The sequence below is a fragment of the Mytilus trossulus genome, chromosome 14 (genome assembly GCF_036588685.1).
Source record: "Mytilus trossulus isolate FHL-02 chromosome 14, PNRI_Mtr1.1.1.hap1, whole genome shotgun sequence".
Taxonomy (NCBI): domain Eukaryota; kingdom Metazoa; phylum Mollusca; class Bivalvia; order Mytilida; family Mytilidae; genus Mytilus; species Mytilus trossulus.
This window is the reverse complement of record NC_086386.1, coordinates 70,292,553-70,406,884: the sequence shown is the minus strand read 5'-3', so window position 1 is coordinate 70,406,884 and position 114,332 is coordinate 70,292,553. Positions and strand designations below refer to the sequence as shown.

The window sequence follows — 114,332 nt, the reverse complement described above, 5'->3', positions numbered from 1 at the left end:
GAATTTTTTTTTTATTTTTTTTTTCATTGTAAACCTCTGCATTATTTGCAGTAAAAGGAGAGACAATAGATACAAAAGGAACATTCAAACTATTAAGTTGAAAACAAACTGACAAGGCATGGCAGAAAAAAAAATGAGTTACCAAAATACAAACAACAGTATAGAAAACTAAAAGCTAAGCATCATAAACCCAAGCTTACCAAATGTGATCTATAGGTTCTCTGGAAGGGTAAGCATATACTGTTACAGGATTGTGTTAACCACCATATCCTGAATCATCTGTGATACTGGTATGTTATAAGGGTCAACGAATATAAAAAAGAATATGTTGTATGATTGCCAATGAGACAACTCTCCACAAGAAACCAAAATGACACAGAAATTAACAACTATAGGTCACCGTACAGCCTTTAACAATCAGCAAAGCCTATACCCCAAAGTCCGCTATAAAAGGCCCTGAAATGACATTGTAAAACAATTCAAACGAGAAGACTAACGGCCTTATTTATATATAAAAAAAAACGAACTCAGGAATGCATTCCTAAAATTTTTTGAAAGGATCATCATTTGTATTGTAGGTTGTATAATAAATGAATAAATGATCTCAATAGATTCTGAAGAAACAGTATATTACTGTAAAACCTGACATACTCTCCTATGGATGTCTGAATTCTGTCTAGTTTTCTGTTTCGTGGGGTACATGTATAAATCTTGGTTTCAAATCAGAACAAGGAAAACATGTATTCATTAACATTGGTTTTGCTTCGTTTCAAAGGTGACCACAGAAGTTTGCATTAATTGCAATCAAAACAAACTTTGGGCAAGCAAACATAGAGCTGTATAAGTACCAACCATTCCTAAATGAATAAAAAAAACAGTGCATGATTAAATATAACTTGTGTCTGCAGAACACATATGTATTTGACCACGCTTTAGATGAATTGCACATGTTTTGATGTGTTGTAGAAAAAAAGTAAAATCACAAAAATACTGAACTCAGAGGAAAGTCAAACTAGAAAGTCCCCAACCACACGGCAAAATCAAATGATAAAACACACCAAAAACGAATGGACAACAACTGTCATATTCCTGACTTGGTACAGGTATTTTCTTATAAAGAAATGGTGGATTGAACCTGGTTTTATAGCTAGCTAAACCTCTCACTTGTATGACATTCCCATCAAATTCCATTACATTTACAACGATCAGTGAGCAAAACAAACCGACATAACAGGTAAAATGTCAAAATTACAGCTATAATCTTTATTACTAAAACAAACATACAAACATGTAACGAAGAAGCACAAAATGACTTATAGACCAAGCATATTATTAAAAATCTAAGACAAGAATACAAAAATTAACTATAGTACAATAACACCATGACAGGATGTATTAGTACACATTCATATATGTTACGCCAAAAGCAAGAAGACTATGTTACACATATCCTTATTTTGGACACATGTTCTTATTCAAGACACACGTTACATATATGTTAAGAACTGTTCTCGCATGTTCTAGATATTGTCCAGTCATTTTACAGGGAAGAGTTGTTTTGCTGTTATGTCTGCTTTACATTGTATTTTATGTTTCATTTCAATAAAACGTTTCCCACTTGATACATATTTCTGTATATGTTATTTTTTTAATGCTTCTAGAAAAAAAATCCCGAAAGTTGAGTTGTTTGTTGGTCCATTTTTTTGCCGTCTGTGTTTTTTTTTTTATTTTTCCTTTGATTTCATAATCAAAACTTAAATTAATTGAAAATATAACATTGTGTTTTGTAATGAACTAGATTATTGAAATTGAGGCTAAAAACTCTGAATTATTTTATGCATTACTATAGTAAAGTTTATGCGAGCTCTCTGATGTCAACAAGTGTCTGTTTAGGTCACGCATCATTGTAAATATAACAGAATTTGATGAGACTGTCATCAAAGTGAGAGGGTTAGCGCTATCAAACCAGGTTTCATCTACCATTTTCTACATTTAAAAATGCCTGTACCAGGTCAGGAATATCACAGTTATTTGTTTTTGATGTGTTTTGTTATTTGATTTTTGCATGTGAGTATGGACTTTCCGATTGCATCTTCCTCTAAGTTCAGTATTTTTTTATATTAAACTTTTTTTTTTATAGATATAGGAAGATGTTGTATGAGTGCCAATGAGACAACTCTCCATCCAAGTAACAATTTATAAAAAGTAAACAATTATAGGTCAAGGTACAAGCCTTCAACATGGAGCCTTGGCTCACACCGAACAGCAAGCTATAAAGTGCCCCAAAATACAAGTGTGAAACTATTTAAACGGGGAAACCAACAGTCTAATCTATATAAAAACGAGAAATGAGAAACAAGTATGAACTACATAAACAGAGGACAACCATTGTACATCAGATACATGACTTAGGACATAGTTAATGAAAAATCTATAGGATAAAATATTAAGGTAAACAGTAAATAAACATGTTTAAAAAAAGTTTCAATAAGATACCGCTGTTATATTTCAAACAACTGTTAGAAAATCATCACACATTATACACAAGTCAATTAAAATAATTTTGATGTTAAGTATACTTCTTCTCCTGTGTGTATAATCTTCAGTTAAGGAAAACCAAGAAATGTCTTATTAATGTAGTTTATTTTGAGAACCATTGGATTATTTTTAATGCACAGAATAACATTATCTATAGAGGTAACCTCTGGTCCCTTTCAGTGTAACTATTACCCTTTGTCTGGCGCCGAGCGGTAACTGTACAAATGAACGTTCCTCAAATACAGTGGAAAGAAATAAGGTTTTTATTGACTTTTAAAACTTAAAATAATTTAACAATGTTTAACAAGATGAAATGCAAATAAACTCAAACATTTATTATTTTCCAGATGCGATACAGTTAAAAGTTATCAGCGTGGCCTGTTGCATTTTCTGGTAAAAGAAAGTACGAGACACCAATAGTTGAAAATGACAAGGTAATAAACGCGCCTGTCAATATATCAGAAAGTTGAAAAACAAAATGAGACATTCCTTGGACAATATCTTTGACTTCGAAAATGTATTTCACAACTAGATATATGGTAATTTCAAAATAGATTAATCCGAAAAAGAAGGTACTAACACTTGAAGTACTTCTACAAAGGCGGATCAAGGAGGGGCGCCCCAAGTTTGTGGGGATAATTTGGTTTATTATATAGGAAATCACTGACTGGAGTGCCCCCTTTTATAAAAAGTTCTGGATCCGCCGCTGATCTCATCGTGATGCTCGGTCCGTTTCTGTGTGTGTTACATTTGAGTGTTATGTCGTAGTTCTCCTCTTATATTTAATGCGTTTCCCTCGGTTTTAGTTTGTTACCCCGATTTTGTTTTTTGTCTATGGATTTATGAGTTTTGAACAACGTTTATACTACTGTTGCCTTTATTTACATAAGGTTTCACTTTGTCGCGGTACGCAAACTGTGTCTTCTGTGATTTATCTCCCTTTCACACTTTTTTCAATAAATTTGAACAACAGTTGGTAATTGAAAATAATTATGTTTCTTTTGTCAGGTTGTGCGTTTTTCAGCTTGGAATACTCACAGAAAATTACCAATAGATATGACTGGATTTGCAATAAATGTTAAAGTTCTGGAGAGTTTCATACAATATTTACTATTATTGTATAGCAATATAATATTTCCCACAGAAAGTAACCAAAAGGTAGCTTGCAATACATTTTAATATTGCACTAGTGCAATAAATCTTCAAAATTCATACGTCAACGACAAAATCTTAGTTTAAACCAATTTTTACTTTCAAATATTATATTGCTATACAATAAAAAGGTTATTGAATGAATATTGGGGAATATTGTCCCTCGTAGAACATTTATTGCACTCGCAAGCTCGTGCAATATAAGATTCTACTCGGGACAATATTCCCCAATATTCATGCAATAACCCTATAATAATATAAAAGACTTTCATAACGGATTTGAGGAGAATTTTTCACAACAATGTTGCACGGTTGATGATATTGAACCACGTGCTGATAACTGTACAAAGGTATATTAAAGAGGGTGGTAAAGGATTATTTTCGTGTATTGTGTTTTGTCATTTTTATTTCCCGTGCAGCCGTGAAAAAGTTTTGTTATTTTCCATGTTTCTTGAAATCGGTAAAAAGATCAATGGGCAAGGAATTTTCAATTGTTCGTTTATCGTGAAATGTCAATTATATTTTGCATTCTTTAGTGCAGACACCCCTTAACGCCCTCCTCATATGATAAAAACTAAAATTCCTTGTTGTCATATAACCACAATTGTACTGGTGACAAATACAAATTATGATCAACAACAAAAATAAAAGGATTTAAATTTATACATTGATTTTGAAAAAGAAAAGAAAAGGAGTTTGGGATACTGCTGCTTCTGAGGAGTAGAAGGTGGAGAAGGACGATTACGAAGATGACAATAATCAATGGATCAATAAATGGCTTTACCATTCCTTATCCTTGAAAGTTCTTTGGATCCACTATTTTCGGGTTTTCAGATTTTCGTGTTCTTACAAATAAATTGCAAAAAACCGTATCGATAAATTGTGTTAAATTTTATATACCCTAATTCGTGGTTGACATTAATCGTAAAAAAACAACGAAAATCATAATTTAATTGCTTGAATAAAACGAGTCTCCCAAAATTCTAAAAACACCACAGTTTATAATACGTTAGTTATCAAACATCATACAGCATATAATACATTTCCTTCTCACTTGGTTTTATGTTTGTTTGTTGAAATTGATCTCCAAATGTAGTTAAACGACTGGTTTAAGATTACACGTGTTCACTTTATTTCTGTGAAATAATTCTGGTCAATGCTGCTATAATAGTTTTTTACATGATCTTGTTATAATCTATATAGACCGTTTAAATGATATGAAGTCAATACATGATTTTACTGTAACAAATTAAAGTTGGAATCAATGCTAGATTTGTTAGATATTTCTTAGTTTTTAAATTTGTAAATGTATAAAAACTATAGACTAAAAAGGTGCCAATGTAAATGTATGAAAACTATAGACTGAGAGAATCATTACCCGTTAAAATTTCTAATGATTACACCTAAACGAAGTCAAGAATACGGACCTATCACATTTTAAGTTCCGTTATTTGTTAACTATATTAAATTAAAACATTTATATCAACAATATAATCTTGGTATTATTCAACAGAGGAGCGAAAATCCTTAAGAGACAACTGAATCAATCAGGAAACAGATTATTTATTATTAAATAATATATATGTACATGCTACTCATATAATTTCAAAAACATTTCTTTTTTGTTCATTTTATAAAACTGAATACATATTTCATTTTTTCAATAGTAGGTATGTTTTATATTCTTAACTGTATACATATTTTATACTGTCACTATTATGCGCATTATTGCAATATATACGAATACATTTTTTATAACACTGTGTTGCGTTTCGGTGTTGTGTTGTTGTTCTCCTCTTATATTTAATGCGTTTCCCTCGGTTTTAGTTTGTTACCCCGATTTTGTTTTTTGTCCATGGATTTATGAGTTTTGAACAGCGGTAAACTACTGTTGCCTTTATTTATATATATGTAGGACTTTTCAAAGTGCGATGGTACTCTGAAGTGAGCTGGTCACGCTAAAGTGATAGGCTTTATAATTTACCGGTAGGCTTAAGTGTTTGGTTTCTAAAGTTAAATGATTGACCACGTAATAATTGTTAAAAAGGTAATTAAGGTCTCAGAAAATACTATATTTCCTGTAAATGAATTTTCTATAATTCGGGCGTATTAGATATTGGGATGAATGGTGCATCTTGCCGTTCACACGTTGTAGTCTATCACTTATGGGAACACCTTACCTCGCCTTACAATCGTCCTCGTTAATACCTTGTGTTAAATAAGAAGGTTATAACTACGACCCGGATACACTTACTCAAACAAACAAAACATAGTGACAGGCAGATGATAATAACAATGCAACCCCACACTTTGTCATCATACAATAAGTAGTCTTTTTACATGTACTTGTCGTGTTTGGTTGCCCGCAATATCGGATGTGTTCCTTACATCGTAACTACAATCCCCTAACCTTTCATGAATTTGACCTACCAAATTAGACTACTTAACGGATTTGTTATCATATAAGCAACTCGACGGGTGCCACAAGTGGAGCAGGATCTGCTTACCCTTCCGGAGCACCTGAGATCACCCGTAGTTTGTTGTGGGGTCCGTGTTGCTTAATCTTTAGTTTTGTATGTTGTGTCATGTGTATTATTGTTTGTCTTTCTTTTTTGGCCATGGCGTTGTCTGTTTGTTTTCGATTTATGAGTTTCTTTTGTCCCTCTTTGATAAACATTTCAAGAATTTATTTTATGCAAATCCATTCTTTGTTAAGAAACATATACTATATAAAAAATCTATATTACAGTGATTTTTTAATATTTATTTTCAAGGTTTATTGAAAGTCCCGAAATATTTCATATTGTATCCGTAGTAACTTGAAGTATTATAATGTCCAAGGGAGACAATTTATTATTTTTATTTGCCGGGAAATGTCTTTTGTCGATAAAACGATCATTTTAGACTTATATCGAAAGCTACATAGCAGACAAGAAACCCTTATTTTCTACTTTATTATTCTCTAAGTTTTGTGTTTTTTATATTTTGTATAGATTGCATATGTAGTTAATAAATAAGGTTGTGGAAAGCGACAATTGTTCGCAGGATTTCATTTTGTTTACTTAATTGTTTGAACATTTTTAGTTGACTTTTAAACTAATGTTTAAATTGAATTAACTTAATTTGATTGTATTTAAATACACACAAACACGAAACTTGTGACAGAAGCACATGTTTTTTGCTAAACAACATGGGTATATTCTTATTCTATTTTATATTTTTCAAAAAGAGTTAATACTGTTTATAAGGCCCTCAAAAACTTGAAATATGTATGTAAAGAATGTTTTCTATTTCCCTTCCTGGTTACCCTACAAGCATAGAAATAGCCTACCTAAAAGTTTTTCAAGAATAAACATCTTTCTTAAGTTTCTCTAGTTTAACACAAAGTCATCAGACCAAGCAGAAACGTCGATACGAAATAAAAAATATAATATATTGTTTTGTATTATAGTAAGAAAAAAATTAATAAATGTATTTGAAACATAATTTGGCAGTTTTAAAATAAGAAATTAAGGAAAAAACATTTTTTATGTACCTTGTAGTTTTTTGCCTTGTTTTGGACCATAACTTTATTTTTGCATTCTATTTTTTTGTCTGGCTTGATGGAGTTAAAAAATCGAGACATATGTATACTATTTCCGGCGACGGTGTCAGCGGTGTCAACAATCAAATTATGTATTAGTTTGTGATTAGGTTTAGTTTATGGTGAACCGCTAGTGGCAGGTCAAACACATTTGGTATGTAGTTGTTTTAGTATTGGCACATTTCCGTCTCATGGAGATCAATAGGTCCCATTCTGAGTTATGGTACTATAATGACTTTGAAATTTTGTTTTGTTTTCATGTGTTTGTTTGTGATTAGGTCAGTTTATGGGGAACCACAAGTGGTAAGTTAATGATAATTGGTATGCAGTTGCATAAGCATTGGCATATCTCATTTCCATGGCAGTTATTTGGACTCGCCTTCTCAGTCATGGTTTATTGACTTTGACATTTTTTGTTAAGTTTTCATGTATTAGTTTGTGGTTAGGTCAGTTTATGATAATTGATATCGCATTGTTTTGATATAACACAATATTTCGTAGTATTTCTCAGAACTTATTTCGATATCGCCACACAAGTTGACATAGAATATATCCATAAGTATGATATATCGCAAGAAGTCAATAGCAAGAACAATTAAACCATATACCCTTCCGTAATCTTTTGATATCCAGTTAATTGGACTGAGACTTTTCTGGTGAACATGTTGAAGGTAAACACAGAAAATGTACTCCAAAATTGTTATTTTCATGTTTTAATTGAATAAATTTTAATGACCATGCATCAATACTATTTTCAGATAAATAAAATGGCACGTGAAGCATGCAGTGGTCAGTTTAAAAACTTGGCCAAGGTCTATGAACAAGATGTGGCCCAACGTTTAAAGAAATACGAAGTACTGAAAGATTTAGATTTGTTTGTCCTAGACAACTCAATAAGAGAGAGCACAGTAGGTCAGCTTAGAGGTCACACCATCGAAAACAAGTGGAACGTTTATGACGAAGTTAAAAAATGTGGGTTTAAGCATACAATAGTTGCCTCATTCAACCACAGTACTTGTGTAGATGATGTCTTTATCAAACAACTCATTGACAAAGGAGATGATCGTACAGGCCTTTGGGCTTTCTCAGAAATAACTGAAGGTCAGTTACTTATAAAGTCATTGTTCTGAATATGTATTTAAAAAATCAAAGTTGAAAAACCATCAAGCAATCAATCTGTAATAAATAAAGAGATATCGATTATCAATTGATAAAAAAAAATCTAAGTAAATGGAGAAAAAAATTTAAGATTGAGCAACAAACACCCCACAAAATACGAGATGACCCCTGTACTACAGAAAGACCAGCAGCTTTTTCTATACGTTTTGTAAACTTCAACTTCCTTTTTATGGTAAACATCTTTTTAAGTAGTTTTTTAGCAGGATTGACAAAGTAAACATCTGTTACATATTTATCACCGTCACTTTATTCAAAAGTCAGATCAAGCAACAAGGTCAAAATCAGGAACATGTTGATTCATTATTACATTGTATATGCCCTTTTCAGATATAAAGAGGAAAGTTCCTGACACCGAAGGCATACCTGTAGGATTAAGGAAAATGAAAGAAGCTGGTCTGTATAACATTATCTTCGAGATTGACCTTGGTGACTCTACGTACGATTTTGACAGATTCACAACAGAAGAGATGTGCGCATTGATTAAAAAATGGGTAGACTGGGTTTTTGAAAGTTTGAGTTCACAGGCAAAAGTATTCATATGCGAAAGGCGAAAGAGACAAAGAAACATTCAAACTCATAAGTCTAAATATTATGACAACGCCATGGCTTCAAAAGAAACAGACACAGACAAAATAACTGTACACAAAAGACAAAATAGAAAACTATGACCTGTGAAATAAAGTTTTATCATATATTTAGTAGTTAATACAGTACCTTGGAATATTTGATAAATAGCCTGCTGTTCAATCCATATAACTTTGATGCGACCTTTTATCACATACGCTTTATCACACCCTCCTTTTTCTAAAGCACATACCACAGTCAGCTATAAAAGGCCCCGATAAGACAATGTAAAACATTTCAAACGAGAAAACTCACGGCCTTATTTAGGTAAAAAAAAATGAACGAAACACAAGTATGTAACACATAAACAAACGACAACCACTGAATTATAGGCTCCTGACTTGGAACAGGCACATTCATAAATAATGTGGCGGGGTTAAATATGTTAGCGGGATCCCAACCCTCCCCTAACATAGGCAGTGGTATGACAGTACAACATAAGAACGAACTATAAAAATCAGTTGAAAAAGGCTTAACTCATCAGATAGACAAAAAAATACAAGTGGACGTGGCCGGGTACTTATATATACATCCCGACACAAAAAGACACAATGAACAGATCTGAGAGTAATCGCAGTTATCTGACAGCTAGTTCAAAGCAACTAACAACTAATAAAAAAGCATGCATCTAAGACTAAACAATCAATCCGTACATATCTAACATCCCATGGATTTAGTGTAAAGACTTCATAAACAGCCAGAGAAAAAAATGACCTTGTGTAATTAGTCATTTTTTATTTGTGTGAGCTTAAGAAATATTTTCCCTGAAAATTGATCCAATAGAACTCTCATTCGGGCGTGACGCAATTTATTGAATGACGTGATTGTTTGGTATGTGGCGTCACGAACGTCGAGTTTTCATATCTTTTGGCACACTAAATGCAACTATGAAAAAATACAAAAGACACAAAAAAATAAAATAAAATTTGCATGCAAATTGTAAGGTAACCCGGGTGCTTCGGATAAGTAATGGAGCATTTCGTTTAAGGCTTTTAAGGATGAACGTAGGTGAGGTTAGGTAAAAATTAAGAATTAAAGAAATTAAAATTGATACTATAAGCTGCTTAATCATCTATTAAGGATAAAATAAGCTAAAAATATTGATAGGTCATGGACCTCCTTTTTGAGATATTTGAGATTTTAAATATGGCGGGAAAAAAACTGACTCGGACTTTTACCTTGTATATGCATTAGTACTATTAAGGTCTAAAAACAAAAGAAAGAAAATTAAGAATCTTCTAAAATTTTGGTATACAATGCATGTTGAAAAAGCAACAACTTTAACAGTAAGTGCAAATGTGTTTGATACTGAACATAAAGGAGAAGGTCCGGTAGGTACCGATTTTGGCCTCAAATTTCAGGTTCATCTGACGAAAGATTTTTATCCCCTTTTAAACACATAAGTGTCTATTTCATTTGAATCAATTAGTTTATGTGAAAGATTTTAACTGATTTAGTCATCAACAATGATCCGATTCACGCTCAAATATGAAAAATCTAACAAATATTCCGAAAAATGTCACTTTATAGATGGTTTTTATCAAAAATGAAAGTGGCCGCATCCGTGTTCATCCTCAACCTTAATATATGTTATGTATTATCATAAAATACAACTTACATTTCAATATTAAGGATGAACACGAATGCGGCCACTTTCGTTTTACACGAAAACCGTCTTAAATTTAACAAAAATGCTAGAATTGTGAAGATTTCGGTAATTTAGCATGACTTTATGGTGCTAGCGCCCGATACATGTGCATTGTTATGTCAAAAACAGTCAATATTTATGTAGCAGAAGCATTCTACTGTCCAATAAATAACTTAAAGTTTACATTTTAACAACTTTGTTGAATTGCTATATTTTGAGGCCAAAAAGGGTTCTTACTGGACCTTCTCCTTTTATCTAATACAAAAGACAATGATTTTTTCTTTCTTTTTGGTATCATATATTCATAACATATCTGTACTTGAAAATCTAGTGATGGAAATTGTAACATGTTAAATTACTATGTGGAATATTCAGTAAAGATGTGACCTGAAAGATCTTTAGATTGTATGTGTGAGTAATTTTTTCCAATTGTATTTATCAATTTGCAGCAAAGACTTATTTAATTTTTTAATTTCATTCATATCGTGTTTTTGTTTTTTTGTATATGAAAATAAGGATATGCGGTAAGATTGTAAATGAGACAACTATCCACTGTAGAGACTTTGTAAATACGTTGTCTTGAAAACCTACAGGTTTTGAATTTAAAACACTTTTCTTTGTTTTCTTTTTATAGTGCGCTGTTTATCGACTTCACCATAATTATATTGCATTGTACAAGCAAATAGATTCAAGAAATTTCATAGGTATTTCATCTTTTTTTCTATTTTCACAAGTACATGGTGCATGTTTTTATTATATTAAGGAAAGAAGAGTATATAAGTAAATGTGGATTGGCTGTTCTGTTCGACAGAGCTGGGGGAAAACTCACAGATGAAATAAGAGACGAAATCGCCAACGATCCAATGAAGACACCACATGGACAAAACCTACTTAAAGAAATCCGTGAAAGATGGGACGAATGGGATCTGAAAGATAAAGTTCAAGGTGACAACCTCCTGGATTTCGATTCCTTCTACAATGGTTTCATGTCCCCTTATTTTGCCTGTTACAGATGTTACGATACTAAAAAAGCTTTGCAGGCCATCGATATGGATAGCGACAACTCCGTTGATTGGTCCGAATTCTGCGTCTATTTGAAATGGGCAATAAAGCAATATCCTAAAACAATTCATACTGCAGATGATTTACTCGAAGTAGCCTTCCGAAAAGGGTTAACCGGAAAGTGAAAACGAAACAATATTGTATCTTTAAACCTACAGCAATTTATATTTGTAATAAACTGCGTATATATCTATACAATGCATCTGCTTACAACTGCTAATAGTATATTGATGTCTATAATGAGTAACACAAAATAATATGATTATTTCAACAATGTAGACATATAAACATGCATCTGTTTATTGTCAGAAAACTGTTATTATAAAGTAGATATATGAAAAAAAAACTGTATAAAGTGAACATCCTGACGAGGACCACATTTTAAACAAATTAATGAAACTAAGTGTTCGCCTGGAGACATTTCTGAAATAGTTATATTGTGTTTAAGATTTGCATATTTTGTATAACTTAATTTTGAATAAAGATGATGCTTTAAGTTATTTCGTTTGGTGTGTCAATTCGGTATTGTATGACAAGAATGACACCAAGTTTAACGAGCTTGATACTCGTACAGATGTCACTTGTTTAGACGTACTTATCGTATAATTCTTTTCTGTGACTGCGTCTTACGATATATGCAATATTGAATACACCTACTAATCTAACATGTCTAGTAGCTACTTTCACTCAAGGTTCTGATGTGGTTCTTGATAATTAATTGTGGTGGAACGTGTGATTAAAAAAAAGCTATATTTAAAACTTTATTTTTTATGAACATATTACCACAGAATGGTTGTCTCGAGTCTGCATGGTGAATGTTATTCCATATACACGTGACATTCGATTTTTTAACGCCTTACCTCAAACTATTGGTCTAAACCGTAAAGACATGCACACTGGCGTCGTTATAATTATATTAAAGAAAGGCGGGAGAAACCAAAAGTGTGATTAAACTCATACGTATACAAGGATTTGATAATATCATGACAAACAAATAAACAAACAAAAAACAACAACTAAAGGACAAATAAAAGTTAACCTTACAAAAAAGTTTTAAGTTAAAAAAAAAACTACAGATAACCGGAGTTGCCGGAAGGGTAGGTAGATCCTACCTTACTTCTGGTATCCTTCCTGTTGATTATGGAATTATCCGAAGAACAGTCAAATGTAGTAAATAACATTCGACGGAAAAAGGACGTGGTAAAATCTAAAGATTTTCTTATCCCAGGCATATATCAGCTAAGCCGTATTTGGTACAACTGTTTGTGACTTTGGATCATCAATGCTCTTCAACTTTGTACTTGTTTGGCTTTATAAATATTTTGATATGAGCGTTACTGATGAGTCTTATGTAGACGAAACGCGCATCTGGCGTACTAAATTATAATCCTGGTACCTTTGATAACTAATTACGACAATTTGAACATATCCATCGTCATCTGTGAATATAGTATTCAACAAATATTGCAGCGATTTCCAATATCTGAATTTGTTTTAGATGAAATAGACTAAATGTTCATGAATTGAAGAAATTAAGTTAAGAATCGCAAACAAAATAACATTTGACTATAAGACGACCTTCATGTGAACTTATGTCACCACTTGGTGTCCGTCGTCCGTCGTAGCATAGATATAATAACTATTATATCTATTGTCGTAGTAAACTATTATAAAAACCGTCTCCTCTGAAACTACTGGGACAAATACTGTGCCTTCAAACTTTACAAATGTTCCTTAGGGTATCTAGTTTATGAATAGTATTCGAAGTTTTGATATTTCGACAACATTGCCATCATGGCTAATAATAGAATAACGGGGTCAAATGCAGTTTTTGTTTTATAAAGTTTTTAAAAAAATTCTGACATGATGGTACAATTGTTCAATTAGTCAAGATCGATCAGCCCTGAAATTTCAAAAGAATCGAAATAATTAGAGGCAGCAACCCATTTTTGGTAGTTTTAAAAAAAAATATTGCAGTTTTTAACTATTATCTTGAATATTATTTAAGATAATTGATATAAACGTTAAACATCAATAATGCAAAGAAAGATCTACAAAAGGTAAATATGACCGAAAATGTAAATTAACGTGGTGGTATGGGTGTCTAAAATAAAAATGATAGAATTTGTTCATACTTTGCCAAAACGTAGTGTCTATTGATATATGTTCAAACATATAATAAAAATGATAGGTCACCGCACATTTTCTTAAGCTACAGGTTGTGACAAAATGACACATTTTGTATGGATTTTACAGGAAAAAACACAATTTTGTTATAAGAAACCAAACAAAATGATAGAATTGTAAAATAAATAAGAATAAGATAGTTTTCAAACCATGCTTTGAGAATATCAAAATAAAAGATAGGGTCACCGTACGTTTTTTCCGGCTAAAATACAAAATAGGAAAATTCCATGATGATTGCTTCAGAAAATGCAATGTTTTAGAGTAACCTCCAATTAAAATGCCAATTTTTTTTTTCTTAATAACAACAAAATATAATCTACACTTGTAAAAATATTAATATTTAGTTATGTTCTTGTAAATTGGTTCTTTTAAATGAAAATTCACAATAAATATCTGTATTCCTGCAACAAATTGCTAACTTGATAGAATATCTGTACCTTAGGTTCTCTGTTTTTTACAACCCAAGATTGCGGAAGACCCCTAAACCACCTTCAAGAGTAATTGCCCTTTAAAAATCTTCTCAAAAGAATTTAGTATAGATTTGTATTTTACTTCCTTGTATGTCAAGAACATAGACACTATGGCTAAATGAAACATATGGGTAAAATGCATTCATTTGCTTTTGAAGAAAACATGACAGATACAATGAACATTTTTAAAATGGCGGTAACTCATTAATATATATTGACAAGCAAAAGTTATCAATAATGGAAGACTTAAGCAAAAAAAAACAGTTGTGCAATTCAGGCTCAGCTGATTGCATTTCATAGCTCTATAAACAAAGGACTAATTGTAAATGTGTTGATTGTATTGTTTGACAAAATGATATGGTTAAATGGCGTCTGCACATGTCATACAAAGGATTTGGAGCAAACTTTTTACGTCTCTATCCTTTTATTAACGATGGTACGGAAAGGAAAATAATTGTTATTACACAAAATGTTCAAATGCAAGAAAAATCTCCGACTTTCTCCTTTGACATAGACAATTGATCGATCCTTGCCTGCGACTGGTATCTAACAGTAAAGCATAAGAACAAACTATACAAATCAGTTGAAATGGGCTTAAAAATGGATAGACAAACTAATAGATTGAAAATAAACTGACAACACCATGGCTAAAAATAAAGACAAACAGACAAATAATAGTACAGAAGACAAAAAATAGAAAACTAAAGACTAAGCAACACGATCCCCATTAAAAACTGGGAGTGATATCAGGTGGTCCGGAAGGGTATGCAGATCCTGATCAACATGTGGCACCCGTCGTGTTGCTTATGTTAATACAAATCCGGTAAAAAAAAGTCTAATTTGTTAGGTCACAATCTTGAAAAGGGAAGGGTATTGTAGTCATGACATAAGGAACATATTCAGTATTATCTTGGGAAACGGTTAACCCATAATGTTCAACCAACTCGTGATGGCGTCCGTAAATTTACGAAGGGATGATTTCAACTTTACCATTTCGAACTCTTGGTTTAAAAGCTTCTTTGTGAGCAGCAAATTCCTGATTAACTCATCAGATAGATACAAAGCAGAAAAACATTTATCAATATCACAGACCGGACATGTTTTTTTTTATACAACACTCACAATAAAATAGACACAAACTACAGATCTGTGAATACTCGCTGTTTTAGACGGCAAGTTCACAGTCAATAACAACTATTAATTCATCACGTATCTAAGACTAGAATATCAAAGGTTACACATCCAACATCCATTATAGTATAACTGATCGCGGTATTTGAATATAAAAAATAAGACAACGCGTGACCGACCGACGAGGTCACAAATTGTCTTATTTTTTATATTTAAATACGGCGATAAATTATAATTTTTATTACATTGGCTATTAACGGCTTTTTTTTATGAAATTAATGGAGAAAATGTAAGGAACTACATTATTTTCCTACGCATTCACAATTTGTTTTGATCCGACGTTATCGACGTCTTGACAACGCCTATTGTTGTATGACGTCAGAGAGTGAAAAAACCACGTTTATTTCACATGTGAAATTATCGGGTTTTTTTTCCACTGGGAAATCAATGTAATTTATTGCAACCAATGTAATTATATTTATTGTTAAAACGTCGTTAGAGGTCAGAGATAAAATGACCTTGTGCAATGCAAAATATAGATATTGATAGATTGTAATACCTTCATTGTGCATAAATCTGAATAAAAATAATATTTTATAAACAAGAAGATGCGGTATGAGACAACTATCAACAAAAGACAAAAATAACACAGACATTAACAACTATAGGTCACCTTACTGCCTTCAACAATTAACAAAGCCCATACCACATACAGCTATAAAAGGCCCCGAAATGACAATGTAAAACAATTCAAACGAGAAAAATAACAGCCTAACTTACGTACAAAGAAAGAACAAAAAACAAATATGTAACACATAAACAAACAAAAACCACAGAATCACAGGCTCCTGACTTGGAACAGGCCAATACATACAGAATGTGGCGGGGTTTAACATGTAAGCGGGATCCTAACCGTTCCCTGACCTTGGACAGTGATATAACAGTACAACATAAGAACGAACTGTAAAAATCCGTTGAAAGAGGCTTAACTCATCAGATTGATAAAAATAATACGAATACAAGTGGTCGTGGCCGGATACTTGTACATCCCAACAACAAAAAGACACAAGGTTCAGATCTGTGAGTACTCGCAGTGAACTGGCACCTAGTTCAAAGCCAATATTAACTAATAAGAAAATCATGCATCTAAGGCTATATTATCAATCCTTACATATCCAACATCAAATGGATTAAGTGTAAAGACGTCAAAAAAACAGTCAGAGAGAAAACTTGACCATTAATGTGTATATTTATATAACATATTAGTAATATTCAGCTTGATTATAATTTACTTATAACAAAATCAATATTAATACCAATAATACAATATTGAACGATCTTTTTACAGTATTGAATTGATATCCATTCAGAATAAGTCTTTATTTAAATGATCGTTAAGGCAGTTTCTCTATTTATTTATTTATTATTTCTAGATTTTATATGTAAGAATCGTACAGGGAGTGATGCCGGGAGATCGTTGGTTTATCCCTAGATAGACGGACATACAAACGATTTGATTAGTGGTATTAACTCTTATCCGTAGGTACAAAGCACTAGTAAAACAATAAGAGGAAAACTGTTCTGAGTCTTAATAATTTGTCCGAGAAAATGGTATGATCATGAGACGTGCATGTGCACAATTCGATTAAGAATGGTTAATAACTATATCACTTTACTATGTCTGTTCTTATTCCGCTATCTGTTAAAAGTTTCACTGGATTTTTAAGACTAATACCTTTTCGCCAGTATGTTCGCTCGGTTATAGCCGTAAACAAACTTAAATACACTACTTCTTCTATTCTCGATATTCTGTGTCGATCTGCAGTGGTTGAAAATTTCCATTAATTGCTTTTATTTAATCAGATAAACCTTCCATACAATAATGACTACCAGTATTTACAGATGAATATAATTATATATATCTAAGTAAATATTGTTCGCTGCTTTCTTGTTGTCTTTTAGTTTGTTTTGATGTCCGTCTGTTGGCTTATTGATATGCTTGGTCCGTTTCTGTGTGTGTTACATTTCAGTGTTGTGTCGTTGTTCTCTTATATTTAATGCGTTTCCCTCGGTTTTAGTTTGTTACCCCGATTTTTGTTTTTTGTCCATGGATTTAAGAGTTTTAAACAGCGGTATACTACTGTTGCCTTTATTTATATTACATTCTTTTAATCTATTCTTAAAAATCTTTATTTTTTTTCATTATAATAATTGTGATATTATTTATTTGTTTTTTTTTTTCTCTCTCAATTATCATAATTTATTTTTAAGAACCTGAGGGTCCTGTTTTGTCTGCGAAACGATCGACAACATGCAGTTTGGCCTTGTAACACTCACTGCCACAATGATCACGGCGACAACTCATGTGGAAGCTGTAAAAATGGTGTTTGTTCATGTTTTATAAAAAAAAAAGATGTGGTATGATTGCCAATGAGACAACTATCCACAAAATACCAAAATGACACAAACATTAACAATTATAGGTCACCGTACGGCCTTCAACAATGAGCAAAGCCCATACCGCATATAGTCAGCTATGTAAGGCCCCGATAAGACAATGTAAAACAATTCAAGCGAGAAAACTAACGGCCTTATTTATGTAAAAAAAATAACGAAAAACAAATATGTTACACATAAACAAACGACAACCACTGACTTACAGGCTCCTGACTTGGGACAGGCACATACATTAATAATGTGGCGGCGTTAAACATGTTAGCGGGATCCCAACCCTCCCCTAACCTTGGACAGTGGTATAACAGTACAACATAAGAACGAATTTGCCTGTTAAGAAAATAATTTACCAACCAGTGTCGTATAGTGTGATAAAAAAGTCGAATTCAGTAATAAAAATTTCGTATTATATATTTTTCTATTCATGCTCGATTTCTGTTCCTATGAATTTTAATAAATTTTGAAATATTTGGTTTCCCATAACGCAGGTTTTTAATAATGTAGTAATTATATAACCGTCTACCTCATGGGATAGAACAGCCATTTAGTCCACTAGTATAATATCCCTTTGAGTATGTTTTATCAGTTTAAGAGAAGAATTTTAAATGCCATTAACTTCTAGCCTAAGCAGTAAAATTTTGTGAGGAAGACACTCTAACGCCTCTTGAACACCAAATATCTACTTTTCTGATCGATTGTCATTTTTAGTTTTCAATGATTCTAAAGTAGAGATGTTTACACATTCATATTTGGTTTGAAACGCATATTGCATTGACAATTTTACCTTACATGCCTTATATGCTATTGAAATAATGAAATGTTATGCGACACAAGTAAATACAAGTGAGAAGATTAGCTTGCTATAAACCCAGGTTCAATTTACTTATGACTCTACTAAATTATTTGATGTATTTGAGCTTTTGGTGTTGTTATTTGATTAGGGCCTTTCCGTTTTGAATTTTCTCGCATTTCAGTATTTTTGTGACTTTATTTTTCGTATTTTAGTATTCAACTGGCTTGTTGTAGATTGTCGTCACAAATGTATAAACTAACAGGATGCATACTAACGGGTCTATAGTTGCCTTCGTCAGTACTAAATTCACTGTTCTTTTGTGCAATGGGACACAATGCATGTTTTAGATGGGCAGGAAAAGTATTATACTATGGTTTGATTAATAATTCAGTTATTGGTTTTGCGATCACGTATTGTGCTAGTATTTGGATATTTACTGAAATGCAATTTATTCTTGTTACCTTTTTGATGTGTATTCTTTTTCAAGTTTCTTGTCTTTAATTTGTATTTCGTTAATTTTTTGTACTTTTATCAGGCTGTTAGTCTTCTCGTTTTAATTGTTTTACATTTGTCCTTAAGGAGTCTTTTATAGCTGACTATATACGGTATGCGCTTTGCTCAATGTTGAAGGCCGTACGGTGACTTTTAGTAGTTATTGTTTGTGTCATTTGGTCTCTTGTGAAGAGGTGTCTTATTTGCATCATCTTCTTTTTTATTCGTATTAATAGCAGGGGTGAAATGGGCATATCAATCCCAAAATTTAGCTTTTTCATGTTTTTGCAACTTTTCACTTTTTCAACATTCATTGTTTACCCCAAACCTCCCCATGTATGTGACCGCTGCATTCTTCATTTCCATATAACCTTTCAATTCAGCTTATCTTACATCCTATATCCCACAAACAACAAATAAAAAACAGTAATATACCGCTGTTCAACACTCAAACATCCATGGACAAAAAACAAAATCGGGGTAACAAACTAAAACTGAGGGAAACGCATTAAATATAAGAGGAAAACAACGACACAACATTAAAATGTAATACACACAGAAACGGACAAGCGTGTCATCCACCTCTAATAATATTATCCATTTAATTTACATGGTTATTACCAATACGTGCTGCACTAGATACATGGTACTCAATTTACAATTATATATTCAAATGGCCAACATATCAATAAAACACTTTAGCACAATAATTTAATACATGAATTTACATAATGAGAAAAAAATGGTGGTAATAATGATGTCACATGATTTTATAGTCGACGCTCGACGTCTGCGTTAATAATTTTTTACAGTGACCAGAATAGCTATGACCAAACCTAATTGACGAGATTGTATCCCAACTAGAATAAAATAGTAATTATGTATATTAGCACCATTTTGGATTCAATAAAAACATTTAAAAAATATATATTTAGAAAATGTAACATATTCAAAATTTCGTTTCAAAATCACAAAACACAATGACAAAATTGTCATGACTATTCAGAAGATGGGATTAAAACAATATCAGCATATCATAACACTTACAAGTGTACATGTATAATATCCCTAAAAAATGTTGATTAATAAAAAAAAATGTATGCTGCCCCAATTAGTATCACACATACACGTTACATTCAACCGTTTTGCCAAAATAAATGTTCAATAGAGAACCCGAATATTTTTCTAAGACATTACGTAGCGTAAATTTTATTTATATCCTGATACTGTTATTTATGTTCTGTCAAATTGTTTTTGCAGATTTTGTACATAAAAGTCCCATAAGACATAGAAAAACAATGAAAAAAAATAATTCTTATATTATTCATTTCGAAGATCTCAATGTTCGTACCACAGAGTCCAGGAAGGTCTGAAATTCACAAATACTTTTACTTTCATACCAGATTCATGGCCAATTATCAATATGGTATGAAGCAGATGTCCACATGTCATATATGAAGGTTTATTTATGACTCCGTCTTTTCCACGCTTTCTTCCAAATGTTCGATAAGCAAACAGTTGAATGAAAGCGGAAGAATATTTGTAATGGAAGTGAAATGTGATTGAAAATATTCCATGCTACAGAGCCATAGTAGTGAAACTGTATTGGATTTGCCTCTGTACGCTGTACTTCAAAAGTATTGATTGCCCATAATGCAATATTGCACATGAGCAGAAACGTTACGAATTCCCGCCCAGGTTTAACCCGTTCCTGTTCCCTCCGCAATGCTGACTTCCGCAATGCGTGGAGAAGAAATACAGTTTGTATAGTGGCTTGAAACATGCCAAGAACACATGACAAAATCACTAAAAGTCCATTCGATTCATGATCGTCAAAAGCTGATGCAACAATACTGAAAAACCCGAACATATAAACTCCACACAAAGACACTAAAATAAGTGTTTCTTCGAGATCTAACTTCTGATCATAGTTAAATTTGAGACTTTGCATGCGGTGAAAGGCCAAGATGACGGCCACAGACGTCAGCACGTGAATTGCCACTTTAGACAAGTGTTCTATTTTTATTGCAGTGTCAACAAATGTTGTTGATCTAACTAAAACGAAGAATGTAATCATTGATATGACGGAAGCAACAAGAACGAAAATCCCCATGAATAATCCACGACTAGAACTAGAACAATCTACATTAATCCTCTGTGTCTTACTTTTCTGGTCTCCGGATGAACCAGGTAAGTTGGGATTGGTTTCATGTTTTCCTATATTTCTCCACATTACGTATAAAATACCTGAAAAGTATAAATGTTTTGTTTTACTTTTGAGGTTTTATACATCTCAAATATTGTTATCCGCTATATTGATTGCAAAGCATAGCTATTGCTTGATAGATTGCTCGCGTGCTTGTATGCTTGCTAACCATTTGACATGGAATTTCCATTTTGAATTTTCCTCAGAGTTCAGTATTATTGTGATTTTACTTTTTGATTGGTTGATTGGTGCTTGTCTTACTTTTAGTGGCAAATCTTTTATACATTTTATCGTGGAAAATAACAGAAACAGAATGTATGAGGTACAGTTTTATTTCATTTTTCAAATTCCGTGCATACGATGACTTATGTGTGTTATTTATGAGCATTTGGGCATGCAATGTTTTATTTCAGAAGCAAGCAAAAAACTCAAAATGAAATATAGTATGAATCTTGTGTTTACTCTTTTTCAACAAAATTGTTACTTTCCGTGTATAAGGATCGGAATGGGGTTTACATATTAACCAAAAATGGACAAAAGGCGCAGAACAAATGCAGGTGACAAAACTATTCGAAATCCAGAATTTGCCAAGACCGTTTAGTGCAAAATTAATAATTAAATTGATTCATAGCGTCGAAAAACTATGAAACTATTATGCCTCCCCTGATATTAAATAGTTGCTCCCTTAGATGTGTTGTTTTGATAGCTGTATTTTAACAAATCAAGTATTTTTATAAATATACACTATACTCACCAGCGCAAATTAAACTATATTCAATACTACAGGGGTACAAATAGGGTCCAGAAGAATGGACCACTTCCTTCATCAATGATGGTCCCTGGCATAAACTCGGATTTAGAGTGCTAGTGACTATAACAAAGCAAAATACAATTATATCAGTGAATACCTCATTCGGTATTGCAAAATAATATCTATGAGGTCGGCACTGATTTTAATTAGTATTTCCTTAAAGACAATCTTGAACATTAAAAACGAAATATTGGATTAACGACACTACTATATGTTAGTGTTTGGTACAGTTTCGCTGTCCCAGTGGCACATGAACGTTTAACATAGAACACTATGGAGCAAACAAAAACAGAACTCTTGTTGTCAGAAAACACTGTCAACACTGATATTTTTCCACACTTGAACAAAATATAATAAAAAATCGAGAATAGGAATATAAAGATGCGTTAATATCAGTGATACTCAACGCACAAACGATGCTCCAAAATAAAGTCCCGAAATGAAAATGCTTTGTTATCGTTAACAATAAAAATAAAGCTTATATGATGTACGTCTTATTCCAACATTAATGCAATTTGATACAATTTGATGAACATATGAAAATAAGAAGATGTGGTATGATTTCGTATGGGACAAATCTCCACAAGATACCAATAATCAATAAACATGTATTTCATTCTATAAACATCTTACTATTTTCTACTGAGCTAGAAGTTGTTCCTTCCACTAGAGGCATGACTGTAACGGATGTTTCTATTTGTGAAGTTTTCTCCACTTCTCGTATGGTCTCCACCACAATAGTCTCTAACCAAACACAAATGTTAGTAGCAACCATGTGCATCAGACCAAATCTTGCAAGTGTCTTGTGGCGTTGAATACACATCTGAAATTTAAGACTGATTTTAAGATTGGACAATTAATTGTCACTTAACCCGTTACTTTTATCTATTCTGACATCGGACCCGGGCCTCCTTTTAACTGAGTTTTACTGTGCGTATTGCTGTGTGTTTGTTTATTCTACATTGGCCAGAGGTATACGAGGGGGTTGAGATATCACAAAACATGTTGAACCCTCTTAAATTTGCGCCTCTCCGAGGTAAAGAGCCTCTAGACTTTATTCGTATTGTATGTTATGTATGTTATTTATGGAGCCAGCTGAAGGCAACCTTCATATGTGGGATTTTTACGCTGTGTTTAAGACCCATAGGTGGTCTGCGCTTTTATCTGTCCTTTGGGATGTTGTCTCTTTGAAACATTCCCCATTTCCATTCTCAATCGTATAACCTTTTCAGAAGTTAAGGCTGAGTCAGCCCCCTCTTCCCCCTCATCTATGGAACTACATACATGTTTAGTTATAATTGTATGTATAAACAAGTACTGTATCAAAATTGACACAGAAGAGTAATGGTAAAACGTGACTTTGATTAATTTGATTAGTTAATACTTTGATGAATATATTAGGTTTATTAATAGCAGCAAAACATTTATTATTTAAAACCGGAATTCATATATAGGTTAACTAATCTTACAACGCACTGAAGTTGATATATATTTCTCAGAAGTTTTTTTCTTAACAGTTTATCAACAAAAAGTATAACATTATCAAGATTATTATCCTCTATCAGGATTTTCCTGTGTGATTAATATCGGATATTCAGATATATAGTTGGAAGATATATATTATTAACATTGTATGTAAATCATTAAACTTCAAAGTAAACATGTGCACACCTGTGTCTAAGGTATAAATTAGTTTTCATCAAATACAGTACCTTACACTTTGAACGATACATAGTGTTCTCAGTGCATATACATGTACATCATTACAACTCCCAATTATCGAAGGTTCTACATATTACCTATTATATGTCTTTTTGCTTTGTTCACACATTGGTTACAATATAACGGAATGTAAGCGACTACCATACAAGTGAGAGGTTGGGCTGGCTATAAAACCGGGTTTAATCTAACATGTACTACATAAAAAAATGTCTGCATGTACATGTACCAATATGAAAGTTTTTTTTACCACTGGTTTGATGTGTCTAAGCTTTTGATTATGTCATTTGATATACGGACTTCCCGTTTTGAACATTTCTTCATTTAGCGATACGTGGTGGTCCTAGGGATTTAACCACCACATTTTTGGGAAGGACTAACACAGTTTTGGTAATTTGCAATAGAAATTATAGTGAGGACCTGCATATTTTCTTTAAGGACAACCAGTCTAAAAAGATTTCGAGACAGTGTGTATACAACTTTTAAATCCCGAAATTGAGCTTTTGACAGAAGTTGGTGACTTTATAAAGCAATCTTTAGAATTGCAAAAATGAGTTCCATGTTCAACAAAGGTTACCAGGTTACAGTTTATAACTATCATCGTTTTTATGTTTATATTTGTAGTTCTTCATTCACTTTCTGTATTATATATGTTTGCATTTGTGTTTGCTAGAACCATATGGGTGTATTTTGCAAATAAAATTATTATTATTGTAATAGTATAACAATGTACTTGTCAATCTTCGGAAGTCAACACGAAACCAGTAGCGTGTAGACCCAAGGCGTTGCTGGTTGTACAATTTTATTATTATTTTTAGTTCCTTTCAGACTATATATATATATCTCTTCAACTATTTTAGGTCTAATGCATCCTTGCCTTTCAAATATTTTTCTATCGAAAAAAAATTCGAACATCACATTTTTGTCTAGCTATGAACATGCAACTTTGTTATTTATGTATTATTGTCATTTTATTTATTTTCTTTTGTTACATCTTTTGACATCGGACTCGGACTTCACTTGAACTGAATTTTAATGTGCGTATTGTTATTCTTTTACTTTTCTACATTGGCTAGAGGTATAGGGGGAGAGTTGAGATCTCATAAACATGTTTAACCCCGCCGCAATTTTGCGCCTGTCCCAAGTCAGGAGCCTCTGGCCTTTGTTAGTCTTGTATGATTTTAAATTTTAGTTTCTTGTGTATAATTAGGAGTTTAGTATGACGTCCATTATCACTGTACTATTATGCATATTTTTAGGGGCCAGCTGAAGGACACCTACGGGTGCGGGAATTCTCGCTACATTGAAGACCCAATGGTTTCCTTCGGCTGTTGTCTGCTCTATGGTCGGGTGGTTGTCGCTTTGACATATTCACCATTTCCTTTCTCAATTTTAACTTATTGCATGTGTGTGATGTTTCAAGGGAATGTTCTATCAAGTTCAGAATAATATACGATGTTACCAATTTTCTTCTTCTAAATATTTGTACAGTTTTACATGACAAGGATCAATTACAAGTCGGAATGTCTAAGAAGAAAACGAAATGCAAGAAAAAGACAAAATAAGAATTCATATAAGTACAACTCACCTTGGAATTTAGGAAAACGAAATAGAGCTGAACAAACGTGAAACTAACATGCAGTATGGGCCGTAATGCGTGGAGCACACCATTACATGCGAGAATATCATGGTCGAAAAGCTCACCAAAATGTAGACCACTTTTTATCATGCTGCCAATTCCAAAACCTACAATATAGCACATTTTTAAATAACTTTTTTTTTTAAATTAGTACTTCGGTCTATACCTGGTACGAAATTAAATTTCATTTTCCTTCGCTCTAGCAGCTTCCTGTTCATTTAAATATTTACGTTTATCTTACCTCCTATACATTTCTAGGAATGTGATTGGTTAAAAGCGCCCTCATGGAGACCATGTATATTTAATATTAGGTTAGTAGGGAGGCGGGGCTTATCTCATACGCGGTTAGTAGTGGTGTTAAATCCCTTTATATACCATATAAGGTAGTATGTAGGCGGGGCTTATTTCATACACGGTTAGTAGTGGTGTTACGTCCCTTTATAAAAATAAAACGGTGCTGAGAAAAAAAACCATAAAGGTTTCAACAGACGAAGAAATTGATGATTTAGATTGAAAACCTAACAAGTTGTTGGTATCTGTTTTTGTAGGATAAATGGAAGTAGTTACTTTATGCTAACAATATTGAAGACTTGCTCATTTTGATAGGTCACTAGTCTAAATTTCACACGTTCAGATAATCGGTAAGATAAATGCGTTACATAGTGTGCTAGTGACCTAATACGGTATATATGGGGTCAGTAAATTCGCTCTCACCCCATATGGAATATACTGATCCCATATATATACCGTATTAGGTCACCAGCACACTATGTAACTAATATTACCACCTTTGATAAATGTCTTATATGGCGATCCATTTTCACTTCTATGCTGGTAATATGAACAACAACATTATTTATTTGGTAAAAGAAATTCCCTACTTTATGTATATCTTACATCAAAAATATATCTATTTACTTGTGTACGTTGTTTTATTTGACGGCATTTATCCAAGGTTATGAATGCCTTTCTGATATTGTTTTACCATTGTTTCAGGTTGGATGAATGTTGCGCCTATCAAAACGTTTAAACCCGCTGGTTAATAAGTGTTTCTCGTATCTTATTTTTTTATATATACAATATACACCGTTTTTTATCCTGTTTGAATGGTTTTACACTAGTCATTTTGGGGTCCTTTATAGCTTGTTTTGTCTACGTGAGCCGAGGCTCCGTGTTGAAGACCGTACGTAGACCTATGGTTAGCTACTTTTACAAGTTGTGAATTGGATGGATTGTTGTCTCAGTGGCACTCATACCACATCTTCTTATATATATTTACAGTCTCATTTTAGTTAAATTGGTTCACTGTGAGTTTTATAAAAGTTCAATAGAAAACCAAATTATTAAACAAGTAAAACGGTTTAAAAAAAAGAACACCCATACTTATGCCCCCTCCCTGTCGCAGAAAATATTTTATTTGTCTTAAGACATATACTCCAATATTTTATATCTCTAGTTCAAAGACTATTTGAAAGTTTCAAGAAAACGATTATACAAGCCTTTGCTATACAAGTAGTTATCATAAAAATAATATACAAGAAATGTGACGCGAGTGCTTTAATAAAAGACTAAACGGACGGACGAACAGACGGCAAGACGCCGAAGCGGGTATTTCAATGTCCACCGATTCACATTGCGGCAAGGTACAACATGTAATATTCCTATTTCATCAAAATGAAATATTGCTTGCAAAGTTGGTATATTCCATAGGCAACAAAAAATTATATACTTTTCCTATTCTCAATAAAATTAGTAAGCAGACAATTATGATACATTAAAATGAAACATAATGTATGTATGTGCGAACTAATAATAATCTCAATTATGCAACATACATTTATTTTTACGTAACATACATGCTTTCTTTATAAACACTAATCAGTTTCCTTCTAGGTTTCTAATAAAGAAGGCATGTTGTGACGCACGGCAGTGAAATTTACATTTTTTTTATATTATGACTATTACGTTCACGCAGGGAGAATTCAGTTTTTAATATTTGCACAAACACAATACAGGATGTAAAAAACTGTAAGCGTTGAATTGTGAGTTGTTACATCCTTGGATGTTTATCTCTTTGGCATCAAATAACATCTCCTGAATATCGAAAAAGAGTCCCCTTAACACTACGACGAAAAGCTAAAATTGAGCAACTTCATTTGCATGCGTGGGAGTAATTGGTAAATATATGGTGTAAGCATTAAATAACAAGATTGTGTCCTAAGTGCACGGATGCCTCATCCGCATTATCATTTGCTATGTTCAGTGGACCGTGAAAATGGAGTAAAATCTCTAATTTGGCATTAATATTAGAAAGATCATATCATAACATGCATAAGGAACATGTGTACTAAGTTTCAAGTTGATTGGGCTTCAACTTCATCAAAAACTACCTCGACCAAAACCGTTAACCTAAAGCGGGACAGATGGACGAACGGACGAACGAACGAACAGACGGACCCACAGACCAGAAAAAATAATGCCCATAGATGGGCCATAACAACTGCAGAAAATTCATCTTACCAACAGCACCTAAGCGTAGGTAGAAACTTCCGGTGTGATATGTTCGCGAGATATCATAAGAATATTTCTTCTGTTTGAATGATGATGTAGCTGCAACTTCCGGTGGCACAAATCGTCGTTGTTTCTTCCGCACTATTAAAGTTGTATTTTGTAGGAGGTAGGTATAGGCATATATCAAAAAACAAATACTGACAGCATATAAATAAATATAAAAACCCTGAAATATAACAAAATCACTTAGTAAAATTTTCCGACAGACAATACATCACGATCTGGGTTTTTTTTCGTGACTGATATAAATTTGGAACTTTAAAATAGGTTTAATAATAAAAAGTATAATCGTGAATCCTTGAAACAAATAATGGAATATATAAGTAAAGCAAAGAGAAAAAAATACAATTCTTTATATAAAAAAAATAGATAAATGTATGTATGCGATCAAATTGCTTTTCAGAACATTCGGGTGTCTGGTTCAAAGAATTTTGAATGATATATATACATAATATATGTCTGATACACTTACAGAGATCTTCTTGCAATCCAAATGAATAGAAACATTAAAGAAAATATTTGATTGAGCTATATTGAAATGACTTACCTCAAATAGAAAGGTCATAGACGAAGGGGCAAATATTTCAGCTATTGGAACAACAAGCCCAAATACCACTACACCCATGGCGTACAATCCACTAAGGGCAATGAACAATGTATCGCTGTTGAAAGTAAGAAAATAAAAGGTAGGTTTGTATTATTTTTATTTGAATAACAAGTTGCTTGGTCTCAATGGAGATAGATGGTACTTTTTGTTACATTCTAAAAAAAAAACATCGTTAAAATATTCTTCAACCCATCTGAAGTTGATGACATAATTAAATACTAGCAAAAGGACACGGGAAAATGAATACTTTTCAAGATAGAATGTGTCTTTGATAACATGGTCATATATAAACGAAAATTGTGCGCTTACATTAATGTGGTATCGCAGTTCTGGTCATCAGACCCATAGCCTCGTCTTCGAAGCATTGACATTGAGGCTGATGGCGGGAAATCCCTATCGAAGCTATCACCCGAATGCACAATGTCATCGTGTCCAATACCTGTAAAATTGAAGAATCTCTATAATGGAATATCTATATTTTCAGTGAATTAATCAGTAATTGCTGCATTACTGGATTCAATGCATAAAGATAGCTTTCATTTTAAGGATAATCTTGCAGCACACTCAGAACTTACTTAGTCTAAAATCTTTATAGACACTTGGTCAGAAGTGTCTCTTTGGTTGTGGATTCGCGTATGGCGGGTGATGCATGCACAACAAGACATGCTTAACCCTGTCGGCATACCTCAGTCCTGGTCTTGCTCCTTCTGGAATTCATGCGATTCTCTCGGTTTTCGGTTTGTTACAGTGACTGTGTTTACTTTGAAATTTGAACATAGTTATTTATTTGCATTTATTCAGTATAATTAGTTTTGTGTATTCTCTCTTTTTAAGTTCATGCTTAATGAATAACAGTAAAAAATCTGTTCGTTAAGCTTTGTGGAGTGCGGATAACGTAGTAATCTGGTGTCCTGAATTGATGTTGTATAAAGGTAACAAAAAGTGACACCTTATTAACTATTTCTAACGTGTGTGTTCTTAAGTACACGAAGTGTCTGTTTTTAAGACTTATTACTGCACTTAATTGGAGATCATTATACCAATTTACGTTTCACAAATTTCCTCTATTACTCCTGGTCTGCAGTGAAAGGTGAAACTGACATGTTATGATCAATTTCACCAGAGAAAGACATACCCCATCCACAACACATCAATAAGTGTAAGATAAGGTGAGTGATAAGCTGAACGATACGATAACAAACTGTCAAACTGAAGAAAAAGGAGATCGTTACTTAGTAATTAGTTTGTTTGACCACAACAGAAAGTATGTTTTATTATGTGCACGGTATGTTAAAGGCTGTACGGTGACCTATAGTTACTTATCTTCTTGATAAGTCATTTGGCAGAGAGTTGTCTCATTGGTTTCATACCACATCTTATTTTTGTACGGTTAAAGACCAGAAAATATAATAATGCTAATGTACAATTTGAAAAAGTTAAACGTGTGTACATTGTAATTGGGGGTAATGTGTTTAATATGAATTATTTGCGATTGATGTGTTCAAAAGATTGCAAACTGCATCTGTAAGTAAATGCGGTTACCTTTTGATTCTGACGTGTGCTATATCTGATATCGCTTTTCGTGTTGGTCTTTTATTTTTTTGTTAACATGGTAAATGCACCATCTATACTAATGAAGTGATAAGTTTAATGGTATAGTATTTCCTCTCTCTTATATTCAGTAACTTGTAACTGATAAACCTCCCTCATCCTTGACAAACCCTTTGAAAACAATTATTCATGCTAATGAGGAGAGTCAAAACCATGCTAGCATCAGTCATCAGATCTCAAGAGCATCAGATAACATATACGGAGTGGTATAACAAGTCCCGGCTAAAAACCGTTATTCGATAATTTAAAACGTACCCGAATCACCGTTAGGCCCATGCCCATGTGTTTCGTCAATTAGAAAAGCCTCTGTCGTTCCTGTTCTTGTATTGTGTTGTATGAGACTTGCACTCTTGGTCTGGTGTCGTCTGCTATTGTTCAACACATGCGGAGTGTGCCAAGAGTGTCGTCTGCCTCGTTCCAGTGTGGCCTCGTTTTCTGTTACCTCCGGTGATGCTACATTTGAAGGATTAGCAGATGACATATCGCCTCTGTCACGATGTGAGCACCTTGGTAGAGTATTCCTATGGGCGTTGAGTATTTGTTGTAAAGCTTCACTTGCGCCAGAACTGGTTAAACTTGGCGGAAATGGAAGAGGAATTGGTGGCGAGGATGCATTCTGTCTGTAGCTTGGACGATTGCAAATTGGGACCCAACTGAAATAATCAAATTACTTTTATCATTCTATAACAAGTTTTCGTGTTGCTAATTATAAATGTAAAAAATAAGTTTACTTTTATAAATTGTGACTTGGATGGAGAGTTCTCTCATTGGCACTCATACCACATCTTCTTATATCTATATGTTGTAATAACCATAATTTAAATGAAATGTCATTATAAACCTAAACTAGAATTGTTTCCTCTTTACACTCCAGTAACTAATAATATACTGTAACCATTAGACAGTCAAGACATAGTATCTTCATATTTATGTTGAAACTGCTAATTTGTAATTTGGAAAAAAACAGATTACATTTTCTTTCATCGGTCTTGGTTTCCATTTTTAAGCAATGTATATGCAGAAATGAATTCAAGGTGTTGTTGTAATTTATATTGACTAATTAATATGATTGTATGTTAAGTAAAAATGGGGTAAACATACGATGTTCTTCAACGAGACAGCTACCAAACATAAACAACTAAAGAACTATGTGAAACCCTTTTTACAAGCTCCAATCCTTAAGGTAAACGTTTTTGATATATTTTGCTAGTCTTTTTGTTATATATATGAGACCGGGTGGTTATTTTCATCATGCACCTGCTAGTTAAATCGTTAAAAAAATCCCTGTAATACCATTCGCCGAAGTTTGCTAACAAAATAGGAAGTCTGCGAAACGAATAAAACAGCATTGTGCCCATATTTCTTGTGGTGTTAGAGATCAAGTATTCAACTAATGTACAGAATCGTTGGAAGTGTAGCCTTACTGTTGATATCATGCATACAATGTTAATATAGTTAACACATACATATATGTATCTGTATTAAATAATCTTGATAAAATAGCTTTATGCCATTGTACTATCAGCTTTTTGTTGGCTGTAGTACACAATATTTAAATATGAAAAAGAAAGGACTTGCCAAACATTTTTTAAACTGTACTAAGCACATACACTAACCACATTTTTGAAGAGCACCGAAAATTAACCAAAATATTCTAAAACGTAGTGCCAAATACGTTATCTAGGCCCATAATGGGAAGAAAAAAAATGTTTTAAATATTTAAATTTTATAAACAGTAAATTTACAGAAAAGCAAACAATATTTACCTTGCTAAAAATGAATCTAATACAGTGAAGTCCTCTGTTTATAGCTCGTAATGGCAGAATATGTATATTTAATAAAAAAAAAAAAAACCTATCTATTCGTAAATCTTACTTTACAAATATAATGGATCTTCATACTAAAAATTATCTTTAAAACCTCAAAAACATTATAAGAGATGTTGATCTTTTGATAAAACATGATATTTCATATAATATCTAAATTATTTTTTTATTAACAGGTGCCGCATGTGAGCTTTTTATGTCAACATACGAATTAATACTACTGATTTTAGGATAAGATCATCATAAATCCGTTTTATCTATTTAACTGCTAACATTCAGACGTATATCAAATGAAACACGTGTTCAAATTTTCATCTATATCTAGAAGTCATGATCTTTGAATATTGAGAAAGGTTGATTCCGGATTGATTGGCATGTTTGGGATCATTAAAAATCGTTTCATTAATATTTTTCTTTCTGTTTTTTTTTATATGCATTTAGCTTCTCTTTTAAGTGCGTTTAGATAAAAGTGTCTTCTTTTCTCTATTTGAAGTGCGTTTAGTTAAAAGTGTGCTCTTTGTGTCTCTTTTACGGTTACCTTTGCATTTGGTTTTAAGTGTCCTGGTTTTTGTTCTTCTCTTTTTACGTGCATTTAGTCACTAAAGGTGTCAACAACAATCTTGTTACAACAATCTTGAAAAATATGTATTGTATACACCATGTATAAATAAATGGTCGATATATTCAAATCCACTCATAGCCATATTGGTTAGACAATCAGATTCAGGGAAGCAATTAGACAGACAGCAACCAACAGTAACCACTGAACCACACGCTCCTGTCTGAAATCAGGACTCTGGCCCTTGTTTTTAGTCTTGTATGACTTATTAATCTGAGTTCATTTATATGTTTTGGCGTTGATTGAACGTCCATTTTCACTGAACCAGTACACAGTTTTGTGTAGGGGCCGCCTGGAGCCCGCCTCTGGTGTGGGATTTTCTTACTGTGTTCGAGAGCCAATGGTGGCCTTCAGCTGTTTGTTTTTTTTTCTCTTTAGTTTGGATGTTGTCTCTTTGACGCATTCCCCATTACCATTCTCAATTTTATTGTGAGATATCAACGCTCCGACTAACCTAGGTCAGTAATACAACAGCCCAAAATTAGAACACACTAAACATAAGTTGGAATGATTGATTGCTGTTTAACGCAATTTTCAACATTAATGTGCTATTTCTGAGCAGTCATATTTTACTGGTGGATGAAGCAGTAGTGTGCCCGGAAAGAACCACTGACCATCGGTAGGAAATTTGAGTCGACAAAGCAAGCCAATTCAGATTATATTATAGTCGTGTGCAATTTTATCTAATATAAACTGTTTTATATGTAGGTATTAAATATATATATATGTGTAAAAAAATGTGGTCACGTTATGAGCGCCAATGACACAACTCTCAATCGAAGTCACAGTTTGTAAAAAGTAAAATTTAGTAATTTTTTCAGAGACAAGTTCTTGTTATATCATCCCCCATGGGATCATATCATGTGCATGGTCATGATACAATCCCATGTAATGCTAAACATAAAGAAGTATTCTAAAGTTAAGTTCATTGTGACGACGGGATACATATGAAAAATAATTGTGTATCTAAAACATCATACATTATAGATAATGCACTAACAGATTGTAACTTGCTCTTCCGCAAGGCCTGTACTTAATTATCTTGTCCTAAGAAATGCAAACTAATTAAATATCTACACAAGTCCTTTGATGTGCTAAGTTTGTGTGATCTTACATTTACATTATTTATATTAATGAAATAACTGTCCCAGTCTTATGGTGTAGGAGTCAGAGCGTATGCCACGTGTATCACGTGACATATTCCTCTGACCTCCTGCTGTCTAAGCAGCATATAAATCTTAATCGAACAATGTTATGTAAAGATAGTTTTCAATTATCTAAGAAAATGTAAAATGCATTGTGGAAGGTGATGTGGCTGTCTAAGCATATGGTCTGATTTAACCAAAGTCTTCTTCTTTTAAAAACAAAGTAGATAACGGATTTATGTGACTGAATGAATTAGAGTAATTGATGTAAAGTATTTTATTTGAATTCCTTAATTAAAAACGTTCTAAGCCAATATTCAATCAATTCATCAATTAATCAATAAAAGCCATTTGATGTATGATATGACTAGATTATCCTAATATAAAGCCAGACTTGTATCTTATATCATGAATATTGACCTACCAAAAGGCACTTTTCTCAGGAAAAAAATCCCTATATACCAAGAAATGGGGGATGTGCCAAAGAGACAACAACTCGGTCATGCTTAGAGCAGATAACAGCCGCATGCGGCATGCCACCAATAGATTTTTAATGCAGCGAGAAACTCCCGCCTTTATCATGTTTATTATTAACACTAGGTATATAGGGAAAAAAACTCTGAGACAAGTGCCTCTGGACCTACCACTTATTTTATTATATGTTTCGTGGTCAAGAGAAAACAAAATGAAACATTGACAAATATTTCTTTATTACTTAAGGGGGTACAGAACACATAAGGGAGATAACTCTCTATCAATAAACGGAAGCTTTTTAGTGATCATAACTAGACGTGTTTGTCAATAATATTAATTTTCTTGCACCAGATGCGCATTTCGACTATACATGTCTCTTCAATGATGCTCGTGCCCAAAATATTTGAAATCCAAAGCTTATATAAAAGATGAAGAGCTATAACCAAACTGCTATAATTATATCCAATGCAATTTTAATATTTCTATAAATTGTGTGGTTCAAATTTCTTAACAAAATTGCATATTTTTGTCAACATCTCAGAGTAGGATGTTTGTTAACATGTTGTGAAAATTAAACGAGCTATATTTATTTCAGTCAAAGTACATGAAGAACATGAAAAAAATGAAGTATTAGGTACTTAATTAGGAAATAATAGCAAACGATTGAATTCTTCGCTTGCATAAATTTGCCTTTATCGAATTTCGGGTTGACATTCAATAGAAATATATCATCGAGCGGTCTATCAAAGGTCAGATTCAAATAGGCATAGTTATATTCTATGGAATTTAAAGTACAGTCATCATGGTCATAGTTATAGAAATAATCGTAAAATGTTGAAGTATATTGCATCTTTGTTTTATAATCTTCATTGCGAATCCCACAAAGAAATAATTTGAAGAAGAAAAAAAAACAGTTTATAAGTGTGTACCAGTCCTCACTGGTAATGTCAGAAAAAATGTGTTTGTCGTCACGTAATAATCAAAATTGATTTTTTAATAACCGTAGAAAATATATATCAGAATAATTTATTGGGTTTCAATTATATGTCATATATATTCAATCAATTCGGATACAATTTGGTATATAAAATGTTACGACATATTGAAATAAATGATTAATCCAGTCTTTTTTAAGCGTTTCAGTGTAACCAAAAACACAAATGTTTTTCTCTTAGCCTTACGTGTATAAATACACTGTTGATATACATTCTAAGTCTTATAAAAATAAGGAGTTTATAGCTATATGTAAAAAGATGCAGATTTAATTGTTAAATTAATCTTAAAATAAAATAAATTAAACCCCTTACGTTCCCTCCTTCTGGTTCAATGTTTTGACTCGCGTCCTACCGTCTATCAATGAAATATTTATTACGCTTAATGGACTTCACGCTGGTCAAATAGTTCTTCACTGCAGTAGCGAGACATTCTTATATAATGATTGATAGTTTACATGCCATTGACAATTGCATCAGTCTGGCCAAAGTGACGCGAGGGCTAATGATCTTTTAACATGCTTGTGAAATATTAAGAGTGATTTTAATAGGAGGTGTCTTTTTCATATTATGAGAAATAAATTGCGGTCAAAAGGTTATCAGTAAAACCTTTTCGTCAGGGACGCTATTTGTAACGGGATATTTCTTTATTAGTTTTTGTGTGAATTTAAAATAATCTACGCTATGTTAACTACTTTGCAAACAAGAAAATTATTATGAATTAGCGTGGACTAGTATGTTTAGGTTAAATAGTTTCACTTTGTATCGTAACATTTTCAATCCCTTTTTTATTCTTTGATTTATTTCGTTTTCATTATCCATTAATGTCGACTATTTCAACATCCATGTCAGCAAAATCTAGTCAAGCTACAGACAACACATTTCTTCGTTCTGTAGCTTTGACAGAATCATGTTATAACCAGCAGTTTAAGCAAAACCTAAACCTGTCTATGAAAAACAAACAAAACAATACCGCCTATCATGTCTATAATGAAATAAATTTAAAAAAAAAATGAATGAATAAATAAATAAACAAGTGAGTTAAACATTACAAATAAATAAATAAGCACTTACATTTGAGTTTCTTCCGACTCAGAAGTACTGGTTGTTTCATCCGTTGTTTGGTCACCTGCAAGTTCACCGTCCGTACAGCTATCCGAATCACTGTATCTATTGGTCAAAGCATTTAAATTGTTAGCCGGGAGGTGATTAGGTACAAAACGACTACCCCTTGCCATCGGAGGTGAAGGGGCGTCACTCTCGTCCTGGGTATTGTTATTGTTACTAACATCCGTGTCCACATTATCACTAAAAGCCCGGTACATTTCAGTTTCCTCCCCGCTGTCCGAATCGGGCATGGTTACCCCTATTTTGTGATCGTTATCAGCGTACAGATCGTTCCTGTCATTCATAATTTTCCAATGATTTATTTCTCACATTTTTAAATGAATTCATTATTTAACACACAAACACATAAATTTTGAAACTATTTTAAAATTCATTCAAAATTTTAAATCATGATTTTTGTTTTCCGCGCCATTGGTTTACTGTTATCCGAAAAGAATAATACACAAAGGCGGGTACTGTATCACTACAAAAACTTTTGTATTCAATTTCCAGCGCAGTAGAGACCAGATTTTGAACGACCCCAGCTCATCAACTAAATTGAGGCACGACAAGGGTTAATCCAATTGTAAATTAAGACGGACACTTCTTCAGACACGTTGACTTGTTGATTTTCACAACTTAACATCTGACACGCTTCGCCTTGAGGTCGTTTATAGTTGAAAATAAATAGTCTTAATGCCGTTCTAAAATAACAGATGTTGAAGCGGGACATCAAACGCGTGTTTTCTCCTCTATGGTAATTGCTAATATCAGTAACAAAATGAAAACAGTCTTTTATAAATAAGTAATGTATTAGCAAAGAAAGTGAGTAATGCGTGGAACCACGTGTGAAAGTTATTTTGAAATAGATTCCTGAAATCAACAATATAAACATAAACATTGCTATCGATCTATGACACAGTATTGGAAATATATAATTATTGATGATTCATCTTCCATTGGAATCGAGGGGAAAACCAAGGAATCTTAGATCCATTCATAGATATATATGGTCATTGCAGTGGGCGAATTTTACTGATGAGTAAATTTACTCTTAATAATGCACTCGTCACAGCTGATATGGTCAGCAATTTCTAGACGGTCTGAATCAGCTGTTTTTAAATTGATCTATTGTTTTTGTCATTACTTTACCTTATAATATGAAAATATGGATATGCGGTGTAATTTCCATCAATTTCATTTATGTTGATATATTCGTTTGTTATAATTTATTAGAATTAAAACTACTATTTTGCATGGAATATTAATAGTGATGGATCAAGTCTTAGACTTCATAAAAACAGTATACGAAAAACAAATCGATTTTAACAGGCAAATATTTTCAAGACCCGGTAACTATTTGTCTAAAAATAGCAAAGAAATCAAAACTAATTATTGACGTATTAATTCAGCCAAAACTTTTTACAAACTTCTTGTTTTTTTAAAACAAGACTTGGACGCTTAAATGTGCATATCTAGGCATTATAAAGCGTAATAAATGGAATACCGAAAACAGTGCTTTAATAAGACGAGGTAGTGCGGGATCAACTGTTCTCTCTTAAAATACGAGATCACTTGAGCAGAAATTGTCATTTATTTAGAAACAGTTCAGAAGTTGACGCTTTAGCAATACGCACACATTCACAGAATTATTCTTATTAAATTTATGCTGAAAGATATCTCATTTGCGTTTACTCCACAACCTTTTACACGGACATTTGTTTTATGTAACACTTTAACAATCATAAAAAAAACTTACAAAATTATTTTAAAATATGAAAATTATTAAAACAGATATATTAATGTTCCATTATCTTGTACCGGATTTTACATAAGAACACAATGCATACACACACATCAGATAAATGTAAGAAATTTGTATCTTTTGGCCTGGAGATATTTTCTATTTATTCAGTTTTTAATGAAATAAACTGTAATCCCCATTCCATTAAGATAAAAGGTTCCTTTACATAATAAACCACACGCCATTATAAATGATGTTATAAAACTAGATAAAAAATGCTGATAACAGATAAACAAAATATTTACAAATCATTATTTATTTCCGCTGCTAATACGCAAGTACAAAGAGAAACAAGAGGTCACCTTTGTCGATTCATATTCATAAGTTATCAGTGATCAACTATATTCTTTCTTGAATTCGCTACTTAACGACAACCAAATTTCATCAAACCATTGCGGAAATGTGGTCTTTTCTTTCTATTCTATAATCTGGTTTACCAATTTTTCTCTTTTCTATATATGTTTCCTCCATTATTCTCTATTCTTTTAATATTTTTCATTTATTCTCTCTTCTTTGATTTTGTTTGTCCATAATTTATATATGTAGTCAATTATTCTCTATTCATTATATTGATATTTTGTCTTTAATTTTACCTATTTTAAAGAATAGAGAATAAAAGACAAAATATCGATATAAAGATATCAGATATCGATATTTTGTCTTTTATTCTCTATTCTTTAAATCGATATTTTATTTTATTTTACCCATTCTTTATATCGATATTTTGTCTTTATTCTCTATTTTTTATATCGATATTACGTCTTTTATTCTCATTCTTTATATCGATATTTTGTCTTTTATTCCCTTTTCTTTATATCGATATTTTGTCTTTTATTCTCTATATTGATATTTGTCTTTTATTCTTTATTCTTTGTATCAATATTTTGTATTTTGCCTATTCTTTTTATCAATATTTTTGTCGTTTATTCTCTATTCTTTATATCGATATTTTGTATTTTATTCTCTATTCTTTATATCGATATTTTGTCTTTTATTCTCTCTTCTTTATATCGATATTTTGTCTATTATTCTCTAATCTTTATATTGATATTTTGTCTTTAATTTTCTATCAAGTATATTCTTTACTCAGTTTGTCAATTATAGTCTTGTCTTTATTTTTTTTGTCTTTTTCACATTATTCTCCAGTCTTTATATATGTCCATTATTCTCTATTTAAATATGTTTTTTAGTTCATGTTTGAATTGTTTTACATTTGTCATTTATGAGCCTTTTATAGCTAGATATAGGAAGATGTGGTGCGAGTGCCAATGAGACAACTCTCCATCAAAATAACAATTTTAAAAAAGTAAAACCATTATAGGTCAATGTACGGCCTTCAACACAGAGCCTTGGATCACACCGAACAACAAGCTATAAAGGGCCCCTAAATTACTAGTGTTAAACCATTCAAACGGGAAAACCAACGGTTTAATCTATATAAAAAAACGAGAAACACGTGCAAACAGTTGCAGCGGGATTAAACGTTTTAATGGTACCAAACCTTCTCCCTTTTTCTGAAACAATAGCATAACATCACAACATAGAAAAGCATAAGATAAAATATCAATTGGCAGGCTTAACTCAATCAAAAAACGTAAATTGATACACTATGAACTGACTATATATGCCGTAGTGGCTTTGTGCATTGTTGAAGGCCGTACAAAGTATAGTTAGTAATTTCATTTGGTCTCTTGTGAAGAGTTGTCTCATTGGCAATTATACTAGCTATGTCTTTTCTTTATTCACACTAACTCCAAAACATATTCATAAATTAATCTGGCCAAAAAGTAGTAATAAAAACAAACAAGACCAACAAATGCCACATTGGACGTTACGCGCGATGTTCGTACATGTAAGCGTAACATAACGTCGCGAATATTTCGTAACGTTCAAACCAAAACTTCGACTGAAACGTTGGTTTTAAGCATGTGCGACATTCTTGTAAGACTCCGCAAAATCGACGGTGCGTTTTAACTACTTATCGAAAATTATGTACTTTAGATTTTTGAAAAGTTAAGAAAAATAACATTTTAAAACATAATAAAATTCTATCATTTTAAGAGCTCTGATAAGCAAACAATTGATGTAAATTTGAGTTGCGTTCGTTTTTACGTAAAAAAATGGCGGTGCGACAACCTTGTAAGCCTTTGAAACAACGCTCATAAATTACCATATATCATTTTTCAGGATATTCGTCTTTAAATTTATAAAATTAAGCAAAATAACATTGATGTAGTAAACACAAATACTAACCTTTTTCTTTTAAAGATAATTGTTTTTGATTCTCAAATTTGGAATACCATTTTTTTTTCTCCCGTGGGACAGATTTTCCCTTATAGTATGGAACACTTTATTTTTTCTTTGACGTCATCAAAACATCATAAAAATAGCATAAAAAATGAAGGAACCATTTTAAACAACGTTTTTCAAAATATTAAATAGTTCAGACGAAAATCACAGTTTAGTGGTTACAATAAAGGAAATATGTTACGCGGGACAGCCTAAAAATAGCCGTTTTTCAAAACTGAAGCTTGTCGCATGCAGCATAAAACATAGTTTCAACAAATATTTTTCTTTTTTAATTTAAAAAAACCATTTGTGTTCAAAATGCGTACAATAGCAATGAATATGATATCACAAAATAAAATATTTTGGACTTGCATCATGTCAACTACAGCGATTTTCCGATGAGGTACGAACATCGCGCGTAACGTTCATAGGTTCAACTTGAGACGGTCGCCAAAAAAAAAGGGGCAAAATGTTTTGTCAGATCTAATCACTTCCACTATACATTATTACATACAGCCTAATTGAAATTTCCTGATACACAGCATAGCGTAGTTAAATGGTTATTTCCCTGTAAAAATGCTGAAGATTTTTTATAAAATTCTGAATATAAATAAATTGGTAAAATAAACCGTTTTACATTAAACAAGTTCAATATAGCAAACATGTTTTAATAAAACATAAGTAGAATATGTATGAATATGTATATGGAACATGGGTAAATGATAATGGTTGGTGTAATCTGAGTATAAAAAATGCATGCATGGGGAAAGGAATCCGTGTAACAACTCTTTGGTGGGGCAAAAGGTGGCTTTTTGACTAAGCCAAATTGATACCCGATTTGCAGAAGTCATTGAGTCGCCCCCAGACCCAATTTGCAGAACCTTTCTATTATATTTATTGTTCTTGTCATGCATATGGATGAAGTATTTGTCACTGAACATTTAATATAAATCAATCAATATTCGTGTGATTTATCAAATTGCTCTCATAATGTTGTGGATGGCGAACCTTATAACAAGTGCCTCCTGAACACTATGTTGCTCACCTTGATACATGTGGATATAGTCTCCAATATAGATCTTGACAAAAACATCTTTTTTTCAAGTTTGAAGGTCAATATGGGTCCTTCATTTTTTTTTCCATCTATTAGACCATGTTTTTCTCTATTCTTTTTTTTATTTTGTCCAACATTTTTTATTCTTTATTTTAAAGCAACCTATTGTTTTCATTTCATGGGCTGTTTTTCTTAGTCTTTATTCAACACTTTTTGCCCATTATTTACCTGTTTTCTGTAAACTTACGCCCTTCCTTTTAAATGGCATGATCCAAGATTTTGAAAAGAGTGAGGGGTGTGGAGGCTCATAAAATAGCAAAAGCTTGGAGTTTTAAGTGGTCACGTAAAAGGTTAATGCATTTATCATTAATGTAGCTCCATGAAAAAATGGTAAAGAGGGGGGGGGGGGGGGGCAAATCCATCTCTGATTGCTGATTATATTTGCAGATAACAATTTCTACTTCTGATTTACAAAATTTAATGTGATGGACAATACATGATAATTTGTGGAAGGTTATTCAAAGGCAATGCCTTTGTTTAAACTTTTTGTGAAAATAGGAAGTAGAAAGATCTTGTCATTCTGAGCTTTTTTGCATTAATCAGATTGAGGTTTCCAAAATATAAGACAATTAATGCATTATACAAAGAGTGTTAATTAATTCCAGAGTTTATTAACAATTCTAGAATATGGAAAGGTTCTGATCAGGTATATTAATCCTTGATTAATCTAGTCTTTATCCAACTTAAAACTCAGCTTTTACCCTCTTGTTCCCTTTTTATACACTCAAATTAAATCTGGTTAAAATTAGTTTTCGTTTTTTCTCAAAATTGAGGGCCTATGGTTGCCTATAATTTTTTACATCCACTTCATTTGAACTATGGTGGATAGTTGTCTCATCACATTTTCTTATTTTTATATCAGAAGTTGCAGAGGATCTTTGAGATTATGTTAACTACAGATGCCAAGTGATGGCTGAAACTCAAATGGTCTTTTAGGCAAGGATAGCTTAAAATGGAAAGGACTCTTTTTTTACCCTTTTCTATCATAAAAAAACAAGGAAATTTCCTCAGCATACTTGCATAAAAGCATCAAAAGGTATGTTCATTCTATAAGTGAACAAACAGCTTAACTTGTGCTAAGGCACAACTGCAGTATGGAATACAATCAAACTGGACTTCTGCCAAAAAAAAGTAGACCCATCCTGAGAGGGCCTCCAAGATGTATAAATGAGGAATAATATTTGATTTCTTCCTGTTAGGATTGTACAAATATAACAAGCTCAGTCTTGGCATGTGAAATGTATGTTAACTGTGTCTATTAGGCAACCCTTAAAACATATCAATTTGATGTTGCCTGTATATGCCTGAAAGGGTTAATTAGGTACAATGTACTGGTAGACTGGATTATTTTTTTTTGGCCAACAAACATAAGTTACATGGTTTAGAAAAAAAAGTCTCATATAAAAAAAAATCCAAATGTGTAAATGGGACACTACTGATGCCCGCCCCTGCTTGCATATCAAATAAAGTTATAAATGGACATAGTTGAAGAACAGTAAAAGTGATTCTTAAACATTTGTACTTGTGACTTGAGCTGAGATTTGTGATAATAAGTATTGTGTATAAGTTTCTTAAAGGGTGGACTAGGAAAACTTAAGTTCATGAACAGAAACAAAAAAATCAGCAATTTTTACATTTATAAAGAGGCATAGCTCTAGAACAGTAAAAGTGATGCCACCAAATTCAACTTGATCTGTTTTTTGTTGTAATAAGCATTGTATATAAGTTGCATAACATTTGGTTGAGGAAACAAATTAAGTTAGAGAACGGAAACCAACTTTGGGATGTATGTACGTTGGGACAAGGGTAAAAACTTAATACTATATAAACTACATCGACATTAAAATTTAATCAATCAAATGTAGGATCACTGTCTTACTTCTAGACAAAACTACCTTGACCAAAAACTTTAACCTGAAACATGCACTTTCATTTTCTATGTTCAGTGGACTGTGAAATTGGGGTCAAAAGTTTAATTTGGCTTTAAAATTAGAAAGATCATATCATAAGGAACATGTGTACTAAGTTTCGAGTTGATTGGGCTTCAACTTCATCAAATACTACCTTGACCAAAAACTTTAACCTGAAGCGGGACAGACAGACGAACGAACAGACGAACGAACAGGCGGATGAACGGACGCACAGACCAGAAAACATAATGCCCCTCAACTATCGTAGGTGGGGCATAAAAAAAATCAAAACCATCATCATATTTTATGAAAATATAGTATACATGATTCATACAATACCTTAACAAAAACTCATCATAATTAAGTATAATCTTTGTTTGTATGTGTTATTGTAAGATTGTTCAACAATACAAGTTTTTTTCTATCATTAAAAATAACAATGTTAACATGTGGTGAAATGTGTTTTGTCCTTTAAAGAAGTATAGCTCTCCATTAATACGCCATCAATGTCTGTAACAGTTTGTGTCTTGCTTCTTTGGACTGGTCTAATAATGGATGAGGTCTGGAATAAAAATGTTGTTTATATAAATACCTTGATATGGTATGAGTGTCAATGAGACAACTATCTATCTAATTCACAATTTATAAAAGTAAACCATTATATTTAACTTGTAGAATGTATACATACAAAGGACCTGTTTCATTCTGCAAGAACTTTTGAAATATTTATGAAATTATTGGGAGGTTTTTATTATTGCGAAAAATTGAATTTAAAATGCAAATTTAAACCTGCATTTTGAAATATTTTATATGAATTAAACAAGATTTTTCTCTAAATCATAAAAATATAAATCTCATTTAAATCTAAAATGACAAAATCACAATTATAAATGCATACAATAATTTCTAAATTGACAGTAAACTAAAGTTTGAAAACATAACTGTAAATTCCCAAAATTAATGCAATGTTTTTATTATTGCAAAATGTGAGTGTTATAATTGCAATAATTTGATCTCAGATTTTGAAATTTTTTGTATGAATAAAACAGGATTTTTTCTTAATTTTGCAAAAAATAAAATCACATTTTAATCTAAAATGGCAAAATGGCAATAATAAATGAACGTCATAATTTTGTATTTACAGTTATATGCCATTTTCTTAATCATGTTTCATTAACAAAAGTTGTCAATATACAATCTAATCTATCTGTATGAATTAACAAGTGCGGTAGGCGGAGGCAATAATCGACTTCCTGTTGTTCTGGTCAATAGTAATGGAAGAATGCCGCTGACGCGTCATTTTCCAAAAAATAAAGATAGCTTACTTGCTCATAAACATAGATAATATTTCTCTGGAAAACTTTGGGAAGAATGGCTGCTTGACAAGGTGCTCTAATACCAACAGTGGTCCCATTAATGTACTCGGAGGTTTGTACTTCTTATCTTCACCCTGAAACAAACCATTCTATAGTTCTAACAACAAAGATTAAAGGTGTATATAACTCCAACTTATTTGAATGAGTTAGGAAGAAAAGGGTATAATTATTTGATATTTTCAGGAATTAAAGACTCTTTTTAAATACCAAGATCTACCCCTGCTAATTTTGTTTACATACTGGTTCCCAGTTATGCTCTCTGTGTTCTATCTCTTAGATACACAACTATGTTACCAGTAAATATACATGTACATATTGTTTACATTGAAATCTGTGGTAACCCTTCATTCGAGGTAGGGGTAGTTAAGAAAATTTGTGTTAGTTTAAACTCTAAAATGTTCAGGGCATTTAAGCGTTGAACATATGCTGCACAGTCCTATATTTTTGCCTTTGAAAAAAATTGAAATGCATTTGAACTTTCAATTCTAGGATCAGATTATTTTCAAAACTTCTTAGTAAAAGTGGTACAGTTTTAGCCATAAAAGGAGTTCCTATAGGAAATTGCATTGTCAATATTTACAGAAATGCAACCTGTAGATACCCCCATTTACACCCCTCAATATGTTGTAATTATTTGAAAATTAAGGCAACATTCACGTATTGGTAAGATTGGTTCATGTTCTTAACATAAACTTAATGTTTGAAGTCAGAACAATATTCTTCTTATAACACATTTTTAATCTGATTGTCATGCTCATAATTCCACATAACTCCCATTTATAGCTTACTTTTACTTACCTTTAATATTCCCATACTGACTAATATACTGTTAGCTAACATTGAACCTGTGTTGTGGTCACTTTTTAATGTCTCCTCTATAAGCTTTTCTGGAATAAACATATTTATGAAGTACACTAGCAGTGACAAATAAATATTTTATTTCAGCCTAAAAAATATCTACAATGTTTTCAATATTTAATTCTATAGCATTGCCAGTGACTGTGTCTCTGCTTATGATCAAGAGATACATATTTTCCGAATACAAGAGTACACTGAATGGCAAATCTGAAACCACAAGCATACGCAGGTAAAATTCGCTCACATGAATTTTACATGGAATTCACATGATTTTTTTTATCTGAGATTTATCGGTAATACACAAGACTTCAGATGTAGAAATTTCATCTCCTGGTTAGAGCCTTATGTCAAGTTAACAAACACAGAAGAATACTGATTCTTATCTTACAGGACATTATGGAGGGGATAGGACCTTTATCAGGATTCATGGATCGGGTGTTTTTAAACTCCAGATTTCGGATTGACCCTTTAGGGATCCCGGAATTCTTTTTTCAAATTTCAAGACCACTGTATATCGTGTTTTTAAGGCCGAGATTTCAGGATCTGGTGTTTTTAAGGCCGGGATTTCGGGATCTGGTGTTTTAAAGCCCCGGATTTTGGGATCAGGATGCCCCCTCTCATTATAACTTTTGAAATTTCATGTCGAGTGAGTATATTAACATCTTTTATTTGTTTTTATTCCCAAGAAAAACTTTTTATTAACATGATTGTGTTTTTTATTTAACTGACCTGCACATTCACACACTGAATCTTTTGTGTCTACATCATCCTTTGTAACAATCGAGGACATCTACAATTATGAAACATAATTTATACAAATATTTATAAATATTCATTGCATTTAATGAAGTACAAACAAATAAATATCGTTATATTAAATCGCATAATAACAATCATAAGTGTGCAAAAAAGACGTAGTATTCTCACATGTCAGCAAGGGCCCTACATGGAAATTTTTGAGTGCAGCACAGAACAAAATGAATTTATACTGATGAAAATTAATCAAAGTAATTCTTGTTACTATGAGTATGAAACATGTAATTTTGTGCCTAATAATATTTTGCTAATTGATTTAGGACTTTCTGTTTTGAATTTTCCTTATATTTATATTTTTTGGTTATTTTACCTTATAGTCAATTTGCATTGATTTTAAAATCGTTCTATTTTGAAATTGTGCTCAACATATATTTTGCAAATATAAAACAGAAAATATTGAGACCAAAGATAAATTCATAAACACTACTTTCATTCATAAAACTTACCCTGAGAAATGTCTGCATGACTCTGTCCAGATCTGTGATTTCATTCTGTAAATAAAAAAACAAAGTATATCTACAGATTAATTGGAGTACTTTTACTTTTTTTGGTTTGATCATGAAATCTTTACTAGCTATTTAGAAAATATAAAAACATTGAAAGAACAGATTTTCATATCACATATTTTATTTGCCCAAGGGCAATAACTCTAATAATTTTGTTTTTAATTCATACAAAACTTCTCGTAAAAATCTGACATAAAATGTATGCCTGTTATCATTCACGAACCAAATTTTAATATCATTTATATTTCCAAGGGCAATAAATTCTGAAAATAACTTTGTTTGCACAGATTATCAATCTTTACTTAATTTTGATCCAAAGTTCTTTCAAAATTCTGCCCATGTTACAAAGGAGAGGATAATTTGTCCATCTGTCATTTAGTAACATATGTTTCTGCTGTTGGTCTTATTCTTCTGAGCAAATTTTTTATAGTTTATGAAATTCATCAGATAGAGATAAACATGTAACTGCTAGTAGTCTGTTGTTTTTTATGTATTATTGTCATTTTATTTATTTTCTTTTGTTACATCTTCTGACATCCGACTCAAGACTTCTATTGTGCCTGGCCCAAGTCAGGAGCCTCTGGCCTTTGTTAGTCTTGTATGATTTTTAATTGTAGTTTCTTGTGTATAATTTGGAGTTTAGTATGACGTCCATTATCACTGTACTAGTATACATATTTTTTAAGGGGCCAGCTGAAGGACGCCAAAGGGTGCCGGAGTTTCTCACTACATTTAAGACCCTTTGGTGGTCTTCAGCTGTTGTCTGCTCTATGGTCGGGTTGTTTAGCACATTCCTAATTTCCTTTCACAATTTTATTCGTCTATAAGCTCTATATTACTGTCTACCTACCCCAAGTTCTTGTATTAAATTATCAGCTTTTTGTTTTCCCATTAGTTTCAGTTTCTGCGGTGATGGAAATGCCAAGAAATCTTTAGCCGATACAGCCTAAAAATAATATGACTAAGATTGTACAGATGTGGGAGATTTATCATTCTCACTAAATATCTGAAAGGTTTGTCAAATACCTGTCTTAAAACCATGAAAGAATCTTTCTTACAATCAAAGCTACTGTCAACTCATTTCTTTTATTCAATAACAACAAGAAAATACACCTTATTGCTATTAGCCTACTCGGCCGCTTGACCTTTTCACTCATACAATAATCACTTTTCCATTGTGGCGTCAGATATTTTGTTTTATGACTTCAAAATTTTACGGGAACCTGTAATCCAGTAATGGCAGACAAATAGTGATAAGGTGTATTAAATCCTTCTATCAATTTGAAGTGAACAAGAAGCGCTTAATATAAAATTAAGTAACTGCAAAAATAAGTTGTTATGTCAATGACCATAACAGTTTTTACCTCTAGTGTTAGTAAAATATTGGTATAAAAAAAAGTCTATTGGTTTTGGCATTCCCTCAACAGATATTTGGTTAGGAATACTGTGTGGGCACACAAACTACAGGTGAGTTGTAAAACATATCTTTGTAGGTCAAACTGAGTAAACATAACTTTGTAGGTCAATCCAAGCTGTAAACTTATCGATCACTTACCTTAACTGCTATGAAAGAATATTTTTATTTTTCCAGGAGGAAAATATTGTATGATACTAACTTGTCTTTCTGTTTAACTTTCCTTCCCATAATGCCATGTTTGTTTTCAGTAGCCAATTTCATTGTTATAGGGATTCAGATACTTCAGATATAAACATTTTCAGTATAAAACTTAATATCATGTGCTGGGATTCCACAAGAATTTGTTTGTTAACTGATCTTATTACAAAATACACAGCTACAGAACATTGCATTACAACTTCATGAAATAAGGTGTTCCACAGTTTGGTTCCTTAACCGATTTTAGATTGCTGATTAACACCACATTTAGCTATATCAGAGGGGGAGGACAGGGGACCGTACCCATCTCCCTTCTCCCACCCCTCTTCTCCTTTCTCCTACCCCTCTTCTCCTTATTTTTTTTTTTTTAATTTACTGGAAAAAAGAGATATTTTATTTTTTCATATTTTATTTTTTTCTCCAACTTATTCTCCTTTCTCCCAGCCTTCCTCTCCTTTCTCCTACCACCTTTCTCCCTGTCTCCCTTACCCCTGTCCTCCCCCTCATATCAGTCAGTTTAATAAGTGAGGAAAAACAGAATGCCCAGAGAGAATCACATGCTTTTGCAGTAAAACGAGCAAATCGAAAAAAGAAAACAGAGGCCCCTTAAAGTTTAACACAAGACAACTGATAATTTTCACTACTTGAAGCAGGAACATGTACATGAGGCAGTGTTAAACTAGTTCCCCGAGATCCCAGCCATTCAGCTGTTATATTTTGCTTAAAACATTAAAGGATAAAACTATTTTGACATGAAAGAAAACTAATGCATTATGGGATTTTTTCCAAATCAATGGTGTACCTGTCTCTTCAAACTATCAAAACACAAAAACAGATGTGTCAAAAGTTTATTTATGCTACATGTATTATGCATACACAGTTTGCCTTGATAAAAAAGTGCAAAAAAAGATCTAGCAAAAACATTGACACAGTAACATTTAAGTATGTAACACATCTTAAAAATAATTAAACATTAAAATTATTTCAAAAATTTAATATCTTATAACATTTTAATGAAAGTTGTATAGTTTAAGTATTTGTTTTTGACACAAAGGAAACATTTTAACAAGGGTTAGCTGAATGTTCTTTTTACAACATGTTTAATAAACGGTCGCCATAGAGATAAGTATCACCTTTTAGTAACTTTGACATTAAGATGCAAATGTTGAAATTAAAATAAAGATACTTCATTTAAGGAGGCTCGAGGGTATAAAAATTTCAGAAAAAAATCAAACATTTGTTTTTCATTACAAATTTTATTTGTTACCTTTTGTAGTTGTTACTTTATCATAAGGTACAAAAATCATTCAAAACAATCAATTTGTGTTGGCCCCAGATGACTTTTAAAATGTATACATCATTGAAAAAGTTCCAAATTATCTCCCTTTGGTGGAAAAATGTAATTTTTTGCTACAAAATTGAAATCTCTTTTTCAACTCATCGATAACCTATATTTTTTAATATGATTTCCATGTAAGCTGTACTTAAACTAAATTATTGTAAAATTTGAGCGATTTCTGTAATAAATTTCGTTTTTTTATTTCAATATTAACTTTCTCCTATTACTTCAACAGAAAAAACCCACTTTTACAAAAATGTATGCTTCTTTCGAAGGCAGATTGTGAGCGCAAATGAACGGTGACCCCACTTTTTTATTTTATTTTTCTATTAACTATGAGATAAAGTTTGTTTATAGAAAAATATAGAGAAATCCTATATAAATGATTTAGACCCGCGAACCCCCTTATCATGTAAAATATGCAAATATTTATAAGTCAATCAACCATAACTGAAGGTATTGAGCATTCAGAAACAGCATACCTTAGTCTTGCTTTTGACTACTTCAAGGAGAGACGAAAATACCATATTCTGAATAAAGGTCTCATGCAATAACGAGCTATATTATGTCCAGTAATAATAAATAGATGTCTTTGCAATCTCTCAATAATGTGGTTTTTTTTATGCTTTTCTGTCATGCATAACAGTTTTTAATAAGCAGATTTTTAATATCTTTCACCCTCCCTACATGTGGCAGATTTAGAAACTTAATATTTTTATTGTACAGTGCTTTTCATCTATAGGTTTTAATACATGAATCAGCCCTTACATTTTAGAATTCTTGGGAGAGATCAATTAAGGATCGTGAGTAAATATAAAAAAACAATAAAAAAAGCCCTGATGGTTTCTATTAGCCCTCAAATATTGTAAACTCAGAATTGTTTGCATTGTTTTCATTAATGCAAAGTTGTGACAGGTTGGGTTTCACAAATACAAAAACTATTGTTCAATGATCAAAATTAATATTAGGAAAAATTTCCGAATTTATTGTTTAATAATTGTTTTTTTCATATTAAGAACATGTTCCCTGGTTGGAAAAACACTAAAATAATAACAAATTGGACATCAATAGAGGAAAATCTATTATTATATAGATACTTTTCGACTGTTTTTGATGTTTTTAAACAGGGTTTTGTATGTTTTGGTTTTATTCATTGTTTTTAACACAAATATGACTTAATCAAAGGACAAAGTAATGCTGATGAACAATTGGACATGTCAACAGACTCATGAATAAAAGGCAGACAGAGTAATGACTAAAGGGCACTGCCAAGGGGTTCTCATAAAAAAATAATGCCTTTGAAATTGAAATTCTTGGAGGGAGTTTTATAAAACAACACAGAAGCACCCTGAGATCATCTTAGAGAAAATAGTCCTACACATTAAAATTAAAATATTCTATCACAGTTTGCTCATTTAAAATAACAGTCAGCAGGAACACAGTTCTAACAAATGCAATTGTGTGGCACACTTATGGTCATGTGATCTACACCTATACACAAAAACAATTTAACATTACACAATAAAAAAAATAATGTTCAAAATTAAGATCACATTGTTTAAATGTCTTAGACAGTTTTGTTATGCAAACACATTAATTAATAGAACTTTTTGGTATTTGTTATAAATTTAACAAAATTGAAAAAAATCTTTTACAATGATTGAAATTGAAAAATTTACAATAATGGTAAATATATGGGGCAACATAACAAATTTATTCAAAGTACATAAAAATACTGTCTAATAACCTTATTAAAAAATCATACTTAAGTAGATGTAACTAATGCACACTCGATCATGTCCTCTTTAGAAAGATATTTCAAGGTCAATAAATTTTCTAAAAATTTACAATGAAGAATAACAAACTATCAACAGTTATGTGAAATTGCATTCTTGAAAATATGTGGATTGTCAAACATTGAGAACTAATCCTATCTTTTGTGTTCCTGTTTCTATAGCAACCATCGTCATGACAAACTCAATTTCTGAAGGTCATCTTCAAGTGTGGCCTCCGTCTGAAAATACAGACAAAAACTTACTAATAATTTAGAATTAGTAAAAGAATTGTGGGAAAATTAATCTGTGTGAAAAGTGAAGATTTTTTTTTGCAGAAACACACACAAAGAGAAGAAAGGAAAGACTACTCTAAAATATTTAACTTTCTGTGTCAAAATTATGGAAAAAGTTTTGTAATTTGATATTAATCAAAATCAACAATTTCAGACTGAAGACCACACCTGGTTAAAACTGAGTGCTAGCTATAAATATAAAACTGTTGACACAGAGAAGTGTCTTGTCTGTGTAACCTAATTACAATCTTTAAATATTGATGATTGACGACAATGGTGCAAACAGAATGGTGAAGTCTGGCTTCTATGACTTTATTAAAAGCCAGAAAATAATCATATTTAATTTTCAATATAGATCTCTATTTATTATTTACATGGTAAACCACTGCAATCCATTGAATAATTTACTGCAATTTTTTTAATCATTAAAAACAAAATAAACCACCAGAAGCATATACAAATACTCTGCCCTTTGGCATGACTAGATGTGACACATTCAATATTATGTAAGTCTCTACAAAAGTATAACTGGATATTTGTAATTCTTTTGACCTTGACAAATAGCTGAGCGTTTAAGATGTATATCCTTTGACCAAGAGCTATAGCTAAGGGTCATCTAACCTGTTTTTAGGCGTTATACCTTTGCCCTTGACCTGAAGCTCAGGGTCATCTTATCTGTTTTTTTTAGATGAAATGCCTTTGACCATTAACAGTAGCGCAGGGTCATCTCACCTGTTGTGAGGTGTTATGGCATTGACCTTGACCTGCATCCTAACTGTCTTACCTGTTTTTAGGTTTTATGCCTTTGGCCTTGACCTACAGGTCAAGGCCATCTTACCTGTGTTAGACATGTATTGCCTTTGGCCTGTACATGTTTCCTGACTAACTTACCTGTTTTTTAGGTGTTATGCCTTTGCCCTTGACCTGCAGTTCAGGGTCATTAATAATATCTCCTTCCTGATCTTCCTGTGCCTCATCCTCTTCTTCCTGAAAGTGATAGATTCATGAGCAATCACAAACTCCCTTTTTTGTTGATTATGACCTTCACTGGATTTGGTTATCATTTTAGGTCCAGAGTGTGTAGCAATTGAATTATCATGTCAACTTTTGAAAGGTGTTCCATATAACATCAGACAAAGCTCTAATCAACATGATCAATGAAAAGGAAATATTGGAGTCATTAAATTTTAGCATGCTAAATTACTGCTAATCAAAACAATTTTGAAAAGATGAAAAAGGGGTGATTATTATACACAACTGTAGTAATACACAGATAACTATGTATGGTACCTACCTCACCATCCTCATCTTCGACATCATCCTCATCAGCTGATCCTTCATCATCACTGGAAATAAAAAAAATCAAGAATCACTTGTACGTTTTGTCATGTTTGTGTCAACCATTTTATTAAAAATATTCTAAGCTTCTAAGTAATACTGCATATTTATAAATTATGTGTAAAAAGAATGGAAATACCAACAAACTTCCATTTTTTTATGCTATAACTTTTTAAAAAGACATATTATTTTGGGGTATATTGATATAGTTAGACACACAATGAACTATCACCTAATGAAATTTGCTTTCTCTATTTTTTATGTCCCATCTTCAATAGTAGAGGGGCATTATGTTTTCTGGTCTGTGCGTTTGTTTGTTCGTATGTCCTGCTTCAGGTTATTTTTAAGTCAAGGTAGTTTTTGATGAAGTTGAAGTCCAATCAATTCAAACTTAGTACATGTTCCCTATGATATGATTCTTTCTAATTTAATGTAAAATTAGAGTTTTTACCCCAATGTCTCAGTGCACTGAACATAGAAAATGATAGTGCGAGTGGGACATTCCTGTACTGGGGTTAATTTCTCGTGTATTGCATGTTTTGGAACAGAAGTCTTCTTTCCCCTCAAACCATTCTAGTGCCATATAAAAATTAACACAAACCTAAGAGACGCCAGCAGATCCACCTTATCCATTGCTTCCATTGTTCCTTTTAATTCCTCTACACCGTTCTCTCCTAACATATTACCTGTGTAGTATAAACATATTAATTACCTGTGTATAAACAACATATTACTGAGCAGTCTTCACAACCAACTGTTAAATCTACAGACCCAGAGCTCAATTTTTGTAAAATTTTAGTTAGATTTTGTTGGCCTGTAGATATGATTTTTAAAGACCTGAGAGCAATTTTACAAGTCTGGGCTGCCACTCAGTGTGAAGACTGCCTGTGTATCTTTAACATATTATCTGTGTATTAAATATACACAATTTACGTGGGTATCATTGGTTCAGGTGAACCATATTTATGTGTTCAACAAATACCAAATGGTATATTTGCTAAATGTATGCAGAGATTGACGAACCACAAATCAAATATCCATAAAAAGAGCAAATTTTCAAAAATACACAGAAAATTGATACCCATGAAAATAAATGAATCTACACTATTGTCTTTAGGAGTTAACTAATGACTCATTTCAAATGGATGTATTGTGGCAAACCAATGTAAGGCTACAACCCACATACTATAAGGGACGACATCAAAAGATCGATGTAGGATAAAAAACTTAAATCAAATAGTTTGGGGGTGGGGTGGGTGGGTGGTCAACATTGCTGCAAGTTTTGTTAATCTTAAATCGATTTTACATATATCCCTATTGGTCAATCAATTATCCCTAATTAAGTTAAGAGGGGGGGGGGGGGGGTCAGTGAAAAAATTATGTGTATTAAGTTTTTGATCCTTCATTTAACTTTTGATGTCGTCCCTAAAGATGGGGTATGTTTACCAACTCTCCTCCTGTGACCAAATGACATAGAACTTAGCATATATAGGTCACAGATTGGCATAACAGTGAGCAAAATTATATAGCAAACATGTCTAGTTTCTATACACTGAATTGACACATGATGTCACATCTATTATCATTGATTATTGACCCATGACCATAGTCCAAAAATAAAAACTTCCCTTCCAACCCTTTTTTATCCATTTTAAAGGCATAGCTCTTTGTTGATTGTTGAAGGCCGCACAGTTACCTATAGTTGCTAATTTCTGTGTCATTTTGGTAACTTGTGGAGAGTTTTCTCATTGTCAATCAAACGACATCTTCTTTTTTTATACTCAAGTTTAAATTTTATGCAAATTGTTCTAATTTCACAATAAACTTACAATTCAGATCTAATTTTGTCAGTTTATCTTTGCCCTCCATACTCTCTGCTATCGCCATAGCTCCATCTGTCATTATCTCATTCCCTGACAGGTTTAATTCCTATAATATAAATTTGTTCTAGATTACTGTAACCTGCACAATATGATACAACTGATTGCTTTATAAGCAGATAAACTTGATTTTGCCATTTGATTAAGGACTTTCGGTTTTGAATATTTCTCAGAGTTCGGTATTTATGTACTCTTACTTTTTAGTAGAATTTGTTTTATCATTTTTGCTTTTGGGTTGCTGTTTCATTGATGTAAACTCCATGTTTCCTTTTATTCATTTATAAAACTGACAATCATAGTCAATTAAGATTGGAGTTAAGTGCACCCACACCAGCAGGGTACGAACTCACAACCTCAGTGTTGACTGGCTAATGATTACAGTAGTAACTACTTAGACCACTGGGCCACCTATGTCCCTACAGAGATTGACAAAACAGTGATATAAATATCAAAGAAACAGTCTTCAAAAAGTCTTAATTGGTGATTAACTTGACATTCATTACTGTTGATGGCCATTTTTAATTGATGGAGTAAGCTAAAGTGCCTCAAGAGAACCACTGATCCTCAGTATGAAAACAAACAATATTAGAGTAAGACTGGAGTAGAACACACATGCCACATTTGGTTCTCAACCCACAACCTCAGTCAGTAGTTAAATTACTTAAAATCTCAGCCACTAAGCTCATTTTTTATCAGAGAAAGTTACTGTAAACCAACTTATTTTAGTGTGTACTTTATTTCCCTTTTTACCCTCGCAGCTATTTTATTTGGCGATGATTTACTTCGGGAATTTTATTGAGGAAAGATCAAAGATAGACATATTCACAATGATTTATATTCAAGTTATTTTTCTACTTGTGAAAGTTGTGAAAATAAATCGCTCGCGAAAATAAGTTGGTTTACAGTATGTCAAACGAAGAGCACTCATCAGTATTGTACTTACTTTTAACTTCTTATGTCCACCCTTCAAACTCTTGGCTAATATCTTTGCTCCATCTGTTTTGATTAGACAATCACCAAAATTTATTACTTCTAAATTCTGTAAATTTGGCAATACCTAAAAAAATATAATAGGAATTTAACAAGTTAAGCTTGGTCATGTTGTATCAAAGTGTCCTTTAATGAAAAAATTTGAAGTCTAAAATCTAAAAGTAAAAATTAACAGTATTTACAATGAACAGTCACATAAAGTTAGCAAGTGTGAAATTTCTATTCAATATTCAATAATTGAAATTCCTATCTACCCTACCACATACATTTTAATGAAATAGCCCTAATCTGCTTTTCTAAAATCCAAGATTGAAGCAGGCACCCCAGCAACCTTAAGGATATAACAAGTTTTTTTTTAAATTGGATCTTTACAAAATTTTGGCACATTATATATTTTCATAAAGACATTCAAATTTTTCTTCAATGATGTTCTTATCTAATTTGATATAAGAAGATGTGGTATGAGTGCCAATGAGACAATTCTCCATCCAAGTCACAATTAGTTAAAAGTAAACCATTATAGGTAAAAGTATGGCTTCTAACACAAAGCTTTGGATCACACCGAACAGCAAGCTATTAAGGGCTCCAAAAAATTGAATTATTGAAGGTCAGTCTTTTGAACAACACAAAGAATGTAAATAACAAACCTTGGCCATACTTTGTGAACCTTTTAAACAATGCAAAGATTGTAAATAACCAACCTTAGCTATACTTTGTGAACCTTTCTTGGTAAATAACAAACCTTAGCTATACTTTGTGAACCTTTCTTGGTAAATAACAAACCTTAGCTATACTTTGTGAACCTTTCTTGGTAAATAACAAACCTTAGCTATACTTTGTGAACCTTTCTTGGTAAATGTATTGTCATTTAGGTTAAGAATTTTGATCTGTTTATTTACTGACAATGCCTCCGCTAGAGCTGTGATTCCAGGATGATGTATACCATTCTGTGGCATAGATATCTCTTCTAATGTACCAATAGCCTGTTAAGAGAATAAATACAATAATTGCAGAAATTAGTTTTTAAATCTGACAATGCCTTTGTTAGATATAGCAAGATTAGTTTTTTTTCTAATTTAACAAGATATAATAGAATCTATTACTGTAAATTCAGAAGTTATTGCAAATTTGTCATTTTAGATAATGTGATTTTAATTTTTACGATTTTGAGAAAAATCATGTTCAATTCATATAAAAAATTTCTAAATACGAGTTTAAATTATTGCGTTTATAACTATGTCACATTTTTCGCAATAATTAAAAACCCATTAATAATTTCTGAATTTACAGTTATTTCACAATATCCTGTTTTAAAAGAAAAATATAAAACGCATTAAGAGTGAGTATAAATATTGTGCACACATATGATTTAGTTTACTGTACAGCAATAATTTGGATTGTAAAATAGCTGTATACTGTATTAGTTTAGTTCTTTCTATCAATCTGCAAATTTAAAGACAGAATGGCAAATTATGTGTCATTTTATTATTTAAATAATGAAAAATAAAATATTTATTGCAAATATTGGGATATTTTACTAATACCAAATACTTGTTCCTGTTCATTTCAATTTATCAACTCAAGGATCAAGGGGAGATAATTTTCATTGTATTTTTTTTTAATCAGGATTTCAAAAGTCACCAGCATTGCTGGTTCACTATAAACCCGGTGAATGCCAACTGCATTTGATATAAATATTCACATTCAAAAAAGATTTTAAAATGAATAACTTGTTATCTTTGTAAACTCTTGTTATCCTAGTTATTCTACCACACAATAGGGCATACTTTGATAATTACCCACAAAGCAATAACTTTCTATGTGTTTACCTTAAATGCCTGAGCCAGTGCAATAGCTCCTTCATTTTCTTGTCTATTTCTCCCACAGACAAATACTTTTAGAGCCAGTGGTTTTCCAGCCTGACAACTGGTCTTGTGACAATCTAATAATGACTGGGACAACATCTGAAAGGTAAAATATAAAGGATAATAGATATCTTATGGTACATTCCTTTGTCAACCTCCATATAGGCGCTAGCACATGAAGAGATTGATAGTTGTACATTCCTTTGTCAACCTCTATTTAAACGCTAGCATATAAAGAGATTGATAGTTGTACATTTCCTTAACTAAAATGTTAAATTTGCTGATTCAATAACTCATTTTGATAAAAGTATAATATTGGGTATCAGAATAATGTTTCCCTAACTGGGTTTGTGTTCTGTCAAGTTGCTTAAAAAATTAAATGAACAGATAAAATTGAGAATGGAAATGGGGAATGTATCAAAGAGACAACAACCCAACCATAGCAAAAACAACAGCAGAAGGTCACCTGTTTCTCGTTTTTTATATAGATAAGACCGTTGATTTTCCCATTTGAATGGTGTTACACTTGTAATTTTTGTGGCCCTTTATAGCCTGCTGTTTGGTGTGAGCCAAGGCTCTGTGTTGAAGATTGTACCTATAATGGTTTACTTTTATAAATTGTGACTTGGATGAGAGAGTTGTCTCAATGGCACTCATACCACATCTTCCTATATCTATTGACAACTAACCTTTCCACCACCAATACCCAGACCATTGTTGTTGAGCCTGAGCTCCTGTAATGTGTAACAGCTACTACTCTTTAGAAGTTCTACCAATCCTTCAACACCCAATGGTCCAAAGGCATTGTCACTCAAATCAAGTTCTACAAGGCCAGCTCCTGATGACATGATGGCACCACCTAAATGTTTCTGAAACAATCAGCAAAACTTTTATTTATATTAAATTAACTTCTGACAAAATAATTTTAAATTTTAAATAGATATTTACCATAACTTTCATCTAAATTGTATTTAATGTAATTTTTTATTAGATATTTTGTCATTTTCAAATAAAAATTCAGCAATATTCTTTTATAGAGGGATAAATTTTTTCATATTTTTTTTTGTGGAATCATTTTTTTCCATTAGACTTCGATTTTTGTGGATTTTGTAGGTATAGGGTTAACCATCAAATTAAATGTTCAAGGTACAAATTTTACTAAGGCTTGAATGCATACTTTGGCAAAACCTGGAAATAAATATCCACAGTAGACAATGATATCAAGCAGTTTCTATTATATGTAGTTTTGAGGCAAGTCGTTATCTCCTCAGGAAAATACTTCATAATACATTAATCATGTAATATCATCCTAAGTGAAATATAATCTAGAAGTATAGGAGGACATTGAGATCTCACAAAATATGTGCCGTTGTTAGTCTTTTGTGTGTTTTTTTTTTAATTTATTTTGGTTCATTTATTTGTTTAGGAGATAAGTGTTGTGTCCATCTTGTTGAACAAGTATACATTTTTGTCAAGGGGTCAGCTGAAGCCAAACTTCAGGGTGTGGATTTTCTCACTAGTTAAAGATCCATTGATAGCCTCGTGCTGTCTTCTGCTCTTTGGTTAGGCTGTTCTCAAATCTATCTAACGATATTTTACTTCTGAAAAAGTGTATTACTAAATGTTTAAATTTACTCACCAGTGCTTGTGGTATTTCAGTCTTTAACCTCCCAGTAAACATATCACTCCATAGTGCTCTCTGAAATTAAAGAAAAATAATCATCAGTGTGCAACTTTATGTTACTGTGGATTCATTATTCGTTGGATACCAATTTTCGTTGATTTCGTGGGAACAGTTGAACCACGAAATCAAATGTTCAACAAATGACAAATCTTCTCGTGGCTTGTACATGTTGTATGCAGACCTCGGCAAAACCATGAAATCAAATATACACGAACATGTAAGTTTTCCTCAATCCACGAAAATTGGTACCCACGAAAATAAATGAATCCACAGTACTTAACAAAATATCATTCATATATACTGTATATGTACTGTTTTAAGAATGTGAATACATAGATCTAGCTTATGTAAAGAAAAAACTCTTCCTGTTGTTTTTCTGCATTAAAATTCAGGATAGGCTTGTTACCGCCCTGCACACAGTGGAGAGTTTAACATTTTAAAATATTTTTTTAATCTCTTTTACATACATATGACATGTATGACATACATGCAAAATTGTGACTTTTAATGAATTCAATCATACCAATTTGTTTTTCACTTTGCCATATAAAAACCCATGAAATTTTTATTAACATTGAAGTCACAGAGTTTGCAAAAATTGTTTGTCCTGTCAGTCAAAATTAGGCTAGGACCAGTATTTTGAAGGCTAGTGCCAGTCCCAATGACTGATGTAAAAATTGCCATTGCAGTGCTATGTCAGCTCTTTTATACATTATGTCATTGGTAATTAGATGTTCCAAAACTGTTTCAAGGACATATTTACATCGGTCATCAGATGTACCATCTGTTAATTTCAAGTATTTGTTTCCAAATTTATTATAAAACAAACCAAAGGGTGATCTACAGGTGGCCTACTAAATTTGTTCATGGAGGCTTCCCTGGCAAACAATAGTCTATTGCACCGTTGGATTGAACCAACAAATACTGTTATAACTGAAAAACTGATTCAGATGATGAAATGGAAAGTGCATAAGAACAATCAGAAGACCAAAATTGGTCATTCATTGTTAATTTGCCTGTGGCTGTGAAGAATAAAACTAATATAAATGTAGTTATTTTTCTATCAAATATATATATATATGTTATTATTTCATTTCAGGATAAAATTGGCAGATTTTGTAGACTGCCTTAAACTATGTAGGACTGACAAATAATCTTACTTTGTCAGTCCCATGACGGGTCAAAAAAGTTTTTCGTGAAATCTGAAGTCAACTTTCAAGTCAAGTCAAGACCTGACCATACAAATTTAACGGCTTAAATCATAACAGCATATCATAGACATTTTATATGAATATTCATTACTTTCTGTAGATGAAGAACTAGTAGAGCACACATGTGTTATAATCATGATAATAATGTACCTTTGGAATTAACGCTGAAATTCTAGATATTTTAACAAATACCAATGCAAATAATTTTGGATTTTTTTAATGAATTTTTTTATATTTTTATCTGGAATTCTAGATGTTCATGATGTTCTGCATATTATATATTTTAGGAACTTTCACCTGGAATTCTCAATTTATAGCATATTGATTTACATGTAAGTTACATGCACCACAATCACAAAATTTCTACATGGAATCGTGGAGATTTTTCTTACTAAATTTTCTTGGATTTATTTACCTGGAATTCTGGATGTTTAGCTAATGCTTTCGACAATTCTTCTGCAGCCTCTACACCCAGGGTATTCCCTTCCATTCTCAAGGCTGTCATAGTTTTGCATTTTTCAATTTCATTAACTATGTCTTTAACTGGAAAAAAAAAGTTATCCTACTTTTGACAATTTAATCTATCTATCACCATGGCTACCTCCAACTTAATACATGTAAAACTAGCATATTTTCATGTTATGTCCTCTTAAAGCTTTTTGTTTTGATGATTATTAAGAAATTTCAGGTGTGCATTTAATATGAGGCAGGCATAACCTGTGAATGGGGACGAAGTCTGTATGTATTATTTTCTTAATTCAATCATGTTGATAAAAGAAACCGAAATACCGTACGTAACGTTCCCGATTTTGGTTCTGTTGTTAGGGAATTAGCTGTGACGTTCTTTAAGTTATGACGTCATATTCGATGTAAACAAAAGAAACGCTTTCATCAGGTAACGTAACGTTTTTTTTCATATCAAACAATTATTAAAATTGAATTTGTATTGAGATCCAATCTTATGTTTTACTAGACTGATAAATATAAAAAAAATTAAAGTCTCATGCAAACAAGACAGATTTCTGCGCAAATGCTGGAAAACCGGAACAGGAACTAGATCTGAAAAAAAAAGTTAACGATTTTGAGTTCATTAGTACAATGAAAAATTCGGGAAATTTTCCCAGATTTTTATTTTTTTTTTTTCATTGATTTTTCTACCGTAATTGGGGACTTCGTCCCCATATAAATCAGACAAAACCTGTGTATCACCAAAAAGGTTCTTAAAACAGAGGCAGTTGCTATGAGTCCGGCTAGCCGGACGAATAGTACGAGGACTATTTGTCGGCCAATACCATGCGCATGTCACTATAATATTTGTGTGTGTGTGTATAATATTATCTTCAGAAGCACCAGGGGGTAGCATAGGTTTGTTATCTTTAGTGTTAGCGTCTAATCTTGTTACTAGTAATTGAAATTGAAACTTTTTTGAGAAAACATTTGGTTGCTTATATAGGGAATCACTGAAGCGTGACTGGAGCTGACCCCCCTCTTAGGTCAGTCATTGGGCCCATATTTATGGTCAACAGCGACACCTACAGAATACAGAACCCCATTATGAAAATTTCTGGATCCGCCACTAATAAGGTGTATAGTGAAAAGTCCACAAGTTTAAGTATGATACTTCGCTGTAGCTTAGTTGGCCCAATCGAATGTTACGTCAACAAAATGTGTAGACTCAACTTGGTTGTTTTTGTTTTGTTTGTTTGTTATTTTTACGTATGATAATGATTACCATCAGCAGCGCTATTTAGCTTCAGTCCCTTATTTTTGAAACTTAGTTCATATGTTTCATTAACTTTGGTCTTTGCCAACTGTTCAGTGACTGATGTCAAGTCTTTTGATGACATTTTAAGGGTATTATTTGTAAAATAAAGGCTGATGGGCCTTCTCGCTTTCAAGTTTATGGCGCTGTTTGTTACTTCCGTTTCATTGGTCTGACTAATTACCAAGAATGAATATTTATATATCGTCCCTTGCTTTATTCGTCCCAAAATCGTGTATTGGCACATTAATAAAAATGTTTTTAAGATTGGATAGATCTACATTTTCAAACATCTGTGTTATATGTCCTAACAACCAACATGGGATTCTTAGCATAAGATTTCGAATGTAAAACCATTGTTTTTATAGCTTAAGATGGTATGGGAGTCTAAAATAAAAATGATAGAATTTGTTCATACTTTGCCAAAACGTAGTATCTATTGATATATGTTGAAAAATATAATAAAAATGATAGGTCACCGCGCATTTTCTCAAGCTACAGGACGGGACAAAATGACAGATTTTGTATGGATTATACAGGAAAAAAAAAACATTTTGTGATTAGAAACTAAACAAAATGATAGAATTGTTTAATACTTCAGGAAAAGATAGCTTTCAGACACTGCTTTGAGAATATTAATAGAAAAGATAGGGTCACCGTACGTTTTTTTCGGCTAAAACACAAAATAGGAAAATTCCATACAGAATCCTTCAGAAAGTGCACCGTTTAAGAGTTTCCTCCCCTCAAAATGTCAATTAGAAAAAAAAATTGAAAAAAAAACAAAAATAATTAATATTTGCAAATATATTAATATTTATAACTTATATTCTTATAAATTGGTTATTATAAAGAAAAATTCACATTAAATATCTGCATTCCTGCATCTAATTTTACTAACTTGATGGAAACTCTGGACCTTTGATTCTCTGTTTTTTACAATCCAAGATGGAGGAAGACACCCATACCACCTTAAGTGTCAACAGTTCATCAGTGACATCCGTTACCCGTTTCAGCAAGGATTTGCATACTATACAAATCTGTGGTTTTAGTGTATTTTGTATACATTTCTGTGGACTTGTTTAATTTTTCATTAAATTAAGTTTGTGCAGAGACATAACGTTATATTTCTCTGGTTTGTGTTTTTTAGTTGATCAGTATATTTGTTTTTACTTTTTACACTTTTTTTTTATAATTTCTTTTTAATTGTGTAAAAACATGAAAATTTTTGTTAGATTGCATGGTCAGAAACATATAATACAATAACTCTGCTTTTGTTTTGTTTTGTTGTTGTTGTTGTTGTTTTTGTTTTTATTGTTTTTTTTTCATTTGTTGCATTGTGTCTGATTTTATTTGAAGTTTTGAATAGTTTCGAAGCTAATAACATGAGTTGCTGAGATTAGTTTAAACATATTTTATTTGTTAAAGTACAAATTGGATAAGACACAAGTCAAACAGACTTATGAAGTCTTCTCCATTTAACATTTATAGCAATATAATACAAAAATATATGTATGAGCATGCATGTAACGAATGGTATATCTAGTAAATATATATATAAATATGGATCAAAAGACGGAAAATTGAAGTAAAAGAAAACAATAATAATACAGAAAAAAAAAATAAAAATAAAAATAAAAATAAAAATATATAAATGAATAAATTATTTTGAAAACAGAAAAAAAAAAAAAAAAACAAATAATAAAAAGTTGCTGAGATGTTTAATACTTCAAAACATTAATTCTAATTTACATTGCATGCTTGGTTATTATCATTTTGTCATTTTGCGACATTAAATTTTTTTTTGACAAAATTTACATAAAACGAAAATTTTAAAACAGAAGTTCCAAATAATAATGCCAACCGGTCATTTAAAGGTAAAGAAAATGTTTGCCATATTTTTTTTTTTTATTAATCATGCAGTTTCTTATTTTATTTGTAAGTAAAGTTCGGTCCTACAAGAAATCGTTAAAATGTATACTCAATCAATTAATTTACCATTGACATGCAGTATGTGTAAAAATTCAATAAACGGTAACAACATTAAAACTAATCCAAAAGGTTCCAAATTTACAGGGTGTTGTTTTCTTAAGATCTAAAGCATTGATTTGCGACGAAAACAATTTTTATTTTTTATTGCATTTTTTTTAGATTTCAAAAACATTATTTTTTACCAAAAATTTAGAAAACGATATTTCATCCCATTAGTAACTTAGTAACAACTTAAACATAACCTGATAAGCATATTGAAAATTTTAAGACAAATTTGAAAATTCATTTATTGTTTAAAACATTATGTGTCGATTTCTTATCCAACTTTCCGCAAAAATAATTTGCACACTTTGGTCATTTACACGGAATTTAGTTACTTTCCGCCAGGTTTTGATATTCATTATCTTTTTAGACATTTTTATTTAGTGTTTTCCAAAATCCTTTTGCGTCATGCTTGACAAATGTTCTAAGCTTAGCTCATATATGGCCTCATATATGATAATTTGTCTTCATATTTGTGACAATTAACTTGTAGAATATTTCTGTATTCTCGAGCTGTTTGGTTTAATATGGTTTCGTTTGCCGCTGATTTCACTTTACTATATGTATTCTTGCTCTTAAATGAAATGCATCTCGATTGCTTCGACACTCTCTGTTGAACCAAGGTTTGATGGTCGGGGTTGTCACGGTAGTTTCCCTTATTTATTTACCAAACACTGTCTCATCAGCCGTGTCTAACAATGCACGCCCTAGCTTATTTTATAGACCGTTGACACTTTCGCTGGTGACCGTGTCAACTATAGTTCACACGCTGCTGAACACACATGAAACGACAACACGTGTAAGCTTGTTTCTGTTTTAATAAACAATTAGACTCGCCGTTTATTGTTTGATCTAAATATTTACGTATGATACCGGCAATTTAATTCTTTTTCTTTAATTCTTATTATATCAATAATTAAATATCAAAATTAAAGTTATAGATAGTTCCCTATGTGACATAATACAATTATGGCTAATGAGATAACTAAAGCCTGGAGAGATTAACATTTAATTCTCATTACATTTTATTGTATTTTTATTTTTTCACTAAAAGGTTTAATTTTAACAAAAATTTAATGTTCGACTTAAAGAAAATTTTCTTTAAAACTAAGGAACTCGTTGTGCATGTGGTATTGAATTCCGACACATACAGTGGAAAAAAGGAGGGTGATTTGAAGATATATGTACGGAAATTATAAGTGAGACGTAATAATTTTTCTAACGTTTTATACGTCATATATAAATATAAAGAGATAATGGATGAACAAGTGGTGAGAGAGGTATGTATTCTTAACAAATAACATGGTCTTAGATATAGCTATGCATTTTGTATAATAGTTGTCTGTGGCTTTGAACAAGTTTTAAGTAAATACGAGTACTCTAAGACCTGTACTTAGTGTAATTTGTTGTTGCTAGTGATGCCAGAGGGATGTATATATACCCTGCCACGTCCGGTCTGTGTTTTTGTTTGTTGTTTTTTTGCTACTTTGTATCGACCAGATTAGTTTAGACTTTTCAAGTTCGACTGATTTATTAGTTTTTTCTTATGTTATATATATATGCTGTTACACCACAGTCCCAGCCCCAGTTAGGGAGAGGTTCTCTCTATTCTTCAATCGATTTGACTATTCAATTGACGTGTTGTACGAGTACCCTCAAGTCTGTATTATTATATTTGAATTTCAATGTATTAGTTAATATCATATTTTGATTTGCATTGATTTCTCCTTTTGCTTTTTTTTTTGGGGGGGGGGGGGTAAACTTATTTAATGTACTTATTAAATGTGTTCTTGTTCTTTTCCATACAACCATGCATACTATATATAAGGAAACAAAGTAGTTTTATTTACGTTTATAGCATCTCGATTGTGGAAAAAAACAGTAGAGGTTCAACATTAATATTACTGTTATTGTTATATCGTATGGAAAAAAGCAAGAACACATTAAATAAGTGCATTAAATAAGTTAACCCCCCCCCCCCCCCAAAAAAAAAAAAAAGCAAAAAGCAAAAGGAGGATCCATTACCCAGGTGCCTGTGTTACATTTTAAGTAAGGACTTTTCAATAAAATGAAAAAAATATATAAACCTTTAACGTAAATCATTCTTTTATATATAAAAAAAAGAAGTTCGAGATTTAATGGTTTTCGGTTTTAACTCCATTAAAAAATCATACTGTATTGTGGTGCGAATGAAGTTATTTCATTGGTGACTATAATGCTGTTATATATGAGGGTCTGGATTGGTACCCTTAAATTCTGTTTTCTGTATTTTTTTATTTGTCCGTTATATTTTCTAATCTTGATATCTTAGCACCCGATTATCTCTATTTTTTATTTTAACTTAGAGTCTTTATTCTTGATTTGTTTTGCCTATTTTCAGTACGTAGTGTTAGCCCATCATTCTCATCAATAAGACTTATCACCGGGTTTGCACTAACATAAACAACACGACGGGTGCCATATGTGGAGTAGTAAACCCCTTCCAGATACTTATAGATGTTTTACTAATATGGGTCGCGTATACACGAAGAAAGTTTTTGTCTGGAAGCACATGCACACAACATTCATCTTTGATTAAAATGCATGTTGACTATTTAAATACAATTTACCGATTACTTGATAAATTAATTGATAACTTAATTCATTTGATTTATAGATAAATTAATTGAATGATTTTCATGCACTTTACCTTGTAACTTAAAAGTTCATTTGCTAGACAAATATATAGTATACAGATTACGGAATGAACCTGCTCCTTGTAGCTAGCTAAGCTATGTAAATTATAAGCGTATTTTTTGTAAATAGATATGTTGTTTTTTTTTCAATGTCTGGAAACGATTGCATGATGAGTAAAAACATCTTGTCCTTGTATGTTATTGGACTTCCTATGGATTAATATTCGTTCAGGGTCCCGTGGTAAAACGTTCGATCCGAGTTTGCTTTCGGGGGCTACAATAATATAGAATTATTGAATTATTTGCATGTGCTTGATATAGCAAAATTTCTACCTCCATGTTATTTGAATAACAATTTCATCTTAAACGCTTTTGGAAACTAACCTGCTATTACAATAGCTTTAATAATTTTAGACGTTTTTCCAAATAATCCATTTCAGGGCATTACCAATGTTCCTTCACAGGTCTGTGCGAAATAAAACGTATGTCAATAGTATTTTTAATGAATTTGTTCATTCATAAATTTAGGAATTGTGATGAAACTAAGTGTCAACTTTTTTAATCAAATATGACCTTAGATGGCTTTGTCTAATCCTTTTTAATCCCTTTTGTATATACATGTATAGCTCCTAAAGCAATCAGATTAGATTATCTCGGCGTTTTACGTTTCCGCAAATTGGCATTACTTTTCCGCGAAAAAAAGATGACGTTTCCGGAAAAAAAAGTTAACATTTCCGCAAATAAATATCTTACTTTTCCGGAAAAAAAGTCACTATTCCGGAAATAATTCAGGAATACCTATTGTTCGAAAGCAAAGCTATAATAAAAAAGTGAATATGTATTAAGTTAAAGGTCATCATAACTTGTAAGTAAAATACATCATTAACGTATGTTCAAAAATATCTGAAATGAGTTCATAAGTCAGTTCTGGCAGAATATTTGTAGTCAACACGTCGTACAAGGTCTATAGTAGCACATTCACATTCACAAGTTTTGTATTTTGTTCAGAAAGGAAGTCCATCTTCTCCTTTTTATACTTCCCAACGGGTGCGTTTACAGTTAGAGTTCTCATCTTTATGTAAGATGTTGTCTTCAGTTTCGATAACACACCGACAACGACAGATATGGTAGGATGGCTAGCGTAAAACTGCTCGTTCAGGTAGGCACGAAAAGACTTGACACCATTCGTTGTTCTCTTTTCCTCGGGGTCAGGAGGTGATGCCCAAATGGTTGGTGGAAATCTCAATTGCCATCTATATAAAATTCCAGCATATAATCGGCAGACCTCATGCATTTATCGTCAGATGGAGCATCGGCAACTAATTCAACAAAGCATTCTTCAATCATGTTAACTGGCAAGTAAGCCAAACCAAAGATCTCTCAAAGAAGTTTAACTCACTCTTACTCGAGTCAACTAGTTATATCTAGTAAATTTTAGCTATACTGAGATCAGAACATTTTCTTTATTAAAAAAATAGATAAAAGAAAATATCATATATGTACATTCAAATCTTTATAATTTACCAGGTAAATTTGCGGGAAAGTAATAAATACAAATTGCGGAAACGTATACTTTAAATTTGCGGAAACGTAGTATTGGGACTTTGAAAAATTAGCGGAAATGCAATACGCCCGATTATCTAGTATATCTATTATAATTTTGGGTTCGAGCTTTCTCGATGAAGGTAAATCTCGAAAAGTGCTTCAGTAGTACTAAGTGTACAAAGTAGTATTTTCATTTTCTAGTACTTGTATAGTCTGTACCTCTGTTGGTGCTGGATTGCTAGTTCCCGATGGTAGTCAGTTCTCTTGGTATGTCATACCATTTTTCAATTCAAAGAAACTATTGACTCTGTTATCAGTAAGGGAGCTACCATTTGATTTTTAATGGGGGGGGGGGGGCAATTTTTTTTTTGATGACAAATTTTGTCCTGCCTTTTTTTTTAGCTGTAATCTCTGTCCTGCCTTTTTATTTTTCACTCTGTTCGGTCCTGCATTTTTTTTTTTTAGTAAATCCTGACTTTTTTTACCTAAATTGTCGTCCTGACTTTTTTTTTGCAAGTGTCTCATCCTGCCTTTTTTTTTACTCAAAACTCCTGTCCTGCCTATTTTTTCAAATTTCATCCTAGCCCCCCCCCCCCCCCCCCCCCCCCATAAAAATCAAACGGCAAGTGGTAGCTCCCTAAATTAAAAGCATTTTAAATATTATTAATTTACACATATGCACATTCACGTTTCTAGAAATCTGTTATACCCATATTATTGGCATTGAACAACTTCATGTTTTTTGTCTGTGACTGTTAGTGACGTCTAAACTCTAAATCCACTAATTGATTGATATGTTAGTCTTAATAGATACATGATTTTTTATCAGTTATTGGCTACTTTGAAATAGTTGAGTATCTGCGAGCACTCAGATCTTACATTTATGATATTTCATGACTTTCAGATGTGCACTATTAAACCAGCGAATGGATGGCAATACTTGAAGAAAGCGATGAAAAGCAAAATATTGGACGAAGAATATGAAAAAAGGCTTTATTGTGAAATGCGGAAAAAGAAAAGGACAAGTAAAATGTCCATGGAAGATCTGTCCAATGAAATCAGTCGTTGCTTGATCAAAAGACCATCTCTTATTCTAATTGATGATATATTGGATTTCAATAGGAACATCTTCCAGACTATACAGTTAAACACAAACTCAACTGACGAATTTGAGCTCTCAGACTTTGAAGGTAAGATCGGACTGAACGCACGAGGTGTTAGACGGGGCCCTGAATTTATCTATTATTTTGATTTTTTTTTAAAGTTTTTTTCTCATTATTCTTCCTTTTCTTTACTTTAGCACCTCAATTTCCTCTTTTCTTTTCTTTTCTTTTTCTTTTCTTTTTATTATATAAGTGGAAAGGGTTTAATAAAAGTTGAAAAATATAGATTCCCAATCCACTATAAATAAATATGTCTAAACTAAAACTAAACTATTCTCAATTATCTTTGTTTGGACGTTATTCTCTATATATATATATATATTGCTCACTATTCTCTTTTCTGTAAATCCAATCCAGTCCCACGCGACATATCAGAAAACAGGAGCAATGAGATATCGGTTTTTAATATTAGATTGCAATGCGATAACTATCAACCTGATACCAAATGATGTAGATGTACGTAACTATAGGTTACCATAAGACCTTCAACAATAAATAATACAAGTACTGTATATGTAACATATAACAGGCTTCGATATGACAAAAGTAAAAAAAAAAAAAATTTAAACGACAAAACCAATGGTATGATGTATGCACAAAACAATACGACAAATAGCAACATGCGACAACATTTAACACGTACTCAGGCCCCCTTAGCTTTGACAATGGTGTAAACCATCCCCTTTTTGGCGCACCGAGAATCGTTTAAGCAATATGGGCCAATAATATAGTAGAAATTGAATTTTAACGTTTTTATTTGTACTAGTGTTACTGGGACATGTAAAAATGCATTCAATATTATATGTAATTTTTGGACTTTCCTTAGCGTATTTGATTTGAGCAGTGGTAAATGATCCACTATGTACTATGTTTATGGTTTGAACTATCTATTTGTAGATGACGAAGACAACAACGAAAGCGAATTTACATGCCAAGAACAATATCTTCGATCGTGTGAGAAATATCACGTTGTCCCGGTATCAAGATTTTCTAGACAGTTAGAAGGAAATTCTGTGATTCTTAAAAACCACCAATTCAGCAAGGGTGAATTTAAAGCGTGTGCAGTTGCTTTGATGGTGAGCATTTCAGTCTGTTAATAATTTATAACCAACTTTGCTTTGAAACAAATACGTGACATTTAAGAATAAATTTTACAGCAATTTCCTAGTATAGTAATTGAAAGAAAAGTTAAGTTTCAATTTATTTTTCATCCTTTTTAAATTTCATAACTGTTTAAATCAATTCTGCCAGTTTCAATCGATCTTCAAAATCACGTCACCTTTCACCACTTAAACCTTAGGGAATTTTGTGTGGTTTAATATTCATTATTCCTCCTTTTTATTTTACTGGAATACTTGTATAACATTTTAAAGTTTAGTTAACTATTTTACAGTGTAACGGGACAGTGACAAAACTTGATATTGAAGGTGGTCAAATTGGAGCCGTCGGAATGTCACATCTGTCTGATCTGATATACCATACTGATTTATTAGTAGAATTAGTGAGTATTTTATGATTTATAAGTAAAACTAGTGAGTATTATATGATTTATTAGTAGAATAAGTAAGTAGACCTATTGAGTATTTCATAATTTATTAGTAGAACTAGTGAGTCTTTAATGATTTATTAGTAGAACTAGTGAGTATTTTATGATTTATAAGTAGAACTAGTGAGTATTTTATGATTTATAAGTAGAACAAGTCGATGGTAGCCTAGCGTCACAGCCATGTTAATTCGGACAAATCGATGCTTGTCAAAACAGAACGATGTTGGCCTAGCTCCGACGAGTGCAAATTTAGTCAAATACGACCGATCTGTCCCTAGCTATGACAAGACCAATGTAAGTCAAAACAGGCGAAGTTAGCTAGTTTTGGTGAAGTTCATGTCAGTCAAGACATGGCGATGTTGGTATCTATAATATAAAGAGTAGAGAATACTAGGCTTAATATGTAAAGAAAGGAGAAAAATGGCCCAATTACAGTGGAGATCAGTTCTAACCTCTCATTAAATCTGTCAGAATCTGTCAGGAGAACTGTTCTAGAACAGTACGTAGAACTGTCAGCCTGACACCTTTTAGTCAGTTCTAGGTTAGAACTGTTCTAGCTAGAACTGACTTGGTCAGTTCTAGCTAGAACTGATTTGGACAGTTCTACCTAGAACTGATCCTGACAGTTCTACCCTAGAACTGATCCTGACAGTTCTACCTAGAACTGACCAAATATTTGGTCAGTTCTACTTCTAGAACAGTTCTGCGGTTAGAATTGATTACAAATTCTACGGCTAGAATTGATTTATAAATTCTACGGCTAGAATTGATTTATAAATTCTACGGCTAGAATTGATTTATAAATCCTACTGCTAAAATTGATTTATAAATTCTACGGCTAGAATTTATTTATAATTTTTAAGAAATCTTTTACTAAATATAAAGGCTTCGACAAAATAGCGATTAATATTATAAAGAGTACGTTTTGCTATTTTGCCGGTTTTATTTCAAAAGTTTTCGTCGGCAAGAGAACATGTTTAACCCCGCCATATTCTGCATGTATGTGACTGTTCCAAGTCAGGAGCCTGTTATTCAGTGATTTTCTTTTGTTGATGTATTACATAAATTATTTGTTTTTCTTTCATTTTTTGAACATAAATTAGGCCGTTAATATGGGGGAGGGGGCATTATTATTTCAATTGTTTTACATTTGTCATTCCGGGAGTCAGGATGGCTCGTTTTAAATAACAAAATTAGCTTACCATCTATAATGTAATACGTTGTTCCGGCGGATCCAGCAGTTTTAAAAGGGGGTGGGGTATGGGGGGTCCCAACCCAGGAAAAAAGGGGGGTCCAACTATATGTCCCCATTCAAATGCATTGATCGTCCAAAAAAGGGGTCACCCCCTCTGGATCTGCCATCGATCCACTATAAACTTAAACTGACCATATTTGATTTCTTCATATAAATCTATATACTTTTAGCTGCACATTGCAGGAATCCAGTTTATTTTAAGGCAAGGATACCAATTATATTGGCAAACATTAATGATTTCAAAATTTTATTTGCAATCAATTTATAATACTAACATGTCCTCTTTTAATTTAAAATATTGAATCTTAAACAAATGTGATATCTGTTTACGAGTAGTTTTCTTACCTCGGATGGACCTGTTATACAAAAATCTTTTGACCGCATCAATCTAAACTGACCTTATTTGCTCTTTCTATCTGCAAATCTATATAGCTGCACAGTAATTCAGTTATAACTTTAGGTCAAGAGGGACTGTAATATACAAGTTACAGCAATATCGGAAAAAAATGACTTCAAATTTTTGTTCGCATAAATTTAAAGTGCCAGCATGTCCTCTTTTTATTCAAAGTATTGAATCTTAAACAAATATCAGTAGTTTTTATACTTCAGACTGAGTCGTGTAATAAAATCTTTTGACCGCATCAATCTAAACTGACCTTATTTGTTTTTCTTCCTGCAAATCTATATAGCTGCACAGTAATTATATATAATTCAGTTATAATTTTAGGTCAAGAGGGACTGTAATATACATGTACAAGTTACAGCAATATTGGAAAACAATGACCTCAAAATTTTGTTCGCATGAATTTAAAGTGCCAGCATGTCCTCTTTTTATTCAAAGTATTGAATCGTTAACAAATATCAGTAGTTTTCATACTTCAGACTGAGTCGGGTTATAAAATCTTTTGACCGCATCAATCTAAGCTGACTATGCGGTATGGGCTCTGCTCATTGTTTAAGGCCGTACAGTGACCTATAGTTGTTAATGTTTGTGTCATTTTGGTCTTTTGTGGATAGTTGTCTCATTGGCAATCATACCACATCTTCTTTTTTATATATAAACTGACCTTATTTGCTCTTTCTTTCTGCAAAGCTATATAGCTGCACAGTAATTCAGTTATAATTTTAGGTCAAGAGGGACTGTAATATACAAGTTACAGCAATAGTGGAAAACAATAACCAATGATGACCTCAAAACTTTGTTCGCATGAATTTATAGTGCCAGCATGTCCTCTTTTTATTCAAAGTATTGAACATGTTGAATCGTAAACAAATATCAGTAGTTTTCATACTTCAGACTGAGTCATGTAATAAAATGTTTTGACCACATCAATCTAAACTGACCTTATTTGCTCTTTTTTTCTGCAAATCTATATAGCTGCACAGTAATTCAGATATAATTTTAGGTCGAGAGGGACTGGAATATACAAGTTACAGCAATATTGGAAAACAATGACCAATGATGACCTCAAAACTTTGTTCGCATGAATTTATAGTGCCAGCATGTCCTCTTTTTATTCAAAGTATTTAATCGTAAACAAATATCAGTAGTTTTCATACTTTAGACTGAGTTGTGTAATAAAATCTACTGACCGCATCAACTAAAACTGACCATATCTGCTTTTTTTATGCAAGTCTATATAGCTGCACAGTACTTCAGTTATAATTTTAGGTCAAGAGGGACTGTAGTATATAAATAACTGCAATATTGGAAATTAAAGACCACAAAAAAAAAAATTCATTGATTGAGAGTGCATTTCCTACTTTTATTCAAAATATCGCATCAGAAACAAACATCGTTAGATTACATATCTGAAATTATTTGTCTGCATCAATCAAACCTGACCATATTTGACAGCATCAACCAAAACTGACCATATATGACTACACCAGCCAAAACTGACCATATTTGCTCTTTTTTATGTACCGTTAACTCTTTTAGTTGCATAGTAAATCTGTTATATTGTTATGTAAGAATTGATTGTATAATACAAATGATAGAAATATTGGAACACCTAATTTCTTTTGCATCAATTAACAGTGTCAGCGTGTCCTCTTTTTAATCAAAATATTGCATCATAAACAAATTTCAGTAGTTTTCATACCGAAGACAGACTGGTATAACAAAATTGTGTGTCTGCAGCAACTAAAACTGACCATGTTTACACTTTATTAGATAATTATATAGCTGCATAGTAAATCACTTATAAAATTGAGAAAGGAAATGGCGAAAGGTGTCAAAGCGACAACAACCCGACCAAAGAGCAGACAACAACTGATCACGATGGATAGTATAATTCAAATGACAGCATTTCCTCTTTATAATATTCAAAATATTGAATTGCTAACAAATTTCAGTAGTTTCGATATATCAGACTGAGTTGTTTTAATAACAACATTATTTGACCACATCAAACAAAACTGAACATATATACTTCATCATGTAAATAAATACATGTATGGCCTCATTGTAAACCAAGAATATTTCTATGTCAGGATAGATACTGCATGATAAAGACAATACCAAATTTCAAAATCGATTTAGCGAGCCCTTATTTCCTTTTTGTATCGATAATATTATTATTTATTAAGAAATGACTGTAATATTTTTTCTGTCTATGAAGAAATAACATAAAAAATTTGGTGCACACTGAATAACGCGGGTAGCAGGTTTTTTTAACAGTGTGCATGCACCACATTTTTTATGTTATTTCAAATAGACAGAAAAAAATATTAGTCATTTCTTATAATTTAATTCTAACTTCCAATTTAAACCTTGGCAAACAATGAAAAAACGTTGATGACGATACGGTCACATGACTAACTTTTATCTATGGGCTGATAACAAAATAACGTCAGCCAATCAGTGACCCGTTACATCCAAAATTAAATTATTAAATAATGAATCGTCACAAAAGTGACTTTTTAAGTCAGTGTAGTTCATGATGGTTTTTTTTTTAAACAAAACTATTTAACGGAATCATCCAACACTACATGACTGATTCATATACTTTATTTTAAAATGAAAAGTACATGTATGATGTATGAGAAGTTCTCTTCTTGGAATAATTTGAAGGAGGAAAATGATTGGTTTTGGTTGTAGCCTAAAGTCCAGTGGCAAATGTTTCATTCATGTTCACATTGAGTATATTTTTCTGACGTTCCAACTTCCACACTCCCAGATTATTTACGAGATAATGCAAATGTAGCCTACATAGTTTTTTTTACGTTTAACAACACGTTTTTCGTTAAAATATCCCATATTAATTCATCCACTGTACAATTTTCGTTTGAACATTTGTCAAAACAGAATCTTAAATCATGAATGTAAATCCAAGGTAAACAAGGTAAATTAAGATTAAACTTCCATGAAATTGATGAATCAAATGCAGAGATTTATGAAGAGACTGTTAAAGACGGGGAACGAAGAAACGTAAACAATGATGTTTTCTATGCAATCTTATAAAAATGTTTCTCCGATGAGTTGGATAACCTTCAATTCACTTCGATATGTGTACATGTAACGATTGATTAGTAAAAAATATAGAAAATCTGCTATTAAATAGCAAAGTAATTGGAAGTGATTTATTTCTTCTAAATTCTTAAGTGCCCTTACTGTAGTGACGTCATTTAGAACTGTTCTACAGTCCTGACTGATTTAGTCAATTCTGCTGACAGTTCTACTGTTAGAACTGATTTGGACAGTTCTACCTAGAACTGATTTGGACAGTTCTACCCTAGAACTGATCCTGACAGTTCTACCTAGAACTGATTTAGTCAGTTCTACCTAGAACTGATCCTGACAGTTCTACCTAGAACAGTTCTAGGGTAGAACAGTTCTAGCTAGAACTGTTCTAGGACAGGTTAGAACAGTTCTATGACAGATTATTCTGACAGTTCTAATGAGAGGTTAGAAGTGATCTCCACTGTATTAAAGAATACATGCAGAGCTGAATACCTCCAATCTCCCACATACAAAGCCTTCTTTATTCAGTCAACAGTTCAATGAGATATTTAAAATTTAATTTTATCAAACATAGTCGTTGTCATGATGTTAGTCTATTCATTTACTGTGGATCCTTTATTTTAATCAACACTTCCTAAATCTGCCGCTCATCAAATTATTTTAAACTGTGGGCTCATGGTTTCTTTTTTATCAAGAATAAACGCGTATTCATTGTACTTATACTATTTAAACTGTATCTGTTTATGTTGAGTACACGAGTTCACCCTATAGCTTTTGGTGGGAATCGTGTTCCTCAATCTTAAGTTTTTCGCGTTTTTGTATAGGCTTTTGTTGATATGTTCGTTATTTTCTTTTACCACGAGATTAATTTTTATTTTTCAACTTATGTTTTTTGATTTTCCCATTGAAATCTTCTCCCCCTTTTGTCTATTAAAAAATTCTATCTCTCACCTCACAAAGTCCTTTTAATAACTTACTGAGAAGAAAATGATTATACCCAGAACCTATTGTTTGTTTTCAGAACCTTACAAAGAATGACATCGGTAGAAAAGGATTGATATTACTCGAAGAAGCCATGGATAAAAATCTAAAGCTAAAAGAACTCAATTTATCAGGTAAAAAATTCAAATCAAAATTTAGATACAAGAACAATTATTCTAAGATAAAACACAAGCCGATTAACTAGCAAATGATATTATATTACGAATATAAGTTGTATTAAAAGTTTGTTAGTCAGCGGTCAAAACATCTAGAAAAAAATGTGTTAAACTTTAAATAGTATTCCCAAATCTCGACTATTGATACTTTTTAGCTCACATGGCCCACTCGACAGGCCAAGTGAGCTTTTCTCATCACTTGGCGTCCGTCGTTGTCGTCGTTAACTTTTACAAAAATCTTCTATGAAACTACTAGGCCAAATTTAAACAAACTTGTCCACAATCATCATAGGGGTAGCCAGTTTAAAAATATGTCCAATGACCCAGCCAACCAACCACGATAGCCGCCATGGCTAAAAATAGAACATGGGGGGGGGGGGGGTAAAATGTAGTTTATTGTTTATTTCTTAAACTAGATAATTATCTCGTTATTACGAGATAAAAAAAAATGATTATCTCGTTATTACGCGATAGTATTCTCGTAATTATGAGATTAAAAGAATGTAACTCTTTCGTAAAAAAGTGGAAGTCAAACAAAAGATAATTAGAATCATATTCAAAACAGTGTGGTCCTGGTCATTGATTGACGACCTAAATTATCCCATTGACTGGGACAGATTAGGTGAACGTTTGTCGGTAACAATCACTGCTCACTATGTACTTGTTAAAGACACTGAATCTGTGGTGTCACCAAAGATTCTCAACACCTAAAAAAAGCAATTCGAAAAACGAATCTGGAATAATACGATGTGTTGATTTATATCAATAATATAAATCAAAACATAAAGGTTAATATTCCTGAATAATTTTTCGAATTATTTTATTATTAAAGGCGTTTAGAACCTTTGGTGACCCCACAGTTTAAATTCTATAATAAGTAAGAAGTGAGCAATGGTGGTAACAGACAAACGTTCACCTAATCTGTCCCAGTCGATGGGATAATTTAGGTCGTCAATCAATGGCCAGGACCACACTGTTTTGAATATGATTCTATTTATGCGACTTACAAATGATTTGTTTTTAATTCTCCTATTCTATATTTACAGATAACAATATAAATGGCGATGATTGTGATATAGTTAGACAGATAATGGAGGTAACATCTATATAATTAAAAATTGATACGAGTTTTACAACATTCGGCACACCTCGGCAGATTTTACATCTGATTTGTCGTAACCACAATCCCCTCTTCTTTCTTTTAATTGAGACAATATATGTGAGCTTACCACGAATAATAACATAATCAGTATTTTAGTAACTATTTTTCACTGTTCCCGTTCTTCTACATCCTTTGTATCAAATTATTTTCTATTCTTTACACCTTTTGTTCATTTTTCTCTTTTCATATTTTCCCATTATTCTCTTATGCAGTTTATTAAGTTGTTTAGAGCCCCAACGTTGGCAGGTGTCTAGTCATTTCCTATCTCTTTCATGTAAATAAATTTCATGATAATTAAAAGAACATCAACCATATAGGCATTTATTATTTTTATTATTTTTATGTTTTTATGTTTAGGGCGACAACATGTTACAGTCATTGAATCTAAGTCACAACATAATTTGCATCTCAGGCGGACAACACATTGCAAGAGGACTAGGTAAGACTATCTTCGCTATCCATGGTTACGATCCGGATCCCGGCGGGCAGGTGGGCGGCAACCAAATGGTGTCCGTGCATTTACTCATGAACTGTTCAAACAAAGCTTTTCAGTAAAATTTTAATATGTTGTTACTGACATTGAAATGAAGGTCAAGTTCAATAATGACGATTTTGATTTTACTTTTCAGGAGTTATGATTCTTGAAAAATTGAAAAATGGCGTTTCCATTCATTTTGTTGCATTTACTCATGAACCATTCAACCTAAGCGAATTTCAAATATTAATATGTTGATACTGATGACAAAATGGAGGTCCAATTTGATATTGACGATTTTCACTTTCACCATTCATCAGTTATGGTTCGTGTGATATTGCCAGGACACAAATACATGTTAATAAATGGTTTGCTCTCGTTGTGACAGCCTCTTGTTACTTCTTGCTTTATTTGAAATCATTTGAATAATTAAAACATGGCATAAATTCATAATCTACTTGTGTCTTTTTTTCTGAACAGCGAAAAACGACGGATTAAAAGTTCTGAATCTAAGTTGGAATAGAATATCCGGAAATGGAGCGGCTGCAATTGGCTATGCTTTGGCTAAAAACAGTGACCTCGAAGTTCTAAATGTATCCTGGAACGGTTTCGAACATGGCGGAGCGCATGCTTTAGCTCATGGCTTAAGTCAAAACACGTGTTTGAAGGAGTTGGATGTTAGTTCAAATAGAATTGGCCAATCAGGAATGGCAAAATTAATGAAAGGTGTAAAGGAAAACACGACCCTTGAAGCTCTGAAGGTAAAGGTAAAATTTAAGCCAACCTCAAAGTTGTTTGTTACGTTTTTTACTGATTAATGAGAGTCTGAATGAAACATTTTCGTATTCGTTTTGTCTGATATTTTTATGTGTTTTTTTTTTAATTTTTTCCCGTTACTAAGTATGTATTCTGTTCTTTATTTTCAAGCGTCCAATTATTGAAGATCTATTGTTTAATTTTAAGTCTTTTTTCTCAGATCTTTATTTTTGGGCCCTTTATTCTGGCTTTTTTTTTCTTCCCCATTATTCTCTATTCTATTAAACCCATCCATGATACCCTCATTCCTCTATCAATATTTCACAAAATATATGCAGATTAATAAATTACTGCATCCTTCATTGGAGTAATTCCAAGCTCCTTGCAACTAAAGTATGTAACAGGATATAAGAAGGTGTTGTAAACGTGCCAATAAAACAAATCTCAATTATAGTAACAATTCTTAAAAAGTAAACCTTTATAGGTAAACATCGAACAGCAAGCCTAAGTTAAAGGACCCCAACAATGGCGAGTGCAAAACTATTCAAACAGGAAACCAACGATCTAATCTATATAAAAACAAGAAACACTTCATCTTCACAAGCACTGAACATAAGGTTCTTGACTCAGGACATTGGCATACAAATGCTGCGGGTTCGACGTTTTATCTTGCGCCAACCTTCACTCTAACATGAGACAATGCTGTAATGATATGACATAAGGACACCATAAAACATGATGATTGAAAAAAAAACAATTCATCAAAGTATGAAAGTTAGACCATGAAAACCAAATTACCAAAAGAGATAACATTATAAACTACAGAAAAAGATGTCAACATGGTCAAAGACAAAAAAAAAAGATTAACGTGCAAAGAGCGTGATATTCTCTGAACACAAATAAAATGAGTTTATTTGTTATACTACTGGCTGAGAAGGCATTTAGGAGTAAACCATTAAAGTTTAATATACGGTCTTCACCACGGAGCCTTACCTCACACCGAACAGCAGGCTACCGGTATATAGGTGCCCAACAAATTCAATGAAATTGCTAGAGTATTACCATTTAAACGGGAAAACCAACGCTCTAATCTATATACAAAAACAAGAAACGAGAAACACTTATGAACCATATCAACAAACAACAACTACTAAACATAAGATTCCTTATACATGGTATCAATTGGCAGCCACTACATTGCCAGGGTATTTGATAGTTACCAATACTAAGCCCTAGCCTGGAATCCTGGCTCTATTCTGGACAGTAGACGAAGTACCGGTATAAGATGAGTCAGGATGCAAGGCGAGTACACTCATCTCACTAGGCGTATCAAGGATGTCATGTAGCATATAATAAATAACACAACTAAAAGCATTAATGACGTACGTAGGCAGTCTATAAAAATGTGCAGCTAAATCTTGTCTGTAATTATATTCTTAAACTGTCTATATGCATTACTTGTTTATATTGTGACAGATAGCAGACAACTCTATTATAACATCAGACACATTTATGGTATTGTTGACACTAGAAAAGCACGAACAGCTATCTTACTTGGATTTTGGCGTAAGTTTTTATTTCATTGTGACTTTTGAATGTGTGTTAAATGTTAGGGTTCCTATGTTTTTTCCTGCGATTCAAGGTAAAATTGTTTGCCCATTTTTCTGTTTCGATAGCTAATAAGAGATACGTTTTGTATTTAACCAAAGTTTAAGCAGATTTTAAATTCCTTTTCCCTAGATTTGGGACCCAAATAATACCAATGCAAATAAGGTTCAAGTTCGAGTCACCCTTTTCCCGCCATTTTTTAAAACTAAAAAATAATAACATGAACATATCTGATTTTGATTAATAGCTCGAAATATGTGAGTTACACATAAGTTTAGACAAAACAAAGCAAAATGATAAACTAACCAATCAAAAAGCATTACTGCAGGAGTAACCCCCAAAATGAACAGACAGAAATATACTAACAAACACACATGTGCACAAAACCTTTGCATTTTTTTTTCTCTTTCTTGTTGATTTTTTCTCTTTTTAAATTAAATTTGTGTGAATACGTGTTATTCATCAAATTCTTTATCTCAGAATCAACCAGTCACCGATGAGTTTGAAGAAAAAGTCTCCGAAATTCAAAAAGTGAAAAATATTGTTGTCAAATATGGTAAAATTATCCGTAACCCAAATCCGAGAAAAACAGATGGAGATGACAGAATGTATATCAGCGGCGACCCACTACTGGTTCTGCTTGAATTCACCAGGATGAAGAAAATACATATATTGGACATGTTTCGAGCATTCGATACAGATGGAAGCCATTCTATATCATGGCAGGAATTCGGACAGGGATTAGAGGTTCGTTTATATTACATGTAGCTTTTGACTTCAAAGGTTTCTGTAGGACCGTCCGAACAACTTATTTTAGAAAACTTCAATACAATGGCCACATTGCAGGGCTACGTGATGACGTCACTGTTGGATTTGAATTTATTTGTGTCTGTTTCAGATGTTGGAATATTTTGATTACGTTCTGTTTAAGTCATATGAAACCTCAAATTAAAAAAAAAATTATGCATATGTTTTTGTAACAAAATGGATAGTTTTCATTATTAAGCTTATGTACATATATTTTTTTCTGAAGAAAATTCTTTAATTTGTCCACATTTACAATCAGTTACCTTTTTAAGTGTCTGCTTCCATATTTTCCGTATGCAAAGTTACCTTAGCGTGACCCTCCTCGTAAAATTACAATGATCGCAATACTCATGGGTCTGTCACTGAAATAAAATATACTGTTCAACTTTAGAAATCCAACACTAGATTATTCTTTTTAATTTCCATTTTCAAATATGCATTTTTTTAGAAACAAACTTATGAACAGAAAGTTCTTTCATTACTTCAATGTTTAAAACAAAAATGCCAGTTCAAAAGTTGAATTGATAACGTTATTTTCAATGTTCAAATATTGTGGTATTCACTGAAACCCTGGTTTTCTCATTTCCAATGAATGTGTCACCGTCAAAAGCAATGACTGCCTGTAACAAACGCCAAATGAGTGTCAGAAAGGTCAACCAATTTAATTTTTGTCCGGCATGTTTTGGGTTCTGTTTTGCACATCTAATTGCCGTTATTCCACTCATTACAATGGCATTCATCATTTTGATTCGCAATTGACGTTGCAGCTGTAAATCTGTCTGACAAATGACGTTGCGTTATCAAATTTGATTGACGTTACATTGTCACTACATGTTGATTTGGGCAATGCTTGTCTTTAACAAATCACGTTTAACGGTATCATTATCGGAAGGATAGTAAAACGAGTTTCTGGCGTCAAATTGTCAGATTGCAGCACGTTCACGTTTTTTTCTGTTTGCAGTATTCGAATGGGTTGATTCAGCATTTTATTCCTTAATGAGCGGCCATATTTTCACTTCATAACAGACAGAAAGAAAGAAAAATATTGACGATTATACGATATGTTTGCGTTAAAAATGATAAATCTTGCACAGAAGACTAAGTTTATGATATATACATGCATTGGTTCAAGATTTGGATAATCATTATTTTTCATCAGTCACTCGTTTCATATGACTTTAACGAAAGAAGGAACTAAATTAATATAAGTTTTGTTTGAAAGAAAGTTTAAAGTTTGTCAACAAACAGATGTGGTATAATTTTTCGTTCGAGAGTGGATAGTAAACCCCACATTGACAGAAACAAGTGCATGTGTCCGTACGACCTTCACAAATTCACAATATTGGCAAATTTTCAATCATCAAAGTTGAGTTTAAAGATATCTGAAAAAAAAGTTTTAGCATTAAGGATTTTTTTTTTTAGAAATTCCACTAAGCTGACAGAGTTATATAGATAACAAAAGCATATAAAACTAAAAATAAGATTTATTTTCTTACTGCAACAAAGTAAATTGAAATATCGAGGCCGCGTGATATCACGAGATTTCCATATGTAACCTATTATCTAAAATATTATAATATAATTTACTGAATAATGCACAGTTATAGTCCAATTGGATTGAAGGCATAAATAAATAAATAAACAGATTTACAGTGCATCATAAAAAACAATAAAATAACAAAACATAATAAAAGTATCGCATATCCTTACTCAGTCATTTTCAGTGTATGAAGAAAAAACATCTTGAAAATGAGTTTTACGTTTGTCTTAATATTTTTCACCCATGTGATTTTCCCTCTTTACAGCATAACAAGTTACCAATTAGACCATCAGACATAGACAAGATAATACAGAGGATTGATATAAATATGGACGGACAGGTGGATTTCAGGTTGGTCAATACTCGAAACACTCAACAGCTTTTTAGAAAGCTAAAACTTTGGTTCCGATCTTGTATGAGCGACTTTATGAGTCTGGATTGGAGGTCTTCATAATTGTAATTTGTTTATTTTATATTTTTTGCCCATTATTCCTATTTCTTCTTCTCCTTTATTTTACATTTTTCTCGTTTCTCTATATTTTTGGCCCATTATTATCTATTCTCTAAATCCCCATATAAACCCTCTTGTATATATCATGGCAGTAGCATGCATTTTATCTGCAGTATTGTAATGTGGCACCACACTGTTCATATATTAAAATAAAATTGATGGAAAACATTTTAGCTTCCTAAAAAGTTTTTCAGTGCTTAGCTGTAACATACATTTATATAGATGTGGTTTACGTGATTGTAACATGCATGAATTGGTAAACTTTTGTTTGCCCCATCTACGATAGTAGAAGGGTATTATGTTTTCTGGTCTGTGCGCCCGTTCGTTAGTCCGTCTGTCCCACTTCGTGTTAAAGTTTTTGGTTGAGGTAGTTCTTGATGAAGTTGAAGTCCAATCAACTTGAAACTTGGTATATATGCCTATAATAAGATATTGCTAATTTAATGTCAAAAAAGAGATTTTACCCCTTTTTTACGGTGAACTGAACATAGAAAATTATAGTACGGATGGGGCATCCGTATACTATGGACACATTCTTGTTAAGAATTGATTAACATGATATTTCTTTCTTCTTTCAGTGAGCTGGTTATCGCCTATAAAGAACATACAAAGAAAGTAGAGAAGTTCACAGCCAGAGGAGAGGATGCATTCCAGAAGAGTGAAATTGGAATAATAAACGAACGGTTGAGGAAGTGGTTGACAGATTCTTTTATGAGAGAAAAATCTTCTACTGAGGCTGTTTCCTAAAATTTCAGATTACAAACTAGAATAAATGAAATATTTGTACATGTTTATCAAAAGAAGATACAATCAAGTTTTAAAATGAATCAAATTCATATTTCACTATACATATATTGTTAGAAAGATAATGGTGCTATTGCATTCGTATTTGATAAATATCATGAAACTATTATTATATCTCATTATGTATTTATTTATAAAAAAAAATGAAATATTTGTGCTTTTTCATTTCTCAGACTGTACTTTCAGACTATTTTCCAGGTAATAGTATCAAAGACTTTTACCCTGTTCAATAGTTTTAAAATCATATTTCCCAAACTTTTTCATATTTTTTTTTATTGGACCAATATCGAGTCATTGACATTTCGCTTCGCTTGAACCTTTTCTCGTCGTAATGTAAAACACTGAAATTTCAAACACTTCAAGTAAACCAAAGCAGACAACATCATGGCCAAGTTAATAAAGAAAAACGAACAACGTCCACAAAAAAATACACAAAAATGTAAAGGGTGAGAAACAGTATCCCCCCTCTCTCTCCCAAAAAAAAAAAGCCCTCACAAAACAAACATCCTTGGTTGAAGTAAGGTGATCCGAAAGAGTCGGGTGTTCCTGTTCCGCTAGTAACACCCATCATGTAATACTTGTTAAACTGCATAATGATATAAGGATACCAGAACTGTACACATTGTCTTTGTTCAATACTGTGACATTGTCATGTTTAATACTGTGACATTGTCTTTTTTAAATGCTGTGACTTTGTCTTTGTTTAGTACTGTGACACTGTCTCTGTTCAATACTGTGACATTGTCTTTGTTCACTGCTGTGACTTTGTCTTTGTTTAGTACTGTGACACTGTCTCTGTTCAATACTGTGGCATTGTCTTTGTTCAATATATACTGTGACATTGTCTTTGTTCAATACTGTAACATTGTCTATGTTCAATATATACTGTGACATTGTCTTTGCTCAATCCTGTGACATTATCTATGTTCAGTATTGTGACATTGTCTTTGTTCAGTACTGTGACATTGTCTTTGTTCAATGCTGTGACTTTGTCTTTGTTCAATACTGTGACATTGTCTTTGTTAAGTACTGTGACATTGTCTTTGTTCAGTACTGTGGCATGGTCTTTGTTCACTGCTGTGACATTGTCTTTGTTTAGTACTGTGACACTGTCTTTGTTTAGTACTGTGGCACTGTCTTTGTTCAGTACTGTGACATTGTCTTTGCTCAATCCTGTGACATTGTCTTTGTTCACTACTGTGACATTGTCTTTGTTCACTGCTGTGACATTGTCTTTGTTCAGTACTGTGGCACTGTCTTTGTTCAATTCTGTGACATGGTCTTTGTTCAGTACTGTGAAGTTGTTTTTCTTCATTACTGTGATATGTTCCAAACGGAATAAACATAAGCGAGAATGCCAACATGCGACTATATATGCATGGTACCTGTATGACACAAAGGTATGATTAATTTATTGTGGAAGGAAGAGCAGCGACACACAATGAGGTTTCCTCATTTAATAGTATACTAGAATACACCCGCGAAATCTTAGAGCTTGGTTCAAAGTATATAAACTGTTGTAGAATGAATTTTTGTAAAAGATTTTGTCTGGAGAATTATAAAAGGTATCAAAAGTCATAGGTACTTGGAGACAGGACAATTATTTTATTTATAAGCTCTCTTCATTTTTCCAAAGTCCGTTATCTCTTTGTTTACTCACAGAAATTCCATGCAGTGATTTTCGCCTTTCTGTATACTATGAACATACGTTTATTATAAACAATTATCTTTTTGTTTACTCAGAGAAATTCCATGCAGTGATTTTCGCCTTTCTGTATACTATTAACAAACGTTTATTATAAATAAAGTGTATTTGGTATCCAAAGTCATAGGTACTTGGAGACAGGACAAGTGTTTTAAGCCCTCTCCCTTTTTTCCAAAGTCCGTTATTTCTTGTTTTCTGTAAAATTCCATGATGTTCGCCTTTCTATATACATTGTACTATGAACATACGTATATTACAAATACAGTGTATTTACAATTAACTATCAATTCCAAGTTTCTTCTCCATGGCGATCACTGCTGTATTATATCGAGAGTCTCTATATATTATAGAAGTATAATCATTGTATACATGCAGAATAACGCGAAAATAATTGTCCTGTCCTCGAGTAATTATGAAAATTATCTTAAAAAGTTTAAAACCGGAAGTATTGTCTATGACTTAAAAGTCTGTCTGATGATTGAAATTATATCCGGACGCCTTTTTTTCGTTTTTCTCCCAAAATTACGCAAACTGAATAATCATAAGAATGAATGACAAATGCGACTATGCATGGACCTATATGACATAGAGGCATAATGATAAATTTATTGTTGAAGGAGGAGAAGCGACACATGAAATGAGGTCTTCTCGTTTAATAGTATAGATAAGGCACGGCAAAGTTTAAGGTCAAAATTTATGCCAGTCTCCAATATAGTCTTTTAAAGATTCTAAATAAGCTTTCAAAAATGAAAGAAAGTGAATTTATCCGAAAATTTCAAATTTCATGGCGCTCTTTGTCTTCAATACGATTCACCAAAATTAAGATTTTTTATTTATTTCGTTAATAGGTAAAGCATTATGTAAAAAAAAATCGTGTATGAATGCAATGCCGTGAACTTTGATCATTTGTTGATGTATCATATATACATTACTGGACGAAAAACAACTGACCATACCAGAAACAGTCGTTCTACGACTGTTAATATCTGTCAAAAATGTACATTGTATAGCAGCTGTTAAATTTCAGTTGCAGTTATTTTGTATCTGTTTCAACTTTGAAACTTTAAAAGACTTTGTCGACTGCAAAAACGCTAAATATTGTTGTCACATTTGTTATAGGACTGGTACAACTACTAGTATTTCAAAGTTGTAACAGTTTTGACAACAGTCCCCAAAATAGTTATAAATAAACGGTTTAAACGCCGAAAGGGTTGTCACAATTAAAATCCAACTCCGGCAGCCATTTAAAAGTAGGGTGTAAAGCAATTTCAATGTGTGCAATATATATAAGAAGGTTGTTACAAAAAAGACATAACTGTCAATCACATTTAAGACATTGATTTAATAGAAACTGATTGTTAACAAAACAAATAGAATATTGAAATATTTGCCACTGAACATTTTCATATTCGTCACTAGTTAGGCTTATTGATTTCCGTCCCCAAAATTGCTCTTAAGGTAAATCATAGGTAAATGTTTCCTGAAATAGGATTAGTGGGAGATATTATGGACATAATTGTGCAAATCGTGATACAAGCATGAAATTTGGTATAAAGGTTAACTAAATGATACTTATAAAAAATCCGCTGCTGGCCAGAAAAAATAATAATTTTTTCAAGATGGCCACCACACATTTTGAAAATGGCGTCATAACAAATTAGCCAATATTTGTTAATCCTTTGAAAGGTGTGTTATATGTAATATCCATTGTTAGATTTGATAAAAAGAAAATGACAGTTCATAAATAACGACTAGACAATACATTAATCAAACTTAAGGTGACTTCCGGTTTCAAAATGTCGGCTAACGAGTCAAAAATTTCGATTTTTTTTTACTTTCAAGCAATTTTACAAGGGATTTTTATCCTTAAAAGATGTGTTATGTATAATTCAATGTAAGATATGATAAAACGTTTAAAACAGCTCCTTAGTACGACAAACAACACATAACTGAAGAAAAATAGTGGTTTCCGGTTCCAAATTAGATGCAAGTACGTAAAAAATATTTTAATAATTTTCATCAACTTAACAAGTAATAACACAAGCATGAAATACAAGCATGAAATTTGGTATACAGGTGGACTAAACCATAATTAAAAGAAATCAGGCGCTGGCCATCAAAATTTCCATTTTTTTCAAGTTGGCCACTGATCATTTTGCAAATGGCGTCATATCCAGTTGTAAATCTTTGAAAGTTGTGTTATAGTTATAATCCAATGTAAGGTTTTAAAAAGCGTAAAGTACAGTTCCTAAAGTACTGAAAAACAACACTTAAATGACAAAAAAGAGTGATTTCCGGTTTCAAAATGGCGGCAAATTTTTTGAAAATGTATTTTTTTATAATTTTCATCAACTTAACAAGTGAAATCACATTCTTTGTTAAGATTAAATGCCTAGTTTTGTGAGAAAGACTGGTTCGTTATCTTTAAATTATCGGACAGTAGCCAATAACAAAACTCGTACAAGGAAGGACAGAACGGTAGCATTTACAGTCACCAACACAACTGGATTTTTCGCCTCCTCATTTCAAAAGTTCCCGACAGGAGGATGCAACTTTGGATATGGTCTTTGGATGTGCTCCGAAAAAAGCTCTTGTGGGCGGAACTACATCACAATGCCGTTGCTTCCTGGGCTAAAATTTACATCGTGCCTCATTAACATCAAATAGTGATGTTTTTCTGTTATACATGATGTAAACAAATGCTTCTTTTATGTCCTTGTATGTTTCTTTATACTTCAGCAAAGAAATAAGTAAGTCCCTTACATGTTGAAATACTTCCTATGTCATCCAAACTGACCTATTCCCCTAGATTCACATGCACCGAATGTATGAATGAAAGGAAGAGTAGCTACACGAGGACCAAACGCATTTGATATATCACGTACAGGAAGCCATCAAAAGTCTTCATTCAGCCAAAACCTATTCACAGTTTGTTCCACCATATTTTTGGAGTGCTGCAATTCTTAATACTGCTACATCTGTGTCGGTGCTACCTTAAATTACCGTCCTACAACAATTTTCATAATCAGGCCAAACATTCGTATATCTGCTTCTCCATGCTTACAAGGGATAGCTGAAAAGTATCCTTATTAGTCTCTACAGAAGCATTTCTGTCGGCAAGTCACTTGAAAAATTTCGTTTCGTTGTCATCTTCATAGAGAAAACTACTCAAGAACCCAACTGTTGTCTTCTCACATCTAGCCTTTCAATGATTCATTTAGTAAATCTATCACAATATCTACTCTTGAATACTTATCGATGCAAGATTTTATTTAAGGCCGTAAAACACAATTGCAAAATCATCCAATATTGATTCCCTACAAGGTGACCTGGAATTAACCATTGCTGCTCTATCAACGATAAATGCGTCAGAATTTGGATATACAAATTACAAAATATTTCAAGTTTATCCACTTGCACCGATTTAATACCACTGTTTAAAATGACAACCGAAGACAAAAACGGAGGAGCAGTTTGTCTTTATGGATTAAGAAATATTCCAAATCAATTTGTCCACTGCGACAAAAAATAAAAGTGTAGAAAAGATATATAAGAGCTCTAGCTTTGTTTTTTTACAAAAACGTTTACAGTTTTATTTTACCGACATTAAAGGAGTTGTTCTTTTTAATCTGGTTATAAGAAACCGGTTCTCCTTCGTTTTGTATTTGCTTCAAACGATCTTCAAATTATTTGCCTTTGATCTTTTTAAAAAAAACCTTCTGTGTTCATTAAGTCGTTCATCTATTATAGAATGCCTCAAACCACTAGATCTTGCAAATTTATCTGATAGTCTACTGACTTCTGGTCTAGATACCATCAATACGTCTTAATGAGGTCTTCGGTTAAACCTATGACAACACATCGCCCTTTACAATTGCATTATTCTGTTTTTGTCTGATCAATTGTGTTATAAGAAAAATATTTTCTGGTCTTACGTACAGTAAAAATATCATTTTCAAAATCAATTGCCACCTGTGGGTGACTTAGGAAAAGGAAAGCCATATCTCGGAGAAGGTCGGTCGCGATCGAGAATATGTTACACGATCAAGACCTAAATCAATACAGTATCATGCTTTATATGGACTGTTTGTACAAAAAAATCTGACTCATGAAATAAGCATACTACCAAATTCACAAGAAGTTCTTATTTGATAATTGAACACCAGGAATTGAACTGTTGTAGAGATGACTATATTTTCTTACGCCAGTCTATCAAATCATGGAACGTCACAGAGTCATGACATGATTATAATTTCTGTGTTTAGCTTTCTTAAGCCGATATATACCTTTCAAGCTAAAACACATAGAGTTATATGATGCGCGTGTCTAGTCCTAGGTGCATTTTAACATACATACAAGCATATGCCGTTCTAGGTGTTGCAATAATGGTTTTACCGTCAGGTAATATATCACCCAGAATTTTATAACAAGTCATTTCAATATGAAATCCACCTTACATGACGATAAACCTATCTTCTCTGTACAAATCAGGCAATTCCCACTGAATATACATTACCAAAAGTGGCTGATCGGCCGTTACTTTTGATGTTTTTTCTCGTTTTAACCACATTTTCCATCTTATCCATCAAATACCTGATCATTGCAACTGAATTGGCTTGTTTTTAAACAGTGGCATCATAGATTTTACACTTACTTGCCTTTTAGAGTAATGAGATGAACTACGATTTATACCAGTTTGCACTGGTAGTACAAACAAATCACTCATTATGTCTAAAAATAGTTTGCGCATGCGCAAAATTGTTAAATCATGTGTGCCATAACCTTGAACAATGTTATCAAACCAAATCATAATATCATTTAAAATCCCAAATCATTTATTTTACAGTAAATAGTTAAAATATTTTTTAATGAATTTTGTTACATTTTCGCGCATGCGCAAACCCTGTATGTGTCAAATACTCATGTCTAGTGAATTATTCACATGTAAAGAAGGTAGCTACCAAACCTGACAGCTGTTTTTCACTAAAAGAAGGTAAACGAAAAGTTTTCCCGAAAAAATCAGTATTTTCAAACTGAAAAAACAGCCATTTTAGAAAACGGCGGTGGCCATCTTGAAAAAATGATTTTTTTTAATGGCCAGCAGTTGTTTCTTTAAAAGTATATAATAATGATGCTTTGTGGTAATTTTCATGCTTGTATCATCATTTGCACAATTCCCTCGATTTTGCCTGCTAATATCTTCCACTAGGATTTTCTTAAACTTTGCCAAAAAAAATTTAACTATGCTTTTTCAAAATATAATAAAAAGGATGCTATTTTTCAAGCTATGCGTCGTTGTAAATTGCCTAAATTTGGCAAGAATGATCATGAAAAAACACATTTTTTTGCATAAAAAGAAATCGATAAGATAGAATTTTGAAATAAAATAAAAAGAAAAAATGGAGTCATTGAACTTGTTTCCTTGCTACACGTAAAAATTAAAAATTTCAGTTATAAATTTTTACTAGAAGAGTTATCTCCACTTAAAAGGCTAATGCCGTGTTCACACCAAACGCCGTGTACAGTAAACATGTTTACATTTGGTTTAATGTAATCTACACTAGTTTCACATAAGATTTGTCCACATCTATACACCTTGTTCAGTTACCTGTACATAAGATGTGTTCACACTTGTAAACTATATGTCATTTAAATGTTCATTACGTAGAACCGAACTCAAATTTTCGAACAACTTTTCTAGCAGTAAGGGAACGACCATTTGACTTAAAAAAAAGGGGGGGATGGATTTTTCCACAATTTGATTGAAAAAAAATCGGGTCATACAGATGATTAGAATGAAAAATAGTCTGAATCCAAAGTTTCCCCATACATAATAGTTTTTAATATTGAATTGGTACCATCGAAAAACTAGAGGCTCCAAAGAGCCTGTGTCGCTCACCTTGGTCTATGTGAATATTATACAAAGGAAGCAGATGGATTCATGACAAAATTGTGTTTTGGTGATGGTGATGTGTTTGTAAATCTTACTTTACTAGTCTTGCTGCTTACATTTATCTCTATCTATAATGAACTTGGCCCAGTAGTTTCAGTGGAAAATGTTAATAAAAATGTACAAATTTTATGAAAATTGTTAAAAATTGACTATAAAGGACAATAACTCCTTAGGGGGTCAATTGACAATTTCGGTCATGTTGACTTATTTGTAAATCTTACTTTGCTGAACATAATTGCTGTTTACAGTTTATCTCTATCTATAATAAAATTTAAGATAATAACCAAAAACAGCAAAATTTCCTTAAAATTACCGATTCAGGGGCAGCAACCCAACAATGGGTTGTCAGATTCATCTGAAAATTATAGGGCAGATAGATCTTGATCTGATTAATAATTTTACCTCGTGTTGGATTTGCTCTAAATGCTTTGGTTTTTGAGTTATAAGCCAAAAACTGCATTTTACCCCTATGTTCTATTTTTAGCTGTGGCGGCCATCTTGATTTGATAGTCGGGTCACCGGACACATTTTTAAAACAAGATACCCCAAAGATGATGATTGCCAAGTCTGGATTAATTTGGCCCAGTAGTTTCAGAGGAGAAGATTTTTGTAAAAGATAACTAAGATTTACGAAAAATGGTTAAAAATTGACTATAAAGGGCAATAACTCCTAAACGGGTCAACTGACCATTTCGGTCATGTGACTTATTTGTAAATCCTACTTTACTAAACTTATTGCTGTTTACAGTTTATCTCTATCTATAATAATATTCAAGATAATAACCAAAAACTGCAAAATTTCCACAAAATTACCAATTCAGGGGCAGCAACCCAACAACGGGTTGACCGATTCATCTGAAAATTTCAGGGCAGATAGATCTTGACCTGATAAACATTTTTACCCCATGTCAGATTTCCTCTAAATGCTTTGGTTTTTGAGTTATAAGCCAAAAACTGCAGTTTACCCCTATGTTCTATTTTTTGCCGTGGCGGCCATCTTGGTTGGATGACCGGGTCACGCCACACATTTTTCAAACTAGATACCCCAATGATGATTGTGGCCAATTTTGGTTCAATTTGGCCCAGTAGTTTCAGAGGAGAAGATTTTTGTAAAAGATAACTAAGATTTACGAAAAATGGTTAAAAATTGACTATAAAGGGCAATAACTCCTAAACGGGTCAACTGACCATTTCGGTCATGTTGACTTATTTGTAAATCCTACTTTACTAAACATTATTGCTGTTTACAGTTTATCTCTATCCATAATAATATTCAAGATAACAACCAAAAACTGCAAAATTTCCACAAAATTACCAATTCAGGGGCAGCAACCCAACAACGGGTTGACCGATTCATCTGAAAATTTCAGGGCAGATAGATCTTGACCTGATAAACATTTTTACCCCATGTCAGATTTCCTCTAAATGCTTTGGTTTTTGAGTTATAAGCCAAAAACTGCATTTTACCCCTATGTTCTATTTTTAGCCGTGGCAGCCATCTTGGTTGGTTGACCGGGTCACGCCACACATTTTTTAAACTAGATACCCCAATGATGATTGTGGCCAAGTTTGGTTCAATTTGGCCCAGTAGTTTCAGAGGAGAAGATTTTTGTAAAAGTTAACGACGACGGACGACGGACGACGGACGACGGACGCCGGACGCCGGACGCAAAGTGATGGGAAAAGCTCACTTGGCCCTTCGGGCCAGGTGAGCTAAAAATGAATATTAACCTTCGCGCAAGAAAAAATTCGGACTCAGAACCGCCCCCCCTTTTTTTTTTTTTTTTTTTAAAGTAAAGTGGTTGGCTCCTTTAAGAAAGTCATTTTGGATGATTTGCAGTAGTTTAAAGATGTCTCGACTACGCATTAAAAATGTAGGCTGCATCAGCGTGCTTATAGACACAGAAAAAGAATTGCGATGTTAAGGATCACTATATTTCTATCTTTTCTGTTTGTCTCAAATGGTATTATTTCTACAAATTATTTTTTTGGCAAAAGGAGAGGGTGATATTTTTTTTATTTCTAATTCTATTTTAACGGATCTGAGATTCTACACAAACAAACAATTAACCTCACCCTTTTTCAGTAATTTGCATTTATAAGTGAATCGTTGTTAGAGTAAAGACCAGTGGCATATATTTCTGTCAGTGTGTACGTCCAGTCGATTCGGGAAGACCTTTTCTAAGGAATTATGTGTTCGGCAATGATGATGGATGAGTTTTGAGGGGTTAATAAGGCTACGTAAAGTGTTTTAATAACAAATAAATATATCAAGTTTAGACAAATATTTCTGTAAAGAACTTAATTAATAAGTTATATAAGTATCAATTTATATAAAAATCGTTTCTTTTTTTACATATAAATGGAAAAATTACAGTTCGGAATGTCTAATTTTGTGTACACTGAACCTACACAAGGCCTACATCGACTATCGACTGCATGTAGGGCAGCAACCATTTGATTTTCTTGAGGGGGGGGGGGGGGGGCTATGGTTTTTTTTGGAAAAAAAAGTTTGTTTCCAGTTTTTGGGGAAAAAAATAATTTGTTTTGAATTTTGAAAAAAAAAATTGTTTGTTACCCCCTCAGCTGCCACTATATGTAATGCTAACATTGAAAGAAAAAAATTGTTTTCGACTTGTTGCGAAAAAAATAGATTGTTTTTCGCCGCAGGCGAAAAACAAAGTTAAAGTTTGCACAGAAAAAAAACCCATAGCCCCCCCCCCCCCCAGAAAATCAAATGGTTGCTGCCTAGACAAAACATGATTTAAACTACATGTAAACATTGAGTTTTATCAATGGGAACGTAATTATGTTTATTTTATGTGTGAGTTACACTTACACAACACCGAGTTTACACTTACACAACACCGAGTTTAGGTCAATGTGAACACGGCCTTAGTTTGAAAAAAAAACGATTCTACAACACAAATGTTTAGTATTTGTTTAAATATTTTGGATAATGCAATAGATCAGCCAGTTTTCTTCAAATATATATATAAACAGTCTAATCAATAAAGTTAAGTATTAAATAAATATCAACGAAGTTATCACACCATGGATACACAAATCCTAATTCACACACTGCTGCACATACACGTTATGACACCACGGATAAGCTTGTCGAAGTTCCGTACACAATTACAGTTGCTTCATTGTCCAATCAAAGTCTTTACATAATAATACAGCACCTTCTTGAATAATAAAGATTAAAATTTAATTTAAAGTTACAAATAATTCCCCCATGTGACTCAATACAATTACCGTTAATGACATAATCAGTGCCTTTATACATTTAAAATAATTACCTTATATTGTATTATTTTATTTTTCACTAAAAGGTTTAATTATGACAGAAATGTAATATATGATTTAAAGAATATTTACTTTTACATGAAATTGATGTACATGTTGTATTGAATTTCTTGTAATATAGAACTGACGAGATTGAAGTGATTGGAAGATAGCACGGAAAATTTTAAGCGAGACTGAACATTTTACGTCATAATTATGTCTGAAGAAAACTATAAAGTGATTACGGATGACCAAATAGAAGACGAGGTATTTGCATTAACGTATAACTTGGATGGTCTGAGCGAGGTATGTACATTAACGAATCAACCATTATTTCATATTTATTTATGGTGGATTGGGAAACAAGTTATAGCAATCACTTTCCACTTTGGGGATGCGAGTGCTGCCTTGAAGCGGCAATAGCCTGTCCTTTTTCGAAATCTACACGGGTGTCTTTAACGAGAAAGAGATATTGCTCTCTCTTAAACCGGGTCAGCTATTTATCGTCCCCTTCCGACGGACTATCATCGTTACTCAAGACCATTGGTATCAAGGGAGAGAGAGCCGACTATTTTTTTCTAGGATTTTATTTAAGGAATGACTGTAATATTTTTTCTGTCTAATAAATAAATAAAATAAATTCTGAAGAAATAACATAAAAAATCTGGTGCACCCTAACTGTGTGCACCACATTTTTTATGTTATTTCGAAAAGACAGAATTTTTTTTTACAGTCATTGTTTATTATTTAATTATAAATTCCATTTTAAACCGTAGAAAACCATGAAAAAACGTTGATGACATCACGGTAACATGACTAAATTATGTCTATGGGCTGATAACAAAATAATGTCAGCCAATCAAAAGACGCGTTACATCCGAAATTAAATTATTGTCATATAACCGATAAGATTTGTGATAATAAAATACGTAAAATAAATAAATAAGCATTATATGAATGAAAACATACACACAAATACAAAAACAAAATACTAGGAAAACATATTATCCTCAGACCAAGGATTTTTATATTAATTAGTGGAGAGTAGCGGACTCTCGTCGCGTAAGAGAAAACGATAAACCACGAGATTCCAATCCTTCTTACAATACAAATCAGTATAGTACCTTTATCCGCTGTACCGATGATACACGGTGATATATAAACCTAAAATGCATTTCAAGTTCCAGAACATCAAAAACTTAAAATTCAATGTGCAATGTGTGTCCATTGTTCTTTATCATGTATTGAGTTGGTTAAATTTTAAAATGTAAAATGTGTGGTGATAACTGTATGGAAAACTAATTCTATTTCCTCATGAACTGTAACATTTACAACCATCTACGAGTTCAATATTTCTCACAAAATAACACAGCATATAAACGCACGAATAGTAAAACACAGGACAAAAACATTTAGAAAAGGGGATTAATAACAACGTATATGTGTTCCTGTCCGAATAATGGTATTTTGTCCGTCTAGTTCTGTTCAATTTCAAGTAGGTTGATGGATATGGAACAGCCATTTTACTTCAAGGGTGGTTATGGTTTTTTTTCTGAGCGTGGAGGTTATATGACCTCCTTCATCTCTTTTTTCAGAATAATTTTTTTCAACGAGGTCATTCAAATTATTTTTTTCCAGTATTTAAAACTATAAGGTATGGGAAAAATCGGGATTCAGAATTTGTTTTGTCACCTGCTTGACCATTTTTTTTTATATCAACTTTTGGATCAGAACATTTTTTAGGCAAAAAAAAAAACATAACCCCACTCCCTTTGAAGTAAGATGGCCGTTCTCTCAGGCAAAGTTGACCTTGACTATTTTATTCATGTCCCTCATGGTCCTTTGCATCTCCAACCTTCCTTAATTTTATTTCATGACTTTCAGACATCTACACCAGAACCAGCGAGCGGATGGCAAAACTTGAAGAAAGCGATGAAAAGCAAAATATTGGACGATGAATATGAAAAAAGTCTTTTTAGAGAAATGCGGAAGAAAAGACGGACAAGTAAATCGTCAATAGAAGATCTGTCCATTGAAATTCCTCGTTTCTTCATCAAAAGGCCATCTCTTATTCTAAATGATGAGATAATAGATTTCAATAAAAACATCTACCAGTCGAGCACACCCACATCGGACGAATTTGAGCTATCAGATTTTGAAGGTAAGAACTGGGTTTAGATGAGGTTCTGAAAATGTCAAGGTAGTTTTTCTTTATTTATTTTGCTCATTATTCTCTATTTTCTATACTTTAGAACCAAATTATTCTTTATTCTTTATCTAATTTGCACCCATTATTTTCGTTATTTTCATTTTTTCTATTCTTTATCATGTTGCCCTTTATTATACACTCATATTGCTCATTATTCTTTATTCAAAGGCCACTCAGACCCCCTTGAACTCTGACGGACTACGTTTAAATATATTTTAGATATTAAAATAAAGAGATGTGGTATAATTGCCAATTGAACAACTATCAACTTGAGACCATAGATGTAGATGTAAGAATCTATAGCTCGAAAACGATAGAAAGTATGTCACCGTACGTATAAGGCCTTTAACATAGAGCAAAACAAATACTGAATATGTTATATCAAATTATCGCTATTTAACGAAATATTCCTTATATCCTACTGACTGATAATTTCTTTTCTCATCTCAGTAGAGAGATATGAAAAATTATTGCAAGAAACTAAGGGCGCACATGCCGTTGTCAATGTTAACCAATGAATGGTAGGCGCCTGGCGTTGGACAAGCACTTCTTCTTCTTCTTATTATTATCGTATCCAGTTATCCATCAGATTGTTGATGAATACTAACCGTAAAATGTGGCGATATTAAACATATTTGCAATCTTATACTGCGACACTGGTGTAAAATCTTTCACTTTTTAGCGCACACGAAGTTGAAGAAACAATAGTAACCATGAACAAAAGGAGAAATTAAATTCATTTTTTTTTCCTCATTTGTTTTACTTGGAAAATGTTAAAGTGCATTCACCACTTAAATTGTCTGGACTTATTTTGGAGTATTTGCTATGAGCAATGGTAAATAACCCACTTTATATATATATTTAGTTTATACATGGGTTTGCATCTATTTTTAGATGATGAAGACACCATCGAAAGCGTATGCACTTGTCAAGACCAATATCTTCGAACGTGTAAAAAATATCACGTGGTTCCGGTATCAAGATTTTATAGACAGTTAGAAGGAAATTCTGTGATTCTTAAAAACCACCAATTCAGCAAGGGCGAATTTAAAGCTTGTGCAATTGCTTTGATGGTGAGTTTTATTTTTATTATTGAATTTGATAAACGCTGAACCAATTTTGCTTCGAAACTACAAAAAAAAAAATATACATGTACATGCCATTTGAACATGAGTTCTTGTAGAATCAAAACTTAAAATATGAGAAATAGTTTTAGAATTGAAGTAAATTTAAGCTTCACGACATTTTTGTTATCTAATTTCAAAAGGAATTTAATAACTTCTGTCAGTTGTCATTCCATTTGATGGTTTACTTATAGATGTATATATTATGTGTATTGGATCTGAAATAATTTTTTTGTTTTTTTGCATTTTAAATTTTCCTGATCCGCGATTTTTCCTGAATCCACCTACTCCAAGATATCTTCACCACTTAACTCTGATAGAATCTTACCATAAGACTAAATATATAATTATCTTTTAACCCTTCAAAATAATATTTTACAGTGTAATGGCACAGTGAAACATCTTGACATTGAAGGCGGTCAAATTGGAGCCGTCGGAATGTCGCACCTGTCTGATCTGTTATATTATACGGATTTATTAGTAGAACTGGTTAGTAGTTTATGGTTTATTAGTAGAACAGGTGAGTTATTTACGATTTATTAGTTAAATTAATGACTATCAATATGTTATGATTTTTTATATTAATAAAACTCAGGGGCGGATCCAGCCATTTTAAAGGGGGGGGGGGGGGGTCCCAACTCAAGACAAAAGGGGGTCCAACTAAATGTCCCCATTCAAATGCATTGATCGGCCAAAAAAAAGAGGGACCCCCCCTGGATCTTCCAATGAAACTAGTGAGTATATCGAGTATGTTATATAGAGATCCTAGTAATATTGGCCTCGACATTGCAATGGTGTTTGAGCTTCAATTGTCTGATATGTAATTCTCAGTTGCCTAATACGGCAATGGGATTAAGGGGGTCTGGGTTGGGTTAACAGGATATATATTGATAATTATATTGCATGCATGTTTTATTATGATACGTTATTTTGATTGGCTAACAGCAATATTGCGTCCTTCTGAAATTACATTCATGATGGCACGAGCTCGCACAACAAAGTGCACAGGTACATTAAAGAAAAACTTGAAAGAAATCGTGTTTGCATTCACTAGTTAAAAAAAGTTATTAAAAGTATTGAATGCTTCTTTTTGTAATTTCATAGTGTTGTAAAAGCGTTTACCGTGCACTTATTTTTAGAATGGCGTGTCCAGCCTTTATACACAATTTACTTCGGTCAACGCTTTTACACCCCAATGAATTTACTAAAAGAAGCATTCAGTTGTTAAGAGTAAAAAAATAAATAGTATACTAGGCAGACCTCCAAAGAAAGAAAAATACCCCCACACATTTGTAGAGAATTCGGCCGATACGAATACCAACAACTCCCACAACTTAAGCCTCCTTAATCCGATCCATAACAGCCATTTTAAAAAGGATTTCAACCATATGTCCCCATTTAAAAGTGTCCAAAAGGAATCAAAAGCATTGGTCGTAAAAAAGGATAAGGGGTTCAATCCGAAGAAATATCTAACTTAAGGATAAAAAATGATATTAAATTAAACTGTAGGAAAATTAATGTGGTAGTTCTTGTTATGTTTAGCAACGAGTTCAATCTAATTTCTATTGGGAATAACATGTGTTTTTTCGTGTTTTGTAGGCTGTTCGTAGGTTATTTTCTGACCTATTATTCTTAGAACCCGTATTGTGTATTTTCAGAATCTTACAAAGAATGACATCGGTAGAGAAGCATTGATATTACTTGAAGAAGCTTTGGATAAAAATCTAAAGCTACTAGATCTGAATTTATCAGGTACAAAGTTCAAGTAGAGTTTTAGATAAAAAAAAAATCACTACAGGATAAACAACATTTTTCCTAGATTTCATTAATGTGTAAACCGGACCGATTCGCTAATAAACGAATTAAAAGTACGGATAACTCTTGCGTGAAGCCTCTGAGTCACGGATCAAGTTAAAACACATATAAAACTGTGTTTAATTATAGTATAACTAATCGGCGTATTTAAATATAAAAAATAAGACAACGCGTGACCGAACGACGCATGGATTAAACGAGTGCGCAGCACGAGTTTAATCCATAGCGGCGTTCGGTCACAAGTTGTCTTATTTTTGACGCGTGACCGAACGACGCATGGATTAAACGAGTGCGCAGCACGAGTTTAATCCATAGCGGCGTTCGGTCACAAGTTGTCTTATTTTTGATATTTAAATACGCCGATAAGTTATACTTTTTATAACATTGGCTAATGGCTTTTTTTTATGAAATTAATGCAAAAAATGTAAGGAACTATATGTTTTTCCTACGCATTCACAATTTGTTTTGATCCGACGTTATCGTGAAATAACCACGTTTATTTCACATGTGAAATTATCGGTTTTTATCTAACTGGGAAATCAATGTTATTCATTGCAACCAATGTAATAATCCTTACTATTCTTAACCAAAACATTTGTTTCTTTTTCATTCAACATCAATTTACTTAAAACCCAAAGAATTCATCTCATGTGTATCGCGCTCGCGCATGAATATACCGGTATCAAATGAAATCGACAATGTGGTTAACAAAGGAAAACAAAACCAAACGGACCAATCACACTGCCTTACTGTGATTCTATACAAGCGCAATACATTAAATCATGTAAATGTAGTCGTTAAATAGAAAGACAATAACCCCCCTTTTTTATGATAATTCAGTGTTGCTTAAAAAGTCTAATATATAAAGAATTTTAGTACTTCATGCGACTCAGTAGCAAACGAAACTTTGATATTTTTATTGGTCTATTTTTTTCTTTACAGATAACAATATAAATAGCAGTGATTGTGATATAATAAGAAAGATAATGGAGGTATTATAATTATATATATATAATTAAAAATTGACATGCGTATACAACATTCGGCACCTCGACAGTTCTAACAGAGTAGCGGAATCTGCCGAGGTTTGCAGATTAGAGTTTAAAGTTCATAAACACACACGCAATACAAATAAACTAAAAAAGGGAGGGGTGAATTCTATATTATTGTAGGCCTATATTTGTCTTTCTTTCCAGGGGAATATACTTGATTTGTAGACGTACAAATGTAACATAAGTCTTTAATTTATAAATTTATGTGTTTCTCCCTTTTTTATTTAAGTTTTCTTCTTCTTTTCCTGTTTATGTATGAAATATTGGACACTAGACATTAAGCAATCCTTAATCTATAAACGATTGTTTTATATTTAAATTGCTTAATAAATAAAAATGTATATTAGTTGCTTGCAACCATGGCATTTTGGACTTATTTGGTTATTTGTCTCGTTGGAATTATACAATTTCCCCCTTATTTTTAAATACTAATCTTTATGCAAAATTACCCCCATAAGGGTCAAGCAATACAAACAAGTTTTTACGTTTACTTAATTACATTAGATGTATGTTTCATTATAATACTTTATTCTGATTGGCGAACTGCACATCACGTGTTATTCCTTAAGCAATTGCATTGTACAATAAAACTTATTCATGATAACACGAGGTCCAACAATAAAGTGCACAGGTGAATATGAGAAACAAAATTGATAAAAATCGTGTTTTCATGATCCTAGCTTAAAAATGTAATTATAAGTATTGAATGTTTCTTTTTGTAACTTCATAGGGTTGTAAAAGCGTTGACCGTGTACACATTTTTAGAATGAAGCGCTTTTGCGCTTCATTTAAAATGTACTTCGGTCAACGCTTTTACAGCCCAATGAAGTTACAAAAAGAAACATTTTTATCTTAAAAACAATGTAATACAATACAATAGTATAGAACATATTTTAAGAGTTTAATTATAGTTTGTGTAAAAACACAATCAAAAGCTTGTCTGACATGGGTATGACCCCTCAGTTTTAAAGACTGCTTAATAAAGACTCCAATATGACAAACAAGTTGAGGAATGGGGTTTAGAATGTGCTTTAGTTTATTAAAGGAAATAATGGTACATAGTCTTTTAGATAAACAAACAAATAAGAACGCAAGGACAAAAGTCAATGATAAACAACTCACTCTGACTTTCACCTGGACTATTTTTTCAAATCTTCTACAAAGGTTTTGGAATGCAAAAAAAACTTACAAATATAAAAAATGTGAGATTTAGAAAATTGTCAACTTCGTATACCCCCTAATTTTCCTGCCCGCTCATAAGGGTATGCAAATCTGATCAAATTTTCTAGTTGGTTTATATACCAACTGCAGTTAAGAAGGAGTTATTCGTGTTTATTTTTTGTTAGTTTATATGCCCCATTTATGAACATTATATTTTCTGGTCTTAGTGTCCGTTCGTCCGGCCGTCCGTCTGTCCCTCTTCATGTGAAAGTTTTTTGTCAAGGTAGCTTTTGATGAAGTTGAAGTCCTATCAACTTGAAACTTAGTACACATGTTTCTTATGGTATGATCTTACTAATTTATAAAAAAGAAGAGTTTTGGCCACAATGTCACGGTCCAATGAACATAGAAAATGATAGTGCGATTGGGGCGTTCGTGTACTATGAACACATTCTTGTTACGTCTATTTTAAGAGGCGGAGATAAATTTTGGTGTGGTTCTGTTAAACTTTCAAACTATTTTAAGATTACTGGCAATCTGTTAGTACATTGTAATATAGTTTGATTTTTAAGACGCTTGATAGTTTTGGTACACGTTGTTGGCAGCACTATTTTAATCTTGTTTGTCTATTGAATGTATAATAAAACAATATATATATATAGATTAAAACTGACGTGGAAAGGTAACACATGGCCAGCGAAAGCTCTTTTTTGAGAGCCCAGGTGGTCGTGTGGTCTAGCGGGACGGCTGCAGTGCAGGCGATTTGGTGTCACGATATCACAGTAGCATGGGTTCGAATCCCGGCGAGGGAAGAACCAAAAATTTGCGAAAGCAAATTTACAGATCTAACATTGTTGGGTTGATGTTTAGACGAGTTGTATATATATATATATTAATATTCCATAAAAGGCATGCAATGACATTTTGTTTTTTTTTGGTTTTTGTTTAGGGCGACAATATGTTACAGTCATTAAATCTAAGTAACAACAGAATTTGCAACGTCGGCGGTCAACAGATTGCTAGAGGATTAGGTAAGACTATCTTCGCTAACCATGGTTACGATCCGGATCCCGCCTCTTCACGTGAGGAGGAGTGACCGGACCGTAACTCTTGACTACCAAAGATAATACTGCTGTTGAGAATAATTTAAAATATAAAGGTACAGATATAAATAATTCTGCAATATCATTTATAAGAATATATATAGCACTTTATAAATTAATGAACTTGTTTGAGAAAAAAAAACAATTCTGATCATGCATGCATTACTTGTTTTGAAAAAATGGCATTTAAAGTCCTAATGACTTACTTCTTCAAGTTCTATGCAAACAATAAGAAAACTAAGATAGATGATTCCAGCAAATATTTGAAACACAATATACTTTGTATTAAGTTTAACAGATTTTTTTTTTGGGGGGGGGGGGGAGGGGTGAGGATTCATATGCATTCGACTTCTACTTCTTGCTTGATACAACCAGTTATAAGTACACATGAACTACGTTTGTTGATACACTATAAAAAAGAAGATGTGGTATGATTGCCAATGAGACAACTATCCACAAAAGACTAAAATGACACAAACATTAACAATTATAGGTCACCGTACGGCCTTCAACAATGAACAAAGCCCATACCGCATATAGTCAGCTATAAAAGGCCCCGATTATGTTAACATACTTTCTATACTATACATATTAGTATAGAAAGTCCCTGGTGTAGTACACTTAAGGTTGTAAAAACATAATAACCTACAAGTGTCTCTTTGTTTTAACAGTGCGAAACGACAGGTTAAAGGTGCTGAATCTAAGTTGGAACAGAATAACAGGAAAAGGAGCAGCTGCTATTGGCTATGCTTTGGCTAAAAATAGTGACCTTCAAGTTCTGAATATATCCTGGAACGGGTTTGAACTTGGCGGTGCTCACGCTATAGCTCATGGCTTAAGCCTAAACACGTGTTTAAAAGAGTTGGATATTAGTTCAAACCGAATCGGACAATCGGGAGTGACACAATTAATGAAAGGTGTAAATAAAAATACGACTCTCGAAGCTTTGAAGGTAAATTTTGACCACCTTAGCGTATGCCATTCTGGATGGGGTCACTTCGTTTCTGTATTGTTTTTTGTACGCTTTTTTGTCTCTTATCTTTATCTTTCATCCGTTATATTCTTTTCTTTTTACTTAGCTTCAAATCATTCTCTATAATCTTTATTTTTTTTTTGACATTTTTATTGGTGTTTTTCTCTCTCCCATCTATTCTGTAAGACCTATTAATACCCTTATTCCTCTGTCAATATTTCACTTAGCTTATGCAAAAGACGCTACAGCATTTTATATTATAACTAATTCAAATTGCTACTAAACCAACCGCAAACAAAGTTTTGCTAGAATGAACCTCTTCGTCTGTCCGTTCGTCTTTCTCAAGTCTTTTTTTCCATTAAAACTTGTAATCGCTCAAACTTCTTAACAGATATAAATGAAACTGTAGACATCTGTATAACATTTCATGACGTTATGCATAACTGAATATACTAGAGACTAAGGAAAGATAACTGAATGTACTAGGTATCAAGGGGAGATAATGGAATATATATGGAATTATCAACGGGAGATCAGTGAATTTACAGAATTCGGTATATAATAGCTACTGTTCTTACCAGGGGCGGATCCAGCCATTAAAAAAGAGGGGGTCACAATCCAGGATAAAGAGGGGGATCCAACTTTATGTTCCAGGCCTTTTCGAACGCATTGATCGTCAAAAAAAGGAAAGGGTTTCCAACCTCCGGAACTTCCCCATCTGGCACGCAATATTGATCAATATTCATTCAATAATTCGATAGTTATTATAACGTGCATGAAATATCTTAAATGTTGATGATGATTAAAATTATTATTTTATATAAATTTACTGTTATAATAAGTAACTGTGTGGTATGCTTGTTTTATTTAACAGATTGCTGACAACCCTATCAAAACATGTAGCACATTAATGGTCTTGTTGATAGTGGAAAAACACGAAAAGATATCTTTCTTGGATTTTGGCGTAAGTTTACAATAGGTAGAATATAAAAATATGATTGAAAATCAGATCAGCATGTAAAAGCCATAAAAAAAGCAGAAACGACAGTAACAGATAAAATTACAGAATGTTTTCGACTTAAAAGATCTTCTGAGCTGCGTGATTTTATCTTCAGATAGTCAATGATTACGATCACACTCCTGTCCACAGATGATGGAACAGGTTTGTAACCCTTGGAAAGCAAAGATGGGCTGATTTAAGCAAAGCAAAATTGAATTATCAAAAATCTCTGTCAAAGGGTTATAATTGTTGAAAACAGAGATAAAAATGATTAGAAATCAACCAATACAGAACAAAACGAAAAGTGATTTTTATAAGGTGAGTCACATATCAATTAAAAAAAACAAAAGCAGCAAAAAATTCAACATAAAAGAAACCATAATTTATAACCCCCAGTGTTCTCACAAAATGTTGGTTCGAAGGTTTTTACCAGTGAACACAATCTGCACAGAACAAGCACGCTTTTAGTATTGTGCAAAATAAATAATATTGTATACCAGCATAATTCCCTCTAAACCACCAGTGGTAACAAATATTCGAATTGTACACCCTATGCAAAAAAATGTCAAAAACAATAATAAATAGATCAACAACAACAAAATACAAAACTTTGTTTTAATTTTTTGCATTTTCATGTTACATTTTCCCATTTTTAAAACTGTTAGTTCTATTCCGTGATTATTAAATTAATGTTTCTTCTCAGAGTCAACCAGTCACTGAAGAGTTTGAACAGAAAGTTTCAAAAATCAGAAAAGACAAAAAACTGGTGGTCAAATACGGAAAAATTATTCGTGACACGAAAGCTAAGAAAACAGACGGGGACGACACAATGTATATCAGCGGCGATCCATTACTGGTTCTACTGGAATTCACACGGATGAAGAAAATACATATATTGGACATGTTCCGAGCGTTCGACCTCGATGACAGCCATTCTATAACATGGGAGGAATTCAGAGAGGGAATAGCGGTTGGTTTATACTATCTCTAAAATACCCTGGTTTTTGACACTCATTATAAAAAACTCCCAAACAGTTGCCACATCGGGAGGCTACACGGCCATTCTCGCTACGCAGTTATTTCTTCGTGCAAACAGAAAGGCCGAATAGTTCCGATTGCATGCGAGAGGACTTTCTGCTGTTTTATAGTTGTTGTTTTTGTGTGTGTCTAACTCACAGATGTTATTGTACCTTTTACGATAGAGGAAGCTTCTATTTTGTTTTTAAAGAAAATAATAAGTTTAACTTAACCTTATTCTTGTAACATGTATAACCTATCTTTAAGCATGCATATGGAATGCGTTGGGAAATCATAAAATACGTCTTGCATACCCATACTGTTATGGTACAACTTTTCCTGTCCGAGTGATGTTTAAAACTGAATATCCAAACCTTTAACATTTTCTCGTGTCTCCAACTATTTTATTCTAGCTTCATTTAAATTCTCTAGCGATGGAAAGCTGTAGAAACAAAAAACTAAGCGTAGCAACATATGAAAATGAATAGTCAATTCGAACAAATTCCTCCCCGTTCCCCAGAACATCATGTGGTCGGGACGATTACGTCCTTAGATATGCAAATACGGAATCCTTGAGAGGAAAAAGAAATTAATAAGGGCATCTGATATTTTATTTTTAGGTAATTTTCCATATAATATAAAAAAAAAAGTAGATGTTGTATGAATGCCAATGAAACAACTCTCCACTAGAGACCAAAATGACACAGCAACTAACAACTATAGGTCACCGTACAACCTTCAACAATGAGCAAAGTCCATACTGTCAGCAATAAAAAGCCCCGAAATGACAAATGTAAAACAATTCAAACGAGAAAACTAACGGCCTTATTTATGTACAGAAAATGAACGAAAAATAAATATGTAACACACAAACAAACGACAACCACGGAAATACAGGCTCCTGACTTGGGACAGGCACATACGCACATTATTTTGCGAGGTTAAGCATGATAGCGGGATCCCCCTAACCTGGGACATTGGTATAACAGTACAACATAAGTACGAACTATAAAAATATAAGATTTTCGTGTTTTTCAGCAAAACAAATTACCAATACGACCCTCTAACATAGATAAGCTGGTACAGAGTATTGATATGGACATGGATGGACAGGTAGACTTCAGGTAGGTCAATTCGCCTTATCAGAATCTTAAGAACTATGGGTAATCTCATTGTTTGTACACCAACATGAAAATAACGTTACGACATTGGTTGAATTTCCATTGTTTAGAATGTTTTAAACCAATCATAACGTTTTGAGGTACGTTATTAAAAATATTACCCAGAATGCATTAGATTCTGAAAAGGCAAATTCTAAGAGGGCCTTTTCAATTTTATACGCACGTTTCCGGGACGTATTACAATAGTATACCGTTGTCCGTCCGTTCGTAGTCAACATGTCGGATATTAACTCAAAAACTATTTAACAAATACGCATGTAACTTTGGTGAAAGTAGTTTGTATCTTTTGACGAGAGCTCCCTTTCGATTTTTAAAATTTTTGGATTTAACGTTTCCGAGTTAAGTGTTTTTATTCATTAAAAAAGTGTTTTTTAGCTTTCGGACAATAACTCAAAAATATATTCACCAATTTGCAAGACTTTTTTTATTTTTTTTTTAAATCTATTAACATGAGCTCTCTTCCGATTATTATGAATTATCGATTTGAGGTATCTGACTTCCGGGTTTTTCTTTTATAAAACGATGTAATTATTCAGTTTTCGGACAAAATCTGAAAGGTGCTTAAAGCACTATTAATGAAACTTTGGTAATTGGTTGCTATATATTAAAATAACATCCCATTAGCTTTTATATACATTTCTACTACGACATTGAGAAGTTATTGTTATTAAACTTTATTCTTTGCAAAAGCGACTGGTGCATCATCTGCTCGTTGCACAGCTGTTTATTTGCCATAGCGTAATCAGCCCCTGACTGATGATCGAGTTTTGGATAACCTTTTGTTATTTTCCACTTCTATTTTTTTCCGTTCTTTACAATGAAACCAGAAATCAGAAAGCAAACAATTCTTAAGAGTCGATTAACATTACATTTCTGTTTTCTTTCAGTGAACTGGTTATTTCCCAGAAAGCACATAAAAGGAAAGTAGAGAAGTTGAAAGCCAGCGGAGAGGATGTATTCAATAAAAGTGCAGTTGGAATTGTAAACGAACGACTTAAGAAGTGGTTCCACGATCATCATTTCGTTTTAAAAGATACATCATTCACCGACTCAGTTTCCTAAAATTTACTTCATATTTAAATGGGTATACACAAAATAGTCATACATGTACATCAAATGCTGTTTCAATTCATTATTTTCCATACGTATACAGGAGCGGATCCATTCATTTTTAAAAGGGGTTTCAGGATAAGTTTTTTTGAGGGAGGGGGTCCAACCCGCCATATACCTTTATTCAAATAAATTGATCATTGTAAAAGGGGGATCCAAATAACCCCAGAATATCCCCCTATTTGGACCCGCCACTGTGTATAGGATGAGATTTATACGTTAACAAACTATTCTTATGAAGACAATGGTGCTAATGAATTCATATTAGATGAATATCTGAAAACTATTTATTATAATATTTCAGAATGTATGTTTCTTTATATTAAAATCTTATTCAATACCACAGACTTCTTGTCCGTCAACAGTTTCAAATACTATTACCCGGGCCAATAGTTTCAAATACTATTACCCTGGTCGATACTTTTACAATCATATTTCCCCAACCTTTTTATATTTATTTTTTCATTGAACAAACATGACGTCATTGACAATTTGTAGAATATTGAAATATCAAAATTCCAAAGAAAGCAAAGAGCATCATTACCAAAAGAACCAAGAGATACTCAACAGTCCACAAAATATTTTTTGAGCAACCTGAACCCTCAGGACACCCGGATTGAACTTCGAGGTGCTCCGGAAGATAAAGCAGTTTCTGTGACACTAAAACACCCTTCATGTTGTACATGTTAACAGTGATCAATTGATAACCACAACAGTTAGACATCACAAGTATAACAGTACTGTTTACATTATATTTGTTCTGGGTTGTGACATTCTCTTCGTTTAGTAAGTACTGTGATATTGTATTTGTCGGTACTGTTGCATTGGTTTTCTCAGTACTATCTTATGCCTTTGTTCATTACTTAAACTGGAATCCGCTACACTTTATGAACAAGGTGTAGTAGTCGGCCGAGTACCAGCTTATTGATTACTGTGACATTGTCTTTGTTTAGTGCGGTGAAATTCTCTACTCAGTGCGGTGACATTGTTTATGTTCAGTGAGATACCATTGTCTGTTCAGTGTGATGACATTGGCTCTGTTCAGTTGGATGGCATTGTCAATTCAATTCAATATTTTATACGTCTCGCTTTATGTATTTATAATTACACAATACATTTATAAAAGATACATTTTGTATACATTAGCCAATCTGTACAGATCTATTAGAGACGACAATCAACTAAAACAATATGTATGTACATAATAAATATTAAACCTGAATGGTAAAATTATACAACAAAAGTATGAAATTGTTATTTACAGTATAAAACTTCTCGGCGTCTTTTCAGAATAAAATTTCAGGTTTTGGCACATAATCTTATAATATCTTGTCTCTGTTCTGTGCTGTTTTAATTGTCTCTGTTCATTGCGATGACATGATATTTGTTCAGTACGGTGACATTGTTTCTGTTCAGTGAGATGCCCTTGTCTGTTCAGTGCGATGACATTATCTTTGTTCAGTGCGATGAAATTGTCTCTGTTCAGGACGGCGACATTGTCTTTGTTCAGTGCGATGACATTGTCTCTGTTCAGTGCGATAACATTGTCTCTGTTCAGTGCGGTGACATTGTTTCTGTTCAGTGCGTTGACATTGTCTTTGTTCAGTGCGATGACATTGTCTTTGCTCATCAGTGTGATGACATTGTCTTTGTTCAGTGCGATGACATTGTCTCTGTTCAGGACGGTGACATTGTCTTTGTTCAGTGAGAAAACATTGTCTCTGTTCAGTGCGGTGACATTGTTTCTGTTCAGTGCGTTGACATTGTCTTTGTTCAGTGCGATGACATTGTCTTTGTTCGGTTGTGACTGTACCGTGACAGTGTATGTGTTCAGTGCGATGAAATTGTCTTTGTTCGGTACTGTGACGGTACCGTGACATTGTAAAATTGAGAATGGAAATGGGGAATGTTTCAAAGAGACAACAACCCGACCAAATAAAAAACAGCAGCAGAAGGTCACCAACAGGTCTTCAATGTAGCGAGAAATTCCCGCACCCGGAGGCGTCCTTCAGCTGGCCCCTAAACAAATATATACTAGTTCAGTGATAATGAACGCCATACTAATTTCCAAATTGTACACAAGAAACTAATATAAAAATAATACAAGACTAACAAAGGCCAGAGGCTCCTGACTTGGGACAGGCGCAAAAATGCGGCGGGGTTAAACATGTTTGTGAGATCTCAACCCTCCCCCTATACCTCTAACCAATGTAGAAAAATAAACGCATAACAATACGCACATTAAAATTCAGTTCAACAGAAGTCCGAGTCTGATGTCAGAAGATGTAACCAAAGAAAATAAACAAAATGACAATAATACATAAATAACAACAGACTACTAGCAGTTAACTGACATGCCAGCTCCAGACTTCAATTAAACTGACTGAAAGATTATGATTTCATCATATGAACATCAGGCACAATCCTTCCCGTTAGGGGTTTGGTATCATACCATCATAACATATATGAGAAGCACATAACCCGTGTCATGCCAACAACTGTTTTTAGAATAAATGTCTTTAGTTCCGACGCAAAGACCTTATCAGTGACTCAATATTAACGCCAACATATGCAATCTTTAATGACTTGACAACAGTATCGTAATTATATCCCTTCTTAATCAGTCTATTTAAAGGTTTTGTAAGTTTCTGAGGTGAATACTGACACCTTTGTGCTTTATAAAGAATATTTCCAGAAAAAATTGGATGTGAAATACCTGAACGTATAAAAAGTCTGCATGTTGAGCTATATTTACGAATGATGTCTTTATACCGATGACAAAATTTAGTAAAAGTTTTGACTAGTTTGTGATATCGAAAACCCTGGTGTAATAATTTTTCAGTAATACATAAATTTCTCTCGTTAAAATCTAAAACATTGTTACAAACACGAGCGAATCGTACAAGTTGAGATATATAAACACCGTAAGATGGTGACAAGGGAACGTCACCATCTAAAAACGGATAATTAACGATAGGAAATGAAAAATCATCCCTTTTATCATAAATTTTAGTATTCAGCTTTCCGTTAGTGATATAGATTTATTTGTTTAGTACTGTGACATTGTCTTTGTCCGATACTTTTGTATTCTATTGAACAGTATACTGTGACATTGTCCTTTTCCAGTCCTTGGATACTATATTTGTTCAGTTCTTTGACATTCAGTGTCAATATTTATTTCATATTCTTAATTATCATTAAAAATAAAATAATAATACTGAAAAAATCTAATTATGTTGATATGATAAATGTCGTTTTAAGGATAGTCTTTCTTTGACAGTTGCACTATGCATACGGCTTTTGCTTACTTGTAATTGGTATTCCACTGAGTTGCAAATGATTTCTGCATATCAGAGCGAGTGTTTGCAATACATTTTATAGGGCAGATGTGCAACGTGGTTCGACTTTGACGAGGAGAAGAAAGTTTATATCGCTATTCGAAAACAAATGCATCAAATTAAGGGAATAGTAGTATACCGCTGTTGGAAACTCTTAAATCGATTGAGAAAAAAAAACAAATCCTGGTTACAAAATAAAACTGAGGGAAACGCATCAAATTCATCAAATGCATTAAATTAAAGAGGTGAACAAAGACACAACAGAAACACAACATTAAAACGTAACACAGACGTAAACGAGCTATAATATAACAATGGACATTTTCCTGACTTGGTACAGGACATTTTAAGAAAAAATGGTGGGTTGAACCTAGTTTTGTGGCATGCCGAACCTCCCGCTTTTATGGCAATGTTAAATATAATATTCAAATGACAACTTTACATGACAGGACTTCAATACAAATACATACGAGAACATATAGGATAGAGAAACACACGAATAATAGCTAACAAAAGGTAAGGGTACCAGTTTTAAAATTTAATACGCCAGACGCGCGTTTCGTCCACACAAGACTAACCAGTGACGCTCAGATGAAAAAGGTTCAAAAGCCAATACAAGTACAAAGATGAAGAGCATTGAGGACCAAAAGTTAAAAAAATACGGCAACGGCTTTCTGCCTGGAGTCAAAGAAAGAAGACATTTGTTCTTACAACTGGTATCACCAGCACCTTTA

At 32.6% G+C, this 114,332-nt stretch overlaps 4 protein-coding genes across 5 annotated transcripts; 2 read left to right on the top strand and 2 right to left on the bottom strand.

The window, feature by feature from the left end:
- Positions 1-19,961: 19,961 nt before the first annotated feature.
- LOC134695984 (proton channel OtopLc-like) lies at positions 19,962-37,507 on the bottom strand. 2 transcript variants are annotated; one of them, XM_063557492.1, is made up of 9 exons: positions 35,849-35,919; positions 30,733-31,130; positions 29,176-29,305; positions 28,807-28,921; positions 28,209-28,425; positions 25,638-25,795; positions 22,964-23,153; positions 22,274-22,390; positions 19,962-21,560 (listed from the first exon to the last, which is right to left on the bottom strand). In XM_063557492.1, exons 2-9 carry the CDS (start codon positions 30,956-30,958, stop codon positions 20,776-20,778), a joined length of 1,938 nt encoding a protein of 645 aa, XP_063413562.1. In that variant the 5' UTR covers positions 30,959-31,130; positions 35,849-35,919; the 3' UTR covers positions 19,962-20,775. The 2 variants fall into 2 exon arrangements, with proteins under 2 accessions (XP_063413562.1, XP_063413561.1); XM_063557491.1 differs by lacking the exon at positions 35,849-35,919 and adding an exon at positions 36,608-37,507 and having other exon boundaries at positions 19,972-21,560.
- Positions 37,508-44,042: 6,535 nt separating this feature from the next.
- On the bottom strand, positions 44,043-63,227 carry LOC134697391 (ran GTPase-activating protein 1-like). The gene is made up of 17 exons (XM_063559647.1): positions 63,036-63,227; positions 61,719-61,846; positions 60,048-60,107; positions 59,098-59,277; positions 58,373-58,507; positions 57,368-57,526; positions 56,497-56,610; positions 55,503-55,602; positions 54,275-54,359; positions 53,630-53,681; positions 53,227-53,322; positions 48,164-48,259; positions 47,254-47,298; positions 46,721-46,781; positions 45,932-46,020; positions 45,083-45,207; positions 44,043-44,319 (listed from the first exon to the last, which is right to left on the bottom strand). The coding sequence occupies exons 1-17, from the start codon at positions 63,148-63,150 to the stop codon at positions 44,250-44,252; spliced, it is 1,710 nt and encodes a 569-aa protein (XP_063415717.1). The 5' UTR covers positions 63,151-63,227; the 3' UTR covers positions 44,043-44,249.
- Positions 63,228-66,122: 2,895 nt separating this feature from the next.
- On the top strand, positions 66,123-85,540 carry LOC134696018 (leucine-rich repeat-containing protein 74A-like). Its single transcript, XM_063557562.1, has 12 exons — positions 66,123-66,376; positions 70,221-70,506; positions 71,377-71,555; positions 71,873-71,980; positions 77,768-77,861; positions 78,950-78,999; positions 79,423-79,504; positions 80,021-80,301; positions 81,773-81,862; positions 82,385-82,651; positions 84,517-84,602; positions 85,341-85,540. Exons 1-12 carry the CDS (start codon positions 66,353-66,355, stop codon positions 85,507-85,509), a joined length of 1,716 nt encoding a protein of 571 aa, XP_063413632.1. The 5' UTR covers positions 66,123-66,352; the 3' UTR covers positions 85,510-85,540.
- Positions 85,541-96,526: 10,986 nt separating this feature from the next.
- Positions 96,527-110,603, top strand: LOC134696141 (leucine-rich repeat-containing protein 74A-like). Its single transcript, XM_063557776.1, has 12 exons — positions 96,527-96,821; positions 98,400-98,676; positions 99,619-99,797; positions 100,230-100,337; positions 101,507-101,600; positions 102,606-102,655; positions 104,826-104,907; positions 105,651-105,931; positions 106,827-106,916; positions 107,656-107,922; positions 109,008-109,093; positions 110,038-110,603. The coding sequence occupies exons 1-12, from the start codon at positions 96,732-96,734 to the stop codon at positions 110,210-110,212; spliced, it is 1,779 nt and encodes a 592-aa protein (XP_063413846.1). The 5' UTR covers positions 96,527-96,731; the 3' UTR covers positions 110,213-110,603.
- The last annotated feature ends 3,729 nt before the right edge of the window (positions 110,604-114,332 follow it).

Coding starts and splice junctions, on each gene's coding strand:
- LOC134697391 (XM_063559647.1), bottom strand. CDS start 63,150: ATGTCATCAAAAGACTTGACATCAGTCACTGAACAGTTGGCAAAGACC. Junction 48,260..53,226: donor GCATAACACCTAAAAAACAG/GTAAGTTAGTCA, acceptor TATTATTTTTAG/GCTGTATCGGCTAAAGATTT. Junction 46,782..47,253: donor TCATGCAGACATTTCTCAGG/GTAAGTTTTATG, acceptor TCATAATTGTAG/ATGTCCTCGATTGTTACAAA.
- LOC134696018 (XM_063557562.1), top strand. CDS start 66,353: ATGGATGAACAAGTGGTGAGAGAG. Junction 66,377..70,220: donor ATGAACAAGTGGTGAGAGAG/GTATGTATTCTT, acceptor CATGACTTTCAG/ATGTGCACTATTAAACCAGC. Junction 80,302..81,772: donor CGACCCTTGAAGCTCTGAAG/GTAAAGGTAAAA, acceptor ATATTGTGACAG/ATAGCAGACAACTCTATTAT.
- LOC134695984 (XM_063557491.1), bottom strand. CDS start 36,945: ATGAATGACAGGAACGATCTGTACGCTGATAACGATCACAAAATAGGG. Junction 28,426..28,806: donor CTATGACCTTTCTATTTGAG/GTAAGTCATTTC, acceptor GTTATATTTCAG/GGTTTTTATATTTATTTATA. Junction 21,561..22,273: donor ATATAGTTTAATTTGCGCTG/GTGAGTATAGTG, acceptor TATACTTTTCAG/GTATTTTATACGTAATGTGG.
- LOC134696141 (XM_063557776.1), top strand. CDS start 96,732: ATGTCTGAAGAAAACTATAAAGTGATTACGGATGACCAAATAGAAGAC. Junction 96,822..98,399: donor ACTTGGATGGTCTGAGCGAG/GTATGTACATTA, acceptor CATGACTTTCAG/ACATCTACACCAGAACCAGC. Junction 100,338..101,506: donor CGGATTTATTAGTAGAACTG/GTTAGTAGTTTA, acceptor GTGTATTTTCAG/AATCTTACAAAGAATGACAT.